This window comes from Protopterus annectens, chromosome 15.part0 (assembly GCF_019279795.1).
Source record: "Protopterus annectens isolate FY-2018-M chromosome 15.part0, PAN1.0, whole genome shotgun sequence".
Classification (NCBI taxonomy): Eukaryota; Metazoa; Chordata; order Ceratodontiformes; family Protopteridae; genus Protopterus; species Protopterus annectens.
The window spans coordinates 287,861,423-288,005,601 of record NC_056749.1 but is presented as its reverse complement, the minus strand read 5'-3'; positions in this window follow the sequence as shown (position 1 = coordinate 288,005,601).

Genomic DNA, 144,179 nt, shown 5'->3' with positions numbered 1-144,179 from the left:
TTCCGCTCCACAAAGGTGGAGCCACAACAGACCCTGGGAACTATCACCCTATAACATGCCTTGCTTGGTCTGCAAGGCTATGGAGCACATCATCATGGAACTCATTAACAGAGACATTGGAAACCTCCAAACACTGGAAACTACCCAGTTCGGCTTTAAGGGCAGATCATGCCTCCTAAACCTGGTGGATTTCTTTGAGACAGTTACCAAGACTATAGATGAGGGAAAGGTGGTAGACACAGCCTACCTAGACCTCGCAAAGGCCTTCAACACCATTCCCCATTCTGGTATTATAGACAAGCTGACCAGCCTAAACATACACCCCTACATCACAAGATGGGTTGCCAACTGGCTCATGGTTAGAATCCACATGGTAAGAGTTGCAGGAGCTAGGTCTGACTCTAAACTGGTTACAAGTGGCTTTCCTCAGGGCTCAGTCCTAGGACCCCTCCTGTTCAGCATATACTTCTCAGAGGTACAGGCAAGCAAAGGTGGACTATGACTGACCAAGTTCGCAGACGTCTGCAAACTAGGGGCTATAATTGACTCTCCAGCTGACACAGACATCCTCCAAAATGGTTTCACTGAGACGGATACCTGGTGTCAAAATCATGGCCTCAAGCTAAATGCCAACAAGTGCATAGTCGTCCCCTTTGGAAAAAACAAAGTACCCACAAACTACCACATAGGTGGTAGACCCCTAAATACAGAAGACATAATAAGGGATCTGGGGACTTGGCACCTGAAAGGCAGCTCATTATCATTGTAGTTTTCTCCAGGCTTGTGAGAATATAGTGTATGTGTCTTACCATGGAGTCAGAGATCACAATTGCATTTGTATTAGTAGAGGGTTTAAGCTTACTTTGTTTAGGGTGAGTTTTTTTCTTGCTGACTTGTTTGACTTAGCCGCTTATGCATATAATTTTCCATGCATTTGTGTGGAGTGTTGTGAAGATGTGTGGTGCTGTGGTGCTCTCAGACCATTTTTGCTTTTTGAAAGTGATGCCTCCCATCCTGATTAAATATTTCCATTTTTTCCCAATTTGCAGGGTAATTACTAGTTAATTTTCTGTGAGCATCCATCAGTTGTTGCACTGCCTGCTTATTGCAAGTCCCATGAAGCTGCCAGATGAGGGAAGACAAACTGACTGACCTATTTAGTCCTAGAGTATAAAAAATAAGGATATTAGTTAGTTCTTAAGTACTTGGTTTACTGGATGCCTTTTTTTTAACAAATCATTGACTGCAAAATATTGAATGTTTCCTCTCACTTATTGGTATGAGCACATAATAGAAGATATTTGTCGTGCTGTACTAAGATAGAAACCGCTTGCAGTAATTTAACTTGGTCATTAACAAAGTAATAGTGCCTTTAGCACAACCTTCTAATGGGTATGGCTCTGACAAGGCCTGCTAGGGGTAGATGTTCAGCCATAGTGCTTGCATCTATGGTGTGCAGGTTTGAGCAGTGTTTTGTGAAGCACAGGTCAGTACAGTACGGCTGACATCTGAATTTAAACAATCCCATGAAAAGACATCTTTTTGCTCTAGCCAAAAATGCTAGCTTCCTAAAAATGAAGCAATTTATGTATAATGATATATGTTAATGTATAACATGTATTTTTCATTTTGTACCTGGATCTGAGATTGAATCAGTATTTTTTATCTGTACGTTGTATATGTGTCTTACAGTTATTTATAAATGTGGAGCTTTTCTCCCCATGGCCTCCACTAAAAAAGGACATTTTGTCTAGTCAGGCTTTGCTGGTAAACAAATGTAAAATAATAAATAAGTCTGTAAGACAGACAAAAACGTGTCTAGGCCTTTCTTCCTTGTCCTGTATTTTGCTAATAGTACATATGTTTAATTATATTCCAATTCTCTCATCATCATTTCCATGATTTGCATTTATTACTGTGTTTTTTCTGTTAGTACCAAAACCATTATTTATGCAGATGTGCAATAGTGTACGGTCCCTGTTTTATTTTATTAATCTGCTAACAAGCTGCATCTTACTCACTTTGAGTAGTGTCTTTCTGACACACATACTATTATAGCTTTTCATTTCTTTAAAATGTGCCTGACCTTCCTTTTAGATTTTACCTTTCTTGGCTAAGAAATTCTTCTAAGATGTGGGTTTGTGCTGTAAAAAAATCCTCAGATTCTGAAACATCCTGTTGTGAAACATCTTTGTTAAAGCTTCCTAATAAAATTCTAATAACTTCTGAAATGATGACAGTTTTATCTGCCATAGCCCATCAGAATCCATTGACTGATCTATGGATGAGATTAGGAAATAGGGAAAAAACAGCTATTTTGTATTGGGTCAGGGTTAGCAAGGGGGAGACTAACACGGGTCCTGTAGACCCCCATAAATGAGGAGAAGTTCTTGGGACAAGCCAGTGGTTTACTGTGTACCTGTATGAGAGCAAGTCTGTACTAGGAATGTGAAGGACTGTGGACACCTTTGCACACCATTCACAAGTTTGTCAGTAGCATATAAAGGAAAATATGGCAGAAACTTAAGTGTATTACGGTAGAGTAGTGGAAGTAAAGGAGACATTGCAGCAATCTGTTATGAAAAAATGCAAAACAGTTTTGTCATACTTCATAAGATTAATAGGTCTGTACACAGTATATTATTAGTGAGTTTCTTTCTATGAAACATACTTCTTCCCCTTTGTGTATCAGACAACAAGCTATTCCCAGTTACAGGGCAGGGGACCAGGGGTATTCATGTGAAAATGGTGGCATATCTCTTAATGCCTTGGCATATTAGTACATGCATCTTTTTCTGCATATACACAGCACCACATTGATTTGTTCTTTCTTCTTTGGTCCCAAACCTAATCTTTTTGGGATTGAATAACTTCTGATAAATCTGCCTTCTCTCTCAATACCTCCTTCAGTGCAGCTTTCTCGGACCCAGCCAATGCTTTTGACTGTGTAATGATTTAGTTTCTTCAATAAGGATCTTAAATTACCCTCTGTAACTCTCAGTATTTTATGATGCAAGATTTTTTTTTGTGTTATGATTTTTTTCCATGTTCGAACAATGCATTCACTTAATGGAAATTATGATTTTACTGTCAAATAATAGTAAAACCTGTGTTCTTTCTTATCCAATACTGTTCGCCTCTATTCTAGGTCACAGTACTGACTAATGTTTAACCTCTAGGCAGTTTTCTATTCTCTCAGTGAAGTCGCAAAGAACAGGGCCTAATATTACAATACTGACAGAAGATTTTACACCATTTGCATTATATGCTAGTTTATGCCAGGGCTAGGCACTTCGCATCCTGTACAAGTGCAGCCAGCTTTCCTCCTTACGTTCTTTTAGTTTTTTTTTTTTTTAATCTGATAAGGTTATGTGAACTGTGATTATGGGCATACAAACCTGATACAAACAGGAAACCTGCATTCATTCAAAAAACTATTTCAGTATAGCCTTCTTTAATCTTAAGCTTAGCAATTGTAGTAATACAATAGCAATCTGACTTACTATTTACTGACTACTACTGTCTGTTTTACAAAGGGTTTCAGGCTTATTTCTCAGTTTTACAATCAAACTAACCATTTTTCCATTCTTCCTTCATTTGGACACAAAAAGATGATTTCCATTCAATCTTTGTCTCTTTAGCAGGCTACTACTTTGTTTTTTGTATCGGCCACAGATGGGCAGCCTTGCAGTGGCCATTTATGGTTCTTCAGATTAATCATCACCCTTGGTTTATTCTGGTGTAGTTCCTTTAGCCAGCATGGAACAGGGGTAGATATTTCCTCTGTGACTCTTGGAATGTACTTATTGGGCTTGGGAGAACCACTGGTCAGTTTTGGAGGAGGGTTCAGGGAATGTGATCCTCTGCTATTATTCTAGACAAGAGAGAAAATTTATTGGGCTTAACTCAGGCTCGTAAATATTCTCTGGTAAGTGGCAGAATATTCTTCACTGTCTGAACATTTTCCATGTGAAAAACAGGGAAATGTTTAAGGGAGCAACTTCTGTTTTTTCTCCTTGTGGTATATGGTGGATACTGATTTTGATTCTGAGGAGACTGTTTCTTATGGTTGACACTTGGAAGATTTTCTTTTCTGAAACCATATCTAGAATGAAGTAACGCTGTCTATTGGAACATGACATTCTAGTTTCTTTGAAAAGTACACGTTATTACCATTGGAATTTCTTCAGCCTACCTCTTTTCCTACAGTTCTAACAGCCTTGGAGGATGTTTTTATAACAGCATGTCCTAATAAGGTAGGTTGTAAAAATATTCCTCAGTCTTAGTTTATTTCGTAAACCTAGATCTGACCATTTAGTGATTATATTGGCAAGTCCTTCTTTAGTTAATCCTCCAACAAGGATGGAAATGCTTTAAAAAGAGTTAGGAAAAAATTTAATTCCTGCGCTACTCTTAGTTTTAGGATTCTTAATTGTCAAGCTCACATGATAAAGTTTTTACTTGCTTCATTTAAGAAAACGAGAAACATTATTGCCACTTTTCCTTTTTCTGAATACAAATCTTCTCTAAATACTCTTACTGTTTCTCTTTCACAAGCAAAGAAACGTTGTTTCACATGTACTTATGTCTCAGCTGATATCTCTTCCAGACAAGCATCAACTGGGTCTGTTATGAGAAGGTTTGTATGGTTAAATTCTCAAAATGTGTCTGTCTGAGAATGTTAAAGCTAAAATTCTGAATTCTCCCCTTGATAGAGAGTCTGAGTTGTTAACATATGCTTTCAAGGTCTTTAAGTGTGATGAGAGAAAATGATTCAATGGGTGTATCAGAGAATTCAGCCTTACCTTCTCCATGCTTTTTCTATAAAAACAGAATACGTAGACTAAGCAAAGTTCTATCAAGCAGTTGTTTAAAAAACAATGAAAGGATGGTTTCACAAAGACTGTGGGAGGCTTCCAGAAACCAGGACAGTCCAAAAAGACTGCATGGCTATCTACAAATTGTACCACCTCTTCTACCCAGGCAGCCTTGTCTTCCCCAAAATCTGTCATTCTATTTCTCCCTTTGGTGAGAGAGAATATCAGGCAAATGTGTTCTAATAGCGATCTAACAGAGGTATAGATGGCAGTGTGAGTCCCTTATTTCTAGTCACAGGATTCCTTCTCTTCCACCTGATAATTTTTTTCCCCCTTTGTCCTATCATTCAGCTTCTGCTGACTCATGGGATAATAAATCCTGTTCCTCTTTCTGTGACATTGAAAGTTTTTTATTTTGGCTAGAATATATATATATATATATAATTTTTTTTTTTTTAAGTCTAGAATATTTCTTGTTTAGATGAAAGAAGCCTCTGGGATTAGTCCAAGATCTTTCTTTTCTCAAGTGGTTTGTCAAATTCCCAAAGTTAAAATGTTCCTTCTGAACCTGTTGTCTTATTCCTCCTTTCAGTTTTTTTTTTTTTTTTTTTTTTTTTTTTGTAAATCTAGATTTAAGTAATGCTTATCATATTCTTATTACATTCAGTTTCAGATATTTAATTTTTTTTTTAGTCTGAATTGCACTTTCATTTCTCTGCAATACACTTTGGATTATCCCATGCTCCAAGGGTGTTCACAATGTGTTTTGCAATAATGATAGCCTATGGCAGTCTGCAAGGCAGTTACATTTTTCCTTATTTTGATGATTTGACAATCTTTGTAATATTTTTTCAAAGCACTAGAAATTATCTCCTGTGCAGACTGGTTTCCAGGAGAACATTTGAAAGTCTTACTTTTGACTCCTTTCTACAGGATTGTGCTCCAGAGGTGCCTCCTAGATACTTAAATTCAAAGAGCTTTTATTCCATAGGAAAAAAAAAGTAGATCTACACTCAGCCTGAGACTTCAGCAAGGAAATTCCTCAGGATATTAGTATTCTTGACATCAGTGATTCACATTAATTCCTCTAGCTAGTCTCAACATGAGAAAGATTCAGTGGTACCTAAAATCAGTATGGTCCGAACAACACCAACATTCTCTCACATTTCATATTCCAGTTTTGGGATTTGTAAGTATCTGAATCTGGGTCTTCCATTCTCTCTTCTGGCTCCAGTGCAATTTTTAGCAACAAATACCTTGGAATTTGCTTGTGGAGTGATCTTGGGGGGGGTAAAATTGCCAGGTCTTTGGAACAAAATGGACAGATCAAAACATTGGCAGTTCTAAACACGGTCAATTCTCTCAAGCATTTGTGGTCTCCATGACAGATGATACCATAGTGATGTGGTACATAAAAAAAAAGTGGGGTTCCAGATCTAACCTTCTAAACAGATTAGATACGGAAGCCTGGGATATAGCGGTTCAACACTCACTCTATAATTTCTTACAATCAGTCTTATATTCCTTCAGAGCAAAACATTGTGGCAGACATGAGCAGTATTCAAAATATCATGAATAGAAATTTAATCATGGGGTCTTCCAAGAATTGAACTATGGAGAACACCTCAAGTAGATCTGTATTCCTGTATTTAGAGCAAACAGCTGCTAAAATTCTGCTCCAGGACTCGTTGTAAACAGGCATGGATAACAGATGCATTCTCATTTTCTTGGACAGGAATATATTTCTATGCCTTTCAGTTGATATCCACATTAATTCTAAAGATTCAGAAGGACTCTCCAATGAATGAACATTGTCAAGAGTCACTTTAGGCCCAGGCAAAAGTTGTGCTCTCTTTTTTTGAAATGGCCAAGGACAATTATCACACACTTACTTCCACACAGGCTGGACATACTCAAACAAGAGAGAGTTGTTTGATACACCACAACTTGAAACAACTTCCCCTAAATGTCTGGATGATAGTGTTAACATCTTTTAGGCACATCTTTTCAGAGATGCAGGTGTTAAAGGAGGCAAAGGAACCTGCTGCTGGGGAAATCACATATTAACAAATGGAAAAGATTTTCTAATGGGTGCCACACCAAAAACTAAGACCCATTTTAAGGCTAGTATTTCTCCTGTTTTGCAATATTTGAGTTGTTATCCTGTGCCCTAACTTCCTCTATCAAGGTTCGTTTATTTGCCATTTCAGCTTTTGCACCTTGGATAGCAGTCTTTTAATGCAGTCCCATATCAGGATGCTTATAAAAACAGTTTTGCATACCCATCCACCTAGAAAATTGTTTGCTTCTTCGATCTTAATTTTGTTTTAGAAAAATTAACTCTTCCCATTTGATCAACTCTTCAGGCTGATAGGAAGTTCTTAAGCTGGAAAATGGTATTATTGATTGATTTGACCTCTGCATGAAGAATGTCTGAGGTGCAAGCTCTAATGATGGGTCAACCTTCTCATGTCCTTTCAGATCTAATCCTTCTTTTATACCTAAAGCTGTATCTGAGTCTACCTTGAACCATGTTTTCCATCTCCCTATTTTCATTCCAGAACCTAAAAATGAGAGAGAGAGAGAGGATTCTTCATACTCTGGATATCCACAGACCAAGCAGACACTATCTTGACATAAAAACACCTTCAGAAATTCTTATCAGTTATCACTTCCTTTATGAAGGAAGAAAAGCGGACAGCAAATGTCAAATCCGAGAGTTTCCAAATGGTTGTCCCATTCTATTTTTCTTTCTTATTCCCACTTTAAGAAATCAATTTCAGGCAGGGTCAAAACACATTTTACAAGGGCCTAGGCTTCTATGATGCCTTTTTGGAAAGGGGTTGCCTTGAAGTATTCTAGAAGAAGTAACTTAGTCCTCTGTGCTTATTTTTGCAAAGTGCTACAAATTACACTTTTTAAAATCTAGAACAGGCTATGCCTAAACCATACTCCAGGCCTCCTGGATGCTCATTCATCTACTTCACAAAACATCGTAAGCTATAGTACTGTACTCGTATAGCTAAGGCTACAGCAGCAGTAATTTAATGATTAACATTATGTAAGTGTGTAACTAAACTTACCATAACCATAGATGTTTGAGTAGATTACTGCTGCATTAGCTTCTCCCTCCCCCCCCCCTTTATGTTTCTGTTGGCAGGGTATGGGCACTTGTATTTGCTTATCTATCATTGTCATCTTGCAGGGTTATGGCATCCATCTTTCAGTTGTCATGATAGCTGTAAATGGCTTGTCACCCAAATAGATGATTGTTCTGTTTCTACTCAAGTTGTCACTAGTCTAGAAATGTGGAAGTTTCCCCTAAGCTGATCAGTTGTCATTTCATTGGTCAAATGTACTTCATATCATTAAGGTTACTATAGAAGTGATGTTTTCAAACATCTACTGTTATGGTAAGTTTACTTTACAACAGTACTTTCTCAGTATGCCAGTAATATATTTAAAATCTATTCCTGATTTTTTTTATTTTTGTCTCTAGTTCTTGAGCTGAAACGTTCAAATAGCAGAGGGAAGTTGTATTGGGTAGCACAATATGGTTCTGAAAGCAGCAAGCTGGGATATCTTTCACATGATCTCAGACAGATACTGAAGATGTACAGACATTCAAGTGGCTGTAATAGGTTTATATGTGCGCGTGTGTGTGTGCGAGTGCACTAAAGGCATAGTTTTTAAATTTCCCTGATTTTCTTTTTTCTTCATATTTGTGCTCTGTGTCTCATAATAAAATATTTGGCTTTCTGGTAAAGTGTTAAAATATGCAGCCAGTAAATTAGAAATGTGAACTTCAAACTTTATACATTTCAGAAAATGCCTGTTGATGCAAAATGTATATTTAAAGTTGCCAGTGTAACACAAGAGTAATAAAATCTGTTCCTGAATTTGTGTTTTTGCCTCTGAGTCTTATGATAAGGGTGAGTGCATACAGAGGCTGCAGTGGGATATTCTGAACTTGATCACACAACTAAAATGCAATTGTAGGCCGTTATTTGTTCATTTATTTGAAATCAAGCAAATATCTGGGGTCTGCACAGTCATACAAAGTGAAGTAATTGATGGTCACATTAGTATCTACATGAATGTCTGTCTGTCTGTGTGAATACTGGGTTCTGGTATCCAGGAGTAGTTAAGGTGTAAAGAAATGACTAATTTGTAACATAATAAATAAACATAAGTATCATATGAGCCATGTTCTTTAGGGGTAGGATGATTGGTTTCCTTGTTTTGGTGACTGTTGAGTATATTTATTTGCCAGCAAATAAACTATGCAATGTGAAATCTGAGTTTAAAGTTTTAACTATGAATACATTTTAATTTTGCTTGTTTTTGTATCTGCATGGGTGTGAAATTCACTGTGTTGGTTTACAACAGTCTGACTGCTATTTACTGCAGTTGAGTAAGGCTATGAACTGTTAATGAGATGCATCTGGGGGGGGGGGTGATGCATTCTTTTATCTATTTTGTGAGTCTGGAAGTGTTGCCTTAGAGTCTGTTCTTGGGCTGCCCCTGAAAAGGGACACTTCTCTCAAGAGGCTATCACATCCTCTTAACAAATGAATTACGTATGTTGTTTTTTTTTTTTTTTGAGTTGCCACATTATTCACGTAGCACCTCATGCTTCACCATATGCTTTTTGACTATGATTCTCAGAAAGTTTAATGGTTTGCCGGATGAATTTTCAATAAATATAACCTTCAGGGGAAGAGATGTTACTGTTGCTAATGTTAAGCTTGTTTTCAATGTGAGAGTTTTTTGTTTGGCAAAGAGATGTTTTCCTATAAGATTTGGAATAAAAGATTTAAATTAAATTCATACGTCTGTGACCATTCTAAAAGGAAACCAGATTGGTATGCATTTCAACAAGACTGAACAGTGTTTTCTTTGGCAATGTATTAGAAATAGCCAAGTAATAGGGTATTGGTAATGCTTTGGCGGGGGCCTTGTCTATTAAACTGCCTTGAGTCCAAGTTAAATATGATACAGCAATGACTGAACTCCTAAATATTATGGATCCTGATAAGTCTTATCAGACTAATACTTAGAGTGAGGGATGGCTGGAGGTTTAAAACATCTCTAATGTGAAGGATCTATTCACCTTAATGCTCTATGCATCTATTGTTCCATATTTCTTCTGTCATCTCTGGGTATTATATAGATCATGAGAGACTTTCAGCTATGACTTAAATTCTACTTTTCCCAGCTTGTCACATGTTCAAGTGGTAGGCCAATTCATAGGTCACTTAGAACTACAGAAAATAGAGAATCGACATAATGTTTATGCTGAATAGCATAACAAGTTGCAAATTTCAAAATTAAGTTGGTAAGATGGGTGAACTACCATTGTAAAGTTACAGACATTATCTGATGATCTGAATTTTTGGATGAAAGTAAGCCTTACTTTTAAATGAATTTACTGCTCTTGTATAGAAAGAGGAATTCTATGTAGAGTTTAGATGAATTTTTGTTTGAAAAAAACATCTTCAGTGTCAGTAAACAAATTGAAGTAAATTATTTAATTTATACACAGGTTATTCAATTCACATTTTATATTTAAGGGTGCTTATAATAATATAATTTGTCCTAAAATTAATACATAATGAAAAAACATGAGTAAGTTATATGTTGCTATGGTTTCCAGTAATTCTTACTATGTAAACATTAAATTTAAAGTTTCTCTGATGCAAAATCTTCATGTGTGTTTAAATCAGCATAATAGAGTCTCAGTTTATGTACCTACCCTGACATCTTAACTCCTTTTTCAAGGAGAAACAGGACAGATTGGGATTGGGTAGAAGTGGAATACCCCATCCAGTTATTTAACTCTCATCTGGTGGAAGAAAACGCATCACACTATTTAACCTGCAGATGAAGCTTTTTCCAGAATAGGAGTAGGTGCTGCGTGAAGAATCTCTCTCCCCCCACATGTTTTATATATCTGTAGATGAAGATTTAGATCTCTGGTCCTCATAACTGTTGGACTATTTAACATGTATGGAGATGTAAGAAGTCTTGAACCATGAGATCCCTAAAGAGTCTGTAAGGTTTTGAATGCATGGACAGTGTTTTCTGTTTCTTTTAAACCCATTATCGTCTTTAGTAGTGAACATCTGGCATCTACCCAGTTGTATGACAACTGTGTTATCCTCATATAAATAACCAGTATGTGTGCCATTGTAAGCTACATATAGAGATTGAAGTTTGAGCAAAAGTAGAGCAAACTCTGCATTAAACTAAAATGTTTCATGATGGATATTGGACATTTTATATAAGATATCTTTCTTATCTTAGATGGCAGTGTAAGATACATTATTTATAAACTGTGACTGGTCTGAAAATCATATAGCCGGTTTGAGTTCTAATAATTTTTGATTTGTTTTGCTACTAGAATGTCCCTTAACTCTTCATCTCTCAAAACATTGAGATAATGCTGACATCGTCATGTACCTTATAAAACTAAATAAACACAAGTATTTTATACATAATAGAATTTGCATTCTAAAAAGCAGCAATACAAATACAGCAGAAGAATTCTTCTCCTAAGCTTCCTAAATATTCATAATCTGTGATCTAAACATTGACTATCAGCCCATAAGCAATGACACTGCTAATGACGTATATGGGCTAAACCAGCTTATTATAAATCCAACTAGTTACAATAAACATTTCGAAAGGAAAGGTACCAGAGACATGATGCCCTCAAACTTCCTAAAGATTATCCCTTCTGTATTGGAGTTCTCCCTGTCTGTGACCACCTCCCTACCTTCACTATAAGGGACCGCCACAATGTCCGTTAACTCCACTGCAATAACCATGTCCTCCTTTCAAAAAGATGTCTTTATCCCGAACATAAAACTAATAAACCAGAACCAACTACTAACCCTTCAACTAGATGACAGTCTAACTATTCAGCATCATTTTTCACAATATTCTAAATATGCATGCCCCTTTAAGAACTAAAAGAATTAAAACTAATCCATCACCCTGTCTCTCCCGACAAATCAAACAAATTATGAACCAGAGGGACAAATCTTGGGAATCTTGTAAAAAAAAAAAAGATGGAGTCTAACCTACAAAAAATAAAAAAAAAACTCAGAAATAGCTTGAAAAGATGGATTAAAATTGCAAGAAATCATACTACATAAAACTCCAGCCTTTAGATAAAAAAAAAGAAAAGTCTTCTGGTCATTCGTCAACCAACTACTCAATCTCAGCCAAGTCACCCAGCATATCCTCTCTGCTGCCCTGCAATCAAATGATTTGTGATATCAATTCAACATACAGTTTATCAACTCTGTAAATTCTTACCTAAATCTTGCCACCTCCACTACCCCAAAACCTTCCTCCAAACCAACGTTGCACCATAAAACATTCTCCCTATAATCTATCTCCACCTCCACCATAGAAAAACTACTCTCTCATCAGATAATCTACCACACAAATACATTACAATGTCAGTAGATGGTCTCACCTATGCAGGTTCTATATTAATCAGTCCATTGAGATAAACTTCACAGATTATTTTTTAACAAGGGTGGGATTTCCACAGATCTACCAGCTAATGATCAATAGCTATTCTATCTCCAGGAAAGATATCCATACATCACTAATGTCCTCCATTTTAGACAACACTTTGTGTTTCCAAAGCAGTATGGTTTCTTTCCTAATTGTAACTCTAATATAACACTTGATAACTTTAGAAGTATAAATGAAAACAAAAAAGAGGTAAACCTAGTCTCTGCAGTGTTTGTTGACATATCAAATGCTTTTAATGCTATTTGCAAACAAAATTACTTCACAAATCATCTTTCAAAGGTTTAGTTACATGCACACTAGGTTGGTTTGACCACTACCTATCCTGCAGAGATTAAGCTGTTGAATGTCAATATAACATCTCCTCTTTCCTTCCCATTACAGCTAGAGTACTCCATGGGATCTATTCTAAGGACAGTCTAATTCAACTTATTTCTGAGTCACCTTCCTTCAGAAAACAAGAATGCAAAATTCAGTGTATGCGGATGACTTCACCTTGACCTGTGCTGCTAAAAATGGTTACACACTGCAATGACTAACCCAGGGTTTTCATATCTCTACTGAAACGTGATTATTTAATTTCAAATTACTTCTAAATTTCCCAAAATCCAAGTACATCATACTCCCTCCAAATGAACTTTCTAGCCAGAAGCCACTCTTCATTCTAAAAACAGCAACTCAAAATTGAACTAGCACTCACACTAAGCTACTAGGTATAATAATTGATGACAGCTTTACATCTGACTACCATACAAAATATGTAACACAAAAATACTCATCAGAAATTGTTATCCTGTAGTAGATAAAACTTAGCTAACAGACAGTGCTAGGAAATAAATTACTTAAACTTGCCTCCTGCCAAGTCTCCATTATGCATTATATATTCTCTTTTATCTTAAGGCAACCCAGACCAATCTCCTGAGCAATACTCCACATACTAACCACAACTGGTGTTAATGTTGCACACAGATCTAACTATTGTATAGCTCTACTGCAGCTACACTGGCTAGAACTGCATCACTCCCTGAAGCTTTCAACTACCTACCACACACAATGTTATTCAAAAACAAAAAAATTGCCCTAGCCCTAACACATATTCCTCAGCACTACATACCAAACAAGTGTCTGGTTACTGGCTAAAAAAAAATGTTACAAATAACCAAATCAAACATTCTGCTGGCAACTGTCTACCCCTTCCTCCTACATCTCTGGAATCTGGAGGTCATCCCTTTTGCCCTTAAGCAAATACCTTAAAAGAAGAGTATCTGTGGTTAATATAAAAGACTGAAAATACTGATTTCATGAATTTGAACCATATACTTGCTTTAGAATGGTGCCCATTCCTGCCATGGTATTAGAAAATCAAAGTACCTGGCGAAATTAAACCCAACAAATACCTCAGGTGAAGTCTTTCAAGTTTCATTTATGACAATGCATAATGAACACATGGTTGTGTTCCTGATCAATTCTTGTCTACCCACACAGCGTATATTCTAAGGTATCATTGCCATTAGCCCCCCCTTCCCCATTTTCTACACTGGGTCGGGGAATCATGTTAACTGTTGCCATCTCTCTCTGTTCAGTGCTACACTCCTGCCTTTTTTCAACACTCATGACTGACTGTAACAGATCTTCTTTAACACAATCCATCCACCTCTTTGCTGGATGTCCTCATTTTCTCTTACCTTCTTCCTGTCGGTCCCAAATCATCTTTACCAGACTGTCTTCTGCTTTTCTACACATGTCCAAACCACTGTAATCTGTTCGCTCTGATCTTTTCTGCAATTGGAGCTACATTGGTTTCTGCTCATTTCCTCCTTCCTTTGGCTGCCCCACAGAGTGCATCCTATCACCCTTCTCAGGCACTTCATTTCCATCACCTCTAGCATCTTCATTTTCTCTGCCTTTAGTGCCTAGGTTTCTGTACCATTCATTACTACTGGTTGCACGACTGTCTTGACACCTTACTTTTCAGTTTCTTTGGCATTCTTCTATCATAGACTACACCTGTCACTCAATAACAGTTGGCTGCAGTCCCTCTGATTCTAGCTTTGACCTCTTCATTCAGACTTCCCTTCTCCTCAACCACCCCTCCCAGATACATGAAGCTGTTTACCTGTTCCACTATTTTCCCTTCTGTCTCAGTTCTCAGCTTCTTCTGATTTCCCCCAGTTTGCTGCCATTGCCACTGTCTCATCTGTGCTTAGTTTCACCCATGTGCCTTCAGCTTTGTATTCTATTGCTCTGTACTTTGCTGAAGTTCTTGCTCAGAGTCTGCCTGTAATGCCACATCATCTGCATATCCCAACGTTGTTGATCTGTCCCCTCCATCCTGTTTGCTAATGTAATCAGTCACCAGCATGAACAGCAGTGGGCTCAGAGCTGATTTCTAGTGTACACCTACTCCCTCTGGGAATTGCTCTGTGTGGCCGGACACTGTTCGTACTTGAGTCACTGGGTCCTTGTACATAGCCTGCACTAATTCTACCAATGTTTCTGGGACTTTGAACCACTGCAGTACTGCCCAGATCAGCTTTCTTGGGACCTTGTCATATGCTTTCTCCAAGTCTAGGAATACCCAGTTGGACTCTTCCCTCATTTCTAGCTTCTTCTCATCTATTTGTCTCACTGCAAACATTGGGTAAGTTGTGCTGCATCCTGATCTGACTCCGAACTGCTCATCTCCCATATTACATTCTACTACTCTGCATAACCATTTTATCAGTCACTCTATTTAGAACTTTCATGCAGTGTGACAGGAGTTTGATTCCTCTGCACTGCACACAGTTGTGGATGTCCCTTTTGTTCTTGTACAGTGGCACAAGTATGCTTATTCTCCAGTCATCTGGGATACGCCTTTCTTTTCACACTTCTATGAGTACACTCAGTGGCTATTTCTCCCCTATCTCACCCAGCATCTTTATCATATCTGCTTTGACCTCTGCTGAACCTGTTGCTTTCCCTGACTTCATTTTCCTTAGTGTTGTTCTTATTTCTTCTAGGGTGGGCTCCTCTTCTCTCTATTTCTGGAGCAGTATAGCTTCTGTGGGGTTTTCTTCATTTAGAGACCAGATGGCATAATGATTAAGGTCTTCACCTCCCATGCAAAAGGTACAAGGTTCAATGCTCACCTCCAACCACTGCCTGTGGAGTTTGCATGTTCACCCTGTCTCTCTGTGGGGTTCCTCCCACCTCCAAAATATATGCTGTGTGTTTCCATCTCAAACTCACCAATGAATGGAGCAGTGGGCAGTAGCACAAACTCTATATGGTGCCCTAAAGGGGGAAGAGTTGTGCAGACTAACCGCTTTGGGCATCTACTGTGGTGCGCAGTATCCTCAAGATAGGAGAACATGGATCACAGACTGAGAAAGTGGCAGGGCTAGCCACTTGGTGTAAGATATGGCTCTACGTTGATTCTAAGCTATGTTACCTAAAATCTCCATGGACACTATATGGACATAAAATATCTACAACACATTTGTCATCCTTTCTCCCTAAACCAATCAATTTCCACTCCTCATGTCATTCTTTACCACCACCAGCTCTTCTCCTCACAGTCCCATTTTTATTGTATCCTGCTATTCCCGTTCAACATGTCCTGGCTCATTCCCTTGATTTTTTGCCCCCATTTTCTTCATTCCCCTTTCAAATTGCATCCATTCTGTAATGGCCTCTCTCCAGACTGAAATCATACACTGACACATTATAGCTTTTCTTCAAAACAAAAAAAATCCAACATATTACCCAGACTTCCCAATCTTCTGGCCATTTAGCTTATCTACTAATCCTCTATTTCAACATCTGCTCCATCCAATGTACAGCCCTGCCACTTTATTTGATGCCATCTATACGTATTTCCCTGATGCTGTGTCTCAAACATGTCTTTCTACCTTGCTCCACCTGTACACTGCTGTATAACTGGCACTTCATCACATTACTTTAAATGCTTTTTTTCCTCAAGCCTTGTTTTCTAAATGATTTTATTTCTTTCCTTCCTCTGTTTGTTTTGATCCATTCTTGTACTGGTTTACTAGATCTTGATAATGACTTACAAAACTTTAATCCATTCATTTGTATTTGGTGTCTTTTCTTAAACTCTGTTCTCGTAAGAGTGGTACTTCTCCCCAGAACTCAGCTGAAATGGGAAAACTTATGCTCAGATGGACAGGTCTGGTAAACTAATGCAAATATATGCTCAATGCATGCTGTTCTGTATTTCAAACTTGTCTCCTACTAATTTTATATGTTGCTGTTAAGCTGGTTAGAATAAGGTGTGACATATGACAAAGAAGAAGAAATTAGAAAACTCAAGTCATAAGCTGTAAGAAGAGATGCATCATGTTATAAAATGTCGATAACTTCAATAAAAAAACAAATGTGATGATAATCCAGTGGTCATTGGACAAATACTTAAATCACTGATTACATTTCTTGTCTGGCAATATTGATGTGTATTCATTTCAAATTAATTGAAGTATTTTCTACCACCTCTGTTTGATATGTGGCCTACCCAGTAAAGATTAATATTTTCAGTTGCAAATCTGTAATTGATTTTGAAGTCCTTGCAAACTATGTTTTTGGTACCTATGTGGTTCAATGTAATTACATTTGTAATAGTAGTTAATGGGGAGACCATAAAACCTTCACTTCCATTGCTTTAAATAGAGTGTTAAAATAGCTGTTGAAGTACTATGCATAATATGACTGATTGTGGTAACAAACATTTTTAAAATTCACAGATATGCATACGCAAGCATACAGAAGCAAATTCCTTTACCAATGTCTGGATCCGTTTGCTGGTATTGACAAAAAAATACATATTTTAATTCAAACTAATGAGAGTTTCTCTACTTAGCTACTCAGATTTTGACTTTACCAATAAAGTGGCATGTTTGGAATTTTAAATAGGTGATGGGTTATAATTTTGGCAAAGCAATTGTGATTTGAGTAAGTCAATATTAAAGAGAGCTGAAGAACAGAAGTGTTGTAGAGAGTAATTTATGGCATCAGTTCTTTCTGGATCACATAAGAATAAAAGGGAATCTGCAAAAAATGAAAGTTTAGGCTTTTCTAACATTCCATGAAGTGAAATATATGCTTACTTTTAATTTTGAGTACAATTAGAGAGGAGGACTGAGACAAGAATCATAACATAGCTGTGTATAGCTTGTCACTAAATTTAAACTGTCAGACATATGGTTCTAGTATAATACTGGAGGAGGCATAGCTTTACAAATTAGTGGGAAACTTTGTGAATGTGCCTCCAGCAAACAAGGCACACAAATTATGCAGCATATCCATTCATTTCTTTGTACAAGTAGGAACAGCCTCATTGTATGCAAAATATCTAAGATGGCATCCAATGTGAGCATATAGGTGAACAAATTATTACTATTATAATGTCTCTTAAATACCTGTTGTAAATCACTCAGCAGAATTATAATCCTTTATATAATAGCACAACTTGTATTTTATAGATATGCAGATACAATTGTTAATTTATATAACATTTTTTACCTTTGAAATGGTAAAGGCCACATGGAGAACATAAAAAAATAAAGTGCAGGATTATGTCATGACATTTATTTGATTTCTGGGGCATGGAGGAGGGACCCTTACAGCCAGTGGAAATTCAAGAACTCAAACATGGGCTCATGTGGCCATTTTTCTCTCTACCCATGTGGCCATGCAGCTGCTCAAACTTGAATTTAAGTTCAGGAACACAGTTGCTGCAGTGGTCAGATGCCCTCATTGTCTCATATTGGGACTTGTTAGTGGAGAAGAGAAACAGGGAGAGAGCATTTAGGTTTAGGGATGGGAGGTGGTTTTTAATTTAGGGAAGGTGTTTTTTGGTTTATTCAGTGATCTGGAGTTGGCTCAGAGTCAGAGTGAGGGAGTGATCAGAAACTGGTTCAGAGCCAAGGTTATGGAGTAAAAGGGGGTTGTATAGGGTTGTAGTCAGGGTTCTGGGATGGATGTTTAGCTTACTTGTAGTGTATGTGAATCAGGGTAATGGGAGTTAAGGCATTGCCAATTTAATCATGTAACAAAGGGAAGGTTTGTGTTCTGCCTGAAGATATTCACCAGATATGTTATCTCTCAGTAGAAGGTAGTGAAATCTATTGATTCTATATTTTTAATAAATGTAGGTGTAATTTGCTCAAACAATTTTATTAGTTTCACTGTACTGTAGTAATTGTGTTGTCTATAAATTAGATATATTTGTTATAATTTGAACAGTCAATATATAGTTGTAGCCCTGTGCAAAAGTGGGTCAAATCATTAACTTTTCTTTGTGAATATAATCCCCTTAATGTAAAAAATCTATCAGAAACAAGACTGACATATTCCTAAATATACATTTGGAAGGGCACCTAGACACTGTCAATAGTAAGTTTATGAGAAGGTTTCTATAAGTCTGGAAGGACATAAAACGTTTAGTTAAATCTACATCCAAAATCTTTTGTTTACAATTAAATTTCAAAGGGAAAAAATCCATCTAAAACAATACTACAAAATAACAAGAAAGCTTCAGATTCTGATTTGGTCCCCTTCAAAACCATTCAGCAATTGTTTGGAAGTCTCAGAGGGCACATTTTTCAAAGTATCCAGTATACAAGTCAGCATAAACATACACAAAGGTGCACCATTCATTGTATCTTATAGTTGTAAATGGCCACTTTGATAAAAATAAAAAAAAAGTATAAAATGTCAGACTTTGACAGTGAAACACTTTGGAATTACTTTATTTGGTGCCTATATGTTGAAAAAATCATGCGACAATTTGCCTCTAAGAATTCATTATAACTTTTGTAAAAATTATAGTAGGAAAAGTATGTTTGAAATGCATTCTAATGATAAAGTCCAATCTTTTAGGAGTTGGGTACAGCTCAAAATAAAATATTACTACACCACTCTGATTTGTTCAGGAAATGATTTCTGACACATGGCATATTATGAGGAAAATATTTTTTTGCATGTGTGTATGAAATGCACAAGAATTTGACTGCAATGCAATGATAACTCAAGAGTTATGTTATTTATTTTTGTCTCTTACCTCAGGTTGAGTAGTGGTCATATTCTCTCAATTAAAAAAAGTGTAAATTATCAGATGTGACAGTAAAAGTTACCTGAAACCTTTATCTTGTTACTCCCCTTTAAGAGTTTATAATAACCACAAAGAATTAAAATAAGATGCATGTAAAAATTATCCAACACAACAATGCTGCCCTAAAGGAATTATATACATCTAAGAGTAGCATTTGTCCTCTTCTCTTTAGCCATTTCAAAACAAAGGTGCGGCATGATACAACTGAAAGATAAATTTTCTATAGAAGCATCTGTTGCTTTATTTATTTGATTTTATTTGACTGCATACTCGGTTCGTTGATAATCAGGGCAATGATATTCTCCTGATTCAGCAATTTCTTTCATTGTCTTAAAGTAAAACTGCAATTTCCACTTAAACCCTTCACCATCACAATTGAATGAAATGGTAATTAAAAAAGACTACCCATGTTTTGCAAATTTTGCATGAGACTAAGATGAAACATTTTGTGTTCCTATTTGATAAGAGTAAATTTGCTGTGAAACAGTTTCCATTTTCTTTGGATAGGGGGTTGATTTTCATGGTACTACTGTTACTAAGCATTGTTCATCCAAGAACTCACTGATATAACACAAAAATAGTCATTATAAAGATTCAAATCACCTAGTAAAATAAAGGTTTTAATTGGGCATTGAGTAACATTTGAAAAATGTGTTTAGAGTACTTTGAGATGAAAGTTATGAGTTAGAAAGATTTAATGGCCGAAGCATTTGGAGGAGAGTTTGATTAATCACTATCATTAAAAGAGAAAGCTTATGTTATGTAAATGATCTGAAAGTTATCTTTGCAGAAGATTAAAGCACATCCTCTTCTAATTTTCCTAGTTTTGCACTTAATGTATATTTGTGGACTGGGATGAAATGGCAATGGCCAGGGTAGAATGCTTGACCCAGGATTCTGTAATAGGGAATCTGCAGGAGAAATGTTTATTTATCCAGGAGTTGAAATGGTTCAAGTTACTGGCAGTTGAGCTTAATTCTTGGTTATGTTATATGCAGTTGACTTGGAAGGGTATGGTGGTGAGCTGGTCTGAATTTTTTATTTCTATATTTCCAAATATCAAAGTAGTAAGATTAGTGCATTTAATATACTTTTTGTGGTGCAGTTGTATTTGAGTATGTGGTTTGGTTGCTATGACTGGAAGTTTAGGAAAAGTCAGGATTTGGTAGGAGGTTAATTTGTATTCTGGTTTGCTGAAGCAGCTTTAGTTTTCTGAAATCGTTAGTGCAATGTGTTAGTTTAATTTTGTTGGAGATGGTATAAGTTGAAATTATTTTACCTTATTCACTCCAATGGAGCTCAGAAAGAATGCACTGTAACTTCCAATAGGCAGAGTCTAAGCCTTTTCACATAATCAAATTATGTCCTCACATTTCAAACAAATGTTCATATCTCTGGAACCATAGGGGTTATGAAAGAAGTGCAAATGCAAACTGTTAAGCACAAACTATTTTTATAGTGGTAATATTCTTTGGGTTCTAGGTCTTAAACCAAATTGTATAAGTCACAATAAACAGTAACTATTACATTTGTAATATTTTGTAAACAACTTAAAATATCTCAAAAAACACTTAAGTTATGCACATACTGGAGCAACATTTTATTCAGCTAGGCTGAGATCTCTAAGGAGATGTGCCCGTGTTACTTGTTGACATATTTACAAAAATGTGAAAATTATATCTATAAAACTTAATATCATAAAAACAACAGTTATATATTTAACTACACTAAACAGAGGGCAAATAATGCAATTGTTTGCTGTTGTGCAAGCTTTAAGATGAAAATTTGTAAAACCTACATAGCATGTTTTTAGAATTATTGATATAAATATGAACAAGCAATATTTGATGCCTAGAGGGATCATTAGGAGTTAACTGCAGATGCACTTGGAGGTGTCACTTGAATGCAATTAGTTAAGAAAGAATTTTTCAACAAGTGAGAGAAAAGCTGGTTTTACAAAAGAAAAAGAGATTGCCAATGTCTCCCTTTTATTTATTGACTATTAATTATGGAAGGTAGCTTTTGCTTGATAGATTATACTGAGGTGTGCACATATTTGTGTTTTGTATACATACCATTACCACTGGCCAGTCATGGCTAAGATCGACCTGTGTATGGTTAAACCACATTGCTTGACACAGAGCATGGTCTACAGTAATGTGGTAATTGAAGATCCCCTTTGCTGAGTATTGAGTAAGCTCTGATTTTAGTATTTATAATATGAAGAAGGTTTACAAAAACACTTTGTCCTTAAACATCTAATGCACTTAGGAGTACTCTTTGGACATGTCCAAATGTTTGTCAACATTCACAGTTCTACATTGGGTCAGTGTCAAGCACATCAAACTAATGTCATACTGAACATATATATTACTTCTGTATATGTATGTACAGATATATATATATATATATATATATATATATATATATATATATATATATATAGTTCCCCTTCACAATCTCAAATTACTGAATGATTGAAATTCAGTAACTCAAAACTGCAAAGTTGAACCAACAAAAAGCCCGAAACCCACAAGCACGAAAACAAAAAACCCCGAACATACAGAACACATACACCACACAAAACGCACACCATACAACCCACATCGCATAAACTACAAGCCCTACACTACATACACGCAGGGGGGGCAAGCCCTCCTGCACCCTCCATGTGGGGGGCTGCACCCCCCTCACTCCCCTACTTATATATTCTAACTCCGAGATCACACTAATGCACAAAATAAGAAACACCACACACACATTTTAAACTGACTTGCACACACACACAAATACAGACACATCCAACACTCATACTCCCACCTCCCTACCCTAATCCACACACATACACTCACTTACCTTCACTTCCATAAAACATCCCGACTCACACACTTCCCATCCCATAGCTGACGTGCATAAATGCAAATTCGAGATATTTGCATTCGTGCTTATGCAGATTCGTGATTATGGGTTTTCGACTTTACAGTCTCGAGTTACTGAATTTCGAGCATTCAGTAATTTGAGATTGTGAAGGGAAACCATATATACACATGTCTATATCTGTATGAGTCATATATATGGGTCTATTTCCAAACATTGAAATCTCATAACTTTGAAACTCAAAACACTGAGACCATAACATTGAAAACCCAAAACAACGAAAACTCAAAACACTGAAAACCCAAAACAGCAAAAACTCAAAACATTGAAAGTGTGCATCATAACATAGAAAACAACACACATGTAATTAACATCCCTCCACCTATAACAACACCCAAGTAAGAACCACACTTTTTACTATATTTCTGCACCCCCCCCCCATGTAAACATATGGATGCGTTGCTTTCATGGAAGCTAAGTTAGTATTCTGAGAAGTGCTGGGAAAAGTGAGTAGGGGAAAAGTGTTTATTTTACCAATTTGTGTGTGTTTTTAGTCCATACAGGTAAGTGGTTTAGACATTGTTTACATTCTGTATGGTGATCGTGATACAGTGAGGATAGGAATTTAACTTTTTTCCACTGCAGTGCAATCTTAGAGTTGGTATATTTAATTTATGGGGGAGGTGTGTGTGTGGGGGGGGCAGACGAGTTTTCCCCCTGCAGTAATGTAGTAAAAATTGTTAGTTTGGGGGTGTTATTTACATTTGCTGTTGTAGTTTTCAATATTATAATGCAATGTTTTAGTGTTCTGAGGTTTTGTTGTTTTGGGTTTTCGATGTTTTGGTCTTAGTGTTTTGAGGTTCAATGTTATGAAATTTCAGTTTTGAAGTAGACCTATATCATTTACTATGGTATGGTCAAAGGGGGTTGGGATGAACAGTTGCAGCACTAGAAAAGAATAATTAATTTGGAAGCATCGGAAGTCTGGAATGTCGAAAACAGTAAACATTAAAATGTGTATACCGCATCTTCGAAATTCCCACCTTCCAGCCATGTTAGTTAGCTTACCTCTAACATTTTGCAAAGGGATTATGCCCACCTGTACCTTCCATACCCCCTGCACATTAAATGTACCAACTCCAAGATCGCACTACAGTGAGGAAATGGGCTACTTTCCTGTTCCTCACTGAAGCACTACCTCCCTCCACAGTCTTGTCAAGTCGCTTGTAAAAAGGTTCAGTGCACCATGCAATTTGACTAAACGTGGTCGACCACTATTGGTTCAATTTCCTTGGAAACCATGGTTTCAGGCATCAGATGTTTGACTTACTGCCATTCGCGTAAGTTATAGTAAACTAACACACACACACACACACACACACACACACACACACACACACACACATATCTATATGCATATATATATATATATATATATATGTCTGTGCTGTATATATGTATACACACACACACACACACACACACACACACACACACACACACACACACACACACAGTCTGTGTGTTTGTATATATATTTTTTTCTTTCTTTACCAGGTTAGTCCCGCTCAGCTAGTAGCCTCATTTCAATGACATAGAAGGAGATATTTCTACTGCCAGGAAAAATTTGGCCAGCCAGGACATCAGGGACCTTTCCCTACTAATTATTGTCAATGGAAAACATTTTGGAAGGGCACTTTGTTTCCATTAAAGGTGCAGCGGTGGCCCAGAGAAACAGGCAGATGGAGAGAGAAGTAGATGATAGAGTAGCAAAAGAAATGAAAGAGCAAATATTGAGCCCAGAAAAATGTGCAGGATTCTGAGGAAATATTTCAAAGAAACCTGTTTGGAGATGAGTCAGAAAATGATGGATGTCAAATTACAGCCTTCAAATCAGGATTGCAGGATGATTTATTTTAAGAAATGGTGGTACAAAGTGAGGCAGAAAATTACTGTTTCTTGGGGGACATTATGGAAAAAATATGAAAGGCAGATACAGAGACAATGCTGAATAGTGGTGAGATGGAAAAGAAAACATATGCAGAGAAAGTAAAAGGTAAAAGTGGAGAAGCAGAAAAGAAGGCAGGAGAAAATGAAAAATGCTAGTATGTGGTAAGGATTCAAAGTAAAGAAGACAAAGGAATGAACAGGTATACATTGTGGGACAATTTCATAGGTCTGTTAGGTGCAAAGGCACATGAGGTAATTACATTTATTCTTTGTAACAGAGAGATATTCTGTTAACATTTCCATTGAAAAAAGTTTCAAATATAATTTTCTTGGAGAATATGTAGAAAAGAAAGGATGTAAGCCATGCAATATTTGTAATAAAAGCATTTAACAGGGTTAAATAATACATGTACAGTTTAAAATAGAAATAGAGACTTTGAAATGAAATTTGAAATCTTTATTTAAAGAAGTACTGAACATTGCAGAAGTTTATACAAAAGGGGTTTATGGACTGGTGGCAGGGATTATAATATTGTATTAAGAATAGAAAGAAAAAAATTAAACATATACCAATCATGATAAATGTGGAGGGGAATAGGGGTGTTGTAAAATATTGGGCACAACCCACAACTTTTTTTTGAAAAGGATATTTAATTAACAGTGACAAAATTGTTATATTTATGGAGAAATGGGACATGATGCAAAAAAAATGAGAATTGAAATGCCATAATTTTAAAAAAATGGGCATTTGTGGATGGATTGCATAAATGAAAACAAGAAAAAGAAAGCAAAGAAAATGAACAAAGAGAGGAAATGTCAGTAGTAGTTGAAATAGAAGGAAAAGTAGATGAGAAAAGTATGGCACATATAATATGATCCTGAAATAAGTGATGAAGAAGACATAAACTGCATGGTTGTAAAATGAAAGAAAAATAATTCTGTTGGTAAAAGAATAGAAGAAAAAGAAAACTTAGAGAAAAGTACAAAAGAAAAGGAAATAAACAAAGGAATTGGATGGAAAATAATATCTACAGATAAAGATTGGGGTCTGCTATAATAGTTAAGGTGTTTGGCTCACAGACACAAGGTACAGTGTTTGATTTTCACCTTCAGAAAGGAAATTTAATAGGCTTAGATTAGACTGTTGACCATTGTAGATTTAAATTGTAAATAACAAGTATATAGAATTATATAGAATGTTATAAAGAATTATAACATTTTATGCTTATAATAACTATAAAGAAAGGGATAGCTTACTTCCTCAGATTTTACACTAGGTAGTGATAAATATGAATATTATAACAGGAGACTTTAACTGTGATTTAAGATGCAAGCATAAAAGAAAGGAAATGATAAAGGAAAATTTTATAAGTTGTGAAAATTAAAACTCTGGGGCAAAAATTCATGAAATTATATAAGTGGTATGGATAGAACTGAAATAGATTTTATATTAGCAAAAGGCTTAGTCATAGGAGAAGAGGAGGTAGTTGAAACTTAATTTTCTGATCATCTTACAGTATGGCTAGAGATAAAAGAAAAACAAAATATATAAAATAGACAAAGGAATAAAAGGGTAAATGATAAAGCACGGAATGAAGAAGGAAAGACATTTAAGGAAAAACACAAAGTGTTTTTGTACCGTGGCAATATGTGAGGAAAGTGGAGAAAGAAAAATATAAAAGAACATAAAATAATGCATTGGAAGATTAAGATCATAATGATATAAAGTCCTTTGACAAAAAAATATATATTCAAGAAATCAAGAAAAAATACAAGAATTGTTAGCAAATATATTTTTACAAAGAAAGAGAGAAGTATTGAGTTATATAAGCAGATTAGTAAAGGAAGATAGTATTGTAATGAGAGAAATAGAAAATATACAGTTAGAAACTCAAAAGATTATGAATAGTGTAGTAGAATATGTACAAGAAATGGTTAAAGGAAAAAAGAAGGAAGTAAAAAGACATGGACAATAAACAAGTTAGGTAAAGAAAATAAGGAGTTGGAAAATGAGTTTTCTTTAAATGAGCTAGATAAAGTATTAGTACAAAAACTATAGATTCAGCTGCAGGCCCAGGTGGAATATTGTATGAAATGTATACAAATTTTAGGGATTAGAAAAAAAATTAAATATTTCGAATGATTGGTTAAATTAAGTCTTTATGTATAAATAGTTGTGTAGTAGAATATTATAATTCATATGGAAGAAGGAAGAACAGAATTAAAAAAATGGAAACCAATAGTATTGAATATTACGGATTATAAGATCCTTATGAGAATAATATGAAATAGATTTGAAACTGAAATGGAAAATATTATGGAAAATAGCATAAATATTAAGGGTTATGAAGAATTATTAAAGATAAATTGTGGAAGTTATGAACAGAAAAGAAGCAAAATTCATGATAGGAGACTTTAATAAGTATTTATCTCAAATGGACATGGCACCTTATTGATAATAATGAAAGAATATTATATAACTGAGAACGTTAGAAAATTATATATGTCAGCAAGTAGGAATAATAATTTAAAAATACTTGTAAATGGATGGTTAAGCCAAGAGGTACATATAAAAATGGTGTAAGACAGGGATGTCAAATGAGTTGTATACTCTTTGCTTTAATTATGAATGTGATAGTATGTGAAATAAATTACACAGTGAAGGAGGTGGGGTATATGACACCTGAAAGGTTAAGAATTCCAGTTCTGTTATCATATGCAGATGACATAATAATTGCAAAAAAATGGATAAAATAAGTAATTTGTACAAGAGGGTATGTAGAGATAGGGATGGCTATACATGGAAAAGTAAAGGTTTAGATAATGTAGTAAAGATCTGGGGCATATCATTTACAAAGAATGAACTTTCTGTATTGGGTATTACATTTAAGAATAAAGGTGTAATTAAAATTCAGTGAGGGAAAAAAAACAAGAAATAAAACACATGCCGTATCCATAAATTGTCATTCAGAAAAAAAAGGCTTATTTGATAAACTTGGTACTGTTGGGGGGAAAAATAGCTCACTTAGAAAATTTATTTATGCTTCCAGCAATATTAGAAAAGGAATTCTTGCAGATCATTGTTTTAGTTATTTGGGGTTCTACATTAAACCCAGTAAAGGGAGTTTTGTGTATAAAAAAGTATGTCCAAGGTTAATTAACCCAGTGGTATATGCTGCTTCATTAAATTTGCACAAAGTGTCAAACTGGATAAATTCAAAAGATAAGAGATTAGTAATAAAACTGCATAAACATAAGTATTATAAATGGAGTATGGTAAAAAAAAGTGTGAAAGAGATAAGTATATAAATGAAGAAATAAAACAAAGAAAAAAATATTTTGTGGAAAATAAACATTGGTGATATAGAAAATAGAGAAAAATATGGTATAAAAATGTAATGATAAAATGTTACTATGTAAAAACATTGAAATCTAACAGATGAAAAAATGAAGCTGTAAAAATAAGGAGCAAATGGTGTAATCAGAAAGTAGAACATCAGTATTTCTTTGTGGAGAGTGGTGGTAGATAAATTGCCAGTAAAAGGAAATATGCATATAAACAGAAACGTGATAGAATGTTTATAATGTCAAAAAAAAGAAACTACAGAACATGTTTTTGAAAAGTAGAAGAGTAAAAAGTTTGAGGAAACTAAAGGAGTTTTTTTTTTTTTTTTAAGATATAAAAGAACCGGATAAAACAAACCTGGATATGATTAAATATGGATATAAGAATGGTAGTAAAGAACATGTTAAAAGAGTAGATACACTTTTTTTTTGTTTTATGGATTATATAGAATGAAAGACTAAATTAAAATGTTTAATAGTAAATTGATTTCAGCAACAATAAATAAAATCAGATAGTTATGGAAAAAGGAGTGGGGGGTCTAATGGGGATGAACATTTAGCATGACTGTAAAGGAAATTCTGAATATGTATAAACAAATTTGCATATTTGTACCTATGTGAATATTTTGTAAATAAAAGTTATTTGTGTTTATAAATAAAGAACCACTACTCTTTTTGGAGCTGTTGATGGCTCCAATGGCTCCTAGAATATCAAGGAAGAGGCCTATGGTAAACAGCAGCATGAAGGAGGAGGAGAGAGAAGCCATGGAGAGTTTGGATGTATAATCCATTTGATATGGAGTTTCAGAATCTAAGCAAAGATTCCTGTATGGTCTACTTTACAAATTAGCAGCGTTTGACTGTCTCCATGCAGAAGGAAATGAATGAGTCTGTTATAGTGGTATCAATAAGATGTTCTGGTAAAAACTAAAGAGCAGGGTGATCCAGGTGACATTTGATAGTTTCATGGCGTGAAATGGCAAATTACTTTTTCAAATGTGCTGAGGATGGCAATGTGGAAATTGTGCCAGGTGGTGTGACAGTAGTGTATGCAGCAGTTAAAACTTATGCAGCAGTGACAGAAAATAAAAAAAAAAATAAAATAAAAATAAAGCAACAAACTGAGGTTGTGTCTGGTACTGTGGTAGCAGATAATGCAGTAACTAAAACAAATGTAGCAGTGACAGCCGGCAAAAAATGTGAGCAGCAACAAACTTTAAGTAAAACTGTTTCTAAAATGAGAGGGAAAAAAAGGTAAGAATAAGAACAAAAATAACACTGTTGTAGACAGATATCACATACCAGACAATTCGGTAACTGTTCTGTTTTTTAAAGTTCATAAAACATGGTCTTTAATACATATTGGGACAGAGACTTTTTGTGACTTGATGAAATTTCTGGAACTGTGTAATGAAAGAAATTCATTTTTCCATGGAATAATTATTTGCTTTCTGGTAGTACCTTAAATGTTAAGAAATGTCCAGTTTAGAACTGTTGAACTGCATGCAGGGTCCCTGAGAAATTGTTCTTAATATTGTAAAACTAAGAGATGAGAGAAACTTATGGAAAGTTGAGTGGAGAAGCTGTTTTGAACTGAGGTAAAGAAAACATAACTAAACACTTGTCAGCTGTTACTTTTGTGGCTGGTCACTGAGAGACATGAAGATATGCTGGACAGCCTAAATCTTGTTTTTTTGTGGGGTCTTTTCTCATTTAATTAATGACTGTGAAAGGTAAAATGTAACCAGTGTGGGAAGAAAGGACATAGAACAAGGTGTGTGTGTGAATGCAGGTACAGCAGATAATGGGAAAAAAAAGAGCAAAAGGGAAAGAAATATGCAATAGGAAGGACAAAAAAATGTAGAGGAAATGATTAACTATGTGAAGAAAAAATTGTAGAAGAAAAAGTTATGGAAGAGAAGACTGAGGAGAGAGTGAGTGCATGTAGGAAGAGAGTCCAGGAAAAGGGATTTATACTAATCATTTTTGAAGCTCTAGCCAATGAAAATTCTGATTCTGATGATTAAGGATTATTTGTATATAAATCAAGAAAAGGTATTCAGTTAGGAAAAAAATTGAAAATGTAAATGCTTCTCCAAAAGTAAAAAAAAAGGAAAAGCAATTTGAGTACTTTCAATAAATGTGAAAAGTATTTTAACACTGTAACAAGGATAGGGATATTGGAATGGTGTGTTAACTGTGATGGGGATACTATCCTCTAAGAGGATTTAAGATTCCTGATAAGTGAAGAGAAACTGTAAACAGAATAATTGTGAGTTGGGAATGCAATATGACACTTGGGTGTTCAGTACTTTTTTAGAGTGGTTGTGCTATGTAAAAGAAACAGTGAACATAGAACATGAAATGTCATTAAGGATAGGAGGATTTACTGTTGTGGATGTGAGGCGGGCAGAACATGTTTATAAAATTATAGCATTATATCCATATATAACAAAGAAAGAGGGGAATCTGTTCCACAAATATTAGACTATGTGGTGGTTAACATGAAAACTATAATTGCAGGGGATATTAGTTGTGGTATAAGTAGAGAATTGAAAAGAAAGGGAAAGAATTAAAAATACAACATTTGATGCAATTATTTATTTTATTTATATATTTTACATCTGTTGACCCGGAATAGTCCAACTGAGCTAAATTAGCCCTTTTTCAGCAGAGATCTGGATGGGAAAAGCCCACCCCCCAAAAATAAATAAATAAATAAAAATAAGAATATTATACAATACGATATAGAGAATAGCAGGAGCATGTTACAAGAAGGATAACAGAGAAAATTATTGAACAAGGGTTAACATTAATAACAAGTAAGCAAATATATTACAACATAAACTATGTTAAAAACAAAAATCAATTGACTTATGTGGCACATAGATAAAAATTGAATATTTTGTATTATTGGACAGCTTGAGAGGTAGCACATTGTGATACAGCTGTGATGGCTTTCTCAGAACATTTAATAATATGGATGGAAGTGATGTAAGAAAGGGGGTCCATTAAAACAAAGAATAATTTAAGGATTATGGGTTGAAATTGGTGAGTGGGGAATTTTGCAGTTATAGAAGGATCATAAACTATGAAGGACTTCAATAAAAACTGGTCTGAATGGTAGATTATATTTTAAGAAGTACAACATGTGTTTTCAATGATTGATTTAACAAAAGAAGAGAAAGTGAAGTGTGAGAAAACGCATAAAAATATATCTGAGAATGTAGAATATAATACAAGAGAGTATTATGCTGTGGGAAAAGAAATGCATGAAAGAAACTGAGAAAAATAATGCGTTACTCTTTAGGCCAAGATATTTTAAGGGGGAAAGGGAAGAAGGTATTTGCATATCTGAGTAAAATAGTAAAGGAGGATATTAGTATAATGAGGAAAGGAAAAATGTAAAAGGAGAGGTAAAAAGAACACAAGCACGTTTTGAGTATTGCACTATAACACGTGGAAATATTTACAATAGCAAAAAAGAGGACATAATACAGAAATGGGAAGTAAAACAAAAACCAGGAGGAGTAAGAAAGAATGTAAAAAGAGATTACTGCTGGTGAACTGGAGGAAGTACTTGGAAAAGAAAATGTTGATTCAGTATAAGGTCCAGATGGTGCAGGGTATGGAATCTATAAGAATTTAACAGACTGGCAAATGTACTGAATGAATGGTTGAAGGAAAGGTTTGTTTATAAACAGTTATGTAATGGGCTACTAAAATTTACATGGAAGAAAGATGAGGAAAAAAAGGGGGGGGGTATCTCACTAAACACTGATTATACAATTTTATGAGAATGATACAGAAGAGAATTGAAGGGTGAAGGATATTATGGAACAAAGTATCTATGGTATAAAGGAGAAAGGATGTCAAGAATGGTTTCCGGTTATGAGTGAAATTGTGAATGATAAAAGAAAAAAGAAGAATGTGAAAATGATAGTATTGATACAGTAGTACAGGATGCTTTGAGGGACATTATAGAGAATTGTGTGTTAGTATGGGATAGGTAATAGAATTTGGAGAGCATGCATGTCAGCATTCCAACATAATAAAATAAGTGTGTTATTGAATTGATGGCTAAGAAAAGAAATGTGCATTCCCATGAGAGACGTATTGTTTGCACTGGTAATGAACAAGATGGTGAGTGAAGTAGTTTACAGAAAGGAGAGCTGCTAAATGTGAGATGCAAAAGGAGGTAGTAATTCAAGTAGATATGACACATTGAGGCAATATACTTGTAGTTGCTAAAAACAAAAAGTAGATGACGGAAGTGTTAATTTGTCTGATTGGATTTTTAAAGGAAATGGGAATGACCTTGTATAAAGATAAAAGTAAGGGCTTGAGTGATATGAAAACTGGAGGTGTGCATGTTTCAGTGAATGGAAGTATCCTTGTTGGGGATAAAATTTTGGGAAAATAATGTTATGATTCAACTAGAGGGTTTGATAATAGAAATGAAAGAAATATCTTTTCTGTACAAGACGTATAAATTAGCATTTAAGAAAAGATTTTATCTGTTGGTTTCTGTATTAATGGGGAAATAGCATATATGTCATGTTTATATAATTACAGAAAAACATGAAAAGAAAATTATTCAATTCCTGTTTTCTGTCATATGGTGTTCAAAATTAAACCCAGTGAAAATACATGTGGTGGATCTGAGTGAAGATGAACAGAGATTAAATACACTTTTTTATTCTGTTTTTTAACCTAAAAGTGAGTAAAGAAAGACAATGGGGCATGAATATTTAGAATGATTAAATATAAGAACAAAAAGGTTTGGAAGATGGTGAAAATAAAAACAAGAAAAAAAAGAATACGCAAATGGAATTAAACCTTAGCAAGAAAAAATGCTTCTAAGGAAAATAAAAATGATGATACAGACAAACATAGAAGGATGTGATGCAATAATATGCTAAAATAATAGTATGTAAATCCATGAGAAATTTACCAGAGAATAGGATTAAAGCCATTCAAGTGAGGAAAAAATAGTTTACCAAAACAGTGTAAGATTTCCTACTAAGACTGGTAATAAATAGCCAGTTAAGGTGAATATGTTACAGAAAAAGAAATTTAAAAGCATGTGTTTATTTTGTGGAAGAGGTAGAGACAACATAGCATATTTTAATGTCAGAGTGAAATGTTTAGAATATTAATAACATGATATAGATAAGAATATGATTGTTTGGATATTATAAGAACAAAAAGAAAGACAATGAGAAGTTTACAGAAGAGCTTTATGTAATATAGATTGTTTGGAATGAAAGACTGAATCAAATTTTATTTATTGGAAATAGATTTTGCCAGATATGTTGCAAACAAAAATTAGATTATGGTTGTGGTACAAGGGTGGGAGTAATATGGGAAGTATAACAATGAGGATGTTAAAGGAAAAATACTAAGTGTGTGTGGATGTCGGTGGATATGTGTGTGTGTGTGTACCTGTAAATATGTACATATTGTAGATATATAAATAATGTTTATTTACATGTCAATATATGCCATGGTATATTTTGCATCTATTTCAGCTCCTAGTAACTCAAACCTCTGTTTATTGTTTCAGCTGACAGATGACAGGCTAAGGAGTGTAACATACCCCTTATGCTGCTCTGCAGTGTCAGCAATCTGTCTGCTTGGTGTGGGAATAGAACCCATAGCCTTCTGCACCAAAGGCAAGTGTGCTACTTGTTGCGCCTCTTACACTAACAATGTGTACTTGTGTGTCTGTCTATCTATCTATCCATCCATCCATCCATCCATCTGTATTTCATTTTGAAAAGTTGAGAGATGTTTTGTTAACAAAATAAGAGATCAACATTTGTGCAAGATCACTACATTACCAGCATTGGGGAATATGTCTCTTCCTAGTGTAGTGTGAGCTTGGAGATGTAAAACAATTTTGAAATGTCGGGTGGGGGACTGCCCCTGTTAAATAAAAAAGTTTCTAGTTGCATTTTCCAAAGGTATGCAGTTCACTTTGACTTTTTCAGTATTGTTTTCATGATGTAAGCAACATTGACATTTGGATGTTTAGATGTTTAAGTATTTAGACACATGTTATACATATATATATATATATATATATATATATATATATATATATATATATATAAATATAAATATATAGGGTGTATATTACAATGTCAAACTTTTAAAAGTTTGAATATCATATGGTCGACACCATATTATCAAACTCTTAAAAGTTTGAACATTTCAACAGAGATCTCTGTATTGTGCGGAATGGGAAGATTTCCCTTTCCTGGACTGTAGTGTGATCTTGGAGTTGGTATATTTAAAGAGCAGGGGGTGTAGGTGGGGGGGTGCAGGGGGCTTGCTCTGCTTAAAATGGTCGAACATTTACAAATTCGATAACTTAATATACACCTATATATATATATATATATATATATATATATATATATATATATACACACACACACACACACACACACACACACACACACACACACACACACACACACACATATATATATCTCTCAAGAGGAAGATATATAGAGAGCTGTATATTTTATAAATATATGTATTACGTGTTTTTGTACATATATTATTATAATGTATATAAAGTGTATGTGTGTCTACATATATATATATATATATATATATAGATTCGTATCACTTCACCTAAAGACCATTTCACTGAGACCAAATCACGCAAAGTTCATTTCACCTAAAACTCATTTCACTGCCAAGTAGTACTCTAAGGTAAGTCAAAGGTATATGTCCTTTTCCCCACTGTAGTGTGATCCTGGTGCTAGTATATATAGGTAGGGGGTAGTTGGCTTTACCAAATAATGTAAAATAAAACCAGACAACATGAAACCAAATTAAATGGGGGGCTTTGCCCCTACAACTCCCTAACTATATATACTAACACCGATGAGTTTTATAACTAGCTGTTAATTGTATGTAGCCAGTATATGACTATGTAAGTGCTACAGTGATAGTATCCATGAGACAATATTCATCTGTTAGTGTTTCATTGTGGAATTCAATATAATTAATTTCTGGATATTTCTATCTTTGAATAGGTTCCTTGTAGACTAGATACAGTTTTCATTTTCCATTTTTTTGTTTTTTTACTGTTCAAACAAAATAAATTGATTCATTTTAACAGTTCATAACAGTAGAAAACATTTCAAGGGTTTATTTCTTCTGTTACAATGTTATAGCATGAGGCTGCATAGAAGTTCATCATTTTAGGTCCAGTGGTTTAGGCCCAAAGGCCATAAGAAAGTGTTGTTTGCATAAAACTTATGTGAAAAACCCAGTCAACTAACTAGATATCTAGTTAATTTTTAACATGGCCAAAAGTACTTCAGTTCTTTGTATGAAATGGCAGTTTGTTTGTCATTATTGGAGTAATGAAAAAAATCTAACTTAATGGAATTTCATTTGAGTTTAAAGAATGCATTCCTGTCTGAATGTTGAGGGATTTGCATATATGTCCATAGCTAAACAATTAATCATTGAATGTCTTAAATGAAAATTATATAGTAACTCATGGGAAATATTTAATATGGTATATCTGTGCTGATGGTTAAGATGTCATAAAGAAGATATGTACTTGGTAATTTGTCTTTGAGTGGATTCTAATGTTTGCAATTGTCTGTATGTATACAATAAAGAACAGGATTGATCTGTTATAGATACATTTTAACACCTCAACTAGTTGTCATACAGCTTTGCTTTTAACTTGGCAGCATATATGTTGAACTTGAAGTTGTTTCTAATATATATTCCCAAATCCTTATATCTCAATTTAGACCAGAAGTGCAGAACTTTGAGAGTGCCTTTAAATCATAAAATTCTCTAAGGTGACATTTAATACCTTATATTTTAATAGTCTTCATTAGTTTATTATAAGCCTGGAGAATCAGTTAGTAATGCTGAGGCCTGAACTGATCCAAAGTTTCCACTGTTTTTTCATCAGTGTTGGAGTGTGACATATGTCAAAGCTTTTATCAATCCATTATAATTGATCCTATATTGCTGCAGTCATGTTAGTAAACTGTTACCATTTGGCTAGTTGTAATGTTTAGGTTGTATGCTTTGTGAAGGTTTCCAAATATGTTTTTGTTAGCAGATTTCTTTTGCATGAATATGCTTGCATTCTTGCAACTGGTCTCGAAAGAATGGAAATACATGATAACATTCTAATAAATGGTAGCTTTTATTGCATACGCAGTAAGCTGTAAAATAAGGCTATGATTGTTAGGTCTGTTGATACAACAGTTTAAAAATAGATGGACTTTTTGAGATGCATTGTAAGAACTACAGAAAAGCCACATCTAATTCAGTCAGTGAAAAAAAAGTTTGTGCCTTGTGTGTGTCTATATATGTATGTATGAATGTGTGTGTGTGTGTGTGTGTGTGTGTGTGTGTGTGTGTGTGTGTGTGTGTGTATATATATATATATATATATATATATATATATATATATATATATAAATATATATATATATATATATATATATATACGTGTGTGTGTGTGTGTGTGTGTATAATGTGTGTGTGCAGGGCAGCAAAAATGTCTGAATATTACAATTTGTCCATGTCAACATACTCTTAATTGCAGGTCTATAATTCACTACTATAAGCCGATGAAGAACAATTTGTCTTACCTTTTTATTGGTTATAAAACAGTTTCCATTTGGTTTGCATGCATTGCTAACATTGTTTGTGTTCCTCCATGTGGAATTTCTTTGCTTCATGATATAACGGTAGCTACAGACATTTGTGTCTGCCTCTGCACAATTTCATAAACATAAAGTGTGATGCTTGTAATACATATCAACAGGCAAGTATGCCTTCCTGACGTTCCTTGGTGAGATGCTTCATTTTCTTAATCGTTTATTATGTGGGCTATATGGTTTTATTATGTGGGCTATATGTTTTTATTATGAGGGCCATATGGTTTTGTTATGTGGGCTACATGGTTTTGTTAGTAATTTCAAAATTATGTTTGCAACATTTACTTTAGGTGTGAGGTGCAAGTGCTGCAGGGGACCTGTGCTCTTGAACATACTGAGTAAAAGTTTGTGTTTAACATCCTTTGTTTATTTTGATTAATTTAATTCCTCACTGATATACGAGAAAATGCAGCAAGAATTTTAATAGTACATGCACTCAAGACTCACTCCTTCAGGATGGAACTGTACAATTTCGGCACATGTTTTGTCAGATCATTATTGAAATTTTGTGTATGTTGCTGCCTTAAGAAAAGTAAAAGTGTTGCATGTCTACTTCCTAAATTGTTTCTTAATCTTATCAAATATGCCCTTTCATTTTAAGCATTGGCTCTCTCTAACAATTCTAGATATGTCCATTAAGATCCACTTCTCATATTCATCATCATTTTAACTGGATGCAAGTTTAAGGATGACACTGTTTTTATTGTGTTACTAAAAGAAGGCCATGAAGGTAGAATAAATTAGTAAAGGTATAATAAATCACCCAGCATGAACTTGGTTTGCAGTGATCTGTAATTGCTTTCAATGATGTACTTAAGGGTGTTTTCATAAGTGTTTTGGAGGTCACTATGAGAATTTAATTTGTACTGTAAATTCACCCATAGGGAGTAAATGCTTGTGGAATTAGTAAATATTCCTTTGCATTTCCTGCATAAATTATTTTTTTTCTCCAGTTTGTTTTTGTATAACAATATTACAGATGAGTGCAAGGTCATGAATTAGAAATAAACTAAGGCAATGGATTACTAGCTCTAATTCTTAACTTTACAAGGCATTGTTTCTTATCTTACAGAACTGACTTTCATCATATACAGACATGAAGTCCCACTTCTAATAGTTAGATTTAAATTTTTGGAATTACTGTTAGTCTGTTAGCTTGAATGAAACCTTTTATATAAAAATATCCTATTGTATTAATTCTTCTACACTGCATTCCATAAGCTCTCTCACACTGTATTGGATGAAGTACATTCACTGAAGTAAGACATCTGAATTCTATGTATGTCATAAAAGTGAAGCATACTCGCATATCTCTTTATCATGTATGTGACAATGTGAAAAATATTGGCATGAACAACAGATTTATGCAATTATACTGTGATTGTACTGGTTTCTAGTATATTTGTTAAAGCTGTGTTTCATGTAAAGCACTGGCCTTCAGTATTGCAAAAATGTAACTGACTGTACAGCGAGTCTTCATAATAACAGAGGGAGTCCAGAAGCTGGCCAGTGCTCATAACAGATCTAAAATACTAATAGCCTGAGCAACATATTACAGTTCTTGTGGTCTACAGAATATTAGCCATTAGATGTTCCAGGGATACCCACAATGTACAAAACTGGAATGGCTCGCCAAGGCTATAGTATGAAGGGATGGCTACCCAAAAACTGAAGTCCAATGAGACTTTGACTCACCTGGAAAATAGCCCAAGGGTACCTAATGTAATAGAGACTAAAGGTTGTGTTCTACTGAGTCATTCAGGTGTGGACAATAGAAAAGGCAAATTCAAAACAGGGAGTACTCAAACAATACTTACAAAAAAAGTCTCTTTAATGGGAAAAAAACAGTCTATCAAAAGAGGAAATGTGTGTTCAAAAATAAAATTAATAGTGTGAATGGAGTGGGTGTGAATTTTTTTAAATACTATTTAAGGATATGTATGCTGCACTGACATACTAACCAGAGTATTTAGACATACAGGGTATTCTAAGAACAACTTCACTTATTCCTGACATTATGCATCTCACCACAACTCACTGTTTCAAACCATTTTACTATGCACACATAGATGCTTAGTCTTCGTCTTACCTTCCTATTCCTCTAATTTTCTAGTAGCCTCCTGGGTGTGACCAAGACAGAGGCCATGTTAAAATTCAGGTACACCTTGTCTTCTGGCACTCAATGGGAATATCTATGGGATTTTCAGGCACCGTATCTATAATCCTTGGAATAACAGAGGTGAAAGTGAGAAAACTGCAAAGTAAATGAAGTCCAAAGTTATTATATCTCTATGTATTCCCAAAACTAAAAGCATCGATTTAGTAAACATAAGTAGTAGGGGAATTGGGACACAGTCCCCTATGTCAAGGCTGCAGGAGGTTAAATTAAAAAAAAAAAACAAAAACAAAAAAGTACTACTAGAAACATCTAGTAATGGCCTGATTGCAAAAGACTTGCATTCAATGTAAGTGACTTACTTGTGTGTGTGTATTATACCAGAATAAGCCCACTTAAACTGAGAGCATGTCTTTTGGAATTTGGCTCCAGTTTAAGCCTGTTTATAGATAGGCCTTACAACAAGGTGAGTCACTTAAACCATTCAGGACAGCTTAAACCAGAGTAAATCACTTACATTGTGAGAAACTCCTTTGGACTCTTGTCCAGTGTGTCTTGAAACTCCATTTTTCATTTGAATTATTTGATGAGATTCTTAGTCCTGCAGTTTGCATGTGCATAAGAGCTATTCGTGAGAGGCACTATTGGACATTAATGTAAAATGTGAAGTAATAGTATTAATTACAGGAAACAGCAGCACTCCAGAAAAATGGCCACAGGAGCTTTGGGTTTCTTAGATATCACAAGGAAATAGTCTCCCCAGTTACTTTAGCACTTCATCTTTAATCTCAAAAAACGTCATAAGAAACAAATACAAAAGAGCGCACACATTAAAATAGCAGTTGTATTTGTGAGTTTTCTTTCAAAGTATCATTTAGTTTATTTGTTTATGCTGCATTTGGATGTTTCCAGTGGGAAGTCATCACTCACATTTAGTGGATTAACTCCTCCTTGCATTTTATGAGCTCCCATCCTCTAACAAAAGAGCAGTTGTAAAAGGGCAATTTGTCTGAGCTGCCAGGATGGTGAATTTAGACACAGATTTTGTCACTGAGTGTGAAAATTTAATGGGTATGTTTGCATGTAGGGGTTTATCTGTCTGGTCTGTTGCATGAATTATTCACAGAGATTAATCATAAAAGGAATATTGGTCATTTCATGCCTATTCTTAATCAGCAGAGATATCAAGTAAATGGTCAACATGGTAATGCTGAGATAGATTATACAACCGCTTTTATTATAACATTTAGTGCACATTTTTATGAAATTAAGACAATAATCTTGAAGAATTGGACATTGATAGATGATGCACTCATCAGGAATAAATTTAAGAATAGTGTAAGGATGATAGCATGAAGTGGCAAGAATTTGAAGTGTCTCATCGAAACATGTAGTAATAAGCAAAAAGTTCAGTTTGAAGGCATGAAAAAATATGGAATGTGTACTGTTTGTAAATCAAGGTCAATATGTTGAAATCAGTGGCAGAAGGTATTTGATATATAACAAATTAAATTGTAATTCCAAAAAGGTGGTATATGTTGCTAAGTGTAAACAGTGTCCAGCATATTATATAAGAAAAATCACTAGAGCACCTATATACCATGAAGAAGTCTATCTTAACTAATGCTCTTGCAAAACATGTGCACATTTATAATGACCACAGTTTTGAATTTTTTGCTATACAACAGGTTAAAGAACAACCTAGGGGTGGTCCATGGATGCTGTATCTTGAAAGAGCAGAATTAATGTGGCATCTATCTTTATATTCGTACGTTTGGCCAGGACTTGATGATTACTGCACAATCAACAATATATTGAAATTAAAAGCATTGCTTAGGTAGAACAAATATGTGCAATAACATCCTCAGTATCCTTAGTAGGATTTGTTTAGTCAACATGCATATGAATGGGTTTAACAGCTTTGAATTTATATGCTGAATAATAGGCTTTGTATGTTGTATGTATAATAAAAGTTTTTTTAGCTATTTTTCTATATAGTAATATCAGTTGTTATTGATGTATATTGTACATATTTTACACATGAGATTGTGTAGATATTTTTGTTTAGTCTTCTTTTATATGGTGAAATTTTATATCTGTGGATAATGACATCACTTCCTTTTGGGATGGGGCGGGTAATGTAGGATGTTATTTAAAGAACTGTTAAACAAGGCTTTATGGTCTGGTGAAGTTTGTGATTTTCACAAACGAAAAGCGCTTCACCTATTAAGCAAAAAGTTAGTTGCATCCGTGTTGGTTTTTGTTTTATTGTTACCCAGCGACAAGTGTGGGGCAGTTGTTGTTTTGGATGCTGATTATTATCAAACCACCATGTTGGACATGCTTTTTTGATACTTTGGTATATGCTATTTTAAATGAGAGATCTTAAAACTCTGATTAACAACATGCACAATGATTTGTATGATTTGTTGATGTGTACATTAATAGGCCCTGTTTACATGAATATTTGTGTGTTCTTAACCCCTCTGTAGCTTATATACACAGTCCCCCAAAGTTCATAAAGATTTTTATAAGCCGCCCTTTAGACCAATTGTTTCAGGTCAAGGCTGGATGACAAAACCATGTTCGATTTTTATTGAACAAAATCTTAAGCCATTAATAGAAAGAGCACCTTATGTTTTGAAGGATACTGAGGAGTTTTTAAGAACTTTGTTTGAAACTCGTGATACTTTTCATATCTCCACTTATACTTTTGTTACATTTGATGTATGTACATTATTCACAGTTATTCTTAACTTTGAAGGCATTGAGGCCATTAGATTTTATTAACAAACCGGTCTGAATATAGTAGTAATTTGGTGTTTCTTTTTTTATTTCTTAGAATTAGTGTTAGAAAATGTTTTCTTGCTTAATGGTGTTCTATAGACAGGAGATGGGAGTAGCTCTGGGCACAGTATGTGCCAACAGCTAAGCCAATCTTGTTATGGCACAATGGGAAGAAGAATATTTTTTTCGTTCTTTTGGATTCTGTGAACGTTAAATTTTACAAGAGATTCTTGGAAGTCTTTTAATTGTGGGGTGATCTAGCTAATATATTAGAGGAATTTGTCTCCTATTTAATAATACTACAAGTTATCTTATATTTACTTACAGGTCCTCGTTTTCATCTATTGACTTTTTAGATGCGTATCTCTTTATGAATAATGGCAGAATAGAGACTTCTATATATAGGAAATCTACTTGGAGAAATAGTTATCTCCACAGAGCACTTAGTATACATCCAGGATTTATTTTCTGCAATATTGCGAAGGGCCAAGCGTTAAGGGCTTCCAGACTGAGTACAGATGATGTATCCTTTATATAAAGCTTTGGACTCCTTGAGTTCATATTCAAAAGCAAGAGCCTATACTTGTAGAGATGTTTATACCTTGGCTTGTTCCAGGAATGAAAAGGAATGTGTAGCTAAACCCTACTTCTCTACTAGGAATGCAATGCAAGTGAATAGACAGATTAATTTGAATGGTAGTACTAAATTGTTACTAACTTATACTGATGATACTGGTAGGATTTGCAATATTGTCCAGAAAAATTGGGCAGTATTGATGACTGATCTGTTAAGTGTTGTAGGTTCCTCACCTTGTTTCTCTTTTAAGAACGTTCTATCTTTGAAGAACCCTAAACAAAATTTGCTTTTTAATATGAATAGAATATTTGCTTTTTATAATTGTAGGGCCTGTAAGTTTATTTCCACCAAAAAATTGTTTGTACATCCAGTAACTGGTAAATGCTGTAAACTCAGATTGTATGCAGATTGCACATCTGAGAATTTGGTTGAATTGGCTGTATGTAAAATGCTGTAGTTCTTTTTATATAGGAAAAACAATTTGTTTCTTAAAGGATAGGATTTTGTAACATGTAAGGGCCATTCATACGTGTGACACTGTCAATGCTATAGCTAAGCATATTAATGAATTTCCAAGTCACAATTTTGGCATTTTTGCATTGCTAAAGTTGAATGTCACCTTTAGAGGCAGCAACTTAGTGAATTAAGTCGAGTTATTTGAATTGAGATGGATTATTTCCATGCGAGACTATAGACCACCAGGGCTTAATGCATCTGCCTCTCTAAAACACATCCTGAAGGGTAGGAAATTGCCTCATTAGTTAAATATTTTAATTGGTTGGTTGATTTTATTTTGTTATACAAGAACATTTTATTTTTTATGCTTTGTATGGTCTGATGAAGTGCAGAGAACTGCACAAATGCACTAACTTGTTTTTACTTGGTGGAATAAACTACTACTTGTTTTAAGCTACAGCTGTGGATGGTTGGTTCATTTTTATTTATTTTCATTTCTTGGATTTAAGTTGAACCATCCTTTATCCTGGAGGTTTTCTTTTTTTATATTTTTCTCATTCAAGTAGGCAACAATGCCTGCCTGGAATGTAGCAACCCTGTTAGGGGGGACAAATTATCTCCCATTTCCTACCTGATACCAATTTTCTTTATTTCTGAAGTGGTAGTTGTCTTCTCTGGCTTTCGTAAGTATGACTATTGCAGCAGGTTAAAAACAATTTAAAGTCTCCCTAGTCTGAGGATTAACCTTTGGCTTTAACAGAAGATATTCTTGTACAATATAAAAAAGAGTGGAACATGCAAGTCTGATGCAGGGAATAAAAAGGCATGAGATATAACCTCTGATGTGTTATAAATACACTGTAAAGGTTTTGTTTAGTATTAGGAGTGCTCACATGATGTTTTATTGGTTTTGCTGCCAAGTTAATGTTATCCTGCAGTGATTACACACATTGCTCATAGCAATATATATGTGTGCAGGACAGACATTGTTGATAGCATCTGTTCTTTGCATGAAGGGGTAGTTTTTGTGTGTGTGTGTGTGTGTGTGTGTGTGTGTGTGTGTGTGTGTGTGTGTGTGTGTGTGTATGTCTCTATCAAAATATAATTTTTTATATATATATATATATATATATATATATATATATATACACACACATACATACAGGTCTACTGAATTTTATTGACAGACTCAAACACAGACTACCAAAATATCAACCATTAAAGGTCAAGAATGTGAAGGTCGACATGGTTCTATGGATGTGTTGAGCTGCAATCTTGGTGCATGCAAAACATTGCTTTAAAAAATAGAATAACATTTTTTTCCAGGGGGCACCCCCCCCCACCCAATGCTATTTATATATACTAACTCTAAGATTGTACAGTGTCAGGGGAATGGCATGGCATTTCCCAACCCCAAGAATTGTGCTGTCTCCGACCTGTTGACCATCTGTGTAGTCAACCTAATTTTGATTATCAAATCCACTTTTCATTGATATCTGTTTAATGTTAAACTTGCATACATATGTTATGTTTTTTGGAGGTCAGGCAGTGTTTGACTATGTTTTTCACACAGTAATATCGATTCCTAGTACGAACAATGTGTAACTCTGTTCAGTAGTCAGTTGTAGTAGCAAAACACATGGCTACTATTTTAAAGGTATAGCATAAACCGACAGCTACTATATAAAAGGTATAGCACAAACACAGCTACTTTGTGGAAGGTATTGCACACTGCAGTGTGATTGAGGTGTCCTTGGCATATATGCGCATTCATGAGGTGTGCTTGGCATATATGTGCATTCATGAGGGTATCATGCATCGGCACAGCTTATCATCTGGCATTCATAAACATTTACACCAAAATAATTAAGTACATGCAACAGTAACATTCATAGAATTCAGCATATCTGAGCCTCATTTGCATAAACACGTTCTAAGTCATCCCTATTTTATGCAAATTGGCCTCAGTCACCCATTTTTATCTGTGCTAAGCCATGCTTACTGTAGGCAATCTGGGAAAGCCACAAACAAACTAAAAATAATCCAGAGATGATTTATCAATTACTAGGAAAGCACATTAGGTGATGTAATTTAGTGAGAGTGGTTGTTTAAAAAAAGTAAACATTTTAATGGTAAGGCATGTCAATTAATAGCATTTTAATGGCTTATGGATGACAGGATTTGGAGTGTATATAGTTCAACCTTTACCACTGTATACACTTATAAGCTGTCAATGGGAAGAGGAAAATCAATATGTAACAAGTTATGTATAAAGTATACATTTAACAGTCGCAGTACAGGTTGAATAGACTATAAATAATACTTCAATCTCTATACTTCTCTAATTTTCATTATCTGATTGAATGAATGAAATATTACTTGTCTAGAGTATCATTTATGGAGACTGGTTTATTTTGTGTGGACCAATATTTTTTGCAGGCTATAACACAGTGGACAGTCAAGTTTAACCCAAAGGATAACCTTGTCCTCATGGGTACTCCAAGGATGTTTGATTTAAATGTTTTTGAGAGTGTTAAGGCATCGAATCAAGCAATGCCTGACATAAGTGTTGCAGTGTGGCTGAACTATACATCGGGGCAGTATCTGAACAGAGAAACTGAGCTGGTGGAATATGGAAGGACAAAACCTAGCCAAATAATTGCCAGCAGCAGCACTTGCATAAGCTTTCCACATGCTAATCTATAGCTTTGAATGAGGAGTACCTCCTGTATATAAGGTGTGATGTCTCTGACATTGATGAGGGTGCCACTGGACTCATCAGTGGTGGTGTGAACATAAGGACTTTCAGATCACTCCAGTGACCATAAGCATACATTGCACAAGGTCAGTGAGTAGCTGATTTAATTATGTTATGCAGGGAACTACTGGTTATAATACGTGTGCACATATAACTCTTATATTTTTTCATTGTCAGATGGCCCAGTCATGTCAAGTTTTACAGAAAGCATATGTTGTGTGCATGGTAAATATAGCCAGAATCTCTCTCACGATAAATCATTTCACCTGTCCCAAGTGTGGTTAACAATAACCTCACTTTTCTTTGTAGGGTCAACACCGAAAACAACATCTTACTGTAATTAAGCACAACAGGCAGAGGTTGACAGCACAGTGGTTGTTGATAATGATCCTGTAGTTCTCATATACTCAACACAACATGAGGACATTGGCAGGTTATTGCAAAGTATATGGGCAGGAGGCCCCAACCCCACAAGTTGATAACTGTATATGCAGTGATACATGCTGACATAATGAGGACATGGCATTAAAGCAGGGGAAGAGAGGGACACAGTGCCGCTAAACACCACTTTCTTGTGAACAGCCAGAGTACCATGAAGAAGACCCCACCATTTCAGATATAATGGTGCACGTTGTCATCACTGCTCCATGGGGTGCCAGCTGAAGGCACATTTCACAACTCTTGGTATGCTCAAGGCCTTGGCTGCCCAGCACCAGATGTACCATGTCATAGTTCATGCACAGACCACTGCTACTGAGAGTCGGGTAAAGATGTTTAGAGTACTGCAGGACATATATGAGAAATTTCCCCTATTACACGGGAATGGTGGTGCCTTTGGACTGTGTCATGATGAATCCTTATGCAGATATGGTGGTGTGCACAGCATTTACTTCCATCTGTGTGCACACTTGTAAAGACTTAGCAGAGTCACACTGTAAACACAGGTGGACAAAGATGGGAGACTAGTAGACTGCACTCCACATGTTTCTCAAGATTACAGGCAGCAAATAGGTAGCCAGGCCTCATCACTCTACCACTAAACATAGCAGTGACACTCATTCAAGATTTAGGTCCTGCCACACTGTCAAATCAGTGTCTAGAGGTTCCTCATGAAATCTGGAGAACAGTGTTGAGACAGTTCAAAATTAAAAACAAAAGCAAAATAAATGCCTTTAACACTGTACAGGTTTTGATCTTTGTGCATAGTTTAACACATTGTTGGGTTCAATGCATGTGAAAGTTCAGTAATATCCACATATATATGTTGTTACATCTTTCTTTGCAGTCCTGCCAGAAAAATGAGCACTAGTTTCACTTAAACGTCAACACTGTACACGTTAACTATTGCATGTTTGTTTATGATGCAGCCAGTATATGTTGAAGAAAATTACAAGAATCTTATGTACACTGTCCCTTGACATTGCACCACACATTTCTGCCAATAGTAGACACAGAGTACATTGTTCTAAGATTAAAGTCATTGTTAAGTATGGTAAACAGCAGCTATTAATCAAGTACTCATGCTCCAGAGCAACATCTTCATTGTTGTATCTGAAAAGCACAGTAAATTGGCAACAACAAACATACAAAACATAAAATATATCTTTCCTTTCTAGTTTTGTTATAAAAAATGTACATATGTATGCTACAATGCACCATATAAATTTGCTATTTACCATTTGCCTAACACTTCTCTCATAAACACTAGTCCTGCCACACCACTAGTAAACCTACAACAGCATATCAGAAGGCATGCTTAATTTGATGTCTTCAGCATTACATTCTTTATGCCTTTAACACAAACCATACAGCTGACCATTAAGCATGCAAGCAGAATTATGCTGCTATTTACTGCAACACATTTGATAACAAACATGCTAATATTTTCTAGAAAAATAACATTTAAAGCTGAGGAAAAAGTAAACCCTGATTGTACTGTCAATTGACCATGCAAGATTGCATAACAAGTAAGCAACACTGCATGTATCAAGTATTAGCTGCGTAGTTGCTGCTATTTCACATTAAGTAAGTGAATGTCATGGCCCATATTTGTGAGTTAGACCCTGTCATTTGGCTTATATAGCTGTGTCACATGTATGAGCCTGCTGCATGTAAGTACCATGTTACTGCTGCCAGTTGGCTGTCATCACTATTGTCACTGCCATTAGCCTGTTGCATGTAAGTACCATTCTACTGCTGCCAGTTGGCTGACATCACTATTGTCACTGCCATTAGCCTGCTGCATGTAAGTACCATGCTACTGCTGCCAGTTGGCTGACATCACTATTGTCACTGCCATTAGCCTGCTGCATGTAAGTACCATGCTACTGCTGCCAGTTGGCTGACATCACTATTGTCACTGCCATTAGCCTGCTGCATGGAAGTACCATGTTAACGCTGCCAGTTGGCTGACATCACTATTGTCACTGCCATTAGCCTGCTGCATGGAAGTACCATGCTACTGCTGCCAGTTGGCTGACATCACTATTGTCACTGCCATTAGCCTGCTGCATGGAAGTACCATGCTACTGCTGCCAGTTGGCTGACATCACTATTGTCACTACCATTAGCCTGCTGCATGGAAGTACCATGCTACTGCTGCCAGTTGGCTGACATCACTATTGTCACTGCCATTAGCCTGCTGCATGGAAGTACCATGTTAACGCTGCCAGTTGGCTGACATCACTATTGTCACTGCCATTAGCCTGCTGCATGGAAGTACCATGCTACTGCTGCCAGTTGGCTGACATCACTATTGTCACTGCCATTAGCCTGCTGCATGGAAGTACGATGCTACTGCTGCCAGTTGGCTAACATCACTATTGTCAAACCAGTTAGCCTGCTGCATGGAAGTCCCATGCTACTGCTGCCAGTTGGCTGCCATCACTATTGTCACTACTGTTAGGAACAACAATAGAAGCTGCACATTAGGCCAACGCATGATCATGCTGTGCAGAATGCAAACACATGACAAACATCCTGTTTGCAGTATAGGTTTTAAAGAAATAGTACAGTCACTCATTCAAGCAATAGAAGTGGACTTTCAGCAGGCCTAATACTCAGTGACCACCTTGATTGCTTATGTCTTAAGTGATGATTTAATAAAGATGTTTCTTGTTTAAAAAAAAGAGGATAGATTTGAATAATTTATATAACTTTGCTTAGATTATATGATGTATATCAATATATGTGAAGTATAATGTTTATTAATATTAATTTATTAATACAGTTGCATTACTTTTGTATAAATGTAAAATTGCCTATGTCACAAGTTACAATTCGATAAGGGTGTGTTAAAAAAAAATACAATCTTAGTGTGGGACAGGATGGAGTTGAAGCCTTCCTCAGTAGCTCCCCTTGGGTTACAGGCTGATGTCATTAGCCAAGGTTCTGTCTGTAGATGAAATGGTAGCCCTATCTGTTCTGATACCACTTGCAATGTGGTCCATATGGGTTTTTAATAGTATCACTGGTGCATTTACTTCTAGAAAGCATGACATTCCTTTGGAGGCGTGCATAATTCTGGGTCAGTCTTTAGGTAAGATCATTAGGTAAATATACTGATACAATGTGCCAAAAGTATGTCAAGGAACTGCTGAAGTATCCTCAAGGCAGAAACCTGTTAGATACCTATTGTATCCCCAGTTTGTCTCTGGCAGGGCCCTGGGGCAAATATAGTGTGGGCATTACATACCTCCTTATAGATCTAGGAAGATTACATCCCACTCCCCCAGTTCTAATCTGTTGGCCACATAAATTTACTAAAGCTCATATTATGTTTTTATCCACGTTATGTCTGTCCAAAAATTCTTGGTCAGCAAAGTTAAAATTACTCCATCTTTGTCTGTATCTATGCAGCCTTGGGACAGCTGATGCAATCATAGTGGAAATTAGCCAAGCATCTTTAGGTTTCAAGGAAGACAGAAAAGGCACAGTTTCACCTTTCATATGGGTTATGGGCATAACACCAATGTGGATAAAAAATATGACTACTAATCTCACACAGGTGGGAAAGCTGTCTAATTTATCTAATATAGTCACAGAAATTCACATCAGTCCTCTCTTGCATATCATCACTGACTCATTTACATAAATTCTTCCTAAACATACCAAATCTGCTGCTCCGATGCACAGCTGCTTCCTATGACTTTGGCACAGGCGGAACAAAATTCTACTGTGCCTAAGCACAATGACTACAAATGCCACCCCTTGTTTATTTTTGAAAGTGTTGAGACTCCCTGGATTAGTTATTAAACCTGTTATGAGGAACACTCCCATGGGATATTGTCCTGTTGTAAAACTGGATCATTTTTGTCTGACATTTTCTTCTGGTAAAGACCTCACCTCACTTCTCTCCATGGACATTGTTTCACTATTAGAAAATATTCAGCCTTTCCCCAGATTTTTTTTCTTTTCTTGTTCATCTATTCCCTAACAGGCCTGTAGCCCCCTGAATTTTTCATGCCAACCACCATGTATGTGGGGTATTAGTTTTGCTTATCTATCCTTAGAGAAACTGCTTCCCTCTTAACCACCTCCATCTCTGTTCTGGTGTCTCTTAACTGACTTCCCCACATTTTCGCAACTCCCACTATGGAATCATCTTTAGCTTTTCTGTATAAATCCTGCAGCAAAGTATTTATTTATTATATCTTGCCCCTCATTCTTAATTGATTACCCTCATCTTTGCTAAGTCCATCTATATTTGTCATTCATTTTATTCTTCGATATACCTAAAGATACCTTTGATTACCTTCTTGACTGAATCTTTCAACTTCCTGCCTGTGCATTTGATGTCCCTTTGCTGCTATTTTGTATTTGCTTTTGATTTATTTTAGAAAAAATCACCTTCACCTTACTTCCTCTTGTATTTCCTGCCTTTTGTTATGTCATGACCTTCATCTTACTTCCTCTTGTATTTCCTGCCTTTTGTTATGTCATCACCTTCACCTTACTTCCTCTTGTATTTCCTGCCTTTTGTTATGTCATCACCTTCACCTTACTTCCTCTTGTATTTCCTGCCTTTTATGTCATCACCTTCACCTTACTTCCTATTGTATTTCCTGCCTTTTGTTATGTCATGACCTTCATCTTACTTCCTCTTGTATTTCCTGCCTTTTATGTCATCACCTTCATCTTACTTCCTCTTGTATTTCCTGCCTTTTGTTATGTCATCACCTTCACCTTGCTTCCTCTTGTATTTCCTGCCTTTTGTTATGTCATGACCTTCACCTTACTTCCTCTTGTATTTCCTGCCTTTTGTTATGTCATGACCTTCACCTTACTTCCTCTTGTATTTCCTGCCTTTTGTTATGTCTAGCACTATCTTTATGTGTAGCTTCATTAGTCTTCTTTTTTTACTGCTTGCTTTTTTATAACTAATCTGACTATTTTACCCAACTGTTGTAACAAAAGAAAGTGGTGGAAACAAAGAGCCCACAATGTAAATGTATAAATGAGAAAATAATAAGGCACTTTGGATGAAGATAAAAACCCACTTTAATACAAATAAAATAAATACTGCAGATAGATAAGCACTTTTGAGGCAACCCTCTTCTTCAGACCTAAATACAAACTGCTAAAAATCCAAAATTTAAATAAATACACCAACCAATAAAAACATACCTTAAAAATGCATCATGAAATTCAATGTGGTAAGCCTCTTTTCTTTTGTATTGTTTTAAAGTGTTTTTTATCTCCAGCCAAAGTGCCTTATTAATTTATCATTTATATATTTTACCCAACTCCCCATAATTTGCTGTCCTGTAGTGACATACCATCAATATTTGCTTTTACTGTTTCCCTCACACTACATCATACAATACCATGTTTACTGATAGCTAGTGTACCGTCAGTTGGACATCATACAATACCATGTTTACTGATAGCTAGTGTACCGTCAGTTGGACATCATACAATACCATGTTTACTGATAGCTAGTGTACCGTCAGTTGGACATCATACAATACCATGTTTACTGATAGCTAGTGTACCGTCAGTTGGACATCATACAATACCATGTTTACTGATAGCTAGTGTACCGTCAGTTGGACATCATACAATACCATGTTTACTGATAGCTAGTGTACCGTCAGTTGGACATCATACAATACCATGTTTACTGATGGCTAGTGTACTGTCAGTTGGACATCATACAATACCATGTTTACTGATAGCTAGTGTACCGTCAGTTGGACATCATACAATACCATGTTTACTGATAGCTAGTGTACCGTCAGTTGGACATCATACAATACCATGTTTACTGATAGCTAGTGTACCGTCAGTTGGACATCATACAATACCATGTTTACTGATAGCTAGTGTACCGTCAGTTGGACATCAAACAATACCATGTTTACTGATAGCTAGTGTACCGTCAGTTGGACATCATACAATACCATGTTTACTGATAGCTAGTGTACCGTCAGTTGGACATCATACAATACCATGTTTACTATTAGCTAGTGTACCGTCAGTTGGACATCATACAATACCATGTTTACTATTAGCTAGTGTACCGTCAGTTGGACATACCTGATACCAACAACCTCCATTAAACTGATATCTGAAAGTATGCCCATTTCCTTCACAGCACAGTCCTATTTCAATTTGCTGAAACCACTTAGTTGAATACTTCAGCCATCTCCTGCCTCAATTCTGTACTGTTGCTTTGGGTCTCCCAGTCTGCTCCTACAAAAAAAAAAAAAACGAATTCCCTGGCTATTCTTAAAATCATGCCTATTAACCCCCTCCTTTGACATCTCTGTGCTGACAGACACTATTAATACATTTCTCCCTTCCTCTACCCTTTCTGCCAGTGCACCTGTGCAATATGTGATCCTGCCCATTTGTGTTTTCTCCTTAAATGAAAGGTGTCCTGGTTACTCACTGATCTCATAGCTGATGACCCCCTTTCTATGGATGACTCTCTTACCTGCCCCACTCTTGTTACTTTCATTCCTGAACAACCTATAGCTAAGCACACTCCATTCAGCCCACATCTAGTTACCCCCTCCTTCGGTGATAATACAACTGTTAACCCTTCCCAACTGCACCTTTTTAGCTATACTCATTGTCTTGAACAATAACAGCTAAATCTGGTTTGAGTTCCTGCTTTCTTTTATTTTCTTTGTTTTCCCCCCTTTCCTTGCTGTAAGAGTACCTTCCCCAACCTTGCATGTGTGACTTGATACTCCTTTCATTTTGGTTTAACGTTAAAATCACCTTCTGAGCCAGCTATAAAACCTAGAAGTTTTCTGCACTAATCTGAATCCTGCACCTGGCATAGAAATGCTTAGTTTTGGTCCTCTCCTCATTCTGTTAGCAGTACCAGGTGCCATTATTCTTTGTTTGTGGCCCTAGTGAGACATCACACCTCCTACTCTTCTACTTTTTCAGTGTGCTGACTGCTGACATAGGTAAGAATAATGTCAACTGCCGACAAACACACCAACTACCAGCTACCAAATGAGTTAATATCTTTTGGCCTTTTCTCAGCATTAACAGACTTCATCAGAACTAAATATTGCAACAGTATTTGAACTTTTAACTACCATTTCTCAAACAGTGACAACTTCATCATGGAACATTCTGAAGAAGAGATTTATCGTAACTAAAAGGTATAGCCATGGGTGCAGCTTATAACCCAGCATTTGCAAATTTAGTTATGTTCAGTTGAAAGATAAATTCCATCTTCTCACCAAAATATTTAAAATATTGTGAATTCCATTTGCATTTTCTGCATGATATTTTTATTTTGTGGAATGGACCACAAGAGTTTATACCTGAATTTATCAGTTACCTAAAGAACACCCCTAGTTTTATTAGCTTTACTTACAAATTTAAGGAAAAGAATGTTAATTACTTGTGTTGAAAAATCATTAAAGTTGAAGGAAGGTTTAAGTCTAATATATACAAGAAAGCAGCATTTAGCCAACTTATTTACGCTGTAAGAATTTTCATACTTTTTCCTTGAAAAAAGTCTTGAGGGCCAGTGCATACATTTGGCATGGGTGATTTCAGACTGGCACCTTCATAAATGAATAAAAAAGTTAGAACTTATGTTAAATAACAAAGTTACCCTAAGAAACTGGTGGTTGAAATTAGTGAACAAGTAACCATGTCAAGAGTGGGGCTACACTTGGGTAAGCCTGAGAATTGTAAAGGAAGTTTGGCTGGAACATATCTCTCATCTGTACAGATTTTCACAGAATGTCCAGATTTTTGCCTCATATTTTTGGTGTGTTCCTCCTAAAATGTGTTTTGTTTCTGGCAAATAGCTGAGGATTGAAGTCATTTAAATAATGACAAACATTTTAGTTTAAAACTCCAAATCCTTCAGAAAATTCATGTTAATGCAAAACCTTTTATTTTATCAACTTTCTAAGTTTGTAAGAGCAATATTTAAATTTGGCCTTATTTGTCCCCATCATTTTAGGCTTTGACCAGATGTTTTGCTCTAAGGTTGAGAGGTATGGGCTGGAAATGAACAAAGTGTTGGTAGGGCATTGGTTTTACAGAATAATAGGTGTTCATCTTGTGTGAATGATATTATCAAAGACAACTAGAATATTTTTAGGGTTGATAAACCCATGTCTAAAATATTGGGTGAACATCCAAATTTTGTGTGCAAAATAACACATAATTTAAAAGCGCTGTTTGAAAATAAAGAAAGGACAATCTTTAAAGTGAATTATAAATGTGGGAACTGTAACCAGTGTTGTACCATACTGGTGGGGGAACATTTAAAACTGGAGAACACCATGAACCCCACAGTAACCTTACAGAAGGACCCCTGTGGAAGTAAAGTTCTAGTGTACATTGCAACGTGTAATACATGGCCTAGCTTCTAAGTAGGAAAAGCAGGAAGAACACTGAAAAAGTACACACATGAAGACCATTATGATATCAGAAGGAAGAACTATAAAGATGTGTTAGTTAACCATATTGTTCACTGAGGACATTTTATTAAGTTTAGTTTTGGTATCTTGGAAATAACTTTAGATTTTAGGAGTTGTAGTTTGGAAGGAACAATTTAATATAAGGAATTATTATGGCAACTAAAATAGGATGCCACTACCCCCCTGGGTTTAAATGACCATGTTTCTATCAACTTAGTTCTGAAAGTGAGGGCAGTTAAATTATAATATTGTCAAAAAATGCTTGTTACCAGTACTTAAAATGTTATGATATAAAGTTACTAATGGTTTTAATTTACAAGATATATATTATATGTTTTATGGTGATGTTGCAAATTTTAAAAAATATTGTTTACATTTAACAATTTAAAGGGTAACTGTTTATAAATTTTACGTTCTGCTTGTACTTGTAATTTATAATTTGTGTCCCTGTAAGTATATGTTGGCACCAATTTTGAGTAGTAGTATTTAGAAGTTCAGCTGCTGTTGCATTATTTAGTTAAGATGAAGTCTGCTACTTTTGAGGAAAGGACAGAAGTGCTTAACTCTTTTTTTTTTTTTTTTTTTTTTTGGCAACTGATGTTGGCAGTTTTTTTTTTTTTTTTTGATCTGCTGAGTTACTATTTAGTTGTATTTTCATAACATAATGACTTGGATTACAACATTTTCTCCAGTTTTATCTTCCATGCTAACTCTTCTAAGAATACTAATTATAATCTGTTTTCTTTACATCTCTCTGCCATTTCTCAAGCCTTGCTTTTTTCCCTCTTAACTGTCTTTTTTTCACCGATCATTACTGAATACATGTACCAAACATGTCTACTTCTCTATCTTAGTGAATATTTTTGTCTTTAAGTACCACACTTAATGAAGTCTGTGTCACAAAACCAGTTTCATTATATTCTGGTCTTTCCCTCTCTCCTTTCATAAGAGTATTAATGTCTTTATTAATTAAGACTCACACCAGACTCCCATGTCATTCACTTCTTGTTCCCTGACCTTACTTCTCCAGTCTCCAACATTTTCTTCTCCAGCTCTACTACCACACTATTATTGTCTGTGCGAGTCATTTCACACCAGACAATGTACATCACATCTCTCTCCATCTATCTTGCACTATTCGTATATCCTGTTTTGACTGTTAAGTACTTCATTACTCTTTATCCCTCCAATCTGGATCACATCCCTTTTCTAGCAGCTTCCCTACGCTAAGTTGTAAAGGTTACTGCATCACTGCCTCTGTCTCCCATTCATCAGTTTTGACTTCTTTCTGTACATGCCCTCTAAACTAGCTTACGTGCCTTTGCACTTGTTCATTGCTGTATCTTCCACTTTCTCCTTTCACTTCATTACATGTCATACTGCTTGCCTGGCCTGTACCCTTTTGACAGTATCATTTGGACATTCTCTTCTGATATCCCCTTTTCCATTCCTTTTCTGTTACCTAACTTCACCCATACCATCCTTCTGACCTTCTTTTTCTCTCTCTCTCGTCAGTCCTACTATCTATTTTTGTGTTACTAGCTAATCAGCTACTGTTTTTCACTTCAGTACTGTCCCCTAACATTTCACATTATTCTGTTCTGATTGTAAATTTATTTATTTATTTATTTATTTATTTTACATTTGTTGACCGGGCTAGTCTAGCTGGATACATTTCCATTTTCAGTAGAGGCCCGGGGAGAAAAGCCCCACACAAATTTTAACCAAAAAAGTTAAAATAAACAAGCAAATGGACAAATCATCATAGATGAAAAGACAAATAATACAAAATATACTACCCAATAACAGATATATACATGAAGAGATGATCCAAAACTTTAAGAATTGTTTCATTAGTGAATATCTTCCAGCTCTTTTAAACTTTTCCTGCCCAACCTGTCCTGCTACCTCATTTTTAGGTCCCTTCTTTTTTCCTTTTGTAATTATAATCACTTGCATTATCACGTCTATAATCATCAAACTAGAAAGTGTAATCTGATATGCATATTTGACTGGAAGAGTAAGATGCTGGCAATTGCCCCTTCATTTACCTTATCTGTGGCCAATGTGAAGGTTTTCTCAAGAAAAAGTCTAAAGCAGATTGTCAAATTTTTGTTAAAAAAATAATCGGGTACCAAAGTGTGTTTAGAAACCTGGCATAAATGCACAGTATTCCAGTGACTTCTCCCAAAAGTTTAGAAATTAAATTAAGACTGATACTTATTCGAAACAATGAAAGCATATACACAAATTTACAACTCTCCATTGCACAGCTGCACAATAAATTTGCTTCTTTCCTCAAAAAATTCAACAAGGTATGGTAAAAATGCTGGCTTAGTACTAAAACATGATGTACTTCAAGCTTCTGCATCATATTGGGACAGTCTGGTAAAACTTTGAAACATTGTTAAATCATTTCTCTAATATCACTCGCACCAACAGAAATATAACCAAGAAAACCTTTAAATCCACTACATCATGTATTATGTAAATTAAATGCATGTTAATCAAATATAAGGCAGCACCTGGTAGCTCTTTCTGCCATCATTGTATTAATGATGCCTTAGGAAGACTCTGGTATATAGTCTTTTAATATATAAATCTTGCAATTATGTCAAGTCTGCCTTGTGTATCGAAATTAGTTTTGATTGATCAGTGGCATGGTTTTTGGTTGTTGTTTGTTCACATACATTAGATATGTGTTGGTGATGTATACGTAACCATGAACAAAAGTAGATTTTCTGTGAATATTATATGAAAATATATCCTTTTGTGAAATAAATTAACCTGAATAACAAGGAAAACTAATCTGATACCCATTCCTATAAAAGAACAAACATTATACTAGAATTTTATAATGCATAGTGCAAGTACACAGAAAAATTCCTATACCTTGCTCTAAACAATTTGCAAATATTATATCAACACCATGATGACAAGTAAAGATATATAGCTGTACAAGTCATGGACTTAAGTTCCCTTAATAAAGTCAAAAAGCAAAATATCTACAATTACTTTGCAAAATGTAAAATTGCACTCTAATATACGGTATTTGAGCCATATGTCAATATAATTACAGGCATGTACCAGAAAAAAAAATATAAAATGCTTACATAGTTGACATGCTGCTCTACAAAATGTGGCTGGGGAACGTCACATGCAGCATAGTGTTCATAGTACTGCATGGCCCCTTTTACAACAAGCCCAAATATCTATGTACACAGTATACACAAAGTGTGATATTAACACTAGTATGCCTGTCTGAGTAGCAATCACACTAGATGATTTCTCAACTGTTAGATTGCAATCCTGCTTTCAGTCATAATTAGGTTGAGGGGATATTCCTCCCCAAATCAAGGACATTTTCTAAATATTATTATAATTCACTTTAAAAAGTTAATAGAATAATTGTTTTCATCAATATGCACTTTCTGAAGAAAATTAAATATAAAATTCTCTCTTGCATTGAGTGCCTGTAATTTTTAGTGATGTTCATAAAATATTTGATGTAATGGTAAGGCAGGGAAAAATTTGAGGATAAATCAGGTATATTATAGAAAATAAGCAAGAGTCAATAAAGATGCTTACAGTACATCTCAGCCATTCATAATGTGATGCTAATAAATGCTGGAACAGATAGATGAGCAATGCAGACACCTTTCTAAATTGCAATGGCCACAGATGCATTTCATCATCAGATTAACCAAGGCCATACTCTGTTCCTGTGCATCTACACATTTATAATGTGATAAACTGTCCACAGTTCCTCTTGTATACAAATGGCAGTGTGACTGCCATAAACAATATTAAACATACATGGCAGAGAACAACAGCATTCTTTGTTCTGTGTTGTTAACTTTAAAATGTGCCCATAATGTAAGTAAACTGCAGTGTGTGAGCACTGAACTATGCTGTGGATATCTCCCAGAATAGTTATGGAAATTCTTCTACTTATTTATTTTTTTAATTATTCTCTCTTGTAACTAGCAACTAGTTTGCCTTTTGTATGCATAGATAGTGATAGTCTATATTCTGTGGGCTTGACAATTTTATTTTATTTATTTTTATTTTACATTTGTTTACCGAGAAAGTCCGACGGGAACAAGGTCCATTTACAGTAGAGGTCCGGGGAGAAAAGCTCCATAACAGTACAAATACAACAAATGATTAAAAAATTGCTGTACAGAGGCATATATACAATCAGAGCTCCATGTCTTTATATGACAACACATAATCCACGAATGACAGAAAATTTCTATACAGTGGTGCATATATACAATCAAAATGCATATATTTCAAAATCTTGTTTTCTGTTGACAATAAAATTGTTAATTTTTGGTTATGTTAGCGTATACTCTATTCTTGGAATCATTACATTTACAACCTTCTGTACTTAAATATGTTGTTTATAGTCATCATTGATATACGATGCCAGGCTGAATGTTTTATTTTCCTCTGAAACAGAAAAAAATTGTGGGCTTATAGGTAATTACTGGTCATGCAGTTCAGGAGACAATAAAGCAGCTTAGCTGAAATTCCCAGTTCACCAAAGCTTTGTCTGGTAGAATGACTTGCATAAGATCTCAGAGTAGATAAATGCAGCCTAATGAACATGGACACTGTACTACAAAAAGTACCTCATTATCGGCTCTAGCCTTAATTCTCTACACTAACTGAAAAACTAAATTTAGTAAGAGAGAACCTGTGAGGGGCTTGAACCTAGCACACTGCTCACTCGAGACAAGCTATTATTTATTCCAGCCATGAATTACACCTCTATTTAAGATGGACAAACAGTCTGCCATGCTGTGCCCCCTGTGACCATCTATCATGTGATCTGAATTAAGTAAGCAGTTGATGTCCTCCTGAAAAGTGCAGTTCACCTGACTTGCTTACTCCATGCACATCTTAAGACTTTCCAGGGATTGTGAGCATGGTTCTGTTTATGAATTCAAGTGATGGCAGTATCTCCAGAAAGCTAGATCTGCTGTCTCTCTCTTGCACACATGGGTAGACAATGTTTATGAATCTGGGTACCTGTTTATTTCAACATCATTAATATGATAACTTTACATTTTCTTTATACTTTTATTTAAGCAATTTAAATCAGGTTCCTGGAAATATAATTTACCCTGACTGTCATGAAAGTTTATTCACATTGCTTTTCATAGGTAAATACTAAGCTATCAGTCTGCATACTTGTACAAGCCTAGCTAATAACCAGGGATTAGAATCAAATTTTAAAGATTGTATATTTGAGATAAAGACCTTAACAACTATGCCAAACCCATACCATTTTGTATGAATATGTAATGTTGTATTCTTTGTCCATGCATCTCAACAAACAACTTAAGACACACCATAGCCAGTGTGGCCATCTGTTAATTGCATTCCGTTTATGAACGCAGCCACAACTTGCTTCTTAGGCTAATTTTTTTCAGAACTTCATACAAAATATCTTTCCTGATGGGTATGTAATTTTAAACTGATCTGCCTGATGTCATAAAAGATCTGCACATATTGTAGTCTTGAAAGAAAATCTTATGATGCTAAAATCATTATCTGAAATGTTGTCTAAACATTTGTTAACTTGCCCAGAGAGCTTCTAGTTACATTATTACCGTCTCTGTACCAGCACTTCACAGAATGCCAACCTCCACAAACAGAAGAAATGTGTATAAACTTGCAAGCCTGCCATGTGCAAGAATTGGCATTAAAAGTACAATAGAATATACACCCAGGGAAGCCATGGTGGTGCAGCGGTAGTGTTGTTGCCTCACAGCAAGAGGTTCTCCCGTTCAATTCTCGGCAAGAGCGCCTTCTGTGTGGAGTCTGCATGTCCTCCACGCAGTCGAGTGACGTTCGAAAGTTATGCGTAGAATGGACATGCCTTCGTTGAAGGTTGGGTGTCGAGCTGGCACCTGTAAAAAATCTACTGCCAATCAGCAGACCGGAGTTCTGCTGTGGCGACCCCTACAAGAATATACACCCAGGGGGCTGTTTGTTCTTCACCTTGATGAAGAAAGAATCTTGCTCTGTCCACCATTGCACTTATCAATGTGTTAGGGTGCATCTCTTTTATCTTGAAGTGCTTGTTCCATAGCTGTATGCTTTCTGAATTTCTCATCAAATCATAACATTGATTCCCCTTTTCTCAAAATATTATCCTAGGACTTAACCTCAGTATTCTTTGACTGGTATCTGGTCAACATTGCCAATGTATCAACCAGATCTTTTCCCCTAAGTGCTTCAGAATCTTTTATATGCTGAACCCTGTCCAAATCAATCTAGTGAAATATTTCCATGCACTCCCATTCAAAATATTACTTTTTATGGTATTTAATTCTTTAAAAAAATATACTTAAAGATATAGTCCCAACTAGTCATAGGCTCTAGAGATTAAAATTTGCTGCATGAGAGCAGTAACTTCAAAGTACACAATATTGAGAAATGTATATAATATTTTATAATGGACATTTTTTGTTCACTTCTACATTTTACACTTTTTTAGTGTTGAATGCATTATATATTATAAAGCAAGTATACTCCTGAATCAGTCCTTTTAAAATGCATAAGTTCAGCAGCTCACAGTGACAAAATAAAATCCTGCCTTTTACACTGCCAAGCCTCACAGGCATAAAATTTATGACAACATGTCACATATTACACATCGCTCAGCAGAGCAAAATATGATAAATGCAGCCCCGTTGTGCTAGTTTCAGTTACATCTCCTGACTGTCAGAATGATGTCTCTGTGTTTGTTGATAAAAGATTATGGCATTTGTGTAGTCTGCCCACAGTAACTTGTTGATCTTTATGGAAGGTTTCATTATTTCTTGGCATTTCCTTTTGTATATAAATACACAAGCTATAAACACTGTAACTTTAAAAAGGAACAGACTATATTTCATGAAGCACTGTTATTGCAACAATTACTTTTCGCTTTTTTCCTTCAGGTATTTAAAACAAATATGTTTCTTTTTCCTGCTGTTGTGACAAGCATCGACAGGGTTTATCTAGTGAAAGACTGCAACTTTGCTGAGTATATTAAATCCTATCAGCAGCATTCTTTATCTCTTGTATCACTCAATTAAAATGAATTCTCCAAGAAGAATGAGGTTTTATAGACTTAAAGATACACCTAAGTAATTTATCCATAGATTAATGCATCATTGCTAAAGGTAAAAAAAAAGTGGAAGCCTCAGAGCTGAATATCGTATCATATTCTAGAAAATCATTATGGTCTCAGCAGCATGATATGTGTTTTATCTCAGAAAAGCAGGCATTGCATATTGTACTGGGATTTAGGCTTAAATACTCGCACAACAGAGATTATGCACAATACTCAGCCTAACTAATCCTAGCAATTTAATTGTTCTGTCTAACCTCCATCTGTGCATAAGTTTAGTTTGATGTACTAAGGAATAGTTGAAACATAATTGTGATTTTGTGAAAGCCTGCCCAATTAGATGAGAATGTCTTGGCGGTCAGAAAATGAATACTTCTAACTTGCACTGTGTGAAATGCATCAGAAATGTAGCCACTATAAAAATGCAAATTTCTTTTGTGTCACAAGGGATGGTCTAATGTGCTAGTATGGACTTTGTGCCTAAATCATGGAAAGGTTATAGAGTGCAGTGCAAGGGGTTAATGAGGATGCCTTCTGCTGCCATGGTATTCTGTTCACAGTATATTGTTTGGAAATACTGAGTGTATAATTTGAAATGGTGTATCGCAAGTTTCATTTTCTCTACTTCTTTGACCTTTAAGTAAATTATTGTGAAAGTAATTTACCACTGCAGCATCTGAATGTGATGGCCTTGGGCAGTGGTGCTATAAATTAAGTGAATGGGTCAAGGTATTATATCTATGATAGGTAGCTTAAACTGTGTTTTGTGTAGCCAATCAAGAATACATAGAATTGTATAGTACAATACCACTTTTAAACTATATTAAATAGCACTATATGCAAAGCTATGTAATACAGCCAAAGACTTTATGCCCACATATGACAAACAACTGTATAGGCTGCATGTTCTGTATACTTAACACTGTGTGTTTCACCAAAATGGGCAACTAGTGACCCTCTAGTGTAATAGGGAAGCACTAAAGGTAGATGCACTACATGTTAGTACTTAACACCACTCTGTAGCTATATCACCCTAGATTATTTATTGACTGACATTTGTTAACTGGGAAAGTCCACTGAGCCAAAAAGTTCCATTTTCAGATTAGATTAGTACTAGTCAAACTGCTCTTTTGGGCGATTTGAAGCCTAGCCAGTTACCACATGTTAGAATCAAACTCTGCACCTTGTGTCTTTAAGGTAAGCACCTTAACCATTATGTCATCCTCCCACCCTTCAGTGGAAGCCTGGGGAGAAAAGCTCCAACAATTACAGATGTTTTATAAAATAGATTAATTATTACAATTGTAGCAGAGTTGAACAAAAAAAGTAGAAATAAAGCAGCAGAGATAAACTAAGTAAAACAAAACTTTTTAAATCGGTATGCTTTTGTTTAAGTAATTATGCTTGTACATTCAGTGAAATATTTTAAGAACAATATAAGATAATTATACAGTAATGGAGGTGAAAAAAATAAATGGCTGGGTAATAAGAGGTAAGAAAAAGAATTTATTGGACACAGTAGCAAAATATATTTAAGGTGGTTTACTCATGATAGTACAGGAACAGCCTTGGTTATTGAGGTATAGTTATTTCATTGCTATTTTGAATGGTTTTATTGGGTCCAGTTGAATGACAGAGTGAGGGAGAGCATTCCATAGTTTAGCAACTACACAGGAATAAAGGCATTGATCAGCTCTTTTGTTGGGTTTGGTTACAGCTATGAGTTGTTTGTTAGAAGACCGAAGGATTCAAGTTGAGGTGTATGTTTGTATGATTGTTTGAAGGGATGGACAGTATTTAGGGTTGTATAGCAATTTGTGGGTGAGAGTAAGTTGGGTATAAGGAAGGTAATGAGGGAGGTCAAGCTAGTTTATAGCTTTTATGGCCAGGCAGTGATGTGTGCGAGTTGGCATATTGGAGACAATCTTAGCTATTTTATAGTAGCATGACTCTAATTTGTTCAAAAGAGATGTATGTAGGTTAGCAGAGATGGGGCTACCATACAGGAGAGAAGTAGCCTGTTTGCTAGTTTTAACTTGGTGGCTTTGTCCAAATACAGATAATGCCTATAAAGCTTACCAAGATTAAAAAGGGTCCTTTTGATTGCACTGAGTATGTGATTTTCATAGGTAGGTACAAGGCTATCGGCCCGAGGCCTAAGTAAGCCTAGCCAACAAGATTCCCTGGTTTACGCTACCCACGAAAGTTAATTTCCTGTGCCCCTTTCAAGCAGAGCCACAGAAGTGATCCCTGGGGTGTATTTCCTATTTCACATCCACTCATCAACTCAATTCAACTGTTAGTATTCGTCCTGTCCTTTTAGGGTCAATATAGAATTGTGTGTTTATTGCTTTAGCTAGCTTAGATACTGATTATTTATATAGTCTTAGATAGATGGGAAAAGTTTATTTTAGGAATTTTTGCCATCATAATAGTAAGCTGTTACTTACACCATATATTAGCCTTGCATTATGGCTTTTTTATATATTTTTATATATTTTGACTTAGGCTTTATCTTGCCTATCCCCCCCTATATTTGTTGTATAATAAATAAGCGTAGTATAATTCGAGACCTTATTATTAACTAAGGAGCTTTGGCCATCTCCTGATATATATATATAGCCTGCACATATTCATATTATTATGAGACTAACACGTATACTTGGTTAGTTTGGAACTAATCAATAGCAGTATTTACTGCTCAATCATGAATGGGTACTTAGATAATAGATATATTTACACTATTGTATGTGTCTACACTATGTTTATGCACTTATATGTTATTAACATTTCTGTTCTTTATGCCCTGATCCAGTTGATAATCAATTCATATTGGATATGTGATTAATTTGCTGATACTAAACATTAGATAACATTAAAAATGTATAATAGAATTTTTTAGCATGATTTTTTGATTGATGGGATATTATTAGTGTTATGATGGGCATATTATGCTACTGCCCAATACAAGATGCAGCGATAGCATAACGACTATTTTTAGTCGGACATTTAAACATCTATTCTGGGTTTTCGTCATTAGAAGTTGAACACCTTATGAAGGTCTTTGAACAACAGTAAATATCATGAGATGGAAGGTTTCATTTGATATGACCTATTCCAGTTTGTAGTATAAACTGCTTGAATGAAATGCTTTTAAACTAGTTGATGATATTTGGGGTAGTATTAACAATGAAATATGTTTATGATTCATACCGCATATTTATTTTTACTTTTATGTTATTTTAATCATCCATTTTATTGATGAAAAATTATGTAATTCTTATTTACAATGCACTTACACATTTGAATTTGATGTTGGAGCAACTAGAAACTGTTGCCCTTTTAAATTTTGAAACCATTACGGTTTTAATTGTTCAATTATTGTGTTACTTGATTGCTTAATTGAAGTTTGTCTTTGTATATAAGTGAATAGTCTCCATTGTTTGAATGTAACCTGATGAAGCGCACCTGAGTGTGCGTGAAAGCGCTCGTTTTTTCATTAAATTCTACTTCAATTTTCATGGTGGTTCCTTGCAGTTTAATTTTTGGATAATACATCCACTCATCAAGATTTTTCTTGAAGAGTGCTAATGAGGAACTTTGCTTGACATAGATGGGTAGCTTGTTCCAGAGTATAGAAAGTCTCTAGGACAGGAATGTATCCCTCCAGCATGTCCTGTTTATTGTGGTGACAAGGTTTAGGTCCCTAGAGCATGTAGCTTGGAGGGATTGGGATTTCTTTAGGTTTAGCATGTCCAACAGCTCTGAGTTTAACAGAGCTTTATATGTTAGGCAGAGATCTCCTTGGAGTAGGTGATATGCTACAGAGTAAAGCTGGAGTTTTTTGAGACGGTCAGTGTAGGGCATCTGTTTGAGGCCAGTAATCCTCTTTGTGAGGTACTTCTGTGGCCTTTCCAGCTGCTACAGATGTCTTGTGAGGTATATTCCAAAAGGGGCATTGTACTCTATAATGGGTCTAATGAGTGCTGAGTAGAGGGGAACAATTACCTCTTTTTTCCTGGATGACAACCCTTTTGTGATGAGGTGTGCCACATAGAAGGATTTCCTGACTACTGTGGCAATGTGATTCCACCTCTGTCCCAAGGTCTCTTATCACACATTTGGCGTTAAGTAGACTGCTGTTTATGTGGTAGTTCATGGGTACAGAGTTTTTACCAAAGGGGATGACGATGCACATTTTGGCATTGAGCTTGTGGCCATGCCTCTGTCACCAGGCATCTGTCTCAGTGAGGCCCTTCTGTAGGATGTCCACATCATGTGGGGACTTGACTATGGCTCCTAGTTTGCAGTTATCTGCAAACTTCATTAGCCAGAGGTCTTTTGTGTTAGCATGAACTCCAGAGAAGTAGATGCCAAACAGGGGAGGTCCCAGGACTGAACCCTGTGATACTCCACTTGTCACTGGTTTGAAGTCAGATTTGGAGTCTGCAACTTTTACAGCATGGATTCTGGCAGTGAGCCAGTTGGCAACCCATCTTGTGACATAGGGATTTATACCTAGTTTAGTGAGTTTAGCTATAATTCCTGAATGGGGGATGGTGTCAAAAGCCTTGGCACGGCAAGATACGCTGTGTGAACCACCTTACCCTCATCTAAAGGCTTTGGTGAGTGCCTCAAAGAAGTCGATCAGGTTCAGAAGGCATGATCTGCCTTTCACAAACCCGAACTGGGTGGGGTCAAGAGTTTGGAGGTTACCAATGTCTCTGTTTATGAGTTCCATGATGATATGTTCCGTGGTCTTTCAGACCAGGCTCGTCAGGCTAAGGGCAACAGTTCCCAGGATCAATGGTGGCTGCACTTTTTTGGAGTGGGATAAATGTTGCTGTGCGCCATTCAGTGGGCTCAAAGCCTGATGTGAGACTATGATTAAACATGGTGCTTAGGTGGGGAGCCAGTCCGTTCTGAAGTTCATGTAAAACACAGCCTGGGATGTTGTCCGGTCACATGGATGCTGAGTTTTTGGTTTTAGAGAGTGTAGCTTTTACCTGCATAGATGTGATTACAGGGACTCTGCATTCTTCCTGTATAGATATGGGCCCTTTAGGGGAAGAGAGGGGGGTAAAGTTAGCATTGAACCTGTCTGCCAGGATGTTGGCAATATCAGTTGGTTCTGTAATTTTCATGCCATTGTGCTGTAACTCAGAGCAGATCTGGGTGTTGCCATTGAGATTCTTGACATAGCTATAGAATGCTTTGTGATTGCCCTTAGAATCAGTGGTGATTTTATTTTCATAGTTAGCTTTGGAGGATCTTATAAGGGATCTGAGCTTCTGACTGAGGCTGACCAGGGAGCTCCTCCACTCATGGGATTTTACTCTTTTACAACAGTGTCTTCCTTCTGTTGTAGAGTTTGTTTATGGCAAGGGACCACCAGATTGGCTTCCTTTTTTTGGAGGATAACTCTTGGTTCTGTTAGGGATAGCACGATTCATGCACTCGTGTAAGTGCTTATAGAGTGCATTTGTGTAGGATTCAGCAGTCGTAACTGTAGTGTCCATCTGCATGGGTGTCCTAAAGTTTGCCACTTCTGTCTTAAGAAGCATGATGTTGGCTTTGGAGAAATTTTTTACTGTGTTTTCCTTAATGGTGGGTGGGGAGGGGATGCGGATATCTAGGGTAATTACCTTATGGTCGGATCTGACCAACGAGGAGATGATTTCAGGTGTGGAACACCAGTCACTCATGTTGGTAATGACTAGGTCTAGGATATTGTTGCCCCTGATGGGGGTGTGGATAAGTTGAACCAGGGCATTGGAATTTATGAATTTCAGAAAGCATTGTGTAAAGGAGTTGGTACATGAGTAGTTTTCCTAGTTAATGGTGGGGTAGTTGAAATCGCTCATTATCAGGGTGTTTGGTTGAACCCTAATATTTTTCAGTACATTAAGAAAAGAGGAGTGGGAATCCTGGGGCATGCTGGGGGATCTGTAGCAAGCTAAAATTTGGATTGCAGTTTTGCCCAGAGTTAGTTGCACTTGGATAACCTCAGATGCATTATACTGTGTAACCAACCTGGAGGTGTGGACATCCTTAACGAATATGGGCACACCTCCGCCTTTGGTGTTCTGGTCCAGGTTAGATGGTCGAAAGGTGTGGAATGAGTTAACATTTTATCATCATTAGTGATGCCAAGTAGTTTAGGGGATTTCACAGTTTCAATTTCTGTATTGTTTTTTTGAGGAAATTTTAAAGTCTAGAGTTAGAGGTTTGGATGAGAAGAGTAAAAGTTTTGATTTTTTTGGGGGGACTCAGTAACAGTTGAGCCTCATTAAGCAAGGATTTTATGGCAGTGAATGCATTTTGTGTTAACTTTAGGAGGTCAGAACAGCTGTTAGAGGATGTGATTATTGTCAAGTCATCAGCATATTGAATAAATGTACTTTGCAGGGATGCTTTATGGAGATTATTAATGAATACATTAAAAAGCAAGGGCCCACGACTAGACCCTTGGTGGACCCCTGTATTTTCATTGAGGTGTTTGGATTGCTTGCTTGGCCACCTGACAGATTGTTTTCTGTTTTAAAGATAGTTATAGAACCAGGTTTGTGTGTGTGGGGAGCAGTTTATGTTCTTAAGTTGTAAAAGTAGTTTAGAGTGGAACACTGTATCAAAAACTTTTGATAGGTCAAGTAGTATAACTGAAGTAAGTAGGCCAACATTAAGAGCTTTGTTTACAGTGTTGGTAAATAAAAGTAAGGCTGTAGTTGTGCTGTGTGCTAGACAAAAACAGTGTTGGGTGGGTGCAAGTAGGTTATTGTCTGTTAGATTTTTTTAGTAACTGTGAATGAATACACTTTTCTAGTATTTTAGAAGTGAAATCTACTCGAGCTACAAGCTCTAGGGATATAAACCTCAATACAAAAATGAATAGAACATGCTGGAGGGATAGATTCCCTTTTCAGAGACTTCCCTTACTATGGAACAGGGTCCCGATCGACGTAAGACAGAGACTCTCACTATCACTCTTCAAGAGGAACCTTGATGAGTGGATGTGTAACAGAAAGTTCACACCGGGGATCACACCAACAGCATTTCTAGATGGAGGCCAAGGGTACTAGCTGCTAGTACAAGGGTCTAGGGAACTACTAAAGGGGCGGTGAATACCGCACAACATGGCTGGGCTAATATATGCCTTCGGGCAGATAGCTCAGTACCACCCTATGAACCTATGAAAGTGTAGAGATGGGCCAGTAGTTAGATAGATCACTGTGTTACCACCTTTGTGTAGGGAGTAATAGAGACTCTGAAATAGATCAATTAAGGAGAATGCTAACTGGGAGAGCTATAGAATCTGCAAGTTTTAGGTATTCAGCTGGGATGCTGTCGGAAGTGGGGGAGCAAGGCTTTAGTTTTGAAAGCAGTTTGCATACTAGATAGGTGGGTACAGGTTGTACATTAAAAGGAGTGGATGGGATATTGTTTGAGTTGCTTTTTTTTTTTTTTTTGTGGGGGAGTCTAGATTTGTAAAGGGGCTAGAGAACTTTTTGGGATCTAGGACTATTGCACGAAATTATGTTTCCACAAAATGTAAATGACCAAACATACTTTAGATAAAGTGCTTTTTACTGAAAAAGCACTTTCGCTAAAGTGTGCAAAAAATTAAAAAAAAAAGAATGTGAGTGCAACATTATCTGAGTAGTAATGAGAGAGCCAGGCATGGAATTCTGTGGTTTTGTTACAGATGCTAAAGTGTGCAAAAAAAATTAAAAATAAGAATGTGAGTGCAACAATATCTGGGTAGTAATGAGAGAGCCAGGCATGGAATTCTGTGGTTTTGTTACAGATGCTAAAGTGTGCAAAAAAAATTAAAAATAAGAATGTGAGTTCAACAATATCTGGGTAGTAATGAGAGAGCCAGGCATGGAATTATGTGGTTTTGTTACAGATGCTACATACATTTATTGTAGTTGTGCAAAGGTTTTTAGTACTAGAGGAAAGGTTGTGGATTGAAAAGTTACATGGTCCTGAATTCGTTTGAATGTCACCGCAGAGGGAGAGGGCCTGGTAGTGATATGTAAGGATGGCCAGATGTTTGGTAAAGGGTTAGAGTCTTATGCGGGGAGTATGAGTTACTTTTAGTTTGCTAGTGATGTCAAATAGTCTTAGCTTAAGTGACAGGTATAGTAATTGAACAAGGAAGGAGAGATGTTGGAAAAATATTGTTAGTGGAGTGAAGGGAAATAGTTAATGTGAGAGATGTCTTGGGGAATGGAATATAGTAAGGATGGAGGTGGTTTGGGATAGACAGTAAAGAGTGGCTGTAAGGGTGAGATGTATGCCTATATATATATCTCCAATTACTTTTATTGACATCTTGCAGAGTAGGACAGTTTTTGTACACACATGGGCACTTTTTGATTTATATGGACTTCAGATAAGCCTAACAGTAAAGAAGATGATGTGCAAAATAGAGGCCCTTGTGAAATTTGCTTTCATACTGCACACTGCAAATATATGCTTGTGCATTCATTCATTCGTTAACTATTTCATGCACAGTTGTATTCAGGAGTTTATTCTGGCAGGTAATGGGCACAAACCACAGAACATATCCCAGAGTAATTGAGTTTTGAGTTTAATTCCAGAGGCAATTGGTCAGTGGTCCATTTTCAGCCTTGATCTGAGCCAAGAGGTAGTAACAATGTTTTAAAACATGTATTCTATAACAGATTCCCTTCCAACCTAAAATAAAAACATACAGATTACATTGAATCCATAATTTGCAGTTTTTTCCTAGTATAGCTTTACTTTAAGTCTCAAAAAACCCACTAAACAAGTATAGTGAGTACAAAAACAAAACAGTGGAAGATTATCAGTCCATATATCTCTAGTTAATCACTCTGTATTAATCAGATCAGACAATAGTAGTAGAAGTAGTGAACGTAAACTCGTCTTAAGTCAAGAAAATAATAAAAAATATATAATTTGAAATATTGTATAGAATTACCAAGTATTCGAAGTAAACCAAGCAAGGCAGGCAATCGGTTTCCAGTCGAAAATAAACGTAATAAAAGCCTTAATAAAGGATTTATTAAGGAAGGGGTAGCACTGCTATGTTAGGAATTTAAACAGATTAGTGGTATGCCATATTAAAGCATGGACTGAAGATGATGATAAAGTTTCATTAGTAAGGATGAGGAAGACTCTTTAGGGTACTTTTTGTTGCCTTGATTGTGCTAAACTTTTGATTTACATGCATGCCAAATGATGACTTAGTACATAACATAATCCCAGATACCTTTGTCTTTAAGTTGACATTATGTGCAGTCCTGCTGGATCCTTAATGTTTAGAGGCTAAGCATGTTAGTGTCTTCTGAGATCCCAGTATCATGAGAGCAGATGTTGGGATATTAATTTGATTACTAAAAGAAACCTAATTCTAAATCTGAAGAAACTCCTATTGTAACTGTTTAATATATTGGGTCATCTGTGCCCTCTTAGGAAGATATCTGTGTACAGTGAGAAGCTGATATCTGAAAGGTCATATGGGAAACAGCTGATTAACTGAGGAAATAGCAGGGATCCTAATGTGGAGTCCTCTGCAACTCATTTTGTTGTCCTTGTTTCTGGTGCACTACAAAGGTCCTGTATCAAGGTTATTTTTGAACCAATTTCAAAAGCACATTTCCAGTTTGTGAAAATGACACCTGTGAGTTATGTATTTTCCATATTGCTATTAATTTGTTTTGTGATGTTGTTAGTGTACTGCATCTTTATCACAATATATGCTGTTTTTTTCTGTGAACAAGTCATACTTTGCAATATATTCTAACATTTGCCTATATATTAGCTTTTTGAGAATTTTGTCTGTAGGACAAGAGTTGGAAATCAGTGTAGAATGAATTTGTAGGCAATATGGAGGAAATTAAATGTTACAATACACTTGCTTACATTTTAAAACCAGCATTTAGCAATTTGGGGTATAACTGGCAAACATCTGAGTTGTAATATGTTTTAATTAATAGTTTCTAAAGTACTTTTTTAGAAAAGGTTTTAAAGTACATGGAGGCAAGATATCTATTCATGTAGTTGGGGAGGATAGGGGAATGTTGACAAAGAAAATTGTTGAAGGAAGGTAGATATGCTGTCTTTTTAGTTCTTTGATATTTTATAAAGGTCTGTGAATTAGAGGTGACTTTTGAAGATAATATATTGGCACTTGGGTTTCTAAGGCCTGCCAGAACATTCTTGTTTCATGGAATAGACCAGTCTGTTGAGAGCATAAATACATTACTTTAGCTTTATTGGCATTCATTCTGGTACCTTTTCTTAGCTTTTGAAGTGTGTTCTTTCACCTTGAATGGTAATGTGCCTTTTGTAGTATTGACATATCTTGTCTCTAAATTTAATTTGTGCTTTTAGTTCTCTTGTTAAACATGGTGCATTTTTACTTGAAACTTTTTGTAAATGGTGTAGATATATCTTATCATATATGGGAATTCATATCTTGTATAAGGTTGGGTACATTGTTATTGACTCTTGACAATGGTATACCTACAAATAGTTTATGAATTATAACTCTGTTTTCCATAGGAATACACTGACTTCAGAAATGGTGCAAGTTAACACGAGTTTGGGAGAGTTTTCGCATTGTAAATGTCCAAATACTAAAAGAGAAAGTCATATCTCTCAACCTCTTAGTGCAAGAAATCTGGACAAAGCCTGGAAAAATGAAGGGACAAAGGCGGAAAAATCGGGGCCAGATTTTAAATATTGCTGTTATAAACTTAGAAAGTTGCTACAGTAACAGAGTCTGTGTTAGCATACCCTTTCTGAAGGGTTTGAAGTCTGAAACTCAAATGTATGTCATTATTTAGGGAGTTCAGTCCTCAGATCATACTAGCGATTTGCCAGAAAACCACACTTTTTATGAGGAATAGACCAAAAATAGGAGAGAAAAATCTGGACATTCTGCAAAAATCTGTACAGTAGAGAATTATGTTTGTAGTGTGATCACTCACTGCTTGTAAGTAAAATTGCTGGATTGATAGTGTATTAGATATAATTTTGATAACGACAACTAGGGTTGTACTTTGGTCAGTCCTGAGATAAGTTCTGGTACTTTCTGACAAAAGCTCTGCCAACATGTTTCTTATTCAGTCTCTATACTTATTGTGCTATGTGGCTTTTCCAGTTGATGTTTAGTTCTCCGACTAGTATAAATTCATATTTGTTTTTAGGATAGTGTAGAGTTTTCAGCCTTTTGTATTAAGAGATCATGACTGTGTGTGTGTGTGTTTATGTACACACACACACACACACATATATATATATATATATATATATATATATATATATATATATATATATATATATATATATATATATATATATACACACACACACACACAAGGGGATAGGAGTGTGGTCTAATGGTTAAGGCGTTTGCCTTACAAACACAAGGTGCAGGGGTTGAGTCTCACAAGGGATAATTGGCTAGGCTTAAAATGGCTCACAAGGGCAGTTAGCCTAGTACTAATCTATGAACCTATATATATATATGTACATTTATATATACACCCACACATATCTACATGCACACACACACCCACCCAATATATATCTATATATCACACCCACCCACCCACTATACACTGTATCTCTATCTTTCTGGTAGAGAATGTAGAGAAGCAGAGAGGAAGGAAATGTATGGATAGTGAAAGTATAGGAGTGAAGGTGAGGGGAATTAGCGACTCATACATTTGGTAGCTCTGTGCTTGTAGGTCATAGTTACAGTATATATATATACATATATCATAGTGCATATTTCAACATAAAGTAAGGTTTGTGTGTGAGCCAACCAAGTGCTTTCTTAGGGTTTATCCTTTCTTTCTCTGGTTATATATACTTTTAGAGGGATGTAAGGGGCAAAGTCCACTACATAGGTAGTGCAGGAGAGCTTGCCCCATGCAAAAAAATTGTTTTGATATTTTTATGGCTTTCAGTTTATTTTCTGTATTAAATTCTTAATAAATGGTGAGCTGAAAAGCTGCTCTGTTGGTGGTAGGTAAACCTAAAGGTCAATTTGTCAGGTAGATTTTTATAGTTGTGAGAATGGTTAACAAGGAGCTGAATGCAGTGACAGGTGGCTTGAATCTATAAAGAAAATGATGTGGGGTATGTGGATGTGAATGGTGGAAGGGAATAGATCAAAGCATGGCTCAGTGCAGAAATGTGGTCACAGCCCTGTGCTGTAACAATTAAAAAGGAAACAATCTGTGGTGCCTGATGGTCAGCAAAGAAAAATGATAGAGTCCCGAGCACTGTAGTCTTTGGATTTGTTCAGCTGGGGTAAGTAAGACCGCTGTACATATTAAGTGAAATTTACTGTTACATTGAAGATTTTGATGTCTTACATTTTCTCCAAAGTTATATTACTCCAAATCTTTAAAATATATATTTTTTAATATTTAGTAGTGAATTAACCATGTTGGCAGAAGCCTGCTTAGTTGTTAGTGAGGGGCAAGTTTGAGGAACATTTTAAGATATATTTACTTTACTGTTACCTGAAGTTTTGGGGGGAGGAAGGAACCACCATCACTAAACCCAGTGGATCACAGGTAGTTAAACTGGGATAAAAAGCCATTTCCTCTAAGCACCTGTTAGCAGGAATAAAAACTTAAATTCATCTATGGTGGTGGGTGTTGTCACCTCTAGCATAAGCTTCTTATTCTTTTAGAGATTATATCTTGTTTTTCTGCCTTTCTGTTTGCCAACAATAAAATAATGGTGGAGTGATAATATTTTCTACTGTCTTGCATATAACATATATGGTGATTTGCTGTTAAGAATGTCAAGAAATATGTATTGCCCAAAAACCTTGGTGTACACTACCAGCAGCTTTAAGTGCAGCACACAGTAAGAAATTTGTCTGAAATTGGTAAGAACAGAACTTAGTATGTGAAATAGCTGTAAAATTCCTAAGACCCTTTGCTATACCCCTACAAATCCCTACTGCAAGAGGATGGACAATGGAATTTGGACAGGAGAAATAAGGTCCGCTCTAAATTAATAACATTCCTATTGCTGACAAATGTAGGGGGATGACTGTTGGGTAGTTCTGCCTTTATACTGACAGACCAACAGACACTTAGACTGCCATAAAGATGAAAAGTGGTTATGCTGTCAAATAATTTGCCTTTCCCTGCCATACAGTTATGCTTTCTACCACAAATTTTATCCTAGAGATTGCATCCATTTAGTTAAAAAAAAAAAAATCTTGTGCCTCAGTAGTCCTGTGGGTTTTAGAGTGAAACACTGTTGATGAGCAATTCATTGTGCAGCTACCTCTTAAAAAGGAATACTGAATTTAAGTACTCAGTGTTTGTGTTTGAAATGTATAACCTTACCACATTAACCTGTTCACTGTTAGATTTGTATACTTCTGTGGAACAACAAAATTATTTTGCAGAGAACAGCATATTCTAGAAGAACATGTCAATGGAAGAGGGAGGGGAGAAGAATGTCCAACCTTTTTTTTATGCTGCTCTTACCTTCATAACGTACTGATAAATATTAGACGTAGGCATTTATCAAATTCATTCTTAGCTCAAGGAGAATACAGCAATGTACAAAGCAAGAGGATTCCAGTAGTAACTGCATTAGCAGCATGTTATACCATTACTACAAGTACAGCAACTGCATTACATTGTACATTAAATCTCAACTACAAGTGAAGACACTAGACAAATACAGAAAAAAAAACACTTCTCCACAGCTGTTACATTGTCTGCAGCTTGCCTTTGGTACAAAGCTGCAGTTCTGCTAAATTGCAGTGCAGTCTTAACTACAACAGGTAGCTTAATTGCATGTACTACTTTGCATTATGTCATCAACCAGGGCACTCATGCTTGTTATTGCACCCTGATTTATTAGGAGTTATATAATGTTCAGTATACTTAACAAGTCTATATTAAACAATATTTTCTTCATTAATAAATGCACAAACTGCATGTGAAGACAGACATACAAAGTGTGGCATTTTATACTGTTAATTGTCTTAGACCTATTTGTCAGTTAAGCCCTTTGTACAGTGTATTACATAAGCATCACTATTGCCATCACCAGTAATCAATACTTTTTTACAGAGGATCCATAAAGTCCTGCGACCTGGACCTTCACATGCAGCCAATAAATGTGGACAATTCAGTTGGAACCTCTCCCACTTGACTAGGATTTTTTTTGTTTTTTATGTAGTTCTCACTCTTTTTGTTTCAGTAAGAAGATGTTGTATTTATATCCTGATAATTAAAAAATGTAGCAATTCTATCTTCATCTTGTAGCCAACAGTGGTTACCTGTTTTGAGGTAGGTTTTTGCAACATATCTTTGTATCATTAGTATTGAACCCCCATCCTAGACAGTGCATGAGACCTCTCTTGGTAATCAAGATCCTGTCTACATATTACAACAAATGTTCCATAAGGATTCATGTGACCTGCTAAGTAGTTTTTTGTAGATCACATTTGTTTCATTACAGAGTGCAGGAGCCTTATAACAATCGATTTCAGAAACAACATCGCTAAGGTGCTCTCTCTAGACAAATTAGATTACATTAGTTTCCTGCCTATCCTTTTCTGATAAGGGCCTGGGGTATGATTTGATATACAACTGCATCTTAGCCTCATTCAGCAAAGACAGAGAAGGTATCTTCCAAAAGAAGGGATATTAAGAATTTGTCCAAAAGACGGAAGGAATATGTTTCATCCAGTGCTGAAGTTCATCATTCATGTACACTGTTGCAATAAAAAGTGGATGTTATGCTGTGGGAAGTGGAAAATATTGCTCAAGTCCTGTCCCAAGGTTGTAATTATAGGACATTTTTTTTTCAAAGCTTTGAGCAGACAAACTTGCTGTGTGAAGTGACTCTGGATAGAAGGTTGTGAACAATTATATTTCAAAGAAATAAAACAAGTGGAATGAACCGTATATAAAATACTAATACAACCAACAAAAACGGTCCAGGCGGCAACAGGAAAATGGTTATAAAACAGTCCTTTTAATCCAAATTCACCACAAGCGCTTTCACCCTGGCTCAAATGCAGGTCTTTTTCAGGGTGAAAGCGCTTGTGGTGAATTTGGATTAAAAGGACTGTTTTATAACCATTTTCCTGTTGCCGCCTAAACTGTTTTTTTTTTGTTGGTTGGTTTTAACAATTATATTTCGCTTTGAACTTGTACATGTAATATGCTGAATTTCTTTCAGGATACTAAGGAGTAACCATTGTTTGCTCCTGTGCATGTGGCATAATCATACCAGTAAAGTGTTATGAAACAACACTACTACACAGGTAGCTCAAGACAGTGGTGCTTGAAAATTGAGAATCCGGGTGAGGACTGAAGTCATTTGAGCCAGGCGTTCATTGTAAATGGCAAGTCTCACTCCCAAACCAAAGCAGAGATCATCTCTTATTTTTTTCCTGGTTAAATATGGTACTAGAATGTAAAATGCATTTCAGGAATGTAGGAAATTAAGTCCCCTTCACTAACCTTGTAGACATTTGTATGTATGGACATGCACTACAGTAAAGCTAGAGGCTAAACCATTGCATATTTCACCAAATGGCAATGCTTAAAAGATAACAGAAGTACTCACATCATAAATGGAAATTGGAGCATGGCCCTTAAAAAAGAAGCTTCCAGCAATTTGCAAAAATATTGCTAATAAGTCTCAGATTGAAAAAAGGGTTAAGGACCAAAAAAGGTCCCTGACATAAATGGAGGAGCAGTCAGAATTGTTACTACCTGAGCAGTAGACCGCTCTACGAAACAGTAGCATGGATGCTAACTGAAATGACAAAATAAAGAATCCACCCATTAATAATAAAAACAGCAACTAAATAATAAAGTGCAGGTTAACAGTATATCTGTGCCATCATAGCTTAAAGAACAGTACATCAGATTGTATCCATAAGTAAAGCAGAGTTGTATATGAATACTCTAATAATGCATTCAATGTAATACATCCTTAACAATAGTAAAACTACCCTCTTGTAGATCTTCCCTTTCACTCTTACTGGTACTCGTCTGTAACAAATCACTCCTGACACTCTTCTCCACCCACTCCATCCTGCCTGTACTCTCTTCTTCACCCCTCTTCCACACTCACCATTACTCTGAACTGTTGAGCCCAAGTATTTAATCTCATTCACCTTCACCACCTCTACTCCCTGCATCCTCACCATTCCTCTATCCTCCCTCTCATTCACACACATATATTTTGTCTTAGTCCTGCTGACCTTCATTCCTCTTCTCTCTGGAGCATATCTCCACCTCTCCAGGGTCTCCTCCACCTGTTCCCTACTCTCACTACAGATCACAATGTCATCTGCATATATCATAGTCCACAGGGACTCCTGTCTGATCTCGTCTGTCAACCTGTCCATTTCCATTGCAAATAAGAAGGGGCTCAGAGCTGATCCTCGATGTAATCTCACCTCCACCTTAAACGCATCCATCACTCCCACCGCAGACCTCACCGCTGTCACACTACCCTCGTACATATCCTGTACCACTCTTACATACTTCTCTGACACTCCCGACTTCCTCATACAATACCACAACTCCTCTCTAGGCACCCTGTCATATGCTTTCTCTAAATCCACAAAGACACAATGCAACTCCTTCTGACCTTCTCCGTACTTCTCCATCAACACTCTCAGAGCAAACATTGCATCTGTAGTGCTCTTTCCTCACATGAAACCATACTACTGATCACTAATCATCACCTCCCTTCTTAACCTAGCTTCCACTACTCTTTCCCAAAACTTCATGATGTGACTGATCAGTTTAATCCCTCTGTAGTTACTACAGCTCTGAACATCACCCTTATTCTTAAAAATTGGTACCAAACACTTTTTCTCCATTCCTCAGGCATCCTCTCACTTTCCAAAATTTCATTAAGCAATCTGGTTAGAAACTCCACTGCCATTTCACTTAAACACCTCCATGCTTCCACAGGTATGTTATCTGGACCAACAGCCTTTCCGTTCTTCATCCTCTTCATAGCTATCCTTACTTCCTCCGTGCTAATCCACTGCACTTCATGATTCACTATCCGCACATCATCCAACCTTCTCTCCCTCTCATTCTCTTCATTCATCAGCCCCTAAAAGTACTCTTTTCATCTACTCAACACACTCGCCTCACTTGTGAGTATGTTTCCCTCATTATCCTTTATCACCCTTACCTGCTGCACATCTTTACTAGCTCAGTCCCTCTGTCTAGCCAATCGGTACAGGTCCTTTTCTCCCTCCTTAGTGTCCAACCTTTTATACAACTCTTCATACACATTTGCCGCCTCTCTCTTTGCCATGCACCTCATCTTTTTGTACTCTTGTCTACTTTCTTCATCTCTCTGACAATCCCACTTCTTCTTCGCCAACCTCTTTCTCTGTATACTCTCCTGTACTACTTCATTCCACCACCAGGCCTCCTTGTCCTCTTTCCTCTTTCCAGATGTCACACCAAGCACCTTTCTAGCCATCTCTCTTACTAGCACTGCTGTAGTTACCCAGCTATTCGGTAACTCTTCACTGCCACTCAGTGCCTGTCTTAACTCTTCCCTGAACATCACTTCACAATTGACCTTTTTCAATTTCCACCATTTGATCCTTGGTGCTGCCCTCACTCATCCTCCTCTTCTTGATCACCAATGTCATCCTACAAACCACCATCCTATGCTGCCTAACTACACTTTCCCCTGCCACCACTTTACAGTCTCCAATCTCCTTCAGACTGGCTCTTCTACATAAGATATAATCCACCTGTGTACATCTTCCTCCACTCTTGTACGTCACCCTATGCTCCTCCCTCTTGTTAAAATATGTATTCATCACAGCCATGTCCATCCTTTTCGCAAATTCCACTACCATCTGACCTTCTGCATTCCTTTGCTTAACACCATACCTACCCATCCCTTCCTCATCCCCTCTGTTCCCTTCACCAACATGCCCATTGAAATCTGCTCCAATCACCAGTCTCTCACCCTGGGTACAATCATCACCACTTCATCCAACTCACTCCAAATTTTTTCTTTCTCATCCATCGCACACCCAACTTGTGGAGCATATGCACTAACAACATTCATCATTACACCATCAATTTCCTGCTTCATAAACATCACTCCATCCAGCACTCTTTTTACCTCCAAAACACTCTTAGCATACTGTTCCTTCAGGATAATGCCTAAGCCATTTCTCCTTCCATCCACACCATGATAAAACAATTTGAAACCGCCTCCGACAACGCCTACTCTTACTCCACTTCCATCTGGTCTCTTGCACACACAATATACCAACCTTCCTTCGGTCCATCATATCAGCTAGCTCTCTCCCTATACCAATCATACTGCCAACATTCAAAGTTCCAACCCTCACTATCACAATCCTAACCTTTACCTGCCTTCAGGCATTCCTTCTTTCTCTTCTCCTCCTTTGGCCAACAGTAGCCCAATTTCCGCCAGCACCCTGTTGGCCAACAGTACTGGTGGCGGTCATTGTTAACCCGGGCCTCGACCGATCCAGTATGTATATCTGTACTGTTGTCTGCATGTATGATTTGGCAAAATTTTATGCTGGATGCCCTTCCTGACGCAACCCTCCCCATTTATCCGGGCTTGGGACCTGCACAAAGAAATCCACTGGCTTGTGCATCTCCAGTGGCTGGGTTGCATCCCTTATCTAATATAAGTCAAAAATGCATTAGATGACCACCACCCTACCCTCTTAAAGATGTCAATCGAACTGCCTCCCTTAGCTAGGTCAGATGCCCTACCCATCTTAAAAGAATGAGAGAAAACATATCCCCTTCAGACCCTCGCTGATAAGAGCTCTTCTCATAATCAGATTCAATTGCTCACTTGTCAGTGATCTACCACCTACTGATGTAAAAAAACAATTTTCATGGTATGCCTCCCTTAGCAGCCCACAGCTGCTTTTCCCCAAGCCACCGGACACATCCATTTTGGCCTACCTTCCCCAAGAACTACCAATGTCCATGTCCCTTCCTGATCAGTTTTTGAAGATCGTAGCCTAATATGCACCGTCATTGGCAATATAAGCACATCACCCCATACCAGTGAACCCAGCAACTCAGACACCCAGAAAGCACCACAATACATCCATACACTAGCCGCACTCCATGACACACATTCTTCCAAATTACCACAGACCCTGCTGAAACCCTTCAACAACATTTTCAAAGTTCCCATGGTCACCTGCCATCTCCTATCCCTAGCAGGGCCTTCCATTCAACCCCAACCTTTCACAACTCACCCCACTGTCCACGACTTAGTCCATTCCACCAATCTGGCTGATCGAGCAAATACCCCAGTTGCTGCAAGAATCACCCTTACTGACCATACTGCCTTACCTTGTTTCCTTAACAAAGCTAAACAATGCAAGAATAAACATTCCAAGCACACACATTCCTCTTCCGGTAACTGCCTCACAAATTTATCAAAATCAAACAAAGTCCTACCATAAGTTTTTCTTGTAGTTACTACCCATGACTGCTGCTCCAACCCGCTAATCACTCCTGCTCATTCTGCCAAATCACGTCTGGTAACACCATGGGGTCCTTTTCTGCTAATCAAGCCAAATGCCAGAACCTGTAAAACTGGAAACGAGACAGGCTGTCGGCTGTCTCATTCTTTACCCCTTGTACATGCACCCCTGTAAAAGAAAAGTTAATCAACAAGCTCTGCAACACCAACTTCCTAAGAACCAACAACAATTGCTCCAATATGGTCATCTTAACCTGCAGCACTACCACAACCCATTGTTATCTGAATTAAACACTACTCTCCTTCCCCTCAACCGATCCTGCCAGACAACTGATGCAACCCAAATAGGCATAAGCTCCAAGAAGGAGACATCCCATTTCCATTCATCAGACCAATGAGAAGGCTGTGGTACTGAAAACCATTACCCTGCAAAATAGTCTCCTATACCCACACCCCCAGCTGTGTCTGTAAACAATTGTAACTCCTCTTGACCTACTCAATCTGTCTGCCAAAATGTGACCCCCATTAAACTGATGCAAAAAAAGTGGCCATAATATTAAATCCTCCCGTGCTAATTTACTAACCATTACCCTATGGTGCTTACTCTTCCTTCCTTACAGTAGAAATGCCACAGACCTACAAAATGTACATCCCAAATGAACTGCCCTGCAAGCAAAATTCATCAGCCCTAATAACTCCATAACATCTCCCACCCGGACCTTGCTCTTGCACTGTACCACCCCGATTTTCTCCTGTAACCGCACCACCTTTTCCCCCAGTAAGCAAAATAAACCTTTGCCTGCATCCAAATTCAAACCCAAAAAGTCTAACACCTCAACTGGACCCTCCAATTTATGTTTAGCCAATATCACTCCAAAAACTCGCCACCTGTGCACCCTCTCTCCACTCTACCACTAGCAGGAATTCATCTAAGTAATGTACTACTCTCTGCTCTCCCACTCTATGTTGCCATATCTAATGTAAAACTTTCCTAAACTTTTCAAAGGTAGCACAAGTCACTGCACATCCCATAGGCATGGCTGTATCAAAATAAAAATGATCCCCTACCACCATGCCCAGTAAGGGCCAATCCTCTTACTGCCGGCACAAGGTGAAAAGACAACTCAATATCTACCTTAACCAACCAAGGATCTTCAAATCTTCTAATGATCTGGACTGCATCATCAAGAGAAGCATACACCACTCTAGCTTCCTCCCATGGGCTGAAATTATTCACAGAATTGCCTTCAAGTAAGATAAATGGTGAATTAATCAAAACTCTCCCAGCCTCCTCTTGGGCACCAAACCCAAAGGTGACACCTTAAAAACAGGCAAATGGAGGACAATCAAATGGGTCTGGCAGTGTACCTGCCTAATATTCCTTGTCAGTCAATGCTCTCAGGACCACCTCCCTCCCCTGTACAGATTTCAAAAATGTTCCCACCTTACCATCCCCCACCAAAGTAAATTTTATTGAAAAGCCTCTTAAAAAACCCTCAACCAGTCCCCAGGCCACTGCTGACAGAGGATAATTCACCAGCCAGTCCCTCAAAACCTTTACCTTAATAGGGGAATGAGTCACTGGAGCACCCCCTGATTCCCTGAAAGCACCCACCTCTTTGGCCATGAAAATTTCCCCTACCATGTGCCCCCTGTAGACACATGGCAGGGCCACTCCTACCTCTCTGCCCTAAATGGTAAGATGCCTGTCCCTCAAACTGACTTTTGCCCCTACCACATCATGTGGCTGTGTGTGTATCCATGAAGTTAGAACAAGCATGGGAACACCTGCAACCTACCCATGAACATCTCCCTGCATTAAATGCTCAGCCAACCCCTACAGACCCTTCTTCTGGCCTACTCACCCTACTATCCCCCAAAGCTGTCATCATGGTTGAAAGCCAAATATCTGGATGTCTAACTTCCCAATCCATAGATTTATCAACCACCTTCCTTTTACGAAAATGTTGATCACACTACAGCTGCGCATTACCCAGCCTTAAACTTTGTGCCTCTCATATGGACAAAAAATATGCTAGTAATGGAAGAGCCAAAGAAGAATCGCTCTCCAACCATACTGCCATATAATATATAAAGCCCAAGACTCAATTTTCCCACGTCCTTTGCCAAAACCTACCCACACATCTAATGCCCAGTACTGCTAATGCTCCCAACAGGTCACTCCCATTCACTGCCTCGGCCTCCATTAAACACTGTACCCCTTCTGCATCAATCAATTCAAAAATATCTACAAACTCCCCTTTCCAAATCTTCTCCTTCACCACGAGTGAGACATGAGTTGGTAAAATAAATGACACACCCTTCTGCCCTAACGCCTGCATCATCAGCCACTCCCCCGCTCGTGTCCCAAACTCTGACCCTACCTCATCCAAACAAGGGTCCCCATCCTCCTCCAGCATCATAGGTGTACTCTCCAAACTGAAATCACAGCCTGCTAATGCCTGTAAACCTGCACTAACAGCCTGACCTATCTCTGCACCCTGCGAGACCCTGAACCCCCTATTACCCCTACCTGCCATACTCCCACCCAACCCCAAACATTCACTCCCTACTGCCTGCCCTTCAGGTCCCCCCCTCAATCCACCACATAATTACCTGATGAGGCTGAAGGCGTTGCCACCAGTTGCCTTGCCCACCAGTGCTCTCTCCTCAACAGTTCTAGCTCACCCAGCTCTCTTGGCTTTAGCTGATCCTGCACTGTTCACCACCTGTCACCTCTTCCTCATCTTCAGACCCTGTGTGGAAGTTGAAGCCTCCAAATCTGGGATCTCTCAAAACAATGCCTCTACCTGCACCACAATACTGACCCATCTCTGCCACATCAAACGTGCCTCCGTCATGGTGTCATAAACACTGTGTGAAAACAGAGAGAGACATGTAAGTGCAAAGTGAGGAAAAAAAATTTACAGACTAAATACTGACCAAACACTCCCTTCCAGAAACCACCCCACTGCTAAATGGCTCTTGTCTAGCATAAATCCCCTGGACCCTTAATTCCTACAATCACCCTTCCCCACACCTTCCGCCTGCCAGCCACCCTCAAGAGCAATGCAGGAAACAACTTCCCATCCTATCACTAAGCATTGAAACACAGTCCCGCAGCAGCAACTTTTTTAATAAACAACAGTCCCAAATGTCAAACCCATTATCCTGAACACTGTAGTCAGAGGAATGTACCACTACACCATCTGAACCAAACACTAGCTCACTTAATCAACATGCTGCTCCATGAACTTCGGTATATGAAAAGTCTTTTTCTTTTTTAACTGTATCAGCAAGCCAGCTCTACAGTGCATGCCTGCTATCCCCTTTGAAAACCCTGCGTGCTCTGCAGCAAAGCTGCTCGCACAACACCACCTAAGGCAAAAGCCTTAAGAAACCACAACTACCACTAATAACCACCTATCATGTGACTGACCCCATTACTCCATCCACAATGCAGAAAACAACTAACTTGAATAAAGCATTAACTTACTGGATTTTTTTTTAAACCGCCGCAGATGCACCGGGCATGTGCGACCTCTTCAATGGCCCACGAAAAAAGCCCGCAAAACCACTCCACCAATGGAAAGGTCCTACACATGAACGATTAAACTGAAAACAGCAATCCCCCAAGAAAACTGCCGGCCGCATACCCTAAACCCCCTACCCACCATCACACGACCAAATCCTATTTACCTGACTGCCTTTTTAATCAAGTTAGCAAACAGCGCATGCACCAACAAACAGCATCCATCTACAAAACTACCACCACCAATGACAACTGGGAAGATGGCCCTAAACATGGAAAGCCTCTAGAAAATTAACTGGGCAATGGTCAAGAACCCAACACATGGAAAAGCAGCCTGAAAACAAACCACCACTGCAGTCCCATGCCGTAAGCACCACTAATGCATATCAGCAACCAAAAGCAACTTTAGCCACCAACAGCTTTAAATCTTTTTGGGGGGCAGCCGCACCTATCCCAAACATTCCAGTCCATGGCCCAATGAGTACTTAATGTGTGTCATATCCAGAAACATCATAATCTTACTAATGCTTCTACAAATATGCTTAGATAAGCTTGAGTATGTATATGTAGCCCCTTAGCCATCTCCATCACTGCTCAGCCTATAACAATCTGTGTAACTGACTCTGGGATCTAGAGCACCCCCCACACATAGAATCTTTTGGGGAAAATGAACTACCTGCTACTAGCTACTCCATACGGCATCCCCGGTGCCCTACCCTTACCTACCAGCCCCCTTCCCAGTGATTTTCCCCCACTTAGTTATTAGCAACTTACACAGCAAGGGGGAGAGAAAATAAAAGTATACTTTTACCATCTGCAAACCTACTCTTTGCCATGAACCAATAAATGATCTTACCTTGCTGCAAATACCCAAGGCCTACCTTACTCCTCAGGTCGTCTGTGCATGATCCTGCTTCAACAACAAGATCACACCAAATGTAACTCCCAACAACTAATCCCACCCAAAAAGCTTACAAGATCCATCCACACACCTACCTCACTTCCTCCACCAGCCTGTTTAACCACTTCTTAACCACTCCCCTCAAACACCCTCCCAACTCATCCACTCAATCCCAGCTCCTTCCCCACCACTAAAATGTCTTGTGACAACTTTCATCTGTTTCAAACTTCATTTAAGAAATTGTATACAGCTTCATGCTCTTAGTTCATGCATACATTGTATATTAAATTGAATTTTTCCCTTTGTATGTTTTTAATGTACATGCAGTTTCCCTTCTGCTTGCTGTTAACCTGCAGTAGCAAGGAATTCCCACTAGATGTCATGAGAGGTTTAGTTTGTGGCATCTATGAGAGGTAGAATAAACCTGGATATACTCAATCCATGCTGAGGTTTTTAAAGTATACAGTTTTATTTTCAAATTTAGAGTTTTTAAATTGTCCATAAGTTTTAAAAAAATTGTCATAATGAATCAAGGAAAGCACTTTTCAATTTTACTTATAGCAGTCTCCATCAAATGGTAATACTTAACATTATATTTATATCTATTAATGTCAATGGGTTGAACAAACCCATGAAAAGGAGTAGTATGAACAAATATTTAATGCTACATAAAGCAGATTTTGCATTCATTCAGGGATCCCACTTAGTAACAGAAGATCTAAACACATTAACCTTTAAGGATTATAAGATTTTGGTAACTTCAAACTACAACCACTAAAGAAGAGGTGTCCTAGTTTTACACAGAAAATCAATGAGAATTCCAGAAATAGTTGACTCATACTCAAGCAATGATGGTATGCTTGCTTAAGTCATACTAAAACCGTGCCCTGATTCACATTCTTGCAATGGAACTGGGAGTGATGGTAAAGGCTCAGCAGGAAATTAGACTCTCTTTGATCAGCACCACACAATGCAGGCACAGTTTTTTTCTACCTTTTAATTTCATTCACTGCTGCAATCAATTGTGCAAATAATTCTGTAGCTGGTCTGTCTGTGATACCAGAGGTAGCAGATGGTATTTTACATTACAAACTAGATATGTCCCAGTATCGAGCCCTGTGGGACACCACTAGTAACAGGCATCTTGGTGGAGATGATTCTCCCACCCTAACCATGTATATAAGAGATAAAACACCAGTGAAAGGACCACCACGATTATGCAACCAAAGAATCTTCTTTATTAAATACAAAAAGAGACCCTAACTTCATGTATTCTTTCTGTGGGCCATTTGGCTCTTCTTTGGGTAACACAGGGATTTATTCCTAAATATGCAAGTCATCTATAATAACTAAGTGAGATATTATGTCAAATGCCTTTGTCAGGCCAAGATAGGTAGTATGCACCATTTTTCCCTTATCCATGACTCTAGTAACCTTCCTGATGACGTACACTAACTTTTGTAGGAATGAGCTGTCCTTGACAAAACTGAACTTAAATATGTACAGTATTTGAAGATTTTTTTGTCTATGTTTATCAAGTCCACAATGATTTTTTCCATGGCCTAGCATATAGGACTAGTCAAACTTATGGGTCTGTAGTTTCCTGGGTCTGTTGATGGTCCACTTTGATGGCAAATCCAATCCACCATTCGCTGGGCATGAAGCCTGTCATGTGGGTGACATTGAACAGATTCTAGTTGGCCTGACAGGTCATGTTTCAAGCTATTTAGCAGGCATCCTGGGATATTATCAGCACCCACAGATACAGTGTTTTTAGCTTTGGATAGAAAAGTGAGGATTTTCACTGGAGGTTGGGGAAGAAATGATAGAAGACATTTCCCGAGGGAAACTGGGGGTGATAGGAGTGTGAAATTGGAACTAAATGCATTTGACAGCAAATTTGCTATAATTGTCAGACTATTATATGAAGTTCCATTTTCTATTAGTTCAGTACACTGTTGGGTGTTTCCTTTAAGGTTGAGTACATAACCAAAAAATGCCTTGTGGTTATCCTTGTCATGAGAAGCTATTTTTGCATTAAAATTGGCTTTGGCGGACTTGATTAGTCCCCTGAGTTACTTTTTGATACTGGTGGAGTTCTTTTGTATTTTGGACATCGCCCTTCTAGCCCTACCTATTTTCGTACAGGATTTTCTTTCTTTTGTTGTCCAGCCTACTTATACTTGAGGGTCTACCAACGGAGCTTGTTTTTGGAGTTTGTCCTCAGTTTTTTTTGGTTTGACACTGTAGTTTTTATGCAATTTTTTGTGTATGTACAAGGTTTCCTTAATCACTTTCACATAGGCCACTGTGTTTTCTGAATTTGGGGGGGCGTGGACTTTATCTGTGCCTTCACATAATATGATGTAATTAGCCTTGGAAAAGTTCTTAAAGGTTCTGGGATTTGCTGGGATTTCTGCCTTTATATTTACTTCAAGTGATATCACTTCATGACTTGATCTGACAAGTAAGGACATTACACAGGGGGCAGCAGGGGTGTTACATTCTGTCATATTTATGAGTAGCAGATCCAGAGCATTTCCACCACTAGTAGGTGTACAGATTAGCTGTTCCAGGGTGTTTCCACTGACAAAATCCAGGAGTGTTTGACCCTGGATGTTACTAGTTGTGCATTTATCCCAGGTTATAGTGGAATAGTTAAAATCACTCATGAATATGGTTTTGGGCTGAATTGTGAATGACTCTAATACATTCAGGTATGTACTATGGTTATCCTGAGTCATTCATAGAGACCTATAGCTAGCAAGGATATGGTATTGGACATTGCCTATGATTAGTTGGACATGGAGTAGCTCAAGCATGTCATATTGTTTGACCAATCTTGAGGTGTGCTTACTTTTTATGTAGACTGATATACCACCACCTTCGGTCACTTCTTGTGTGGTAGCTGATATAAGTGTCTGGAAGGCAATATAGCCTTGTATTGACAGGGTGCCTTCCATAGATTTAAACCATCTCAGCAAATGCACAGAAGTTAGCATTTTCCAGGGAGAGGAGCACTTCCAGTGAATGAATCTTCTCGTTGAGACTCCTAGAATTAAGCAGTAATAACTTTAGTTTATCTTGCATAGAATTTAATATCTTAGGCAATTTATCAGATTGGTATTGCCTAAAAAAGGCATTATAGGGGTGGATAATGCTTTTGGTAGTATCCCAAACTTGGTGGGGACAAGTGCAGACCATATCTGGTGAAACAGCATGGTCTGAAAATCATGTCATCCCAAGCTGATGAACAATGGGCACCGTTAGAATGACACCAGTAACTAAGCCAATTGTTAAAGTTCATTATCTTCTGTTTATATTGTGGTATCATCCTTGGAAAAGGTAGAATGCTGTTCATTGCTAGGTTTATACCTACTTGGGACACACGATTGGAAATTTCTATCATGTCTCTCTTCATATAGTCTAGGGAGGTGCATCTCAGGCCATTAACACCTACACAGACTATGATGGGGTCATACTGGTACTCATGGCTCAGTCTCCTGAGTGTATGTATGATCTGATGGATCCTGGAGCTGAGACCAATAAACTGTGACTGACTCCTTGCTAAGCCTAGTGAGAGAGGCATCACTGTGTCTCACAATAGTCTCTCCACTGACCAATATATTGATTGGGTTGTGTGGCAGCTTACCTTAAGGGCTTAGAGGTCAAGACATTGTGAGATGTGGTTGTATATGTCCTGGGGATTATTGTCTTTTAGAATTTTTGTTTTGGAGGCTGCTGAGGGCAGTATATGGGAGGCTTTTGAGATTATGGTAGGTTGTATTTAATAGCCTCAGCATATATGTCTGTGTCTGATCCATTGTAGGTGTAGTGCAGTGTGTGTGTGTGTGTGTGTGTGTGTGAATGACAACCTGTTTGGATATATCAGAGTCTTTATGGGCATAGAATAATTACATCTCTTGTATACTGTTTGTCTGCAGATGAATAAGGTGGTAATCTCTAAACATGAAACAATTGCTACCTTGTCTCAAGATGCCCACTTCCTCCAGGCTGGCTACAGAGGCAATACTAAAGTGCACATTCATGGCTATAGATCCTCTGGTTTTTTTGTGATCTATGAGTGGTGGTACAATTTGGGTTTACAGTTGTTTGGCTGAGAGGAGAGGTCTATGATCGATCTAAAACAATACTCTTGGGGTAACGCCTCTCAGTGGGTAAACTAGCTGCTTGACACTAAGCTAAATGCTTGACAAAATAGCAGAGGAAGTTTTATATGAAAAACTATAGTTAGGTGAGGTACAGGGCACTGCAAACCACTGTTGCACAGATTAACACTGGTTATAGTAGATAAGCTGCAGAGGAATCTAAATAGTAAAAATGCACTATATGTGCATAAATAGGGCTCATATCTTGCAGCAATTCACACTTCTCTCACTATTGTAGGTGATACTACAAGACAAAGGTTCCCAGACTAATAAAATGCAAGCAGAAAAAATGCAGTAGAAATGTAATATATGGGGCTAAGATCCTGCAGCAAGTCACAATTCTCCCACTACTGTGAGGAGTACTACAAGACTAGGGTCTCATACAGTTAACTTTTGGCTAAAACAAGGAAAAATGCAGAAACTAAAAATATGCACTTCAGATTAGCACTTTGAATATTATAGAGTATACTGGTTGAAATGAGATTATATGAAACAGAGACTAGCTATATTTTTAAGTTTAATAGGAGTGCCTTATAAGTTGGAGCTGTCAGTGTCTAGAAAAAATAGCATTTGGAAGGGTTTTCGAATTTTAACTTGTAGTTGGAGCAGGCAGCTAAAACCTCATCATGTTTAAAAGTGCAATAAGAGTTGGGTGGGTGGGAAAGGAACTGTGGGACCAAACTGGCTGGGTTGCATGGCTAGGCATGTAATGACTAGAGGTTGTTACCCTAGTATGAACTTATGAACCCATAGATAGGTAAATGGATGTGGATTTATATCATATTGTCAAGTTCGCGAAACATGAAATTCATTTGGTTGAGATCATATGTTCATTTCTGAAAACTCAAAGGAAAAAAAAATCTACATTTTTTTGCAGAAAAGGATATGCCCCACCCCCTGCAAATAATATATACAAACTCCGAGATCGCACAACAGTCGGGGGGAAAAAAGGTACATTCACCAATCTCCACTGTACTACAATCTACATGGACATGCTCTAACAGGGAATTTACCCTTTTCCCCATATTGGGTTGCAGATGGCTTGTCCCCTTCCACATATGTAGATTTGTTAGTTTTTTTTTTTAAATTTGAGTTTTTAAAAACTCAAAAAATATGATCTTGACCCCATAAATTTCAAGTTTCTAAACCTCAATAATATAAGTCCACATATATCTATCTCAGTATTTCATTTTCAAAAAATGGTGAGCTAGAAAATGGTCATCAGTGGATCAAAGGTAAATATTAGTAACGCCTACTTATCAGTGCAATACATGAAAGAGATGCTACCGTTAGTTGAGGTCTGGCAGGAAATTAAATTTGGTTGTTATAAGATTCAGTACTTGTGCTATTAACATGTGAAGAATAACTGCAGTGCCAATGCATGTAACCATATACTACACAATATTGTAGATTTATATAACTATGTAGTATATAATCATGAAGATCACCTTTCATGTCATTTGTACTTGTTCTAACAATGTACCATGTAGTCTGTCTCACTTTATCAGTCGCTGCTTACCACCATCAGAGTACAAATTGTATTTTTTTGGCCATATGACTAGCGTACTACGCACCCTGCATCAGTTGCACTCAATGTCTTAATTTTAGTGTGAAGGTCAGGGACACAGCTGGTAATGACAGTTTTGTCTAGTGCTGTTCATAAATATACATTTTGCGTATTCCTTTGACTAAGGAAGCAAAAAATATGAGGTGGACTAGGCACTCCTGCATCAATGATCATGTCATTAAGTACTTCTCTATTAAGCCTGTTATTAAAGTCCATGGATGCACCCAGGCTATTCTTCACAACTGGTCTTGCTTGCAGTATTATAGTCCATTAAATATTTAGTTCAGCCACAAACTGGAATGTTGAAACCTTATTTACAGAGATCCTTCCTACACATTTGCATATGATAAATACACAGTATATGCCATTTCCCAGCTTTTGTTTTATTCTAAGCATAATTTGAAATGAAGAGAAAATATATTAAAAAAATACACAGAGACATATATCGTCTTTTTTTCACAAGCATTCGGAATTGGGATGTCAGGAGTCAATATAAATTCATGTGACAAAAGTTAAATGTGGAAGGCAAAACAGTGACCTTGATCACCTGGGTGATTCATTATTTATTAGTGATATTACTATGTAAGGAATCAGAAATGATCAGCTAAGAGAAAGATTATTAATAGAAGCAGATCAGTGGGACAATTCAGTGATGGTTATCAGGTGTGTGAATGGTATTACTTTCAGCTTAACAGAATTTTTTTTATTTTTTCATAGATTCATACTACGCTAACTGCCCTTGCAAGCCATTTTAAGCCTAGCCAATTATCCCTTTTGAGACTCAAACCTTGCACCTTGTGTTTGTAAGGCAAACACCTTAACCATTAGGCCACCCTCCCAACATAGAAAGTGTGCTGAATAATGACAATAAATAAAAGTGAAATGAATCCAACATCTTTTAAAATATTAGCGACATGATGGTGCAGATAACTGTACAGCATCAAATATGGTGTCCAGTAGCAGAGAAGAAGGCAGAAACAGTATATATTCTAAGTGCCTTGACTGCAGACATGACAATGTACACTTAAGAATGTTTTAATAAATTTTACTTTTGTTGAGGGGATCAGTAATCATTTTCCTCAAGTTTGTATGAAATAAAATAAAGTACTGTCACAAAACAGTAATGCATTAGTGGCAAAAGTGCAAGGTAAGGCAAACCATAATGTTTGCTGGTATTCCTGTTGTCAGTTAATGGATTGTCTGTGCATATGTTAATCTCCAGAATGAATGCGTGAATTCTATCCAAGTTAGTAGTGATAACAGAAAATTGTCGAATAGTAAAATCAAGAAAAGGCAACTGTATTTAATTAAGATTGTGGTGGGGGTGCAACATAGTGTTTGAATAGAATCTGTTTTCAGTGTTTTGAATTTAATTTGGAAAATGCACAAAGGAACATGCTTATATTCTTTTTGAATATAATTGAAAGAAATATAACCTGGTGCTCCAGATAGTGTGCGTTCAAGTTCAGTAGAAGAACCATGATGTTTTAAGCAAGGAGATCTGCATGCATGTGATATGGTCAAAATTCAGGCACTTCAGCTGCATAGAGATTAATTGGGTCCAGATATATACTGCAGAGTTACAGTTAACAAAAAGAATTGTCAGTGTGATAATACAGGAACTGTACAGAGAGACTTATTCAAAGTAGAGAGTCATGAGGTTTGCACATGGATTTTTGAACTGTGGTGGTGCTGCGGTAGCATTGTCGCCTCACAGTAAGACGCTGTCTGGTTTGATTCTCAGCTAGATCGTCTTCTGCTTGGAGACCTGCGTGAATGGGCGTACCTTCGTTGAAGGTTGTGCATCAGGGCTGGTAACTCGGCACATAAAAATCAACTACCAATCATTAGTGGACCGGAGTTCCGCTGTGGCGACCCCTAACCGGGAAAATCCGAAAGACACAACAACGACTGAGACTATTACAGCAAAAGAACAGTCACCTACTGTATCTTGTGCATAGAATCATATCACTTGTACAAAAATACAGTCAGTCAAGAAAATGTAATAGAAATATTGTCTGAGATTAATATATCATTGTAAATTCAGAAACATAAGTCACAGGTTAAAGAATCCAGAGAAAAATAAGCTAACCTGTCTCAAGCCATGGTCTGTCTTCAGGATGAATATGACACATTGTCAGAGAAGATCACCAGTTTAGGAGTAAAAAGTACATGGTTACTGTGTCAGTTAGATTCAACTAGCTAGTACTCACTAAATGTGTATATTGTATGGTAATAGTCATGAACCAGGACAAAACAGGGTGGTCACCGAACCTTAATAATATCTTAGTGGGTATGCCCAGTGGGATTAAGGCTAAATATAGAAATACAATTGATGTAGGTCTAAATGACTGCCCTTATCTGTTGACTTTCACCCCTGGTATATGCAAAAGAATGAGCCAGTTGACCTAGATGATCAGCAGCAGTGACAGATTTTGGGCACAGGAGTGTATACCCACCCATTTTTAAACCCAAGGTACAACCTGGCTTAAAGAAAATACATATTGAAATTGGAAAATGGTCCACCAGAATAGAACTTTTCCATTTCAATGTGCCCTTGCTGTTTTTCTTTTTTTTTTTTTTCTTTTATTTATTTACGTATTTATTTCCTTCTGAGGATTGTCACAGTCACACCAGAGATGCAGTTGGAGGTGCCAGTCAGGTGATCTAATACAAATGAATAACCATGTTTCCAGTTGTCATTGAGAGAAGGTCCATATTTTACACAGGTCAGAGGAGTGTGTAGAAAATGAAACAAGTTATTTTTTTTTATCTTTATCATTATGGTACTTCTCTACATACTTTTAAAACTTCAGTGATACTGAGTTAATACTTTATAGTTGAGCAGAGTTGAAGATTCAGCAGTTCAAGCCAGTGCGAACAGCAGGTGTGTGTAGTGACAGTGAGCTAACTTTTTACACTAAGCAGGCCTTGTGAAAACTCTCTAAAGTTGAGACTGTAGCTTGTTTGGCACGCTACATTTTCCTTGGAAACAATTATTATTTCTTATTTTTTACATTTTGTAAAAAATATACATTTCATATCTGATGCTGATTTAAATGTGGAATACTCTATTGTTTTTTTTCCATTATATATGGTGCAAGATACTTACCTACACACATTTGGAATGACTAGAGGGTTTTTGTTATCAGTAATATTATAATGGCTTTGTAAAATAAATATCAGAACTTCCTCTCAAAGTCAGTAAAATGTTTGCAGTTGTAGCTTGTAACACTGGGACTTGAAAACACAAGGATTTCTCAAGTCTTGTTTGGTTAAGATATTAAGCACTGTGCATGTGAACTTGAGAATTGTTACTGTATGATTATTTCAGACAAAATATGCAACAGTTCAAGAAGACGTTTGTATAGCCCTCCACATTTATAGGTCTGAAAGTGACAGTTTCAAAGTCAAACATTAGACTGTAAAACTGTGTGATATACATTTGAGAGAAATTACCAACATAATAGGTTACAATGATGGGCTAAATAGATTTTCATCTGGTCTGCTGTGTATACTTCCTGCAAAACTGGATAAAAGAGTTGGTACTATAATGATATATTTTATTTTGTATCAGTTTCTCTCAATCATGTCTCATAAGAAAACTCCTTCCATTTTTGCGATTTTACAATCTAACAGTGCACCTTGTAGTACTGAAAAATAAGCCATTTATTTTTTAAAAATAGAAAGGCTTCTCCTACAAGACATGATCAAGGGAAATTGATGTAGCAAAACAAAATAATTATCAATTAATGTTGTCCCGGTCCCCTTCAATAAACACATCACACCGAATGACATTTGACGACCTTTATTAAACTTCCATAACATAGCTTTGATCACCAAAATTATTAATTACAACTAAACACAATATAGTTGGTTCTAAACACAGCATAAACATCCTTGTAATGTTAACCAGGACAGTATACCTGCTCACCCTGTCCCAGTAAGCAGCGTCCGTACCTTTGCTCACTTACTTTACTTATGAAACGGTGTCCAACTCACTTCATATCTCATTTACCCAGTAACCAGCATTCATATCTGAACTCACTTACTTTACTTATGAAGCAGCATCCCATCCCACTTCATGCACCATTCATTGAATTACCTTCCACCAAATACGCAGCATCCTTACCTCCGCTTGCTTACCTATTCAGCAAGCTTCCTCCAGCTGCTCATTTTCCTTTCCCCAAATCCTTGAAATGAACCCAGACACCAGAGGGGGAACAAAAGAGGGCAAGCCTGTCCCTTCTCCACCTACCACTACTGATAAAATAACCCCAATCCCCACCAACAAAAAGGAGGGTGGTTGGGTATCAATTTCATGCCAAAATGTGATTGCCTACCCAGCTACACTTGTCTAAACCCCTTAAGCCCCTCCCCAGCCTTATCTCATTTCCTCCCACTCATCCCTCCCTCCATTTAACCCTTTCAACTCCCCAACCCAACTAACTCCCACTAATATATAACTCTAATCCCTCTTGATGATGTCCAAGGACAACTTGGTTTGTTGCTAAACTTCATTTGTCCCAGTCCCCTTTAATAAACACATCACACCAAATGACATTAGACGGCCTTTATTAAACTTCAATAACAAAGCTTTGATCAGCAAAATTATTAATTACAACTAAACATAATATAGTTGGTTCTAAACACAGCATAAGCATCCTTGTAATGTTAATCATGGCAGCATATCTACTCACCCTGTCCCAGTAAGCAGCATCCGTACCTTTGATCGCTTACTTTACTTATGAAGCAGCGTCCAACTCACTTCATATCCCTTTTACTCAGTAAGCAGTGTCCTTACCTGTACTCACTTACTTTACTTATGAAGAAGTGCATCTCACTTCATGCACCATTCATTGAATTACCTTCCACCAAATATGCAGCATCCTTACCTCTGCTTGCTTACCTATTCAGCAAACTTCCTCCAGCTGCTCATTTTCCTTTCCCCAAATCCTTGAAATGAACCCAGACACCAGAGGGGGAACAGAAGAGGGCAAGCCTGTCCCTCTTCTCTGCCAACCAGCCTGACCAGGCTGTTCTCCCTTCCTTCTACCCAAAATTGTTCAACCAACTACCTCCATAAAGGGAAGGGTTAAGCCAAACATCATTCGGTGAACCCCTCCTCTGTAAACCAAATTACCTCCTTGTCATCAACCCCAAAAGCCTTGACATACCAGTACTGAAACGTGCCTTAAAAAGCCTAAATAAAGTAGGATTACCTGTAACCCACTGTACCACACCAGAAGATCCACTTCAACAAGATCCAGTCCCTTTCACTCCACTTCCTTCAAGCCACTTACCATTACTCCCTCTTTTAACTGCACTCTGTGGCCCCCTTGCACCACTCAGGTAACCAGGACATCTTCTGTGACCAATATAGTCAGAACAGGAGGAACATCCACCCTGTCAACTCCATCACCTTCCAAAGGAACTTCCTTCAGGCCCCCACTGCTTCCATCTGCAACAGAAAGAACAATGTAAAATCTTTGCATACACCAATCAAACTTCTTAATGACATTACGCAAAGTCAAAGCACCCCACCCCTAAATTGCCCCAGCTAAATTGCCCTGGTTCCCCTACCTTAACCTGACACTGCCTTACCACCATCAATCCTTCCCAGCCATGGCAAAAAATGCAACAGAATCAATGGCCCTCGTTATACACAAGGTAAAGAGGCAGTAACAAAAGATGTGACAAGTAAACACGGTAAAAACATAAATATACCTTACCTGTGTCACCTCTTGCTTTCTATATAAAACCTATACAGCCCCACATATGCTTAGTAAACTTGTCTCTTAATAGTCCCTAAATCATTTATGTAATCAGCCTCCCAAATTACTCCACACAACCACTGAAGCAACTGGAAACAAGGGCTGTTAAATCACAGATTCTGTGTACATTAGAAAAAAATCAATAGTAATGCCCTGCCTTGACATTTCAAACTAAACCATTGCAATATGTACAACAGCAACTTGACTGTAATAGACCCCCAATCCCCCCAACTAACCTGGATGACATGAAGCGTGCACTTGACAACAGTCCTCCCAGCTATGCAAAAGCCACCCCCCCCCCCCCACCAGGACACCAAGCGCACTGGGTCATTTTTATCATGAGCACAGAATAAAGAAAAGATTACCTACTGACTCACTGTGCACCACCTCATTGTGCTCCAGTCATGCAATGGAGATATCCACCACAGCAGAAGCCATTAACTTACAAATCCGCTTCCATCAAGCCACTGACTGTCACTCACTCTGCACTCCCTTGTCTGTGACTTCATTGCACCACTCAAGCGACTGGGACATCCAGTGGAAGACTCCCTCACTTTTAAAGCCCAGTTTCTTTGGGTCATTAACTGATCTCAGGCCATGCTAACTCAGTACTTTCCCATCGTGATCATCGATTACAGGGCTACAAACCCAACCATGAAATATTTTCCTGACAACAATGACAAATAGAACTGAATCCTATTATTTCAGTAATGGGCCTATATTGCAAATTGATTCAACCCATCTTAACCATCTTATGGCCTACCAGTTGGTAGTGAATCATTACCAAGTGTTCCTACCTTTTCCCCTTTGTTCTACATTATAAGCAGCAGCATTCCTGCCTCCTGACGATGACAGAGTAATCCATCAGGGTAAGGCTGAAACCCTTCCAAACAGCTCCCCATACAGCAGGGTACAGCAAAGGGGCAGAAGACCTACTACTACCCCCATAGACTTATTGAGTTTCCAAGTTTCCAGTTAGAACATGCATGTAGCTGCAGTACTCGCTGCCATGTGAAAGCCCCCATCTTCCCCAACCACACGAGGACTCCAGGCACAGTCAACAAAAGAGATATCTACTAAAACTCCACCCCACCACCACCCAGAAATTGACTGCCCATCCAACTTCAGACACAAGTTACACTACCCCCAGTACCCCACTACAAGATAAGTATGTCCATTCTGCCCCACCTGGGCAGCAGCTAAGTCCAGTTACTGCAAATGGCAGTAAGCTTGAGTGCAAGTCATACCTCTCCACCTCCCAGGGAAAACAAAGACAGAATGCCTGGCCAAAGCTACAAACCAAAGAGGGACAAAGAGCCACACCCAGGAACAAAACTTATTCCTCTCATCAAGTTAGTTGATGGATACCAATGTTGCATTAATATAACACCTCTGAAGGATAGGAAATCCGAAACTCAAATGTCCATCACCATGTCTACTTTCAAGCTGTAACAGCTGGCAAGATAACCACACTGTTATAAAATATGGACCTAAGTAGGGTCAAAGACGTGGCCATTCTGTGCATACCTCAATGGCCTAAATGGGAACAATTTTAGCACTGTTCCCACAAACCCAGACACCTGACAGGATAAAAGGTTTTGCATTCAATGAATTATGTAGAGACTATGCTTGTGTTCTCCATTCCCTTAAAATGCTATACACCTACTGTAAGCTTCCATGAATCTGGCCCATCAGTTGAATGAATGAAGCACAACTAACCCCCACTAATATAAAACTCTAACCTCTCTTGAAGATGTCCCAGGACAGCTTGGTTTGTTGACAAACCTCATTTGTATGTTGCCTCTTACAGCACTAGATATTCTTATGGAATAAAAGCAGCAGTTACTGACTCTTTCCAAGAGATAGTGTGGCAATGTGTTGTGAATTCTTTTCCAGACACTAGTTACTGAATATTACTGACTTAATTTACTTTAAGTAGAATTTGAGACACGGTGTTACACTGTGTACAAGGCTAAATAAACCACATTATAATAAGAACAAAGATCTTTATTTTTTTTTTTACTACTGATTATATTGTTCCCATTTTACTGCAGGAGTTCAGGTAGCATGTTCGTAGGTTGTAAGTGCCCTTTTGACCTCCAGATCCAGCACTGCGCTCCAAATACAGACACACTTGGGAGTGTAAGTCTCTCTCCATCACCCCATGATTGGGCACCTATGTCTCTGAGCAGTTTTAAAGCTTCAGAATTTTTCAAAACTTACTGTTATATGTTATAAAATGATCACCTCATCATAACAATGATAGCTTAACTTTAAGCCTTGGCTTTTGTTTTCTAAATTAGTTGTATTTTAACAATGTTTGTCTTCATCATATCTCACATTTGCTGCACTTCAGTAATCCCACAGACATTAGATGCCATACGTACTCCTCATCAATTCAGTATGTTTGTATGTATCCATGTCTTTCTTAGACCTTCCCTCGATTGTCGTACCCCTTGGAAAAACAAACTGTATGCTGTCTTTTGTTTCGTTTAACTTTCCTTGTGTTGCATGCTGCTTTTTTATTCTTTTTAAACTAAGTATCTGCATCTTATAGTATTCAGAGTTCACTATATGTGCTGTTTAGTGTCATCGTATCAACATTTTCTAAAAGAAACGACAGACAACAAAATAAGCATATTTAACTACATCACTTTTGTGCATCTGTTAGGGGATAACAGTGCCTTTGTTCCCATATAGCACTGGATTAAATCTATCATTGTCCATAGATGTTGTGCATGTAGTAATTCATTTCATGTTTACTAAGCATCTGTTTATTTTTGCAATCTATTTTTCATCATTTTTGCTTGTAAATTTGTAGACAATTAAAAAAATACACACACACACACACACACACACACACACACACACACACGCACGCACACATTATACGGCGAAGGATTGGAACCCTTTTTTCATTAAACTCTGTTAGCAGCTGTCCCCCATGGTGATTAAATACTGGCAAAACATTTCTTTGTGTCTTCACACTGAAAGGGTATGCAATTTTTTTAAAGCTTTTTTTATGAGAAATATTTATGGTAGATAATAGTGAATTATTAGTTCTTAAAAAAAAATTTTCCAAAATAGTGAATTAATAGTTTTAACCATGCTCTGAGATGGTTATTTATACTTGTTAGTATGTTTTCTGTATTTTAAGAATCTTTTCACATTATGAGAAATACTAATCCACTTTTCAGAATTCTTCAAGGAAAGGATATGGAGAAAGTACAGTTTTTACACTTACCATAAATGTAGATGTTCGAGTGTATTCACTGTTACAGTCATCACATTTGGGTTATCTGCCTGCAGGTAGCCCTGAGTCAGCCCAAATACCAGAGTCTTGGGATTTCTGTGTCAGATGCTGTCACCTCTTCCATGACGTCAGGTCGTCAGGGGTATAAAACATGCAGCCAATGCCATTACATCAGTTTTACTTTCACCAGATGTTAGGAGCCCCCAAAATCAGAAGCTATTACATGGTGTGGAACACCTCAAGTAAAAAGTAAATACCCCTGCCATAAAAGATGGCCATAAAGAGGACAGGTAGAAAGGATAGATAAAGACAGGGGGCTGGAGGGAGGGAAACCAGGACTGTAACAGTGAATACACTCGAACATCTACATTTATGGTAAGTTTACACAACTGTACTATGTTCTTCATGTTTCACTGTTGCAGTCAGCACACTTGGGTTGATTCCCAAAGATGAGGAAGGGTGGAAGCAGTCAAGAAGTGTTAGGGCTGGCTAGAAGGCCTTGTAAGACTGCTGTAGCAAATCCAGCTCTGGACTTAATAAAAAAAATAGGTAAGTGGTAATGCTTGGCGAAGGTGTGTACAGAACTTCAGGTTGCAGCTTCCAGGATGTCCCTGGTAGGGACTCCCCTGAGAAATGCTGTAGAGGTTGACGTAGCTCTAGTGGAATGAGTTCTGATCCCCTGAGGGGTAGGTTTTCTATGGTGCTTGTAGCAGAAATGGATGCATTGTGCTATCCATTTGGAAATGGTTTACTTTGAAATGGCCTTGCCCTCTGCCCCTGTAGCAAAGCTAACTAGCAGCTGGTCAGATTTTCTGAAAGGCTTAGTCCTGTCAATATAGAACTTGAGCTGCCTGTGCATGTCCAAGGAGTGCAGGATCCTTTCCCCTTTATTCTGAGGATTAGGGGAAAAAGGTTGGCAAATGGATGGATTGGTTTAAAGCCACACTGGTTACCACCTTGGGCATAAAGGATGGGTTAGTCCTGAGGAAAACCCTGTCAGCATGGAAAATAATGAAGGGCTCTACCACCATTAGTACCTGCAACTCAGACACTTTTCTTGCTGAAGTAATAGCTAGAAGTAAGGCTGTTTTCCAAAAGAGGACTTTTAACTCTGCTGAAGCAGCAGGTTCAAAAGGGGGGAGTGTGAGCTTTTCCGGTACAAAGTTAAGGTCCCAGGTTGGGGTGGGAGCTCTCCTAGGGGGCCTTAAATTGTTAGCTCCTCTCAGGAACTGTTTGATGAGAGGGTGAGAAAAGAGAGGTGGCTCAGTATTGTAATGAGCTAAGATGGCAGAGGCATGAATCTTAATGGATGAGAAGGATAGGCCTCTGTGGAGCAGCTCTGCTAGGTAATCAGGGATTTGAGGTAAGGTGGGCACAGCTGTGTCCTTTCCTTGAGACTGATTCCAAGAACAATATCTTTTCCACTTTTCAGCATAGGATTTCCTAGTACTAGGCCTTCTGGCCTCAAGGATGATGTCCAGCACCTGTTTGCTGAGGGATGCTGGTGGTGTATTCAGGGGATAAGCCAGGCTGCAAGGTTTAGGGTTTGTAGGTGAAGATGCATAGTATGTCCCTCCTGCTAAGACATCAGGGAAGGTGTCTGATGTAGGTGCCAGGCTGGCACTGCTGTCAGACTGTGTAGGAGTAGGTACCAGTGCTGGCATGGCCAGTCTGGTGCAATAAGGATTGCCCTTGGCCTGTCCTGTTTGATCTTGAGTAGAGTGGAGGGGCAGAGGAGGAAATGCATAAATTGAGAGTTTTTTCCCATGTAAAGGATAGGGAACCCACCTTCCAGGCTCTGCTGTGAGGGTTCCTGGTGCAACATTTGCTCAATTGGTGGTTTTGGGGAAGGCAAAAAGGTCCACTTCCAGTGTTTCCCACCTCTGGGTTAGAAGTTTGAATGAGTTGGGTTCCAGTTTCCACTCGTTATGGTCCAGTAGATTTCTGCTTAAGTCTGCTAGTGAATTTTGCTTGCCTGGCAGGAATTGATCTTGTAGGTGCATTTGGTTGCTCAAGGCTGTGTTCCACAGGGCCATGGCTAACTTGAAGAGTGGGTAAGAATGTGCCCCCCCCCCTGCTTTTCTATGTACCAAATAACTGTAGTGTTGTCTGTCTTTATCAGGAGCTGTCCTGGAAGGATAAGGTATTTGAAGACTGTCAGAGCATTCTGTACAGCTAGCATCTCTTTTTGATTGATGTGCAAAGGGATTTGTTCGGGGCTCCATTTGCCCTCCCATGTGAGCCTCCCATGCATAGTCTGCTGCGTCGGTTGTCAGGGTTTGTGCGGTGAGGGGTTGAGTGAAAGGAGGTCCCTTGTTGTGGTTGCATGCCTCTGCCCACCAAAGGAAGTCTGCCCTTAGACAAGGTATGATAGGAATCAATTTCCAGGTCCTGAGAATATTGACACCAGAGACTTTTTAAGTGCTATTGAAGTTTCCTCATATGCAGTCTTGCATATGGAATTAGCAGAATGCATGAGGCCATGAACCCTAGGGCATGAAGTATTTTCCTTGCAGATAACTGGGTTTTGGTGGCCATTAGTTTGAAATGGTTTGTCAAATGGAGCTGCTTTTCTGGAGTGAGGAATGCCATCTGGGAGGTTGTATTCAACCTGCCTCTGGCTGACAAAGTTCACAGATGACTGCAAACTAGGAGCCATAATCAAGTCTCCAAATGATGTGGACATCCTACAGAAGGGCCTCACTGAGACAGATGCCTGGTGTCAGAGCCATGGCCTCAAGCTCAATGCCAAAAAGTGCAGTGTCATCCCCTTTAGTAAAAACGCTGTACCCATGAACTACCACATAGGCAGCAATCTACTTAACACCAAATGCGTCATAAGAGACCTTGGGACCCAGTTGGACAGTAGTCTCTCCTTTGATAGTCCCATCACCACAGTAGTCAGGAAGTCCTTCTACATGGCACACCTCATCATAAAAGGGTTCTCATCCAGGAAAAAAGAGGTCATTGTTCCCCTACTGCACTCATTAGACCCATTATAGAGTACAACGCCCCTTTTGGAATGTATCTCACAAGACATCTGCAGCAGCTGGAAAGGCCACAGAAGTACCTCACAAAGAGGATTACCGGCCTCAAACAAATGCCCTGCACTGACCGCCTCAAAAAACTCCAGCTTTACTCTGTAGCATATCGCCTACTCCGAGGTGATCTCTGCCTAACATATAAAGCTATGTCAAACTCAGAGCTGTTGAACATGCTACACCTAAAGAAATCCCAATTCCTCCAAGCTACATGCTCTAGGGACCTAAATCTTGTCACCACAATGAACAGGACACACTGGAGGGATAGATTCCTGTCCCAGAGGCTTCCTATACTCTGAAACAAGCTACCCATCTATGTCAAGCAAAGTTCTTCATTAGCACTCTTCAAGAAAAATCTTGATGAGTGGATGGGAAATAGGAAATACAGCCCGGGGATCACTTCTGTGTCTCTGCTGGACAGTGGCACAGGAAAATAACTTTCTTGGGTGGTGTAAGCTCTGGTACCTTGCTGGCTAGGCTTATGTAGGCCCTTGGGCCGATAGCCTAGTACCTACCTATGAACCTATAAGCTTGCTCCCAGGAATACAATTTGTTGGCTGGGCACCAGTTGTGGTTTCTTTTCATTAATGGTGTATCCCAGTGAAGTTAGAAGTCTTTTTACAAATGCCAGGTGCTGAAGTAGCAATTCCTGACTGTCCGCCTGAATCAGGCAATCGTCCAAGTATGGGTAAATTTGACTATTTCTCTGCCTGCAGTATCCAATGGCTGGAGTGAGGCACTTTGTGAATACTCTGGGCACAGTAGATAAGCTAAAGGGAAGTGCAGAGAACGGATAGTGCATAGAGCCTGCCCTGAAAATTAGATATTTCCTGCAAGATTCCCTTATGGGGATGTGCAAATAAGCTTCTTTTAAGTCTAGGATGACTAACCAGGCATCCTTGGCTAGCATAGGAAAAAGCTGTTGCAGTGTAAGCATTTTAAATTTTGGGACCACCAGAAAGGTGTTGAGAATTGATAGATCCAGGATAGGGCACGAAGAGCTCTCTTTTCTGGGCATCAGGAACAGTCTGGAGTAAAAACCCTGTCCTCTTTGTTCTTCTGGAACAGTTTGAATAGCCCTGATATGGAGAAGGGAAAGTACTTGCTTTTGAGCCTCTGCCCACTGGTTTGGAGGAAGTTCTGTCAACCCATTTGGGGTTGGCAGTGAGTGGAAATAGAATCTGTATCCCTGGGATACAATGTTTAGAACCCATCGGTCCTGAGTAATGGACATCTAGTTTTTTGCATGAAGGGTGAGATTTCCTTGTAGGAGTGCAAGTACTTGGGGCATGGCTGAGAAGGATAATTGGAAAGTCATTGTGAACCTTTTTCCATAAGGGGGTGTCTTACCACTCCCTGTTTTTGAGGTGGGAACACTCCATTGTCTTGCATTGAAATGCAATTGTGAAATGTTTTATATAGGGGAGAATTATAGATGTTTTAAGGCAAGTCTCCAAGAGCACATCAGGGACATTAAGAACAAAATGTTAGTCCTTTGGGCAGTCACTTTGTTCTCATATAACTCTAATCCTGACCATTTGAAGGGTTGTATTTTAGAAAAAATGAGGTTTGTTTAGGGGACTGCACAAGTTTGAAAGATTAACGTTTAAAAAAAGAAATTCTTTTCATTCTGAAATATGGTACTTTGGAGCCTTTTGGGCTCAATAAAGTGCAACTGGAAGTATGTGATCTGATTATGGAATGATAGAATAATTGTTTAATTGTTAGTTAATTGTGATTAAATGTATATTTAAGGAAGGTGTGCAATATGCTTTTTACTCTTAGAAGGCTGAGCAAGCCGAGGTGCTAAGACTGTTATTAAACCTGTGTTGTTATTTGGATCCGTGACCTTTTTGTCATTATTTTATTCTATTTATTTTCTTGGATTTTAGTAGTTTTTCTATTTTAAATACAATAGCCAGTTTAAAAATATTAAATATATAAAGTATATTGACTAGCGAAGCCTTTTTAATGCTGTATGTAACTTAAACCCATTATTCTCCATTCTTTCATTTTCAAGGTACTGTTACTCGACTCCCACGCCAGACCAACGCATCCTTTTGTTGCCTTTCCCTTCCTTCTACCGCACTTTAACTTAAATGGCAGTATTCATAGTAATGGGACTGCACATGTGCATAGCACACAGATTCACATCAGAGCTACATGGATATGCAAATAAAGCCAACGTAACATAGTTGCTTTGAATATGGAAATGTAAAATAAATTCTATAATTATGCCTTTTTTCTGAATGAGTAAATTGTGTAAATGTCATCTTTTCAAACCTCTTTCTGTTGGGGATATACTCTAATTTTCAGAATTGTTTTTCTTTATAAGATGGTAGTCTGGGTGGGAAATAAGGAAGAGGGTGTAGAGAAATGGTAAGGGAAGAAAGGCTGAGAGAGTCTCAGCTGTGTACCCAGTCCACAGAGCCTCAACCATGTCCACTGCCAGATGGTGTTGCAGTGGAAGTTCCCAATGTTGACGAGATAGAGGACTGTGGTGCACAGTGGTCAGCACCAACTGGGTAAGCATGTCTTCTACATTCAGAAGAGAGGCTTCATATGGCATAATTCTTCTGTTCACTACCTCTTCCAGTACATCCTCAACCAAAATCCAAAGCCTCCATTCATTGAGGGTTGCCAGGCTGCCATGTGGCGGAGTATCTGCAGGACCAGCATCTCCACACCGACCCTGTGAGGACAGTCCCAGATGGTCAGACGTGATCTTTCCCTAGCTTAGGAGTACATGCTTGGACTGTTCCTGATGGATTTGATCCTGTATAAAAAATGAAACTGGAGAGAAGCAAGGCAACAAAGTAAAGAAACACATAAGCAAAATAATAAAAGAATAAATAGAAAGAGATGGGGAAAAACAAATCAGAAAAAAAGCAGAATAAACCACGTGATACTGTTGTAATGCAAGGCATCAATTAAATAAACCATTCAGAAAAACATCTTTCAGAGGAAAAAAATAGCTTTATTGAAGTTCAGTTGTGTATGGGGAAGTGCTTATACGTACACTTGGGGTAGTGATCGGGAAGTGCTTATGTAACTTCAGCAAATGTGTCATAGTACATATGCGTACTTGGGATAATTTGAAATGGTTTTGTGTTTCAATTGCATACTTTTCAAACATATTTTACAGTGCATATATATCAAATATGAAAAACATCACTAAATACTGCAATTAATTATGGTTAAAAATTATAGTATGAGATTTTCCTTGATCTCTTCCTGTCTTTCTTGGAATTTCTTTCAGCTGCAAAGATACATCTAGAGCTGTTTGCAGGATTACCACTGAAATCAGTTTTAAATGCATTGCTATACTGTTTAAACTACCCGGATTAGGTGTAATAATTTCTACTATGGGTAGTTACGCAATAAATATCTTATGGACATCATTTACTCTTATGAAAAGATTCCACTATCCTCTTGGTGCTTTTTTTTATTTTGAGAATTATATAGTATTTCTTCCTTGGCTACAAGTAATAGAAAGAGAGGAGGATACTTCTATTTGACTGCATTCCACACTTACACAGATTTCTTATATTCCCTGTAATCAGTTTTAACCATTTCTTATCCTGTCAGATGGTAATTGTTGAATGTATACATGTGTGTATTATCAAAATTCAGTAGTGAAATATTCTGCTGCATTACATAGGGTATTGAAGAAGTAAGAATGCAGGTCTGTCTTTTGTTTTAAAAAAATGCATGTATCACTTAGTGGAAAACCTTAACTGCAAAGGCTGAAATATAGCAATTCAGGGAAGTGTGAATTTTCTTTTTCTGCTGAACTTTGTCTAATGTACAGTTATGGAGTAAAATTGCTTGTTTTCTGAAAAGTTATATACTGATCATTCCTTCAGTAAAGTAACACTTCCCTCTCCTGACATATATTCTAACTACGGTGTGGTGAGTGTCATTTCAGCCATGTTGTACATGCAGCAAGAAATGCCTGTAAACAAGCAATTGAGTTCTGCAATAACCTGTCTTCCTGTAGTAAATTGAAATGGCCTTACAACTTTTAAATGCAATGGTACACAATACTTTACATCTGTATCTGCAAATTTTATATATAACTGTAATACATGCAGTCACCATTACTGATATTTCAACATTACTGATCCCGCGGTAGTGGTGCTGCGGTAGCGTTGTCGCCTCACAGCAAGACGTTGCCCCGTTCGATTCTCAGCTAGAGTGTCTTCTGTGTGGAGGCATGCGTGAATGAGCGTGCCTTCATTGAAGGTTGTGCGTCAGGTTTGGTAACTCGGCATGTAAAAATCCACTACCAAACATTAGCGGACCAGAGTTCCGCTGTGGCGACACCTAACCGGGATAAGCCGAAAGACACAACAACTGATGCATATACAGACTTAGCTGGACAGATTACTAATGTCCTATTCTTTACTGATATTTGTATTTCTGTAACCTTTTAACAGGTAACAACAGCATTTTCTCTCTCTCTCTCTCATGAACAGACATCTGATTAGATGAAATTTTATTTATTTTTATCTCAATGCTTTTCACAATTTCACCTCAAGTATATACTTATAGGTTGAGATATCTGATTGAAATACAAATACTTTTACAATTTTTTTTACCCCCAGTTGTAGTACACACTCACACACACACACGGCTATATGTGGATTAAAACTTGTACTTACTGTGGAGTTCTGGCCTTCTTGCCCCACCCTCTTCAACCCACTTGACCAGCTTTTGCACATCGTCATACCTGTAATGGCACTGCTGACCAAGGCAAGTTACACCTGTCAGGGATGATAGGTGTTGTCCCACATCCTGCCAGATATTTTTTCCCCATGTGCTGATACAAATGTTCAGCTGGATCTTCTCCAGGTATGAGTCATGCAGAAGTTAGAGCATGAATAAGGTCTCTTTTTAATATCAGCCAGGAGCACGATCTCATGCCATTACAGGTGGTACTATTGTTCCACGAACCAAAACCAGAATGGGGAAAGTATGGGAGGGCTATATTAACCAGAGAGCCACTCCCTGTTGGCTGTGGCAGTACCTTGATCAAACCATTTTTAATAGCATGATCATTAGACCAGGTATTGATAACATTGACAGATTTGCTGTAACCACAAATCCTTTGTCGCACCTTGATTTTTCTTAAAGGCAAACACTTACCAGAGTACACAATTGCTAATAGATTATTTCTAAGTCCATGTAAATTAATTAAGTGTTGCCACTAATACATATTTATAACATTTTTACATTTTTTTCTTGTCTGCAGTTTGGTTTCATGCATTTGTGTGACATATTTTTTATCTTTCTTTCTTTTAATAGGTAGTTGACAATGAAATGCCACTACTAATGTGAAGATGCATTTCTAGGACTTTTGTATCTGCATTACTTTTTAGGGTGTGACATACAGACCTGCTATGCCAGGGATTAACAGTCTCATTCATTGCAACCTGACACTCAGATGACCTCAGTTTGAATTTTATCAGTGTATCTGTATATTTGCTAGTTCTGGACAAGCAGTTCATATCTGTGAACAGCTTGGAATTGCTGCAGAGTTCACAAACGTCTGCAGCACCTCCACACCTTCTCAGACTAGTCAGGGTAGCATGTCATGCATGTTCATAATTGACAGAAATATGAAGTACACCAATGTACCTCATATCACATTTGCTTTATACTGTGATTTATAGACATACATATAAATTAGCCTAATATGACTAAACAGATGCATCAGCCTGAATTTAAACCACAAGGCTGAGCTGTTCCATATTGATTCACAAGTGGTTTAGATGGGTGGCAAATTACTTATGCCTCACACATCCAAAAGTAGTAATAACTTTATAAAATAAATTAGTCATTAACAGGGCAATTAACGAATCTGGTCTTTGTGTTTTAAAGATTAATTGCAATGCATTTTGAACTGTATTGTGCTTTTGCATTCAATGACTTCAGTCATTGAGAAATGCTTAGTGTGTTTGACGTGCTTCTGTACATTAAAAATGTAATTATACAAGGTCATTGTTGTTCTCTACACAATTGAGATCCTTTTATTGAACTTGTAAATGTTTACTGTGCATAAGACAGAAATACAGATGTACAGTGAAACTGTTTTAGCAAAATCAGTCAAGTATGAGTACCTGTCAGTGGCAAACAGTATTGCATTTTTGTACTGAAAAATCTGAAGTTGTGCTCTTTGAAATGACAGTTGTGTTAGATTGTCTCTGTAGTTGTGCTGGTGGCATTAATAGCAGGCCAGGGATTATACATTAACAACTGATGTCATGCAGACAGTACTGTTGCAAGTATATTTGACAGTAGCCTTTTTATTTATGTTTTGGTTTTCTTCCTGTATAGTACAGATGCAAAATAAGAGATCTAGGAAGAGACTTGATAAGTTTAGCTATGAGGAAAACTGTGTACTCATGACCACACTTAAGATATATGGTAAACTGCTGTTTGTTAAAGGGTTGCCCAGGGGAGCCCAGACAAACCAAGAGAAGCAAAACTGTGAGCCAATTAGTTATTGCAATCAATGCAGTTGGGGGGAGAAACAGTTTTCTGGAACACTGCATGGAAAGGGCAAATGATATGGTAGGTTGTGCTAGAAGTAAGGCCAGGCAGAATGCAGTTTCCAGGATGAGCACAGAGGAGGCCTCCGAATCTAATACTTTTATGAGTCTTCCCTCTTCAAGTTTGGGAAAGCAGGAAAAAGTAACTACAAATTAGAAATGGTATAAAATAGCCTTAATTAGCATAAGAACATTTACGTCACTTCTCATTACATAGGTTCATAGGTAGGTACTAGGCTATCTACCTGAAGGCATTTATAAGCCTAGCCAGAATGTGCTGGCTTTCGCCACCCCCTTAGATTAGTTCCCTTTGCCTCTGTCCAGCAGAGCCATTGAAGTGATCTCTGGGGTAAACTTTGTTTCCCATCCACTCATCAAGGTTTCTCTTGAACAGGGTTAGCGAGAAGCTCTGCCTAATGTAGATTGGAATCTTGTTCCAGAGCATGGGAGGTCTCTGGGACAGGAATATATCCCTCCAGTATGTCCTATTTATTGTTGTGGTAAGGTTTAGATCCCTGGAGCATGTGGCTCGAGGGGATATGGTTTTCTTTAGGTGGAGCATGTCCATCAATTCTGGGTTAGACATGGCCTTGTATGTCAGGCAGAGAGCACCTCTTAGTAGGCGGTATGCAACCGAGTACAGCTGGAGTTTCTTCAGTTGAGCTGCATAGGGCATCTGCTTGAGGCCAGTGATCCTCTTGGTGAGGTACTTCTGTGGTCTTTCCAGTTGTTGCAGGTGTCTTGTAAGGTACATCTCAAATGGGGCATTGAACTCTATGATGGGTCTGATGAGTGATGCATAGAGGGGCCCAATGACCTCTTTCGATCTGGATGCAAACCCTTTTGTGATTAGGTGGGCCACATAGAGGTTACTATCTACTTGGGTCCCCAGATCCCTTATTACGTCTTCTGTATTTAGGGGGCTACCACCTATGTTGTAGTTTGTGGGTACTTTTTTCCAAACGGGATGACTGTGCATTTTATGGCATTTAGCTTGAGGCCATGGTTTTGACACCAGGTATCTGTCTCAGTGAGACCCTTTTGGAGGATGTCTGTGTCAGCTGGAAAGTCAATTATAGCCCCTAGTTTGCAGTCATCTGCAAACTTGGTCAGCGATAGTCCTCCTGTGCTTGCCTGTACCTCTGAGAAATATATGCTGAACAGGAGGGGTCCTAGGACTGAACCCCTGGGGAATGCCACTTGTAACCGGTTTAGAGTCAGACCTAACTCCCACAACTCTTACCATGTGGGTTCTGTCTGTGAGTCAGTTGTCAACCCATCTCGTGATGTAAAGGTTTATGTTCAGGCTGGTGAGGTTGTCTGTAATACCTGAGTGGGGAATGGTGTCAAAGGCCTTTGCAAGGTCTAGGTAGGCTGTGTGGACCACCTTTCCCTCATCTATAGCCTTGGTAACTGTCTCAAAGAAGTCCACCAGGTTTAGGAGGCATGATCTGCCCTTAGCAAAGCTGAACTGGGTAGGGTCCAGTGTTTGGAGGTTTCCAATGTCTTTGTTAATGAAATCCATGATTATGCGCTCAATAGCTTTGCAGACCAAGCTTGTCAGGCTTATAGGGCAATAGTTTCCAGGGTCCGTTGTGGCTCCACCTTTGTGAAGTGGAATAACCATTGCTGTGTGCCATTCTGTGGGCATGTAGCCTGTGGAGAGGCTGAGTTTTAAACAGTGTGTTTAGGTGAAGGCTTAGTTCATCTTTGAGTTCATGTAGGATGCAGAATGGGACACCGTCCAGTCCCATTGATGCTGTGTTTTTGGCTTTGGAGAGTGCTGTTTTAACTTGAGTGTCTGTGATTTCAGGGGCACTACATTCTTCTGGTATAGTTATGGGCCCTTTTGGGGGTGAGAGGGGTATGAAGTTTTCACTGGACCTGTCTGCCAGGATGTTTGCTATATCGGTCGGTTCAGTGTATTTTGTGCCATTCTTCACTAACTCCGAGCAGATCTGAGAATTGCCACTTAGATTCTTAACATAGCTAAAGAATGCCTTGTGGTTATCTTTGGAGTCCATGGCAATTTTTCTTTCGAAGCTAGCCTTGGATGATTTTGAGGGAACGTAGTTTCTTGCTGATACTAATCCGGGATGTCTTTCCTTTTTGGGATTTTACTCTTTTCTGTACTAGTTTCCTCCTTCTATTGTATAGCTTGTTTATGGCAGGGGTCCACCAGACTGGTTTCCTTTTCTTGGAGGAATGAGTCTTGGTTTTGTTTGGGATAGCACGATCCATGCATTCTTGTAGGTGCCCATAGAGTGCATTAGTAAAGGATTTTGCAGCTTGGTCAGTGTTATCCTTTAGCATGGGGGCTTTGAAACTTCCCACCTCATTCTTAAGTAACGTGAAGTTTGCTTTTGAAATGTTTTTCATGGTGGTTTCTTTGACCGGGGGTGGTGGCGGAATGTGGATATCCAGAGTGATTAGTTTATGGTCAGATATAACCAGCGAGGGGTTGATCTCTGGTGTGGAGCCACCAATCGCCCATGTTGATGATGACCAGGTCCAATATGTTGTCACCTCTGGTGGGGGTGTTGACCAGTTGATCCAGGGCATTTGAGTTTATAAATTCTAGGAAATGTTGGGCAAGGGAGTTTGTACTTGAGAAGTTCTGCCAGTTAATGTTTGGGTAATTGAAATCACCCAATATCAGGGTGTTTGGTAGGACCTTTATGTTTCCCAGTGTTTCCAGGAATGCAGAGTGGGGGTCCTGGGACATATCGGGTGATCTGTAGATAGCTATAATTTGAATAGCAGTTTTGCCCATTGTTAGTTGCATGTGGATGATCTCTGAAGTATCGTGCTGTGCCACTAACCTGGAGGTGTGGGTATCCTTGATGAATATAGATACTCCTCCACCTTTTGTATTTCGATCCGGGTATTGTGGCCAAAATGTATGGTATGAGTTGTAGCCTGGTAGTGCTGGGGTGCTCTCTGGAGCCTTAAACCAGGTTTCTGTTACTGCACATATATCTATTTTCTCCATACTGAGGAGTGCCTCGAGTGCATGCCTTTTGAGGTTTAGACTTCTGGCATTGAGTAGCATTACCCTCAGTTTTTTGTTACTTGTGCTATTTACGGTGGTGGGTTTGTCTTTTGAGCCTTGCCTAAAAAAGGCACTATGGGGGTGGCAAGAGCCTTGGCCAGTATTTGAAAGCCTAAGGGTGACAGGTGCATGCCGTCTGTAGAGAAGCAGCGTGGCTGTCGAGCATGTCATCCCAGGCTGATAAACACTGTATCCCCTTTGAATGACACCAGAAGTTTAGCCAGTTGTTGAAATTGATATTTTTTTCTCTATACCGTGGTATCCTTCTTGGTGAGAGCAGGATACTACTCAGGGTCAGGGTCATACTGGCCTGGGCTATGTGATCAGAGAGCTACTCCGTCTCTTTTCATGTAGTCCAGGGAGGTACAGCTCATGTCATTCACACCAACATGGACAATGACAGAGTCATATTTGCACTTGTTCTGGAGTGACCTGAGTGCTTGTGTTATGTGGTGGATCCTAGCACCCGACAGGCAGCTAACAGTAACCTTCTCCTTTTTCAGCCTAGTGAGTGGGGACGTCAGTGTGCCTGACTATAGAGTCACCTATTACTAGTGTGTTGGGTATGTTATTTTGCCTTAAGAGCTGTGATTGTGTGGCACACTGGTTTTGTGAAGTATGTGTTTCAAGGTTTGTGTTGGGGGGTAGAGGTTGCTTGGATGTCTGCTTTGGAGGTCTCTGTTGCTTCTGCAGATTTTTATTTAGAGCATCCAAGTATGTTTTTGTGTATTTATGTGTGTTTTTTGCCAGTGCTGGTGGTGATGCAAGTAATTCCCTTCTCCTCTTGACTGCCTGGTCCAGTCTTGGGTTGAGAGAGCTTAGCCTCCAGTTTGGCTGTATAATTGCATCTCTCGCATGTTTTAGTGTTTGCTGGAAGGAGGACAGGGTTATCTGTGTACATGAGGCAATTGTAACATTGCCTCAAAATGCCCAGATTCACCAGTTGGACCAGAGAGTACACCTGAAACTGCCCTTTGGACATGCCTAGATAGGTACAGTGAACTGTTTTACTGATTGGCTGGTAAGGTCGAATAGAGTGCCTTGTCCTTCTTTACAGTGTAGGGGGGGGGTCTAGTGCTAAGGTTTATTAGTGCTTGCTATGAGTTTTGAGCAAGTGGCCGGTAAAGTGAATCGTCTGAGTGCTTAAGTTGAAAGTTTGTCTAGTTCCAAGGGAAAAATTGAAGAGTCGACTTTGTGGAGCCGAGAATAGTTATACCCTAGCTAACCGGTGCTGCCTGGCCCACAAAACTGAGCAAATGTGGGTTTTTATAGCAGGGAAATGAAAGAGATAGAAATTAGCCCAAAATGGCCAATAAACTACTAATTTCTGGGCTGAAACCACTCCTCCAGGGACAGATAGGCTGGTCAAAGCTCCCACTCTCACAGTGAACAGAGAAACTTCCTTCTATCCAAGTAAGGTATGGGCAAACATAGAAACTTGTAACACAGCCCTGAATTCAGCACTAACCTGAAAACCGGACTATAATAGCTTAGAAAGGCAGGAAAACAAGTATATGTTTTTGTTTTTTTCAGAAAATAAAGCAGATACAATCAAAAAAAACACTTTAAATGCACAGAAATGGCTATCACACTTGAGTGTATAGCCTACAACAGTTAAACAGGTAATTTAAACACAAAAATGACTTTGTTAAAGTGCAGGCAGTAAAATAAGTACAATATGTAGCTGAAACAAGCTTTTTAAATCACAGAAACTCTATAAAATTGGCGTTTTAGGTGGAATTAGCTAAAGGCAGCAAGAAAATGCAGAAAATGATACTTAATCATGCCAAAGTCTCTCTTTTGTATCTCTGCTGCTGTAGAACTCTGCAAGGCACCAGGCAGGAGCTTGCTGAGCTGTATACTAGCTTTACTGGCTCATTATCTGCTCATTTGCCGCAAACTGGCATAACTGGCTCTATGAATTGCGGCTTAGCTGTTACTGTTTGTATTTGTCCCTGAATTTCCTAATGCATCTGCGTTACTATGAATTCCAGCCTAACTTTCCTTTTACCTTCTCTCCCTTCTGCATAACTTTACATAGAATGTGCATAATGCAAAGTTACCGTGTGTTCTGCATTTTGAGACAGTTATGTTGTCTTGTCTTACAGTTTAAATGCAAGTAGTTTTTTTTTTCTTTAATTACATTTGTTTTACTTACAGATGTCTTTATTTATAGTGTTGATTGTCTGTGTAAAAGGAATGTTTCACTATTTATCACTATGCATTGCAGCTACTTGAAACTGTAAACTTGTTTTATCTTTTGTTTATTGTATATTTTTAACCTTAATCCATTGGCATTAGTGCTGTACCCTGTTTTACAAATGAAAATAAATATGTAATAGCTGCAATTTATTTTTCTTCATATGTGCACAATGTCAAATGAAGACACACCAAATGAAAAAAAAATGATTAAATAAAAACTTCTAAGTGTGTTTAGAAAAAACTTCCTAGTATAAATGCAATGCAAGACATTTGCCAGTTCCTTCATTTTAGAGGACACGGATTGCAATGCATCTCTTCTTTGAATGATGTTCTAGGTTGTCAGGATTTCGTCTGTGTTGAAGATGTTTGCAGTGCATTAGATTATCATAAGGAGAAAAATGCATTTGTTAACTAATTAAGGTTTTCACAATTTTGATTACAGCGTACTGGATGACAATCTTTGTATGAAAAGAAAATGTTTGTGTACAGAGGCTGTGGTCAAACCCAAAAGGAACAACAGATGGACAGTGCAGCCAAATATTGTTTTGGAATCCTGAGATAAATTCCAGGTAAAGGTTAAAATTACTGTTTCATGTAAAATGTGATTTGAGCTGGTTTGCATTCTCTGCAACTGCAAAATAGCAGAGTGTTGCCATTGCGAAAAATCTGTTAAAATGGATGTGAAGCATCATATTGCTCAGTGAAATATTTACTTCATTGTGACATCCAAACAGTGTTGCATTTGTCAAACAAAACAGAAGGCTTAACAGTACCATGTTAGTGGAAAGATAAACAAGATATGAGCACTGAGTCTCTCTCATGAAAAGCTGTGTAAAATGCTCTTGGCAGCGCTTATGATGTATAGTGCTTGGACAATATTTTGAGTAATGCATATCTAGGGACTGAGACAACTAAGCCTTCCTTAAAAATGATTGTATAAAATATCATCTCATTCCTTATTTTCTATCAAACATGATGTGCTGTTTGATGTTTTTCCTTCTGTTTAATGTGCTACATACATAAAATGTGTTGTTTCCTTAAGTGTGATTGTTTAAAACTTTACATTTGATGGGTATTACATTTTAACAAGTTCAGATTAATGACTGATGAATGGGTATTCAGGATTTTTTTATTATAAATTTGTCAGTGTAAAGCAGTTTGTGCACTGAAGCATGCTGCTTCCAACCGGGCAGATGGATCGAAGTGACATTTGTCCTGCTAGGGGGTTGCACATTGCAGCAGGTTGCTCCCAACAGGACCTGACCATGATGGATGAGAATCAGTTTCATACCACAGCTACAAAAAGTCCAGAAATGCTGTGAACATCACTGGCATTGTGACAGAAAAGCAGTAAGAATAAAAATATAAAAAAAGAAAGAAAAAATAAGCCATGTTAACGCCTTATAAAGTTCATGTGTAGACCTGTCATTATAGAAAACATTCTCCAGGAAACAAACTATATGGAAAACTAATATGTTCTTTAATGGTGGGCAGCACATACATTGGCAGTCAGGTCCAGCAAACATTGCCCATTATGTAAATAAATAGTTTGTCCCCTCAGCAACCTCTGAGATATTTTTGTTCTTAAGACAGATTACGTAACCCAAGAAACTGGCTGTGCAGATGCATATATTCAATATATAGTCCAAGAGAACAGTACAGACATTAGAGAGTTCCTTATTTCTGCATTTTGTTTGGTGTAGTGGTGATGAAAGTGGCACAACAAAGAATACCAGTATAGTTTTACATCTGATGCAAATTCACAATAATAAAATGATAGTCAATGCATTCAATTGACTTGGTGATTGTTATTTTTACAGTTTGTCTTCTGCTAGAGAGTAAACAACTTATTTTGCATAAGAACTATGCAAAATACCCTCAAATCCATTGTATGCTCAAATATGATAACTAGAACTAATTTCCGCATTATTCTTGGAGCAGGTGACAAAATATTCTCAATAACAGGAAATGGAAAAGGAAATTGTGTCCTGTAAAAAATCTCACATTTTAGTACAGCATGTCAGCATTCTGTGAGGTAACTTTTACATAATTTATTTCTGGAGGTCGCTCCAGAGGCACTTGAAGAATAATAAGTAGTGAAACTTTACATACAAAGAGTAGAAAGAATGCTGCAGTGTTACAGTGGTAGGAATGAAAATAAGTCAAATGATTGGTTTTAAAAATGTCCTGACTGTTATTTTCATCTTAGTGCAAAAGTAAAGGTAATATATTTGTAAGATAAAAGCCTTACGAAAGACATTATGATGAGCATGACATCATGAAAAGGAAATGTTGAAGCATTAACAACATTAAAACTCGAACATGTAAATATAAATTGTAAAATGGAGAACTGTTCAAAAGCTTTCAGTAAACCATAATTAGCATCATATATCATCAGGGCCAGGCCTAGCCATGAGCATGAAATCTTTGTGCAGTGTTTGCTGGAGTTTCTCTAGTTGTTGACAGTAGTTTTGAAGAAGGCATCTCCATATGAGCATACACTGGGCAATGTCTGCTCAAAGAATTGTTACCAAAATAATGCACATGCTGTAAAAAAAAGTCATAAAAATGGTGCAGGCACTGTATCAGAAATTATGTAAAGATAGTGCGCAAGGATTTTAAATGCAGTCTGTTAATAGTGAAGAAATATTTGTTCATGTATCATGTTTCAATCCATTGTATAAGATGATGCAATTTTTTTCAAGGAAAGGTTGGACAGAAATACTGTAGAGAAAGAAATCATGTGGTTAATAAATAACAGGAGAAGCCATTTTTCCTCTTAATGATAAGGGTTGCTTGCAGTCACCTGAACAAACACATTGGTGGTTAAAATAGCAATTAATTTTAGGGGTGAATATACGCTTTTCTTTATAAATGAAAGATCACTGATATAAACTATACAATGTTGTTACACTGCCCTTAAGAAACATTTGTAAGAGTTCAGTTAGTCACAGAAGCTATATTTATGATTATAGTACAAGATAAATAAAAATATACTTCATCCCTCCTGGAAGCCCTAACTATACCAAAATAGATTTTTTACAAAAGTTGTCAAAAAAAAGCTATAAGTGATAAGAAATAAGTGATATGCCTGTCTTACATCCACAAGCAACTAACAGCATTTTGAACAGTAAAGCATAACCACTGTCTGGTTTTCATGCAGCCCTAGTAATTGTGATTTGTCTGTTTGTTGTGTGCCCACTAAGAAGCTGTTTTAATATTTTCCTTGAATCATTTTGCTCTGTGTGATCTTTTGAATCATAAATTAAGGAGAACTATAAAATATGGAGACGTGGCATATTTAGGAGAATGTCATCCGTAAGCACTGTGTTCCTTTGGATAAACTTATTATACTACTTTGTATTCCCATCTGTTGTACTGTGGTGCGTAATTCTGAAATTATTAGCAAAATGATAAAAGCAAGCAACAATCTTATCTAGCAACCTACTGATTTAATTGAGCTTCATTAAATATATAACAAACATTTTCACTTCATGACTTATTTGTCATAAGCTCTGCAGAGTTAACAGAAGAAAGGAAGATGTATTTAGTACTTAAATTGCTTAGGGCCACTATAATTTTTGTATGTTCATTTTCTTAAAGAGGCAAAGGTAATGGCAGGACATTGATTTACTGTTAAGAGCTGTGACTAAAGCGTCATGTTTACAGGTATACCTTAACAAGAATAGATTATGTATTATTTCATACATTCTTTTGCTAGCAATGAGATGTGTGGTTGTCTTTCTATATATGAGGCAATGATATTTGTTGCTTGGACTAGGTTCGGACAAGATTGGTCAGAAAAGTACACTGTGGCAGTAAGCTTGACTCCAGAAAGAAATACTCTTGGCAACAGTATGGTCAGAAGCAGGGATTTAAAACTGACCATGGACAGTGATGATGATGGCACACAGCATATTCGAGTAATGCAAATTTAGTGCTCATCACTTTTATGTGTTTATTGTACAATAAATACTAGCTGCCAGAGTTATCTTTTTTCCCCAAACACTGTTCTCATGGCTCAATGGTAGGCACTCTTATCTTAGGAAATGTGGCAGTACTAATTTCTTATCTGCTAGCATAAGGCTTGTTACCAAAAAATTGATTGGTAGTCCCAGAGACCATGGATGCAATGTTTATATGGTTTTATGATGAATCATGAGTTTAATACATTTCTGATGGAAAAAGCTGTAAGAGGAATATGCTTAATACACATGTTCAATACAGCATGATTATTTCACAATTTTAAGTATAATACATTCTTAGTTGGCTATTTTTTTACTTTATACACCCGCGGTAGTGGTGCTGCAGTAGCATTGTCGCTTAACAGCAAGACGTTGTCCCGTTTGATTCTCAGCTAGAGCGTCTTCTGTGTGGAGGCATGCGTGAATGGGCGTGCCTTCGTTGAAGGTTGTGCATCAGGGCTGGTAACTCGGCACATAAAAATCCACTGCCAAACATTAGCAGACTGGAGTTACGCTGTGGCGACCCCTAACCCGGGATAAGCCGAAAGACACAACAACACTATATATATATATATATATATATATATATATATATAGATAGATAGATAGATAGATATAGATATGTATAGGTGTGTGTGTGTATATATATATATATATATATATGTGTGTGTGTGTATATATATATATATATATATATATATATATATATATATATATATATATATATATATATATATATATATATATATGTATATAGATTCACTTTATATGCTCAAAATCCTGAAATATCGAATTTCAAAATCTTGAACCCATAAAGTGGAAAACCAAAAACACCAAACAGAAGAGCGAAATTCAAAGTCTCACATTTTGGAGATGTTGAATTAGCGGTTCTGGTGTTGCGCTGTGTTCATAGATTCAGATAAGTGTTTATGTTTTAAGGTTTTGGGTAGGGGATGTAGTGTGTGTTAGTGTGTTTTGTTACTGTGGTGTGTGTGTGCAAGGGAGATGTAGCTTGTGTGGTGGTGTTTCATGTGTTTGTGTATGTAGTATGACCTTGGGGTTAGCATATTTAAGTAGGGGGGTGTGGGGGGTGAAGGGGTTCTTGATCCCTTCTTGTTGTTAGGATTGGGTTATGTGTTTGTGGGGAGGAAGGTGTGTGTATGTGTGTGGTGTGTGTGTTGTATAGAAGTCGCAATTTTGAATTTAGTGCTTCTGAGTGTTTGGTGTTTTACGTTTTCCACTTTATGGGCTCGAGATTCCGAAATTCGATATTTCAGGATTTCGAGCGTATAAAGTGAATCTATATATATATATATATATATATATATATTTTTTTTTTTTGCATGTCTTTTCTGACAGACTAATACGAGGCTGGAATCATATTTCATCTGTGAATGGATTTTTTCTAAACTAAAACTCTTAAATTAGATGCAGCAAGTTATTGCAGTTTCAACCAATTTTAAATTGTGTTAAGTAAAAATTTTAAGACTATCTCTTGCATGTCTCATTGCTAGCAAATACTGTTAAAATTTTGAATCTTGCAATGAATATCCTATGATATCAGAAGGTTTACTCCAGGTTTTCTTAAACATCAAATAATGGTGGTGTTTGAACAGTGACACAAGTTAGTTTGTAGTGTATGATTTTTAGGGGTGCCACCACAGCCGTACAGAGAGAAAGTAAATCTTCCTTCTCACATATAATAACTAAATAAATAAAAACTGCTACTGATGCAGAAGTCATTCCATTTCACAGTAGTTAACATTTAAAAGTAGATTTTTTTCTTTAAAGTTAGCAATAGAAAATGGCAAAGCAATGCATTGCATCCCAAGTCTTTTTCTGAATTTTTATCTCTACTCATGTAATGTTTCTTCTTGTTCTTTGAAATATTATTTTGCAACTTGCAACATATATTATGTCTGTTCAGTTTTGAACAATCACAATTCATATTTCATTACTGTCCATCTTCTTCTTCTTTCGACTTTTCCCGGTTAGGGGTTGCCACAGTGGATCACCTGTCTGCTCATGATTGGCAGTGGAGTTTTAAGGTGTTGAGTTGCCAGCCTGGCGCCCAACCTTACACAGAAGGCACACACACTCATACACTCACACCTATGGCCAATTTATAGTGTCCAATCCACCTACAACATGTCTTTGGGATGTGGGAGGAAACCGGAGCACCCGGAGGAAACCCACGTGACCACAGGGAGGACATGCAGACTCCGCACAGAAGGCACCCCAGCCAAGGATCGAACCAAGGAACCACTTGCTTTGAGGTGACAATGCTAACTGCTGCACCACCATGGCTGCCCCATATTTCATTACTGTCCATATCATGCCCAATACACGTCTAATTTCAGCCATTTACCTAAGTTCAGTAGAACTAGATATCTTAGACCAATTTAAACACAGTGCCTACTATAATTTTGTGCTTAAATTTGTCAAATGTACTTTAACCGTACATGTTTTTCTGTTTGTTGCGATATTTATTTTTTCAGAGTGCATTTTTCATAGTTCATTCCTTTGACTTACTACATGTTAACACATTGGTCATTTTAACACATGTATTAAAAGAACCCTGACTGTGACCCAAGCAACACAACTTTGACTAATGTCTCAGGTACTGGAGGAAATGGGAAAGAAGATGAGAACAAGCAACTTTTTCCAGGTTACACACCTTGAGAAAGAGGGCAGGGGATTCTGCTAATAATCTTAAATGTCTACACTGGCAGGGTCAATGCTGTAGTTATTACAAAGATGACTGTTAGTATTTTAGTAATGAAGTGTGGGTGGCAGTGAAGTTATGTTACTTGCAGTAATGCACATTATGCCAATAGCTTTACCCCATTAGGGTGTAGGAAAAAACATCTGTTATTCATGTAACACTGCTGGCTTCTGCACTCCGGTCCTTCCCCTTCCTAAAGTGCCACTGCTAAAATCACAGCCCCAGTATATAGTAGTGATGATGGAAAGAAAAATGTAGCTGTAATAGTCATCCTTGAAACCATCTAATGTTCATCCTAAGAGCATGGAAAGGGGACAAAACATTTAAATACATTTAAATACATTTAAATACATTACTCATTGCCTTTTTCTTTTAATTCAGTCCCAGTCAACCCATGTATTGCTAGAATCTGTCTCTAGGCTAGGCTAGGATATTTTCCACATCATCTTCAATCCTACCACACAGTTTATACATTTTAGGAAATCTGTCATAAACAGGCTTCCTTTTCCTGCTTCCATGCACGCACTCCCTCTGCTAGTGGGAATTAAACTAAAATATTTTAAAAGAAAATAATGTGGATCGTTTTACTTGAAATGAGTGTGCAAAGTTAAACAAAAAGCTTAATATTCAACATTATAGAATACACAAGCATTAATTACTTGCATTCTTGTTTTATTGCCAGTGATTATCTTTTCATTTGGGTGGCACAATGAGAAAAACTGATGTCTTACAGCAAGTGGTTACCCAGCACATTTCTTGTCAGGGTACCTTCTCTGGCAAGATAACATGTCCTTTCTCCATTTGCGTATTGTTGGTGTTTTTTTTAAGTTGGTACTCAGGTTTCTTCTCACACTTCAAGAGACATAGAGTGGTCATTCTAAATGGTCGATGTGTGTCTTTAGAGTGAGGGTGATATTGAAGAAAGGCCTGATAACCTGCTTCCATTCCTTTCTACCCTAGTAAACTATATGGATAGCATTTTCTGTTCACAGGTGCATTGTAAGAGTTGTATGTAACTCAAAAGAATTGGGATAATCTTTTCATGTAGAGACACGCACTCTACCTCAATTTTTCTTTAGTAGCCTCTATTTCTTTACTGTCATATCGCCCTCATTAAACTACATATGCAGAATAAGAAAATGGTCTGCACATTCTCAATGGCATGTAGCGATCACTTAAAATGATCTTTTGCTTTTATTCCACATTTCTCTGAAAGAAGGCGGCTTACAGCAGCATTGTTGAGCCATCATCGAACTCTCATTCCATAATATGGTTGTCCCTTAATTATATTACACCCCCACCATTATCACCCTATATAACTTGGGTAAAAATAATTTTATAATTTCATTTAATTCTTTATTTAATCAACACTCCATCTTTCACAAAAAAATATTAAATCTGACTTTATCCGTTACTTACTTTGATCTAATATAAGCAGATACTCAATAACATTTGTCTTTCAGTTTGAAAAACATTTATATATGCATGTTGCTCATTTTCCAGCAGGTTTACCAACACTTCAGACTTTCATGGCCCTATTCTGCATTGTATGTTTTTTTTCATTACTTTCCTAGTAAATGTCTTAAAATAAGCATTCAACACATTAAAATTTTAAATTTATCATGAAAAAACATAACTTCAACATAATTTTAAGATTTAAGATTTCCGCTTTTACATATTTCACTGCAATCAATATATAGATTTATAGGTTCGTAGGAATATACTAGGCCATTGACCACCAGGACCTTTATAAGTTTAGCCTTGCAGTCCAATCCAGTTTTGTCTGTATGTATCATGGGCATGTTTTGGGAGGTGCTATGTTGGTAAGGAAGTTTCTAGAGATTGTGGTGGGTATGTCAGGCTGGGCATTACTGTCTGATCCTGTCCATCAGAAAGGTGGGCGTTGGGCATTGGGTGAAGTTCCAATTTCTTTCCATTGGTCAAGCTTATGCTTAAATAGGGTTAAGGATGGACTCTGCCTAATATGGATGGGGATCCTTTTCTAGAGCATGGGGATTAGACAGAAGCACATCTGTCTCACCAACATGCCTTATCTATGTCATAACAAAAATTAAAATCCTTAAATTTAGTTGTTCTGTTGCTATTTGTTTTGTGGATATACAAAAGATACATCAGAGGTGGAGCAGAAGATGCCTTGCATGTGAGACATAGATTATTTTTCTCCTACAGGTTACTGAGATGCAAAGTAGAGAGACAGGACCTTAAGGCAATCTGTACAGGACAATATGTTTATACCCTGGATTCTCCTCATAAGGAATCTTTGCAGGGATTCCAACTGTTGCTTTTTTCTGGTCAAATAAATATACATTTCAAATTCAGAACTTCAGGCAGAAAGTAGAACATATTTCTGCTTATCATAAGTGCCTTTGTTCTATATATTTCGAACCCCTTCATGCATTATTTACTATTTCACTACCTTAAGAAAATCATACTAAAAATAACATACATATGGCTCACTTTCTTAAAACAGCAACTAAAGGAAACCCCTTCATTCCTCAAATTAAAATAAGCCTAATATATTAAATGTTTTTACAAAAACATCATAAGTTTACATTACCCTGCCCATATACAGGACAGGAATGAAGTTAAGTATAGAAAACGATGACTGGACTGTTTTGCAGATTTCTAAAATGAACATGCCTGCACTACAGAAAATCTAATCATACCGTTATTTATTTATTTACTACAATATGCTAGCTAGGAATGTCCAACTAAGAAGTCATATTTTCATTTATATGCTCTGCAGAAATATTCCAGAGGAAAAAAAAAAACTGTAGTATGTGGTTTTAAAAATCATAACTTTAATATAGTTTTGGAGAATCTAAGAATGATTTTGTTTTGCAGTTTGCCTAAGTTACAGGAGTGTTATAAAATTAAATGATCAGCTTAAAAAATAAAAAACATAGATAAATTTGATTGGTTGATTAAATAAGTGGTTTGGATATTGTAGATAGTAGGGCATGCCACCCTCTATCTTTGTCTTTATTAAAATTATTTAATATTCCACCACTTCTGCTGGCTATTTCATTCGAGTATCATTGTTTTTTTTAGCCCAGCAGTTGCCGTATGTGCACCATCACGTTGCTCCCTGGTCGTCCTTCTCTTTGGGTGCTGTTGGGTGCTGTTGGCGTCTGGTGGTTCCCCTCCTCCTGAGAGGGATATATTGTATTATTTTCTACCTTTGGGCAGTCATTTGGGAGTTTTTTTACATCTGATTTGATTCTCCTCATTGACGGAAGTGCTGTGGATTTATCGTTATTCACTTTATATATTTTTATGAACTTTTTTTGGAATTTGGATTCTATGGCCTTCTTTTGACTACGGACCCTTCAGTAAACCTGGGAATAAATTGTTTGACAGCATTTCTGTATGGGCGTTTTCTTCTTTCGAATTTCGGATTCGGTTTATTTTTACATTATCCGGTTGGGGGGGGGCGACCATCGATGATTTCACCTTGTTGAAAGAAGCAGGATGGTGTGTCAGAAGGCTGATTTATGCGTTTCTTTATTGAAGGATGCATGACTACAGGTGACTTTGTGCTTTCATTGGGGATCGATTCATATCTTCATTTTCTGGCATTAAGAACTAAATGGTCAATTCTCCAGCCAGGAATACAGTTGGACCAATTTTGAATTCTTGTGTGTGATTTGTTGGGATATTTTTTGATTACTGTTTTTTGTCAGAGGGGTTGGGAAATTGTTTGATGTTTGTTTTCTATGTGCTTCATTATTTATACTGTAGGCTTTGGCCGAGTCCGTGAAGCTTTCAGTTACGGTTCTCTCCTCTTTTTGGGGGGACTCATCCTTATAGTAGTGGCTAAGCTCCATGACTGTAATTTATCTATAGATGGGGGTTTTTACCATGTCTTGACTTCTGCCATGAATACAAATTGTTTTATATACTAAAGGGATGTATTTTCCATGCACTATTTATACAGTCAGTATTGTATTATTACGGTTGTGGATTTACAGTATTTTTTGTTCAATCCAGCTGATACATGTATGGTGCACAGTGGGTTTCCATCTTGTTTGTATTATTTAGTTTCTTGAATATTCTATGGACTTATCATTCACTGTAGTTTTGTTTACAAATTAAGGGATAGGTATTGTGGTAACACATTGTTACCTTTGGGTCTTTGTGTAGCAACATGATTTTGGTACATCTATTTGTCAGTAATTTAACTACAGTTATATGTGGTTTTCTAACACTAAATATGATGTTGCTTATGCTCTTCTAGTGAGCATACAGAGGTACTGGTTTTGGTTTGTCTTTCCCTTGGGGGCCAAGTCTCCTCAATACTTTCTCCTATTTGAATGTATAGCCTCTGGGCGACATCCATGTGGGGTGATGGTTTTATGGGGCTAACTTAATTGGAACATGCCTTATTAGTATTTCATAATTTTTGCTTTAATTTGGTGTATTTCAACACTTTTGTTGACAGCAATTTATGTATATTTATAATTGTTTTTTTTATATTTTATGGGGGTTGTCACACTAACACGATTGTTGTGTCCATGCTATATATGTATGTTTTGGGGGAAGCCTCCTTTTTGAATATATAGGTAGTTATGATATTGTGTGGAATTTTTAATGGGCTGATCATTTTGGACCTGTTTATTATTATAATACGCAGAAAAGTGGTTATATTTTTGTATAAGCTTGCATCTTTATAACCACAGGGGCTAGCTATTGTATCATTATTATATGTATGTTTACATCAAGTGATTTTGGATTCTATAAACACTGTGTGACTTTTTGATTGGTTTGATACGCAGCATTGTGATAACATTTTTTTTTGTCATTTTGACAGATCACAAGGGCTGATTATTGTATCTCTGGTTCTTATTACTAGATTTTGCCATATTGTTTGGCTTTGCCCATGATTGCATCTCATATCCACCTTTATATCTATACCCAATTTACCATACAAATAGTTTTATGGTTCATATAACTAAAATATATGATAGCAATTTTCGTGCTGTGTGATATACTCTTGTTTTGCCTTATAGGGTGTTTTTTGATAGATTAACATGTTTTGCTGTTGACAAAATTGTTGATTCACCTATATTTTTGTGGAGGTACGTATTATTTTTTATATATATTTTTGGGTATCATTTGCTTTTTGGAACATGGCGTTGACTCCTCTTGTAAAAGGTTTAGCATCTGATATGAATGATTTAACCATTTTTGGTTTGGGAGTAACAGATATGGGCAATGATTCCTCTGGGTGTATTCAAGACCCAGACAAACTATGTGAATCATTATTTGTTAAGTTGGGCAAAAGAATGAAAGGTCTATGGACCAATGTTTGGCATTTATGCCTATTTAAGGCTTACCAATATAAAGAAATTACACCACATGGCTTAAGGGTTAAAGTACAACCTTTGGTACATAATATTGATGAACAATTAACGGATGAATGGACTCAGATCCAACAGTCAGCATCCTTGAATTTTGTGGATGCTTTAGCCAATTTTTATGAATGGGCAGTCAAACTAGGTGTTCAAGAGGTAGAGACTATCTGTATGGAGGCCAATAAATTTGAATCGAGTAGTTCTTTTAACTCCCGGGTGAATCAGTTAACCACTGAATTATTAAAGTTAGAACAAGTTCTAAAGGATAAAAAATTGAAGAAGTTTCAAAGGGACATAGGTGATTATGAAAGAGGCAAACCATTTGATATTCCTAGGAATGTCACTTTTAGGCTTCCTAATAATAAACCTTTGGCCTCCAAGAGGAAAAGACCAAAATCCATTTTGAAAAGAAGCTCCGAATCATTGAGCTATTCATCAGGGGATGATACGTCCTCCAATACTGAAGGGGAGGGAAACCACACAGACGCCTCACCTGATCCCAAGAGGAGGAGTTTGTCACACCCTTTGGGTTCAGATACAGACAAGGGGGAGGAAACATAAAAAATGTCAAACCCAAGGAGGGTTTGGAAGGTTTGTTAAAATTGATGATAGAACATTAATAAAAAACTCTAATGTTCACAACATTTCATCTGTACATCTTAATGATTTACAAATTAAAGTGCTTAACAAAGGGCTTAATTTTGTTCCTGGCTTTTTTGTTCTGGAATATACGTTAGCACAAGATGTAGTTAACTTTTGTCGTCTTCTTAATTTGAAACTGTTTTTTTACAAATGATACTGTTTCCACAGCTCCAGTGTTTAGATTTAGAAAATCAACTTTTGTTCCACCTATGTCACATTTGGTATCCATTTTTCAAGGTAATGTCCTGAAGGATTTACATTGTAATCTTTAGGATTTTCAAGTCTCTTATAATAATCTTTCTAAAGAAGAGTTACTATGTGTTGATGAGCTCAAGAACAATAAAGAAATCGTGATAGTACAGGCAGACAAGGGTGGGGTGGTAGTGATTCAGGATAGGGCTGAATATAATAAGGAAGCTATGAGACAATTGGGTGATAAAAAATATTATATGGCTATGCCATTGGACCCAACCATCCACTTCCAAATCAAAATTGACTCATTCCTGATACAGGCCCAGGAAGAGGGCATTATAATAGAGTCAGATAGAAACCAATTGACAATTTCATCTCCATGTAAAGAATATTTCTATCTTTTACCAAAAATACATAAGGATGTTAGGAGCCCCCCTGGGAGAACGATTGTATCAGGACGTGGCTCAATTACTGAACCCTTGTCTGAATATCTTACTCATTTTCTAAAACCTTTACTACCTTTGATAAGAGCTAAAATTCAGGACACTACTCAGTTTTTGGATATCATTTGTGACACTCAATTGGAGCCTCATTGGTTGTTATGTACCTTGGGCGTAACCTCTCTATATACTAATATCCCACACTGGGCAGGTTTGCAGGCTTTGGACTATTGGTTGGGGAGATCTGGTTTGTACCAACCAGGATTTAATACTTTTTTGGTATGCCTGGCTGAATACGTTCTGACCAGTAACATATTCTGACCAGTAACGTATTCTATTTTCAGGACCAATGCTTTTGGCAGGTTAAGGGTACAGCAATGAATGCTTCTTTTGCACCCATTTATGCGGACCTTTTTATGGCCTATATTGAGGAGGTTATGATTTATGACTCTAACCACAATATATATATATATATATATATATATATATATATATATATATATGAATTGGACATCTGGAGGCAATATCTTGGATGATTGTTGGATAGTGTGGAAGTCGGATGAAATTTATCTTCAGGAATTCATTTGCTACCTCAATGATAATGTGTAGGGAATAGAGTTTAAAGTAAACTACCACAAATCCAAAATTGTTTTTCTTGATGTGGAGGTTAGCAGGAATCCTGATGACACTCTTTCCACACGGATGTACAGAAAATTTCCTGAATATAATTCACTTTTACATGCTACCAGCTTCCACCCACAACATATCATCCGGAATATCACCAAGTCGCAATTCTTAAGAGCCAAAAGGATTTGTTCAAGCCAACAAACCTTTGAGACCGCTAGAAATTATTTAATATGCAGGTTTCAGGAGAGAGGTTACCCCCCGGGTACTGTGTTCTGCATGCCATTGGGCTTAAAATCAGTACAGGGTTGATTTGTTACATTATAAAGACAAACATAAGGATCTTTCTAATGATCCAGTTCATCTGGTTACCACATATGGACGTAACACACGTGGATTTATGAACATCATCAATAAACACCGGAACATTTTGATGGCAGAAGAGAAATTACATCCTTTCCTGAGGGACAAATGTTCCTCTTCTTTCAGGAGAGGTCGGACATTGGGTTCACTGTTTAGCCACTATAAGAGGGTGGGTTTCAACTCCTCTGTTTCTGTTGAGCATACACTGAGAGGTGGCCCAGTGTTAGGTTGTATACCATGTGGCCACTGCTCTTATTGTAATAGAGTTCAACACACTAGGGAATTCAGTAATCGTAATACTTCTGAAATTTTCAACATTCATTTTTGGGCTAATTGTAACACGGAGTGGGTCATTTACTTAGTCACCTGCACATGCTCATCATTCTATGTTGGACAAATGCCCAGGCCTTTCTGTATTGGGATTGGGGAACACCTTAGCGACATTAGAAATAAACGCAGTAATAACGCCTTATATAAACATGTTGTTAAACACAATTCTGCTCTTTTCCAATTTACTGTCATTGATTGTATTGTAGGTAAATGTTGGCATAATCTGCTGAATTTCAAGGAACGCAACTGGATCATCAAATTAGGTGCTCTATTTCCACCTGGTCTTAATGACCAACTTTAATTAACCAATGTACTGCCTTTATACTGCTATATATACATTTATGTATGCAATTGTGTTTTATTTCCACTGAAGAAGGCTATTGCAGCTGAAACCAGTTTGGATATTATAGATAGTAGGGCATGCCACCCTCTATCTTTGTCTTTATTAAAATTATTTAATATTCCACCACTTTTGCTGGCTATTTCATTCGAGCATGATTAGATAAGTGCCCATAACGTTTTCTGATCAAGTTAAACAGTCATACAGAGTAATTTAATAAAACCTGTGCTATAAGGACTGCTTGAAAGATGGTGCTATATTTCTGGATTTATTTCTGAAGGCTGGAAGGAGACATGACAGGTATTTAATGTGATTATCTAAGTGGCTGTCTTTCTGGGGTAACCTACAGAACATGAATACAAGGAATTTTAGGATCTGAACCACAGGAAAAAAAATGTGCATTATAAGTATCTTTGATATGTCCACTGTCATCTTGTGTTCTGATGGCATTCCATACCTCTTGTAGTAGAAGCATAAACAGATAAAATTTATTTTATTGATGTAAACCACAAACCAAGCAGCAGAAATAAAATAACATGACAAAGAACAGACAATGCACTTTAATAAAACTTGTCAGTCTCTAGCGCCTTGGCTTCCAAAGAGCCTTCCAGGAGTAAAATGCAGTAAAAAACTATTTCCTTTTGTACAAAAAACATGCCCTTAAAGCATCAATTATAATTAATTAATCATTCAATTTAATACCATCATATTAAAAACTTCCAACAACATTCTGTATTAAACCCTCTAGGGGTCAATGTAGAGTTTTGTAAAATAAATAGGGCTTCTTTGCACAATAGTTTTCTTATTATGTTCCCATTTATGGGTGAACATTCTATCTTTTCCATTATAGTAGCTGTTAAACCATTAGGGTCACTATTATGACAATACTTTAAAATGTTGGGCTAGTGGGCTTTCAAGTTTCCCAGATTTACTCTCTCAAATCTTCTTGTAGTCTAGTCTTGAAAGCCCTCTTAGTTTGCTCCATATAAAACAAACCACATTCACAGCTAATAGCATGTATTACACATTCTGTAAGACAATTAAATTCTCCCTTAGTTTTAAAAGGTGTGACATTTATATACTCAAATGTATTATTTTCATACTTACAACTAAATTACAAGGAAACATCCCAAAGTTATTGATCCCCTGACCTATAACATCACTTTGTCTTTTAAATTTGCTATGAACAACAATATATTTAATACTACAGCCTCTCTTATATGAGAACACAGGATTTTTTCTGTAATATCTTGTAAGTCTTTACATTTTAGTAAAAAATCCCAATAATACAACATTTTCTCTATTTCTAAACTCAAAATATTGTATGTAATAACAATAAAAAACTATTATGCAAATTTTTCCTTTTTTTATCCATATTAAAAAAAAAACACTATCCATTCCTTGTCGACCATTATTGGTGACATCTAAGTCTGTCTTATTTAGAGTATTCTTCACCACAGCTTTATCATATCCTCTGTCTAGAAACAGGTTAATGGTATATCTAAATTCTTCTCTCATTTTTCCTTCATCACTACATAACCGAGAAATTCTCAAAAGTTCTCCATAAGGAAGTGACTTAATAATATGAGGGGGATGGCAACTACTTCCTAACAAAAAATGGTTGACCTCATTAAACTTTCGATGTATATTGGTATCTATACAACCATCTTCATTACCTTGAAGATGTAAATCCAAAAAGGAGACAGTAGACCCAAACTGCAGGCCATCAAATTTAATATTGCATATTGCCCCTCACACCCCCCCCCCTACTTAAATACACCAACTCCAAGATCGAACTACAGTGATGAAAATGGCAAAATAACAAAGGCGGCCAAGCGATTTCTTTTCCAGGGAAAGAATTTGCTTGTATGCCATTTCGTGCTTTCAAGTTCGATCAAGACACATTCGAAAGAATGCATCTTTGATCATATAATAGGGGAACCTTGAGGCCTGGGGATCATAAGTTTGAGGTCTCTGAATGACAGTGAGGGTTTTAAAAAACAAGGAGGTGATGAAGAAAGGACAGCTGCTAAAGTAGTGTCTAAGAGATAATAAGAGATAATAAAGGTACCTGGATAAAATGAGAGAGGACACAATCCACTGTGAAGTCGCTATTGGTGAGGGTGCAACAAAATTTGAATACAATCAGTGCATTGTCAAGAAAAAACATACTATCCATTGAAATTATGCGAAAATCACAATGGGAGGTTGATCTGAGTAGAGTGCTGATTGATATGCATTGACAAAAAAAAAATTTTGAAGTATAGAGAATTACTAAACAGTTTTCCTTTTGACCAGAGATCTTAAACCCTGACTAGAAAACATTATAATTGTGGCAGCATATTCCTATTGTTTCTGGACTTCTAGACAGTTCTTGTTTGCTCCAGTTGTATGGAACTCTGAGAAATGCCAACATGCATAGAATGTAAGTATACCTATTTGCATATTTGTCAGTTACAAATTCACTTAAATTCTGCTAGTTCAAGATAGAATACAGTGTTCTAAACATGAAAGCATTATTTTTCACAGAGACTTATGAAAGGATATTTGATTATAACCAGGTTGTTTTGCAAAGTATAAGAAATAGATGTCAATAAATTAAGTACAAGAACAGAGTAAAGCAAAGCTCAAGGGATGAACTTTGACATCTAATCTGAATGAAACCTACTGCATAAAGTTTTTTTTGCCCAATGTACCACAAAACACAGAGAGAAAGGTAGGGGGGGTCAGAATCCACTGCTTCAGAATTGGAACATGATCAGTGCTGTCAGATGTGTCCTTGTAGTAAATTGGGTTTTAACTACTCCAAGGGTACTGTAAGATAGAAAATAACTGTAAGAGGTAGAAGTGATTCACTGATTTGAAAGTTGAACATTTGGCCCTGTCTTATAGACAGCAATCAGTGTATCTTTGCTCCCACAACAGCTTTAAAAGCTGTAAAATACTTTACACATTAACACAGACAAAAATAAATGTAGCAGTCTTGCCTAATTGTTTTACAGTTTTAAAGCTGTTTCTGCTGCTTAGTTTTGTTCTGTGATTATCCAGTAGCACAACACTGGACCTTAAAAGTACTAGCAGGTGCTTTTGCATTCTTTCTTTAGCACATTTCTTATGTTTGAAAAATGCTTAATAAAGTTGTCTTTTTCCTGAAGTTAAGGAATAATCATGTCAATTTGTGCATTACAAGTCATTTATCTTTAGTATTATAAGCTTTTTGTTTTTGTACTAAAACAAATGTATACATAATGCAGCATGGGAGAAAATGAAGCTAAAGATAAAGTAGGTTGTTTTCTCCAGTGCATAAACACAAGGAAATAACCAACATCCCTTTTGATACTTTGCATTATTTTATCAGTGTCCTCAATGTTATTGAATATAATGCATTGCAAAAATAAGTAGCTTAACAAACTGTGTTGATTCATAAGCATGTAGCTAATATCAAATGTATCAATTGGAGCGTGATATAAGAATTTACATTTTACAAATGTATTTATCTTGAAAGGTAAGGTGACCATCCATAGTGTTTACTATACATTTTCATGTAATAAAATGAGTCAGTGTTATTCTTCCTTGAGGAAAGTCCCAAATGTTCAGTTATTACATTTCTTTTATGAAGAATAGAAATTGGCTACCAAAACAATGTAAAACACTATACTTCCCTAGGTCTAGCGGTAAGACTATAATAATTTAAGAATAGAAATATTGTTTACAAGGCAGATTGACTTCATTAAAATCAACAAAGGTATATCCCTGCCTGGTGAATCTATGTTGTCAGAGATATTTTCTTTTATCTTTGTATGGTACATTAGAGATATGAAACACTAAACATTTTATGGGTACTGATTTATTGAGAAAATCATTTTGTTGCAGAAAGAGATGAGCTCTGCCTACAGAGACTGATATTACTTTACAACTTATGCATTGCCAAACTACTAAAGAATTTTTTATACCATAGCTGTAATTTCTGTTCATGCAGTGAATACAGTTTTATTACACTAAAGATAAATGACATTTGCTTCATTTTAATACCCAGCTGTTTATAAAATATACAATTTTGAACTTTCTCTCATACTTACATTTCCTTAGGTAATATTTTGAAATTTTGACCTGCAGAGATCTGTTGCATTGTGATATTTCAAAGGACAATACATTTAGTTGCAATTATTATAGGAACATCCATAAATGGGAGTTATTCAATGTGGTATACTTCAAGAAATTGTATTTCATAATATAATTTTCTGCAGCAAACAAATGTTTATGTAGTATAAAAAGTTGGTCTTAGTCTTAACCTCTTAGACATAACTTAAGGATGCTGCCGCCTCTTTGCTTCCATCCCAGGTAAAAAAATAAATTAATAATAATAATAATAATAAATGAGTTGTGTTTTGATGAAATTCCAGTTTGTGCACCTGGGGGAATATTTTTGTTAAAGCTTATTTCTGGAGACATTCAGTATAAACAAATCTCAAAGATTGTTTCTTAATATACATTGGGTTGGATGTACTAGGACAGTTTTAACCTTCATTCTTTTGCCATTTTCAAAAAAGAACTTGGCAAAAAAAAAATCACAGATCTAGTTTAAATAAAATGAAACACAACACAGAATTCTGGAAGCCTCTCCATGAACCCAAGAAACAATGGGAAGACAAAATCCTAACTATATATATATATATCTGTAGATAGATATATGGGTCGAGAACGTTTGCTCGAATGAGCAAACAGCTGAAACCCAAACAGCCGGGTATACTTATGCGAAAGTGTTTTTCACCGAAGAAGCACTTTCACCTAAGTATGCCTGTTGCCGAGGCCATACTATGGTGCGGATAAGGGAAAATTCCCTTTTCCCCACTGTAGTGCGGTCTCAGAGGGAGAATATTAAAGTGGGGGGCATAGCTCCCACATGGGGGGTGCAGGATGGTGAAGCCCCCCTGCTAAAACGTCAATGTAGTGGGGGTTTTTTTGTTTGGTTTTGTTTTGTTTTTTTTAGTAGCACGCTTTAACGAAAGCACTTTTTCAATAAAAGCGCTTTCGTTAAAGTGTGTTCAGAAGTTTGCTCATTCAATGTCCTAGATCTATATATATATATATATATATATATATATATATATATATATATATATATATATATATATATATATATATATATATATATAATTTTTTTTTACAGGTTTAGTGTGTGTCTCTTTGCATAATACATCCTCTGCAGAACATATTACACATAACATATCACACACCAGTATCTCACCAGCCAAGCCCCTAAGGCATAACACAAAAAACATTTTAGTCATAGGTGATTCAGTTGTGAAACACACAGATGTCCCTCTCACTAGTTTGGATAAGGAAAAGGTCACGGTCAGCTGTCTGGCAGGTGTCAGGATCCACCACATCCAGGGCTGCCAGATTTCCAATCAGCCGACAGAAAAAAAAAAAAGGTCTTTAATGCGGAACAGAGTTCCACATTAAAGAACAGTAGCTCTGCACTAAACACAAGTAGCTCCGTGTTTAGCGATTTTTGATTGGCCTGTATGCCAGGTATATGGGCCAATCAAAAAAAAAAAAACAAAGCGGAGGCTGGCCGGGATTTAAACTGGCAGGGTGGGACTCGGGATCAGGCTGCTGATCTCGGGACAGTCCCACCCAAATAGGGACATCTGGCAACCATGACCACATCACACCTGCACTCATGTCTCTCAACAACAGGCACTGTTATGACTCCATCATAGTCCATGTTGTTATGAATGACTTAAGATGTACCCCTCTGGACTATATGAAGAGATGCATGACTGAGCTCTCTCATTATGCATCAAAGGCAGGTATGTCCCTAGCCTTAAGCTGCATTTTATCTTCACCTGGGATGATACCTCAATGCAAACAAAAAATGATTGACTTCAACAATTGGCTTAGTTTTTGGCATCATTCAAAGAGGATCCAGTATCTGTCAGCCTGGAATGACATGATTGGCAGACCTCAGTGCTTTGCCAGAGATGGTATTCATCTGTCACCCCTGGGATTTCTGGTTCTGGCTAAAGCTCTTGTAATCCCCATAATGCCTTTTTTGGGCAATTTCACAAGAACAAAATTCCCAACATAAAAATACTCTTTAAAAACAATCTCAAGGTTATGCAGCTAAACACTATGAGTCTAAGCCAGAAACTACACTCACTGGAAGCAGTCCTCACTCTGGAGGATGCTGACATTTGTGCAGTCACTTAGACCTGGTTTTAGGCTGTGGACAGCACCCCAGCTATACCAGGTTACATTTCCTTCCACACGCTTAGACCACAAACTGAAGGCATGAGAACTAAAGGAGGTGGTATATCAGTTTTCATTAAAGATAAATACACCTCTAGATGGGTTATACAGCACAATTTCCTTGAAGTACTTCAGATGCAATTGACTGTAGGCAAGACCCCTCTTCAGATAATTGCCAGATTTAGGACTCCCTCCATGAATCAGGACATCCACTCAACCTACTTGGATCTACTTGAGTCAGTCAAGATACAAGAAATCACCCTGGTTTTGGGTGACTTTAATTACCCATCCAGAGCCTTGGTAAATTATACGTGTTCTAACTCACTTGCCCAAAGCTTCATGGACTTCATTACCTCTAATGGCCTGGAACAGATGGTTGACACACTCACAAGGAGCTCAAGCATCCTAGAACTGGTGTTTCCCAAAATGGGGGACCGCTGCACCACTCCCAGTGTGTGGCCATCCCTGGTGAGATATGACCACAAATCAGTCTCACTAGAAGGATCTATAGCACAAGCCCCCCCCCCCCCCCCCCAGCAACAACTAGCCTAAAATACTTCTCCTAGGCCAATTACAACCTCTTTCGTGATGGCATAAATAGCTTTATAGCCCCTCCCCCACTAATGGAGCAGACACCTATGCTGAGGTATACACCAGTGCTTTATACAAGCACCTGTACAATTGTATTGTCTCTGCTGTACCTGATGGAACCAAAGCAAGATATTCAAGGAAAAACAGACTTAACTGGTGGACAACTGCCATTAATTGGCTGTACCATAAAAGGAGCTTGCTGTCTTAGAGTAGAAAGGAACAGTCTCAAAACTGGAAACACTCCCTTCTCAACTTAAACAAGCAAATAAGATTCCTAGTGAAGTCCTCCAAAGCTAGCTATGAATCCAAATTAGCTTCCTTAGCTAAGGATGACCACAAGGCATTCTTTAGGTGTATCTATAACCTCAAAGGTAAGGCCCAAATTTATGCTGAACTCTTAGTTAATGTTACTACATATATAGAACCTGTGGATATGCCAAACCTGCTGGCTGACAGGTTCAGTGAAGACTTCACTCACTTGTCTCCATCACATATACCCCAAATTGTTCTCTATAGCAGCGGCTAATCAAATGTACTGACAAATTAAGCTAGGTAGAGGTACTTGAAAGATTTGCACATTTAGTGTACTACCTGTCAGATACAGTTTTATGAGGCTATAGTTCAGTGCAGTACAAATTCACCACCATAACAGGAACAGGCAAGCAAAAACTGAGGGTAATGCAACTCAATGCTAGAAGTCTAAATCTCAAAATGCACTCACTCGAGGCACTCCTTAAAATGGAGAACATCGATATCTGTGCAGTGACTGAGACCTGGTTCAAGGCTCTAGAGAACACCACTGCATTACCAGGCTATAACTCATACCACACTTTTCGGCCATCTAACCTGGAGCAGAACACCAAAGGCAGAGGTGTGTCCATATTCATTAAGGATATCCACACCTCCAGGCTAGTTGCGCAGCATAATGCATCCGAGGTTATCCAAGTGAAACTAACTCTGGGCAAAACTGCAATCCAAATTGTAGCTTGCTACATATCCCCCACCATCCCCCAGGATTCCCACTCCTCTTTTCTTGATATTCTGGAAAGTATCAGGATTCAACCAAACACCCTGATAATGGGAGATTTCAACTATCCCACCATTAACTGCGAAAACTACTCATGTACCAACACCTTAGCTCAACGCTTTCAGGAATTTATAAATTCCAATGCCCTGGATCAACTTATCCACACTCCCACCAGAGGCAACAATATCCTAGACCTAGTCATTACCAACATGAGTGACTGGTGTTCCACACCTGAAATCAACTCCTCGGTCAGGTCTGACCACAAGCTAATCATCCTAGATATCCGCATCCCACCCCCACCCACCATTAAGGAAACCACGGTAAAAACTTTCTCCAAAGCCAACTTCATGCTTCTTAAGACAGAAGTGGCAAATTTCATGACACCCATGCAGAGGGGGAAAATACAGTTATGACTGCTGAATCCTACACAAATGCACTCTATAAGCACTTACACGAGTGCATGGATCGTGCTATCCCAAACAGAACCAAGATGCTATCCTCCAAAAAAAGGAAGCCAATCTGGTGGTCTGCTGCCACAAACAAACTCTACAACAGAAGGAAGAAACTGTTGCAAAAGAGAGTAAAATCCCATGAGTGGAGGAGCTCCCTGGTCAGCCTCAGTAAGAAGCTGAGATCTCTTATAAGATCCTCCAAAGCTAGCAATGAAAACAAAAATCACCATTGATTCTAAGGGCAACCACAAATCATTCTATAGCTATGTCAAGAATCTCAATGACAACACCCAGATCTGCTCTGAGTTACAGCACAATGAAAATTACAGAGCCAACTGATATTGCCAACATCCTGCCAGATATGTTAAGTGTAGCCTTACCCCCCCCTCTTACCCCCTAAAGGGCCCATATCTATATACAAAGAATACAGAGTCCCTGTAATCACATCTATGCAGGTAAAAGCTGCACTGTCTAAAACCTAAAACACAGCATCCATGAGACTGGACAAAATCCCAGGCTGCATTTTACATGAACTTCAGAACGAACTGGCTCACCACCTAAGCACCATGTTCACTCACAGTCTCGCATCAGGCTTTGTGCCCACTGAATGGTGCACAGCAACAGTTATCCCACTCCACAAAGGGGGAGTCACCACTGATCCTAGGAACTATTGCCCTATCAGCCTGACGAGCCTGGTCTGCAATGCTATGGAACATATCATCATGGAATTCATAAAGTCATTGGTAGCCTCCAAACTCTGGACCCCACCCAGTTTGGGTTTGTGAAAGGCAGATCATGCCTTCTGAACCTGATGGACTTATTTGAGTTTAGTGATGAGGTAATATTAGTGATGAGGAGATGGAGCAACAGATGAAAATTAAGTCACTCATAAGTGAGACAGACTGTAATGAGTTTTATGAGAATATGCATTCATTTATACTTAATCTGGAACGTAGATTATTACTTGCCAAGAAAAGGAAACTTGAGCGTGATCTAAAAGATTTCAGCATGGGACATGTCTTTTCTTGGCTGAGAGAATCTCAACGACCAAGAGAACCAACAGCTGTAGGGCGTGTAAGTCATACCAATCATGCCCTCCCTGTTATCCAATCAGAAGTCTTACAGAACACCAATGCCCTCAGTTCGTCAGCAGAAGGGGGGAGGATCTAATCAAGACAGTAATACTAAGGTGAAGGCCGTGGTGAGTAGCTACGAAGTAAAATTAACGAATGTGGATCGACCTAATGGGAATATAGTTAAATCTAATATGAAACACATTAGTTTAACGGAAGAACAAGCGACAGCTTCAACATCACGTAATGAATTTGCTAAAGTTACTGAGACACATGAGACTGGAAACTCTAATATGGATGTCAGAAAGAAAGCAGTATCACTGAACATAACACAGCCTTCTTTAAACTACATTGCTCACCAATTCCCGCTACCTATTCGGGAGCCGAGGAAATGGACTCCTACAAGAAGGAACAAGAAACAGAAGATATCCAGAGATTTGCTACATTCGCAGAACAAGATACAGACGTAAGTGAGCCCAAGCTAGTGATAAACTTGTCGAAATATCAGTTACGAACTCATGAGAGAGCCTTACTTAATAAAGGTCTTTCATTTATACCCACAAAAGGGGTTGATATTAGTGACTTTATATTAGATATTAAGATATTTGTCATAAATGTAGCTTTGAAAATGTTATATAAAATGGACCTGAAAATGAAGTTTCCTTGTTTAAAAAACCTAATGTTTTATACCATATATACATCCTGTCTTGGAGGCATTTGAACAAGCAGTTGAAAGGGATCTTATGAAAATATGGAATGATAAGTCTAATAATAATCACATTTATTATAATTTAAGTCATGAGGAGCATGAGGCTTTAATCAGCCTAAATAACAATGAACAGATTGTAATAAGACCTGCCGATAAGGGGGGTGCCATAGTCATTATTACGATGAGACAATGCGAACAATGTTAAAAGAAAATGAGACATATAGACTGATAGAGTCCAATTGAATAAAATTATTAATAATATGCATAGTCATCTTTTATTTATGTGTAATGTTATAGACACAGATTTATACAGATATTTTTTAGTTGAATTACCGACAATACCAACTTTCAGAGATTTACCGAAGGTTCACAAAAACCTGTACAATCCAAAAATGAGACATGTAGTCTCAAGTAGAGTGTGGTTAACAGAACCACTCTCTATTTATTTTGAAAATCAACTGAGAGGATTGGTTCAGAAGTCAAATACTATAATCAGGGATACACAAGGTTTTCTTGTGACATTTTCTGAAAAACTGGATGAAAAAGTGGATATGTCTAATATCTGGTTAGTAACTTTAGACGTTAAATCATTGTTCACCATGATTCCTAATAAGGATGGACTGGATTATTTAAGACAGCTTCTATGTGATAGGAATGTTAATTCTGATGTTATAATGAAATGTATGATGCTTCTTGAATTAATTTTGGAAAACAATGTATTTATGTACAATGACTAATACCATCTACAAAAACAAGGGGTGGCGATGGGTACGCCATGTGCGGACTCATATGCCAATTTAGTAATGGCCCAATGGGAGAAGACTCATATCATGGAGACTGAATATGTGAATAAAATTTTATACTACAAGAGATTTGTAGATGATGTCTTTCTCCTATGGGAAGGCACAGAAGTAGACTTATCTCGATTTATTGAGTACATAAATCAGACCACAAGTTTCCTTAGATTTGAAGGTGTATAGTTGACGGTTGGAATTTAATTTTTGGATGTTTTTGTTGCCAGAGATAAAGAAACTTTCACTACATCACTATATAGAAAAAAATGTAGGAAGAATAATTTACTTCATCGTACAAGCATGCATCCAAGACATATATATCAGAATATAGTTATTAATCAAGGGAGAAGAATATCACATTTGACTAGTGAAGATGTGAAATGTGGTGAAAGCCTAGTAAAACTGAGAGATGAATTCACTCAAAGGGGCTACTCTAGTAAAGAGAGTGATGTATTGATGGATCCCGAAATTATAGATAAAAAGGGGAAAGGAAGACCTTATTTCAGAAGAAAGAATGTCCATACACAGGTTAATGAGATGAAAGAAATTAGGCTACCTAAAATGTAGTTGAGGCTGAATTTTCCCTTTTCAAATAATAATAGAGATATATGTAGTGTTATTAATAAGAAATGGACTATATTGAGTACAAATGAAGAAATTAAAACCATAGTGGGACATAAACCCAGTTACAGCTATCGTAATAGTAAGTCATTGAAGAGGTTGCTATGCTATGAGAGAGGGGTTCAAGAAGGAAGTTACATCCAGCAGACAAGGGACCTTTCCCTGTAGAGGATGCAACCACTGTTCTTATATAATGGCATCTGGTAGTTTCATTCATCCTGACAAAAAGGACCTATAGTTTTAGACACTATGCTGATTGCAAGACTAGAGATATTGTCTATTTAGCGAGCTGTATAAAATGCAGCAGCTTCTATATAGGCAAGACAAATAGGACCTTGAGAGAAAGAGTCAGGGAACATATTTTTGCCATCAATCGAAAAGATGAGACAAATGCATTAGCACAACATGTTTTAAACAATGGGTTGGAGCATAAATTCAAATTTATGGGTTATAGAGTTAGTTGGAAGGAATAATAGGTTAGGGAATGTTAAGAATTATACGGAGAAAGAGGAAACTAGATGGATTATTAGAATGCAATCAGACAAGGGGAAAGGTCTGAATGATAGGGTGTCTATTAAACCTTTTCTTAGAGATAGACCCCTGAAACACTAATATATATTTTTGATAATTCATGTTATTCAAGTAGAGTATATGTGTATAATGAGTATGATTTTAATATTTGAAGGTTATAATAATGAATCCAGTATATGCAAAAGGAATAAAAGTTAGTTTAGAGGTATTAACATGCTATTAATGGGAAGTATTTATTTTTATATTTGATAGATTATATATAAAAGTTTTTACAGCTGCAAGTTAATATGTTTTTATACAAAATTATAAGTCTTAAGGGCTTATTCGATAAAAATGCTTTTACTGTCATCTAATGGTGGATGGAGGTTTTAAAGAATTTGATTGTTAATGGAATTAAGTTTTGGCGCCTTTTTGGCTATTTAAATGGTTGACAAAAGTTAATAGCTATATGTCTGAAGAAGGGTATGGTGTATACCCGAAAGCGCTTACAACAATCTCTAACATTTGTCTGTACTGTTGGAATAAAAGGAATAACGTTTTACAAAGCCGTGATGGTTTGCTAAAGGAGATTTTTATCATAAGATATTCATCCAGGCACCTTTATCCTGAAGCTGCTTTTGTGATTTAATTATTTGAGACAGTCACCAAAGCCATAGACGAGGGTAAGGTGGTTCACACAGCCTATCTTGACCTCACCAAGGCTTTTGACACCATCCCCCATTCTGGAAATATAACTAAACTCACTAAACTAGGTAAAAATCCCTACATCACAAGATGGGTTGCCAACTGGCTCACTGACAGAACCCACACTGTAAAAGTTGCAGACTCCAAATCTGACTTCAAACCAGTGACAAGTGGAGTACCACAGGTTCTCTCCTGTTTGATATCTACTTCTCTGAAGTACAGGCTAATACAGGAGGCCTCTGGTTAATGATGTACACAGATGACTGCAAACTAGGGGCCATAATAGAGTCCCCAAATGATGTGGACATCCTACAGAAGGGCATCAATGAGACAGATACCTGGTGTCAGAGGCATGGCCTCAAGCTTAATGCCAAAAAGTGCATTGTCATCCCCTTTGGTAAAAACTCTGTACCCATGAACTACCACATAAATGGCAGTCTACTTAATGCCGAATGTGTGATGAGACCTTGGGACCCAGGTGGACAGTAGTCTCTACTTTGATAATCACATTGCCACAGTAGTCAGGAAATTATTTTATGTGGCACAACTCATCACAAAAGGGTTCTCATCCAGGAAAAAAGAGGTCATTGTTCCCTTCTACTCGGCACTCATTAGACCCATTATAGAGTACAACACTCCTTTTGGAATGTACCTTGCAATACATCTCTGACAAGTTCTGATACCATTGGTAAGTGTAAGCAGGGTCCTGGGAGATGAACCATTTACAGGTCGTCAGTGTCAATTATGAGACATTGTTGAAAAACTAAGGATGAGTTTCCTGTTCCCCATCCAATTGTTCAAGTTGCACTTGAATTGGATTAGGGAGGAATTCTGCTTCCCATGGATGGGAAAGCCTGTTCTACAGATGGGATAGTCTGAGGAATACAGGATTCCTATTATATAATCGAAGACACAATCCTTCAAATGCATCTTGATCGAACTTGAAAGTCCAAAACAGCAAAATAGCGAAATGGCATATAAGCAATTTCTTTCTCTGGGAAAGAAATAGCTTGGCCACCTCCATTACTTTGCCATTTTCGTCACTGTAGTGCTATCTCAGAGTTGGTATATTTAAGTGGGGGGTGTGCACAGCCCTCCACATTGGGGTGTGGGGGGTGAACCCACCCACTTTATGTAACGTTTTGAAGTTTTTATTTTGTTTTATTTATTTTTTTTTTGTAACAGCGATTTTTTTTCTCTGGGAAAATAAATTGCTGTTCTGAGTGTTTGAGATTGTCAGCTTTCGCTTACATGCGTCAATAAATCAGCATTTGCTGATTTAATATAGACCCTGGGATACATACCTGTCTCTCCAGCAAGTTTTATTTATATCACAGGCAAGGTTTAAGTCTTTAGACCAGGTAATTCTGGTGCTGTTTGTTTTGTGGATATGCAGGAAACCCATCAGAGTGGGATCTGACAGTGCCCTATATACCAGGCATACATCTCTCCTCAAAAGCCTGTAGGAGACAGAATAGAGGGTTAGGGCCTTGAGGCCATCTGCATAGGACATTTTAGTTATACCCTGTATTCATTTAGTGAGTAACCTCTGTGAACATTGCAGCTCTTGAATATACCTGGTTAGGTACATACCAAAGGGGGCATTGTACTCAATGATAGGTCTGATGAATGCAGAGAAACATTGACTTCCTTGGACTTGAATGGCATACCTTTGTTTTTAAGCTGAGCAACATTGAATGGTTTCCTCATTACTGCAGAAATGTGATGGTCAAAGGCTAGATTACTATCTATGTGTGTTCTTAAGTCCCTGACTACTGGGTCACCTCTAAGG